This window comes from Desmodus rotundus, chromosome 12 (genome assembly GCF_022682495.2).
Source record: "Desmodus rotundus isolate HL8 chromosome 12, HLdesRot8A.1, whole genome shotgun sequence".
In the NCBI taxonomy this organism is placed as follows: domain Eukaryota; kingdom Metazoa; phylum Chordata; class Mammalia; order Chiroptera; family Phyllostomidae; genus Desmodus; species Desmodus rotundus.
In genome coordinates, this window is record NC_071398.1 from 101,171,895 (window position 1) to 101,300,978 (window position 129,084).

The following is a 129,084-nucleotide window of genomic DNA, read 5'->3' on the forward strand; positions in this document are numbered from 1 at the left end:
CGGGGAGGGGGGGCTCCAGGGGGCGCCAGGCCAGTGAGGGGCACCAACATCATCCCGCACTGCTCTCAAGCCAGTTCCTGCCACTCACAGAGCAGACTCACCCTGAAGCCCTTGAGAGCGGATGTCTTCAAGGGGCCCTGGGGTGCGCTGGGCGCCATGCAGGCGGGTGACTTTGGACAAGGTGCTGGAACTCCCTCAGCCTCGGTCGGCCTCGTCTAGAAAATGGGGACGGGGCTCTGAGTGCAAAGGGCTGTCAGTGGGAACGTGGGCCCGACCAGCACAGGCGAGCCCCGGGAAAGGCCGTCCTCCTGGTCCCTCTGCTTCTGGGCTCGAAGTCCCCACGCCACGTGACTATTCCGTGTTAAGTGACGTTGCACTCAGCCCTGGAGGAGGTCTGGGCCGCGCACGCTCCCTGGAATTCTCTGGCTGCTGCGCCGGGAGAGCACCGGCCCCCAAGTCGAAAACACAAGCCTCCAGGTTCTGCCTTTGGTCCGTTGTAAGGTGACGTGCTTGGTCCTCCTCCCAGCCTCAGTTTACCCACCTACGAATGGCACTGACATAGCTGCCCCACGGGAACGGTCTAAGGAGACCCTGCACGTGTCTCTCTGGACGCAGGAAGACTATTTCTGATCAATGGGTAGAGTGGGAGTCACCCTCCCACGCACAGGTTACCGAGGAAAGCAAATGGGACGGTATGCACACCGGTCAGCACTGGGATACGGAGGAGCATTAGAGATACAGCGATGACACACCGACTCACAGCAAAGCCCCACACGGTGCAGGTCGGATATTAAGAACTGGGACTTGGAGCGGATGGAGATGCGGTGGCCGGAGGGGCAGGTGCCAGGCAGAGACGTGTGGCCTCCGTACACGAGGCTGCAGGTCAGTGCCCGCTTCTGCCAGCTGCGCGGTGAGGTGCCCTGCGTGGGGGTCAGAGCCACGAAGGCTCAGGCTGGATGGAGAGGAGGGCGCGCGGCCCACCAGCCATTTCCCACTCTGCAGACGGCCTCCCTGCCTCCTTCCCTGCTCGACCCTCCGGTGCAGGGACCGGGGAAGGGGCGGGCGGCATGTGGGCTACAGGAGACCAAGAAGGGCACGGCCCGGCCTGGTCCACGCTGTTCAGCACACATGTGCGTGCACACAAGCACGAAATTGCCCAAACGAAATGACAGGCTCGGAGTCCCACTCAAAGTGCATCATCACCAAGCTCCTGTGACGTGCCAGGCAGGGTGCTGGGGGCTTAAGAGTGACACATGAAGGTGACATGGTCCCCCCCTTGAGGAGCTCAGAGACTCATGGGAGGGACCCCAGGAGGCGGCTGCTCCCTGCATCATGCGGCAGGTGCCCTGGTGGAACAGGGCACAGAACGTTCTGGGAGCGGACGGGCGGGGCGGCTGAGCTGGGGCCTGGGGGATGAAGGAACGGCCTGGCCATGGCGGGGGAAGAGGGAGAGGGGACGGGACAGGTGGACGACCATCGGGAGAACTGGGTGAGGTCCCAGGGTGCCTATTTGAAGTAGACTGAGGCGTCACTGTCCCGTGTACAATGTTTCCTGTGTCTTCTTCAATAAATGCCTCTCTTCTTCATGGCACAGGGCTGGACGCCCTCTGGACAGACCTCGTGGACAGCGGGCACCCCTCAGCCATGAAAAGGGACGAAACACTGCCGCCTGTGACGGCGTGGGGGGCTCGGGAGCACCGTGCTCGGTGGGATACACCAGACGGGAAGGACGGAAACCGAATGACCACACTCACACGCGGGACATAGAACTGAGAGCAGCACACTGTCCAGCTCACGGACCCCAACGTGGTCCCTCAGGGAACGCCGCCAAGCACACGGCCAGAGGAGCCTCGCGGTCTCGGGGGCGGGGGAGGGGGCTCGCAGCAGACCCATGCCGCGTTACCGCCTCGTCCCTGAGCTTAGTATCAACCAACAGCACCCAATAAATTCAACCCAGAGAGTCACGGGGCCAGAGGACGCCTGGGCCACCTGCTCCCTCCCTGTCCCCAGGGTCTCACCTGCACACTTCCAAGCGCTGCCCCTGAAACAGCCTGTCAGGGGTGGGGAGAGGGACACCTCCCCATGGCTGGTCCCAGGCCTGAGGCCGGCGGTCTCTCCTGGCTGTCCCCTCGTGGGACCCACACTCTCAGCGACAGGTCAAGTTCAGAAAACCAACCACCCGACCCCTGTCAGGAGAAAGACCAGGACAGCAAGACCAGAGAAATCGTTTATTGCGCCGTCTTCTATCCAAGAGCTACTAAAAATATAAATATAGAATCCCTAGAAAACTCTCGGGACAGCTCTGCCCAGACGGGGCAGTGCCTGTCCTTCCACAGCTGACGGTGGCAGGTGTGACCGACCGGCCCTATCCCGCCAGGCAAGGCTGTGCTGTCTGCCCCATCCCCAGGTCTGGGAGCGTGGGGGCGGGGGGAAGAGACAGCGCCCCGACTTCCCCTTGGGGGCACAGGGCCACCGTGGACTCCCAGAGCTGCCGCCCTCAGGGCTGTGGCCACGTGGCCCGCAGGGTGGTCAGACTGGGGGTGGATGTGGGACGTGGACGTGGGACGCAGACGGGGCCTGGGGCAGAGCGGCCCTGAGCCCGGCCCTCAGCAGGGTCACGGGTCCTCGGACTTGGCTGAGAGGGGCTGCAGGGGCCTGGTGGGGAGATGAAGCGGATGAGACTGTGGGTGGACGCCTGACAGGGAGCAGAAACGGGGCCACAGGGGGACAGCAGGACAGGACCCCGGGGGCACAGGAGCAGAACAGTCACGGGTGGGGGGGGACCAGGTGGGGGGTGGGCTACGTCAGCCCCTCACCATGCTCACAGAGGCAGGAGTGGGGGCCCTGTGGTTCCAGGACCAGAAAGGCAGGTGGAGGCCCCCGGGGAGACCCAGGGCCAACACCTGCCGCCAAGCCCAGGCAGGACGCCCCACTGTGACCACGTGCGTCCCCAGCTCTTTGTGCCCCGAGCCACATGTACCTGTGCAGACCTCAGAACTCATTGCCTTGGGCGGTGGGCGGCCCTGGACAGCAGCCCCCGCCCAGTGTCTGGTCTGCCCTGGGCTCTCTGGGGACCAGGCCCCGATGCCACGCTCCTGGGCTCCCCCAAGCCAGATCGGCGTGGGTGCTGCTGCTTCACACGGGGGAGCCAGAGTGGAGCTGGTGGTGTTCCCTGGGGCCCCTCTGGGGGATCCGGTGAGGACCTGGCCAGCACGCTGCCTTGGTGCTCAGGCCTGGTGAGTGCACCCACGGGGATGACAGCGGGCAGAGGTCAGGGCCGGCTCTCTGGGTCTGGGCCCCTCATCAAGCCAACCCCGTCACTCCTGACCCTGCCTGACTCCTGACCAGCGCATCCCTGAGGAGGGCAGGGATGCTGGAGGGTGGAGAGCAGGCCCCTGTGGGACAGACAGGGAGACGCCCACTCCCCGGGCTGGTGCGGGGGAGGCTTAGAGGGAGGAGCCGCGCTCTACTCGAAGGAGAGCAGGTCGGGGTGCGGCCCCTCCGTGTCCAGGCTGTGGGTCTGCGCCCCGGCACGGGGGCTGCTGTCCTGTAGCTCGGCCAGGCCCAGGGGACTCAGGCTGAGTGGGAGGCCGTTGCTCTCGCTGGGGCCCAGGGGCGAGGCCCCCCTGCACTCAGTGGCCTTCAGCTTGGCCTCGTCCTGTCCGTCCTGGTGGATCAGGTCAGGCACCGACAGGGGCACCTCGCCGTTGGGCACGGCTGCTTCCACGGCGGCCTCTGGCTGGGAGGTGTCTGCTGGGACGGGCTGGGCACTGGGAAGGGCGTCCTGGGGCTGCCCCGAGGACAGCTCCGTCCCGCACTCCAGACCACTCAGGACGGGCTGTGCGGAGATCAGCATGTCCTGCGTGGTCTTCAGGGCCCGGGGGGTTCGCTTCCGGGTGATGGGAGGCGGAGGCTCCAGCCGCGGGAACACGTCTGGCCCGGCCGACCTGCGAGGGCGACAGCGACACGTGTGCTTGGCGATGGCGGCCGTCCTGGCTGCAGGGCAGCGTGGGCCTCAGAGGTCCGGGCGCAGTGGCTTTGGCTGTGACGTCCTCGCTGGGGGGTCAGTGCGGGGACGTGGCAGGGGAGGGAGGGGCACTCACCCGTCGTCCTCCCCGTCGGCCACAGCTGCCAGCTCGGCCCCGGCCGTCGGGTTGACCTCCATGGCGCCCGCGCTGCCCAGGCCCCAGGGCTCCCTCCTGCGCAGCAGGTCGTTCACCTTGGCGCCCACGGCTCGGCCCAGGTTCCTGAGGTGCTGGCTGCTGCCCACCCAGAGGCCCGGCCCTCCGGGCTCCACAGACCCCAGGGCCACAGCCGAGGGGGCCGGCGGCCGGGACAAGTGGGGCACAGAGCGGCTGGACTGCAGCTTCGGCGTGAGGGATGCGTTCAGGTTCTCGAACACGCTGTGGTCCACTACGACAGAGACAGAGGCGGCGGGTGAGTGGAGAGCTCTGAGGGCCGCGGTCCGCGTGCCTGCCCCTTCCCGACCCCACGCCCAGCACCTGGACCTGCCCACGGGTTTGCAAATATCCACTCAAAAGAGCCAGCAAGACACCCTGACCCTCCCTGGAGGGGGCATGGGACCGGAAACTCCGGTCTGCCCCGCCCAAGCCAGCCCCCACCCTCCGACCTGCCGCCTCCACTCATACCCGTCCCACCCACCGACCATGGGGGCACCAGCCCCGCAGGGCACAGGAAACACGAGGACAACGCACAGGGACGGGGCGCTTCTGCGCTGCTGCGACCGCGAGCGAGCGGGGGGCCTCGGGGCCGGGACAGCGCAGAGCACGGTGGCCAGTGCGAAGCCCACACTGGGCTCTTCCACACGGAAAAGCCTCGTGTGCACGAAGTCCAGGAAAGTCGGGCAGCAGCTGCGACCCCCGGGGGGGAGCTTGGGACAGGCGCCCGTGAGGCAGGAGTGGGACTAGCACGGGCTCACGGAACCCTCTCGTGCCCCGGGGACCACCTGGGGGGCCGGGCACAGAGCAACGAACCACCCGGCCCTGGCTCACGAGAGCTAACAAGCCTGCCTGGTGGCCCTCTCTGGCCGGAACAGTTTCCTCCAAGGCCTGGTACGGGCCCACTGGGCTACAAACATTTGCAGGGCAGAGGCCCACTCATCTGTCTTCAGCAGCCCACCTGGGCGGGCCTCGCATACAGTAGGTGCTCAGTAAATACCTTGAATTGAATTCTGAACTCATTGTACAGGTGGAGAATTGTGGAGGCCAAGCCCGTGGCTCAGGGTTTGTAATGGGAGCCGCTGGAGCTCCGAGCTCTACGCCAGGCCGGCCACACTCGCCTGGGGCATCCTGGTCCCCACACCCCGGAAGTCCAGCTCAGTCCCCCCGTAGGCAGACCTGCCTGGGGCCCTGGAAGCAGCCTGGGGCCTCTGTACTGACCACTGTCCCTGGGCACTGTCAGTCCGGGCAGGACACAGGCTGCTGCTCTTGCCACACCTCTGCCACGAGCCTGTCCTCACCAGGCCTCCCAAGAGCTCCTGCGGTCAGGGCCCACATTTGCTTTGCTGAACTCGTGGTGAAGCAGCTCTCAGCCCTGCGCTGCCAAGTCCTGGGCCCGGGAGCCCTCTGAGCAGAGAAATCCCTCCTGAGCCTGCGACCTAGGAAGCCACATTCTAAGGAACTTCGGGCGGCAGGAGGAGGCGTGGAGGCCGTCCCCCATAATGGGCCCCACAGTCTTGACCCCTGAAACCGCCCGGGACCCCTGCACAGGGAACACCCCCCTGTGGGACAGGCGGGGACCCAAGGAAGGCGTCCCTGGGATGTGGGCGCGGAACTGGCGGGTGTGGGGTGGAGACCTGCCCCACTGGCAGAGGCTCCCAGCTCTCCCCGAACGGGGCCATCAACTCCCGGCTCTCCTCCAGGCGGGCAGCTTGCGTTCTCTTTTGCGCAAGTTGCCTACACGCCCCCCTTCCTCGTCATTTTTCTGTACTTGTGAAATGTGCACACCAGCCACGAAGCCCTTGGACATGAGGCATGGGGCGGTTTCCCTGCAGCGGGAGGTGTTTGGAGAGGACGGGCCCCCCGCTGCTCCCTGGTGCTCACGGCAAACGCTCAGAGCAGACGCGGTGGTTCCAACAGCGCCTGCCCGAGGGACTTGCCATGTGGGAGCCCCTGTGCTTGGCATGTTAGAAACCGTTTCTGCTGAGCGCGCGTGACCTGAGCACGGGCGCCACGCAGATGCCCGAGCACGCCCAGGCCGGGCCCTCGAGGAACGTAAAAGCAGCGTGTGGCGCTGTCTTCACCGCACTGCGGCCGTGCGGGACACCGCCGTTCTCTGCGGTGACACAGGGAGCCCTCGGGGGGATGCGGCCGCGGGGGGCCTTCATTTTCCGTGGTGCTCACCAGAGGCCTCGGTGGCGGGCACGGGATGAGCTGGGTTTAAAAGAGCTGCGTGCTGGTGTGGACAGTTTAAAGCCGACTGCACCACAGGGTGGCTGTGCAGAGGAGCTGTTTCCAAGCCTCCTCCAATTTACAAAAGCTGCCCCGCCGGCTGCCTGCCTGCCCCCCCGCCCCAGCCACTGGCCCACGGGGGCTTCCAGGGTCAGGCTGAGAGAACCTGCCCTCGTCCCCAACGGGGGCTCCTTCACCCCCACTCCCAGGCAGAAGCGATGGGCCCCGTCCCTGCCGGTGGCGCTCTGTCCCCCTTCCTCAGGTCGATGGGCTTCGGGCTCAGAACAAGGGCGAGAGGGACCCCCCATGCACGAGCCCCCCACGAGAAGGACGGTGTCTTACCTGAGCAACCGAGAAAGGGGCTCGGACAGCAGATGGGAAGCAAACGAGACAGTCAGTTTTTGTGGCGGCTGAGCAGCGTGACAGCCCCCTGCGGCCAGGCCGCCCCGCGAGGACAGGCACCGCGCCATGTGCACAGACCCCAGAAAGCCAGGCCCCGCCAACACCAACCACCGAACAGCGTGTGGCCGCGCCATGGCGACCGCACAGCAGACCACCAGACTCCAGGCAAGGAGGGTGCTGTCTGTGCCGACCGCCCGAAGGAATGTGGTGGGCTGCCAAGGGGCCGCGGGGTTGCCTGGAGCTGCACTGGGGACCACCACTCAGCCGCACCGAGGTGCCTGGCGTCCCTTCCCATCCTGGCCAGGTCCCGGCTCCGCACAAGGCTCCCTGTCCTGCTGGTGTAGGGCCCTGAGCTCAGACACAGGCAGGACAACACTGAGGGCTCACCACGGAGGCTCATGCATCTCACACCCCCCGCGTGGGCATCCACGGCACAAACCTGCCCCGAGAGTGAGGCACCGAGTGCACCCTGTCGTGACGGTCCAGCACGGGGCGTCCCAGCTGACAGTCAGGAGGTGCCGAGACCACGTACCCTCCCCGCCACGTGCTCGCGGGCCAGGCTGTGACAGGACCCGCGTGCGGTAGAGGGCGGCCGGCCGCTCCGGGGTCCAGCCCCTCGGGGAGGCTGCTCGGGACCCGCCCAGCGTCGGGTGAGGTGGTCGTTCGCTGCAGACAGAAGGCACTGACCACTGAAATGGCCTCGGGCCCCTATTCCCAGGAAACACAGTGACGTTTGGGCCTAAAAGAGACCTCCTGCTGGCAATGGGCCGTCAGACAGCTCAGGAAAAATCGGCGCCGCACCCGGACAGCGGGAGGGAGGGAGGGAACGGGCACGAAAATGCAGGGAAACGGGCACGAGAGGCAACACCCGGGCACGGGGCCTACACACGCTGTTTGCAGCCACTTTACGCTTGTGAGTTTTTCTAAGTGTGGAATTACTTCCAAAGAAGGTGTGAAAAGTATAACGTATGCCCCAAACAACAACAACAAAGCCTAACACAAGCGATGAAACCTCGCTGGCCGCGGCGAGGAAGGCGAGCAGACAAGCAGGCGGCTGTGGGGAGGACAGAGGTGCCCAGAGCGAGGTGACAGAGGCCGCGCACCTGTGGTCCCGAGGGTGGGCGGAACCGAGGGGGCCCCCTGTGATGTCACCTGTGCTCAGAATGCCGGTCGTCTGGGCAACCCCGGCGCCTCGCGGAGCAGCGTGTGTCCCCGTGCCCCCAGCAGGGACAGCATGGAGCGCTTCTCGCTGCTCAGCATCTCGGGGCCCCGGGCCTCTTCCTCGGCTCTGACCGCCCTGCCTGGCCTCACGGCCCCGCGTGCCACTAGCCTGCCGGGTGAGCTCCGGGGCCACGCAGACGTGGGTCTGTGAACCTTGATGGCTCTCCCAGACCCCATCTCCCAACCTGCCCACGGACACTCCCCGAAACCCGCGGCCCACTGGGGGACACCGACCATCTGGACACAAGCTAAGAAGGGCCATGCCAGGGGCCAGAGGCCGCTGGCTTCTCATCCGAGTGCCAGTGGCCATCCGGGTGTGATGGCAGGCAGGGTCCCCAAACGCGCGCTGCTGGGGGTGGGAGAGGCTTCAGTCGGGGTAACTGGCTCCCCGTCCTCAAAGGGACCATGTCAGAGCCATCGGGCCCACGGCCAGGCCCTCCGACTTTGGGCTGAAGCGCCGAGGTGGGGCCTGCAGGAGTGAATGGGTGGGGCTGAGGACCCCATACTCGCTCAGCACCCAGAACGTTTTGTCTGCCCCCAGATGTTGCCAAGCCCGCGTCCCCCACGGAGGCGCCCAGCCCAGCGCGGGTCCCGCCGCCACCACACCCAAGCAGCACTCTCCGGCATGGGGTGGTGCTCTCGCCAGGTGAGCCCTCTGGTTGGGGCACGGCCTACTCAGGGGACGATCCCAGGACAGGTGCCCGGTGCTGCCTCCTGCCTGCAGCTTCCTCTCTGGTCCCCCCGCTGCAGAGACCGCAGGCTGTGCCGGCCTCCTGTCCCAACTCCAAGGCTGACAGAGACTGGCTTCCCACCTGGTGGACTGTGGCAGGGACGGCGGGACGGGAACAATGGCCACATCTCCGGTGGCAGAAGGGACCTTAGCTCGCCACACCCCATCTGTGTCTGTCCTCAGAGGGAGTGCGCTGGGGACACCAGGGCCCAATGCTGGGGACTCTCCACCAGGGATCATGCTGCCATTAGTGGCGAGAGGAAGGGTGGCCGCAGGAAGGGGCCCTGCACGCTCCCCACTCTCAGAACAGCCACGGGGCCGGCAGGGGTGACCTGAGGTCCCCGCCCAGCCCAGGCCACCACCTCAGGCCACCCTTTCCTCTGCAGACTGCGTGCTCGGGGAGCCCCCGGACGGGGCGCGGCCCAGACGGAGCTGCACCATCTACCGGCCCTGGTTCTCCCCGTACAGCTACTTCGTGTGCCTGGACAAGGAGAGCCACCTGGAGGCCCAGGGCCTCCCGGAGCTGCCGCGGGAGGAGGGCCGGGGAGATGGCCGCCTCCCCGAGGACGCGGCTGACAGCGCCTGCTCCTCCGCGTCCTCCCCAGACAACACCTGCCTCCGAGAGGCCCCCTCGAGCCCCAGGCCCAGCCTGGACGCCTCGGACCACATCACATCCCAGGACCTCCTGAGGGCCTCCCGGTGGCTGCCGGCCCAGCAGAGCGGCTTCAAGTGTGCGGCCTGCTGCCGCATGTACCCCACCCTGGGCTCCCTCCGCAGCCACGTCAGGGGCGGCTTCAGGGAGGGCTTCAGCTGCCGCGTCTTCTACCGCAAGCTCAAGGCCCTCTGGGCCCGGCCCACTGACAGGCTGTCCTCGTCCTTGGGTGGCTGCCAGGCCCACAAGTAGCCCTTCGGCCAGGCCAGCGGGGACTGGGCCTGTGTGTCTCCAGAGAGAGGCCAATAAACCGGTTACCACAACTCCGTGGAGTCTGAGTGACCCTGCGCCACCTGCTGTCGGTCTGGGTCCCTGTCCCTGCTCCCTCCATGCTGCTCCCTGTTGCCTAGCAACCCCAGGCCCACCTGCAGGCCTGCTTGTCCATTTTCCTTTCCCTCTTTCTCTCCCCGTCGATAGCACCCATGGTTGGGGGGATCCACTAGGAGGGTAGTGAGTTCTCAGCGTGAGGAGCCCCGACTGGCACTGTCAGCTCCAGGGACCCTGTGGAGGGAAGATTCTCAGGCCTGCAGGGCACCCCGTGCTGCTCAAGTGTGAGGCCCGCCACACTCACACCCCCGCCCTCTGGCTGGCCCCTCTGTGACCAGTCCTCGTCTGCCCGTGGGGGTGCTCCCGGAGGGGACCAGGGTGGACGCCTTTCCTGTAGGCACGGGGTTTCCACCAGGACAACAGGACCTCAGGGCTCTCTGAAGGCTCCTGGACGTGCGAGATGAGGGATGGGACGGGGCGGGTGACGTGCCCAATGCGAGAGGCCGCGGGGAGGCCACGGGGCCAGGCCACCCTGCTGCCCTGCACATCCTAGAGCAGCTCTGGAGGAAGCAGAACACACTGGGGTGTCTTCGCACGGCTGTGTGGGGTCACCATTCACAGACGAGCATGCGTCCGGTTACCCTGCGTCCGGTTACCAGGCAGCGTCCCCGCACTGCTTCCGGCCCCTATGTGACGTGTCTACAGGCCTGGGCCCCAGAGTCCCTGGCTGAACCAGCCTTTGCCTTCAAAACAGCTGACCGTCCCGGCCAACCTCTCGCTTTCTCCCACCCGCTGACACGCTCACCTTCGCCTGCACACCCTGCACTCCCCTCCGGCTGCTGAGCCCCGAGGCCCCCACACCAGGCCCTTCCAGCCAGTGGGAGCAGCCCGCCCCAGCTCGGCACAGACTTTTCCAGGCCAGGCCCCCTCAGAGCCTGGGCAGCCTCCCATGGAGACACCACGTCAGGGGCTCCGAGGGTTCTCATCACCTGGCGATCTCAGTGACAGCTCCAAATAGCCATGACATCATGTTTTCCAAGCACTCAAACTGGCTGCCGCCGCCACCCACCCTGCCGCTGCCTGGCGCCTGGAAGGCCGTGCTGACGGCCTCTCACCCTCGTGCAGCGCAGAGTCCCCAGCACCCGCCCCCCCCCCGCCGACATCCCCCTCACCGTGACAACCAGAACCGTCCCCGTGAGGACATGTGCTCCCGGGAGAGCGTCTGTGCCTGGATGAGCACCCGGGGCCACCCCGTGGATGCCCCACCTGCCTTTGAGAGGCACACCGACGCTCCCTCACACCACAGCCTGGAGAGTGCGTCCCAGAGCCAAGACCGCCAGCTCGAGCACCGGGTGACAGCGAGGAGGCCGCTGGCTCAGGCAGTGGGTGACAGCGAGGAGGAGGAGGAAGAGCAGATGGAACAGAAGAAGCAAGAGGAGACGACAGGAAAGCTTTAGAAATGAGGAAGGTTTATTAGCAAAAGCCACAAGTGTCAGCATGGAGAGTAAGTGCACTTTTAGGACAAGCTTTTCCCAGAGAGCGGGTCCCACAGTGGCCACCACTCAGGTGGCAGAGAGCCAGGCCGGCAGGGACGAGGGACTCGGCCCCCGCCCAGGAGCAGCGGAGGGAGCCGGCAGCTTGGGGCTGTGCAGAGGCCCCGCAGGGAGGTGCTGTCCGTCTGTCCGCACTGTGGGCCTGGTGGGCCGGCTCCAGTGTCTGCGTGTTGTCCACACAGGGCAGAGCAGGGGGGTGACGAGCGGGGAGGTGGGGGGCAGGGCTCGGTCAGCAGAGCGAGAAAGTGGGAGGACCTTTGACAAGGCCCCTGGATCTGTCCTGAGTCCCGGGTCCGCCCCAGCATGTGCTGGTTTGGGCCCCGTGGGGTGCAGCTGGGCCTGCCAGGCATCTGGAAGCCCTGGGCACTCGGAGGGCCAGGTGTGGGTGGGTTAAGCCAGGGGCTCAGGGATTAGTGTCCCCAAAGCTGTTACCTCTTCTCCACTGTGTCCTCTGTCCCCTTCACCAGCCTGGGAGGACTGTACCCCCCCATCATCCCACCACGGTACGCTCAACTGGCTGACCTCAGGCGGGGCCTCAGCCCCAGACCTTCCAGTCCCCGAACTCCCAACCCTGGAGGCCTCAGGGGACCCCCTTGAGGAGCTCTGTGTGGGCTCGTCATGTTGGCCAAGCCCAAGGCCTGACAAGGTCCCTCAGCTTCCTGGGCCTCACATTCCAGCTCCTTCTCTACCTTGCGTGCCCACCGCCAACGCGCAATCAGAAGGTAAAACCAGCAGCACCACCCTCTCTGACCAGAGGCACATGAGGAAAAACACGCATCTACCGGTGATCCACACGCCTAGACACCATTCTTTCCTGTCTGCCACTCACAACCGACACACATCCCCCTCCCGCACACACACGCCCATGGCACGCCCACGCATGCCCCACCCCTGACACCGGGCACCACGCGCTGGCACGCAGCCGGGTCCTCTGCTCTCACTCACACTGTCCAGCTACATCAGGCCTGAGGACCTCTGTCCGGGCAAACCCACCTCGCTGATGCCCCCTCGGGTCGCGCCATGCAGAGGAGCTTGTCCTCACGGCCCAGCCGCCCAGGGTGCTGAGTGGCGAGGGCCAGGTGAGAGGACCGCCCACGTGCGCTCCCAGCATGGCCCAGACACGAGTCAGGGATGTGGCTGTGGCCCCCGACCGAGGTGGCAGTGATTTTGAGCCACGGACACAGCAACGTCAGCTACCAGCCCGTGCTGGGGTTTTGCACCAAGAACTGACCCTGCCGCCCAGCAGAGGGGACCTGTCAGGAAGTGGGGCTGGGGCTTGGGGGCTTTCCCAGAGGTCAGGTGTAACCAAAGCCTCCGAGGGGACATCCTGGGGATGGGGGACAGAGAGGACGGGAGGAACAGCCTCCCTCCCCTCCACACAGACCACGCAGCTTGCAGGTAGGCGGGAGCTGGCCAGGACACGAGTCAGAACTAAGTAAGGTGGCAAGTAAAGAGTCTGTCCTCCCATGCAGGCCTGGCCAACGTCACAGGCCCGTCTCCCTGTGAAGCACTCTCATACCGGACACGGGGAACACCACCCAGGTGCAGGCACCTGAGTGCGGACCCGTGGCACACTCCCACAGAAGGACCGCCCTTCCCATTAGGACCCAGAATGTTCAGCCTCCGCACCTCTGCAGGGGCAGGTGGGGCCAGGTTCTGTGAGGCAGCTGGCTGCGTCCGGGTGTCCAGACACAAGGCACCTGAGGAGGTACGTGGTCCCCTTCCCAGCCGAACCATGCAGAAGAGACTGCGGAGAGCTGTCCTTGGGCCCTGTGTCAAAGCCGCGGGCTCTGCAAGGCCCGGCTGCCCCTCCCGAGGTCATGGTGGGAGAGGAAAGCGGGTCCCTCCAGTGTCTTCCACGTCACCCTCAGGAGCAAACCCTCATCCTTCTCTGCAACCGCAAACTCCCAGCAGGGCCACGGCCTGCCGCTCCTGAGCCACCACGCAGCCCCACTCCCACGCCTACACAGCAATCTCGTCATCCAGGGTGTCGCCCAGCTCCTGGTGCCGCCGTACATGCAGCAGGCGCGGCAGCTCCTCCTCGCTCTCGTCCGTGGTGGACTCGTACTCCGAGGCGATGCCCGACTCCCGGAACCGCAGCAGCTCCAGGCCGCCCAGCAGCGGCTGGCCCCGCGCCCCAGCAGGGAAGCGGAAACACTCCAGCTTCACCAAGCAGTCGCGCCTACCTAACGGGCTGCCTGCCGGCGGGGCCAGGTCGGCCAGGCCCCCACCCAGGGGCGGTGAGGGCAGGTCCTCGGGCTTGGGGGTCGTGGGGTCACAAAGCACAGGCAGGGCTCCGGAGCGGAAGGTGATCTCCAGCAGGCTGTCCTGGGATCCCACTGCAGGGACAAGAGAGGCACAGCGGGTCAGCACATGGTCGGACGGGAGGCCATCCTCCACACTGTGCCCTGACCAGCAGAGTGGGCCTCTCGGCTCCTCGGGCTGGTAAGGTGGTCCAGGCCACGCCCCCAACCCTGTGCCCAGAGACCACACTGGCGGGTGCTTGGTGGGCCTACAGGAAAAGGGGAAAGCGCCTTGGAAGGCAGGCCGTGTTCGGGCTGGGGAGGCCGAGCCTCAGCAGGGCCACCGGGGCGTCTGACAGCAACAGTCAAGGCCCGGGCCTGCCTGCAGCCTGTAGGGGCACGAGTGTGAGGGCGGGCGCACGAAGCTGCCTCTGGTTCCTGCTGGAGCACCAGGCAGGCCAGCACTGCGCAAGGCTCCAGGAGACAGGAGGGTTGGATGGCAGGTGCTGGGTGGGCGGGGCCTGGTGGTGGGCGGGGCCTGGTGGTGGGCGGGGCCTGGCTTACTGGCATTCTGCCCCGTCAGCTTCAGCTCCAGCTCCTGCACCTGCCGGACCAGCAGCGACACGTGCTGCAGTGCGTCCTTGTTCTGCAGCAGGAGCTGGTGCACTCGGGCCTGCGCCTCCAGCCGCGCTGCCGCCTCCGCCGCCAGCTGGTCCTTCAGCAAGTGCACCTGCAGGCAGGAGGTGCAGAGAAGAGGGGCCGAGAGGAGAGAAGACGGAGAGCAGGGGGGACAGAGAGAAGACGGATGGTGAGTGTGAACGCAGTCCGGTGGCAGCTGGGACCAGAGGGGACTCCACGCTCAGTCCCAGACAAACCGGCCACCTGGGCTCGTCACGCAGCCAGTACCAGGACCCCACGCGGACCTCTGGCTCCCAGCAGTCACACCCGCCACCCACCCTTCCCCACACCCAGACCACTGAGGGGCGGGGAGCCCTGTTGGCCCTCCTGAGCTGCAAGGTGGCCGTGGCCAGGCCTGCAGTCGCATCTGTGGTGTCAGCCTTGTCCCAGCTGCCCGCCCCTTCCATCTCCACGGCTCCGGGGCCAGGCCTCCTGCCTGCTGGGCTCTTGGTCTGCTCTGGGTGCCTGGGGGTGGGGGTAAGCTGCGGGGGGTGGGGGAAGACCCTGGCCTAGAGAAGCGGGGACACAGCAGTAGCAATGTTCGGACAGGTGGCCCTGTGCCTAGAAGGGCGTTAAGAGGTCTCTGTGGAGCATTCCAGAGGGTCCCTGAAGAAAGGTCCTTAGGAACTTGGTGGCCTGGACAAGGCAGCCTGCGGGAAAGGGGTTTTCCTGGACCAGCACCGTGGCTGGAGAAAGGCCAGAGCCAGGCCCACAGGACAGGCAGGGGCAGGCGGGTAGAGCGGCCAGAAGCGCCGGCTGATTCTCCTGCTCACACGGCAAAGGCCCTGGATTCTGAAGCACAGTCTGTTCCAGAAAGACGCATGTCTCACCAGGAGTGAAAGGCGGCTGCTGCCCCCCCATCCAGGCGAGAGGCCCACCAGCCACGCCAGCGCCTCCACACAGCAGCACTCAGAGTCCCTCTGGACAGGCGGCCGCCTCCCTCCCGCCAGATTTCAGACCTGACCTTGCAGTTGACCTTGCTCCTAAGTGGTGCCACTAAGGAGATTAGTGGCCACTTTCCAGTTGTGGCTCCCACGGGGGTGCCTCTCTGTCCAGGGCGTGGGGGGGAGGCCTAAGGACTCTGAAGCAAACCTGCTGTCCCCACAGCCTCAGCTGCCACGCATGTGAACTGGGGGAGACCCAGATGGGCGAGGAGAGGGACAGACAGCTGGGGGGAGGGTGGCTCTTAAGGCTTTATCTTCCTTAGAAACTGAGGCATGGGGATTTCTCACCTGCAAGCCCCCAAACCTTCTGGATCTGAGGAACAGGGCAGGGCTGTGGGACTGCCCCACAGCTGCCCCAGAAGAAGGACAGGGGGAAGGCGGGTAACATATCGAAATGGGAGATGGCTGGAAGGAATCTGCTGAGCAGACAGAAGTCTCTAGCCTCTTTGTTGGGCAGAAACATGGAACTAAACTTTCAGGGCACACGAACAGATCAGAGTTCCGCACACGGCCACCCACAGCTGTGGGACCCTTGCACCCATGTCGGAGCACCCCAGCACAGGCTCTGGAGAGCCAGCCCGAAGCTGGGCCCTGTGTCTCCCTCCGCACCTTCAGGCAACCCTTCTCCCCAGGGTGCACTTCCTCATCTCCCAGCCCCGAAGCCTGGCCAGCGGCTCAGGGGGGCTGGGACCCCCATCCAGGTAGACAGAGCGGCCAGTACCTGGGCAAGGAGAAAAAGCAACTGCTCCTGCAGGTGAGCGAGTTCCCCTGGCGGACGGCCTGCAGCAGGGGAAGGAGCACCACAGCTCTGCACACGCTGGTGACAGCGTCCCAGGGGCCCCCCCGCCCCGGGGACATGGAAGTCCAGGCTGCCACTGTCTGAGACCATCCAGGATGAGGCTCTGCGCCCGCCTGTCGCACGTGGCTCAGGCCCCAGCCGCTCCGCGGCCCCAGAGAGCAGCTACCTCCCGCCAGGCACACGCGGGGCCCCAGCTCCAGAGTGCGCCCCCACCCGCGCCCCTCCCTGAGGACACATGTCCCCTCGCATGCAGCACACACTCTGGTCAGGACACCAAGCCCTCGTCTCAAACGCATCAGCTTCTCCTTTCCTGGAGCCCCCGGGTCTCCGCTGACAACACTCCGGCACAGACTGCCCAGCTCTGCACTGCTCCCGCACCTGTGGCTCCTGCCCTCAGCCCATCTGGCACCCCGACCCCTGCCCACTCACTCTGGCCTACTTGCCTGGATGCCAGCTCCTCCGTTGGAAGTGGGGGCAGGGCCAGGCTGCCGCCAGGGAGCACAGAGGGGCACATGGGAGTGGCAGTTGGCCCCCAGCCCGGATGCAGGTGGAGGCTGGCGTGTCAGCGTGCATGGGGCGGGGACCAGGCAGGGGCGTGGGGGCAGCCATGGGGACGGGCGCTGACCGTAGGGCCTAGGCCGGGTACAGAGCGCTCTTAGCGCGTTTCTCTCACTGCGGCACAGGGGACCACCCCTTGGTTCAGCGCAAGCGTGGGGCCGTGGGGGAAGCGGTATCTTTACACAGTGATGCTGAGCGGCACTAACACTCTCCTCTCGAGCTCGGCCAGGGACTGGCAGCCGGGAGGCAGGCAGCCGACCCCACCGCAGCCAGTCAGCAGGGCCCAGCCCACGGCCATGCGGACGCCCACGCCCTCGGTCCCAGCCCCGACCACCTTTTGCATCAAAAAGCAGGAGCTGGGGCAGCCAGACGAGCCTCATGCTGGGTGGGGAAGGCGGGCAGTGGGGTGTGGTATCCCCTGCGGACACATGGAGGCTGACCTAAAATGTGTGTGGACAGGTGGACACAGCTTCTGCCCGAGCACCGTTCCAGCCACAGCAGCTGCTCAGAACCAGCTCGGAACCAGTTTAGGGAGGGGGGCTGGGAGAGGCTGAGGTCTGGGATGGAGTCAGGCCGCCTGGGGGAGGCCTAAGGCCGGTGACAAGGTCCGAGCCAGACAGGCCTCGAGGGCAAAGGGGGGTGTGACTAACACAAGGGACCCCTGGAGCGCACGTCTGCAAGAAACTGTCTATCCCTGGTTGAGCGGGAGGTCCCGGCACACCCCCCGCGGCACCAAAACGGTGGGTGCAAAGGAGAGGGAGAGAGAGAGAGGAAGAGAGACACCCTGCTGGGCGGCAACAGGGACCGTCAGAGCGAGGACGAGCTGCCTCGTGCGGACCCCAAGCACGCCAGATTCCACCTGCTTCACGTGTGTGGAAAACACCCAGAGACCGAGCCCACCAGCGGGTGAGGTGGAAATTCCCATTCGGGGACGGGACCCTGACCAGGCCCGGGGGGCCTGCCAGGAGGAAGAAAGGGGTGCAGGGCGACCTGCAGCGGAAGGTGGGTCAGGACCCGACCACCAAGGGGACAGGAAAACCCAGTGACGGGGACAAAGGAGGCCTCTGCTGCCTTCCCTGCAGCAGAGGAAGACCCTGCGACGCCGGAGGGAGACGGCTTAGGGGACGGCAGGGAGGGTGCAGCGTGCACCAGGGAGCTCCTGCTGGCCTCCAGGCCCCATCTGACCCGGACGAAGACTGCAAGTCTGCGCCCTCCCCGAAGCCACCTCAGGACGTGGGGACGGATGCCTGCCTGTGGCCTTTCAATCACATCGCCACCTGACTGTGTCGGCCAGGGCAGCGCCAACTCCCACAAACAGGTTTGAGTCCCTCGGCAGAAGGGACAAGAGGCAGGGGTCTTGGCCACCCTCCTCTGCGAACCAGCGGCACCCCAACCAGCCTCGGGGGGGTCAAACAACCCTGCTGCTCAGGCCTCAGCCAAGCCTTCTCGTTGGGGCTCAGATACTATGGCCGAGCCCCTGGGGCTCGGGTGCCCCCTCCATGGGCTCCCGGGCCAGTGAGCTGTCAAGCCCCACCTGGGACCCCCGCGGCGCTAATGGAGGCATGGGAACCTGTGTGGGCGAGCGGTACGTGGGGGAGGGCTCCGCAAGGGCGTTTGGCGCACATTCACTAAGCTCCTTGAAGGCAGGTCTCACCGTCCCAGCTGCCTGACTGCAAAGCCACCCCCCTGCCCCCCGCCCCTGGCCAGCAGGGAGCCAGGCAGGAGAGGGGGAGAGGCTGCACCTGCCTCCCGGTCAGTGCGAGTCACACCCAGCTGCATCCAGCCAAGCCAGCCAAGCCCCACGCAGGAGTACGCATGGGAACCCTGCGCCCGTCTCCCCTCCCCGTGCCCCAAGCCCCAACAAGCACGGGCGTCAGCGTGCACGGTCCTGGGCTCCGACTTTAAACCTGCCCTGGGCCCGCGCAGGGGGCGCGCCGAGCCCGTGAGCACGGAGCCTGGCGGTGGGGAGGAGGCTGAGCAGGACCTGGGCCACGGCCACTTGTGTCTGCTGCTGCTGGTGCTGCAGGAGCTGCTGCAGGAGCTGCAGCTGGTGATGCGAGGACAGCGGCGTCCGCGTGTCCGGGTCCTGCGCAGAGGACGGGGGCAGCAGCATCCTGGGCGAGGCTGTGGGCACAGGCTCCGGGGGCAGCACCTGGAGGGGCAGAGAAGACCAGCATGACCCACTCTGGCCCGTGGCACCTGTGGGGGACTGAGGGGCCTGCATGGCCTGGGGCTGAGGGCTGGGGCCGCGGGCAGGAGGCTTGCACGCCCTGGCCCCGGGGAGCCGGTTGTGGTGCGAGGCTGCTGCCGCCACTGCCCGCCTGCGCTGACGGCTGAGGTGGGACAGGGGAGGTCGGGGCCTGAACAGCGCCCGCCATCCACAGAAAGCGCCTCAGTCCCTCCTCTCCGCCCCTCCTGGAGGGCAGGGACCACCCCCCAAAATGCTGCCTGACATGGGCTGCGGGGGGCCCTGTTCCTGACTTCTGCTGCTGGTGCTCCAGACACGAAAGAGCAAGGCCCCGCGTGATGCTGGCGGGGGACAAAGGGCAAAGACGGCCAGCCCTCCAGAGGAGATGGGATCTGCCGCTGAGCTAAGCTGCCCGTGACACACCGGAGGGCTGGGGCCTGGGGCTGGGGGGGCGCTGTCATGAGTCGCCTCCAGGCCGTTTGCTTCGTCCTCATCTCATTTCCAGTCTAAGGTCAGGGGCCCTGGGGCCTCACCACCTGCGTAAGCCCGGATGCCTGACGGGGCCTCATGGCACCCAGTGTCCGGCGCTGCCCTCCCTACCGTAGAGTCTGTGTGGGAGCCGCCGTCCTTCCCCACAGCATCCAAGTCGGTCACCCCGCGGCTGAAGTCCAGGCCGTCAGCCCCGGGCAGAGGCACCTCCACAGCGTCGATGTCCGTCTCCTCCGCGGTGGCGGCGGTGGCCCTCTCGGCTCCCGGGAGCTGGCGGCCTGCAGGGCCAGCAGAGAAGACGGGTAGTTGACAGGTCCCAAGATCCACGTCCTTCCTGACACGTCCGTCAGTGTCACCGGGTCACACCGAGGAATGCCACCAGCTTCCTAACATCCTCACTGTGTCTCCAGCAAGTCCCCTGACTTCCCAACCTGGGGACACGGAGCCTGTTTCTGAAGTCCAGGAGCCAGACTGTGTTCCCTGGAGTGTGGGCGGGAGGTGTGCATTGACGGGGTGTGGGGGCCCTGGGGAGGGTGACAGTCATCTCAGCCTCCCCCCAGCTCAGGAGTGGAGTTGGCCCGGGGCTCTGGGGTCTCCCCAGCCTCGCCTAGAGGCTGGGCAGGGGCTGCGTGACTGCAGAAGTGGACGAGGACATGGGAGGCCCTGCCCCAAAGGCACGGGGAGCCAGGCGGTGTCGCCCGGGTTCACGCCTTCGCCCACTCGGCACTAAGTAAGCAGCCTGGCGGGGACAGAGCTCTGGGGCCCAAGAGGAGAAAGCAGAGTCGGCGCCCCCGCCTCCACCCCCCTGACGGAGGGGGGACACGCACCAGTGACGGCGAGAAGCCGAGGTGCCCAGCTGGGCAGGAGGCGCAGAGGACCCCTGTGAGAGCCCTGGAGGGCCACCCAGCAAGGCCGGGGCAGCACCTCGGAGGACTGAAAGCAGGGGACACCAGAAGATGTCCTCTTTCAATGTCACCAATGAGAGGGGACCAGCTCAGCCCACAGGGCTTGGAACGGCCCCTGGGGCCTCAGGACGGCAACAGAGCTGCTTAAGGAGCGCTGACCGGGCCCAGGCGCTGGCGTGAGGGCTCACACGTGGGAACTCCTTCATCCTCCCGTGCCACCTAAGAGGCAAGCGCGACTATGCCCCCGCCTGACAGACTGGGGGCCAGAGGCACACAGGTGCCGAGACTTGAACCAGAGCACTGCCTGCCCCATCCCCCCCCGGGGGGGACCCGTCACCCACTCGTCTGCACTCTCTAGACTGATCGAGCTGATCGCTCATCTACCTGCATCCCCCACCCAACTCTGAAAGCGAGTCCTCGCCAGCGGGGGCCTGTCTTGTTCACAGTGTCCCCTGACTCAAGCCTGGCTCACCGGGGGGACTGGAAGGGCATCTGTCCAATGCAGGAAGGCACTGGAGTAAGGAGAAACCAAGGATCAGGCAGTGCTGGCCTGGTAATATGGGGCACAGGTGTGGGAGTGAAGACACAGGTGTGGGGGAGGCACAGGTGTGGGAGGGGTGACAGGTGTGTGTGGGAGGCACAGGTGTGGGGGAGGCACAGGTGTGTGGGGGAGGCACAGGTGTGGGAGGGGAGACACAGGTGTGGGGGGCACAGGTGACAGGAGACCAGTGATGTGCTTCCTCTTCAGAGTGAGCAGGGCCCCAGGTCCCCCGGATGTAACTGTAAGTACCCCTGTCTCGATGACGAGAGTTAATTTTCAGCAGCTGCATTCTCGCCCGTGGTGGGCCGGCTCCTGCCTCCCAGGGAACGGGCCTCTCCCAGGAAACCCTCTCGGGAGTCAAGGAAACACAGAGGGCAAAGCGGCCCCCCTGGGCTGAGCCCTGGGATGGCCAGGGCAGCTGCTGCCAGGACAGACAAAAGGCCATCGCCCCCCCCCCCCCCCGCCGGGGTGGGGGCGGGGGAAGAATGGGGAGGAGGGGTGGCCCAGGGTCAGAGGACGACATCCCGAGAGCACAGCCGAAACCCCAGGGGACGGCAGACAGACGCCAGGGACAGCAGAGCCTCGCTCTCTCCAGCTCCTGGATGGAACCTGCCTCTGCACACGCGGGGCCGGCCCCACGGGAAAATGAAGCCCACTCACGGAGTGCGAGTCTCATAACAGGAGACAAACCTGCCAAGAGCAGATCAACCCTGGAGCTTCAGGGGCCAAGGTCGGAGGGAACCCCGGCGGGGCCCACAGACACGTCACTGTGGAGAAAGCACTTGTGGGGAGGGCACCCCGCCTGACTGGCCGTGTTCCCAGCACTGGTGGCCGTGGCCCTGCCCTGCCATCAGAGAGCACCTGGCCGACCACTTGGCATGCACCTGTCACAGAGCCACGGGCCTTCCCCGCCTGCAGAGGCAGGTCCTGTCCTGCACACTCAGGACAGGACAGCCTGCCGACAGGTTTTCAGACGAGAGCGACGTGGAAATCAGCAGACCCCGAGGAACTACCCCCTATGACGTGGGTGGGCCTGGCCCAATCGGGCGAAGGCCCTTGCAGACCAAAGACAGACCTCCCTGGAAGAGGAGGGAATTCTGACAGCAGGCGACCTGTGCACTTGCCTGCAGCCCCACCCGAACCTCCAGCCTGCACTCTCCACTCCTCCGCGGCCAGCAGCACCTGCTCCTCACCACGCGTGCGTGTTGCCCTGGCCCCACAGCCACACCCACATCCCCGTGAGGACGGTAGGGCGCCGGCACGGCAGGGTGGGGGGCACAGCCAACACTGGCTGAACCGCAGCCTGGTGCCCTGGAAGAGCCACATCCAGCACCCGCTCGGGGCCTGAAGGGTTTTCCTAACACGGACCCCGCTGCTTCCACTGACAAGCACCTTCTCCCCAGCCTTGTGGGAGGGGGACGCTGCCGATGCCACGCAGCAGAGGTCCCACGTGTGACCTGAGAGACTGTCACCAAAAAGGTGTAACTTCTAATTGCTTCAGTAGCTTCTTGGGCTCTCCAGATAAAAAAAATCGAAGACATTAGCGCTATGCCCACACCGAGGGTGTGCAGAACCACTGGAATCAGAAACGGGAAGGGCTGCCCTGTGGGTGACCGCAAACTTAGGCCACCTGTTTTACGAAGAGGCTTTCGGGCTGAGCTTTCCTGGGGGGCAGACAGGCAGCAGCAACTGTGCCTGCAGACAGCGCCCGACTGCGCGCTCACACCGGCAACCGTCTGCCGCCAGCAAGCATGGAGTCCGGAGAGAAACAGGCGGAGCAGACGTTTCTAAGGGACCCGAACCCCCGAGGGTGTGGGGGAGCGACCCCGCAGTGGCGGCCGCCTACCTGTGTCCCCCGAGCCGCGGCTGCCCCTCTCACTGTGCCCGTCCTCCTGGCCGTCCGCACTCTGCTGCGTGTGCTGCAGGCTCAGCTTGTGGCACACCTCGAAGGCCTGGCCCACCGTCCGCACGATGCGCATCGCCTGGCTCTGGAGGAGAGGGGACGTGGGTGAGGGGCGTGGGGACCTCGGCGAGGACAGGGGGCAGGAGCCGGGAGCAGCCCCGGGGGAGACGGGGCACCTGCAGTGCCTGACGTGCCCACACTCACAAAGAGCGTGGAGACACTGTCCCTTCCCGGCACACTCCAGACGCCCTCACCTCTGCTCTGAAAGAGTCGGGCGCTGGGAGGGACAGAGCAAAGGCCCAATTTCCACTTGGCCCAACCCCTCCCCCAGCGCAGCAGAGGGGTCGGCCCACAGGACAGGGAAGCCTCTGTGGGCCGCCACCCACCACGAGCTCAGTGGGGTCACCACATCAGGGGCTACTCAGCCAGCCTCCCCTTTCTGCAGGGCATGGCGGGTGCCCTAGAGCCCCGCTCACCAGGGGCTGCAGTGACGGGGCTGAGACCACATGGTCTTAACAGCAGAGGTCACTGGAACCTGGAGCCCAGGGCAAGCCTTCACCCGGGGCCTCCACACTACTGCCCTTCGGCTTTGTTTGCTGTTTAACCTCGTCCCCGGGCAGCCCTGGAACAGAGCCCGACCCCTGCGCCCTGCATTCTGATGCTCCGAGAGAAGGGGAGAGAAGGGGAGGGGAGAGTAGAGGAGGGGAGGGGAGGGGAGGGGAGGGGAGGGGAGGCCAGGGTGCAGAGGACCTGCAGACCTGCGCAGGCCCAGAGGAGGTGCCACGCACAGGTGCTGGGCTTGGTCTCCACAGGGGATCCCGGGCCGTCACTGGATGGTCGGTTTGCTCCCACTCTCTCTCAGAGTTTAAGGTGAGCTTCCGCTGGGACCTGGGGCCCCTCCTCACTGACATCCCATCACCCCGGCTGGTCTGACCACAGGGCAGCCCGGACCCAACAGGCAGAGAGAGGATCTCATGGAAGCTGGCATCCTCTCACCAAGAGAGGGTGACCACCACGCCCACAAGGTGTCCAGTGCTGTGACGAGCCATCAGGCCCTACAGGGGTGACTGTGCCGACCTCTACTCAGGCGTCCCCAGGGCCACCACGCCCCAGCGCTCCAGGCCCGTGGGCCCCGCGTAGCAGTGACGCCGCGGCCCACCCCTTGCTGCTGTGACCCAACGGTTCCCGTGCCATTTCCCAAGTGGACGCCTCTCTGCATCTCCTCTTCATTCCAGCAGGGCACCCGTGGGAACCTGAAGGCCCCCTTGGCTGACCGCCCTCCACGCGCCCACCCTCCCAGTGCAGTCAGTCGTTCGGAAGGGTCCAAAGTCGCTGCCGTCGGCCACTGCACGGTCTCGGGTCCTCCCAGGGAGGACACGCGGCGGCCCCCTCTGTCCCTGTGCCGCGGACACCCCCGTGACTGGCTTTCAGGATGACACCGGTGTTGACAGGCCCTCGGTCAGGCGTGTCTGCATCCAGGGGACGGATGTGGTGGAGACGGTTTCTGAACTTCTCCGGAAGGAAGCACCGGGTTCAGTGAGGGGCGGCAGCAGGCGGGGAGCGGCGTTCCAGGACGGCCGTCTCAGGCCTCCCCAGCTGGCGGCGGATGGACAGCGGATGCGCTGGGGACAGGCGCTGAGCAGCATGGACTCCAGCCCCATCTGGCCACCTCCATCGGGGACGAGCATGTGAGCCCGGCCACCGGGTCGTCAGGAAGTGGGCTGGGCCCCCGCATCCTCTCCTCGCTCTCCAGGTTCCCCTGGGACACCTCAGTGCGCTCACTGGGACAAGCAGCTGCCACTCGCCCCTCTGAGATGGCCCGGCCCTACTGTCCCTACTGTCCCCTGCATGCAGGACACGTCTGTGACACCTGTGGGAAAGCGGGGCAGTGATGTCCATGGCCTGTCCTCTGTCCCCAGAGGGACAAACACGAGGCTAACGATAGGGAGCCCCGCACAGCGCAGGGCGCATGGGGAGCGCCCCCCAAAAACGCTTACTTCTGAGTACAGAACTCACGCACCAAAAGACAACGAAGAGGCAACATAAACAGTTACGAGATGGTGGGGGTCACTTTATCAATGACAGGAACAGGTGTGAAGGGCCTGCCCCTCACATGAGAACTCCCAGCGAAGCAGGAGGGGGCCCCTGGTCTGGTGGCCGTGGGTCTCAGCTCCTGACGGTGTCCACTCTGAGGAAGCTGGTGGGCAAGCCCTGGGTCTGCACATTTGGGGTGAAATGTCTCACCTCCCTGAACCCATCACTCCCCTTCAGGCAGGGCTCCCTCATTCCCAGGAAGACGGCACAGTGGGGTGTTTTCGGAAGAGCCCTTCTCACTGGAGACGCAGTCAGCTCCCCTGCCAGGCACTTCACCAACAGCTACATCCACCGAAAACCACGGCAGGGTCAGCGGGCTGGGCGGCTCGAGTCTCAAAGACGGCTCTGTGAGCGCAGAAGCCCGGCATCCTTCGCCAGTGAAAAGTCTGCTTTTAGGGGTTCTACACACGAACCTCCTTGCGGGGGGCGATTAGTTGAGGGTGGCGGCAGGGGCTGTCCCTCCTGCCTGAGTGCCATCTGCCACGCTGGCCCTGCCGGCTCTGCCTGCCCCCTGGAGGGCAGGGACCCTCCCTGTGCTGGGCCTTGACAGAGAGAGCGCTGAGCCCTTCTGTGGGTCCCCTGGGTTGCCCCAATGCAGCTGCAGGTGTCTCAGAACCACGAACAGGCCTCAGGAGCACAAAGGGGAGCCACGCAGGTGTACGGCAGCAGGTGCAGTGCGGAGCGGGAGAGCGGGTGGTGTGGAGGCTGCTGCCTCCAGCTCCAGCACCTGGCCATTCCCTGGAACTCACCAGGTGTTTCGTGGAAGTGGCACCTCAGCACAAGCCCAGGGTGGTTCTGCACAAGCCCTTGAAGGCGCTTGGCCTCATGGGTTGAGTCTTCGCTTGGAGACCCCAAAACACCCGTGGGCTCCCTGTGGCCGGGGTCGGGCCGGCTGCAGTTGCCGGGAAGCTTTCAGAGCCGGGAGGACACGCCGACCTGGGGCAGATCCCAGCTGCATGCAGAGATGCCGGAACACAGGGGAATGCTGGTGACAGGCGTCTCCGTGGAAACAGAAGGGTGTGCCACTCCCTCAGGATGCACAGACGTGTTCCTTCAAATTGCCCACCCACGCACAGCGACAGAGCTGCCAGGCCGCCGCTCAGCCCGGCACAGGGGTCGGGACTCAGCAGCCACTCTTCTCCCTGGGCTGCACCTGACGGGCCTCCTCGGCCAGCACTGCTCCCAGAGGGAGGGGCGTCACTCAGAGCAGCATGCGGGGGCAGGGGACTCCCGCCCTTCCTGGACTCAGAAAAGCTATAATCCATCACAATGTAGTTTCTGTTCTCATCCTAAGTGGCCGTGTTGCCGGCTGGCCCTGCAAGCTGGGGGAATCGGAGTTCTGTGTGTATGCAGATCACTGTTAGTCCCATTGCGCAGCTGACTTAGCGAGTGCCCCGCCCTGGGCTCCAGAGCTTGAACACATGACGAGGGGAGCCAGCAGGGAGATCGGGGAGGAGGTGTGGACGCTGGACACGCAGGTGCCCATGCAGATGGAGACGATGGGGAGGAGAGAGGGGACAGAGTGGGGCACGCGCCCCACAAGCAGCTCTGGACTCGATGGGGTTCACTCCCAGCTCGGTCCCAGCCCGGGGTCTGCAAACACGCAGCCGCCCAGGGCCGGGGGCCGGTGCCACAGCAGGCCCCTGTGTCCACAGTGGGTGGCGAAGGGACAGAGAACCCGGAGCCAGAGGTCAGAACGAGCTGACGCTGGGAGGCCCGGGAAAAGTGACACGACAAGATGGAGAGCGCCGTGCGGGAGCGGCCTCTGGGGACCGCCACGCCACACACGCGCCTCAGCCCACGCCCCGAGTCCGCCACGCAGCCCCTCTCCGGGTCACCGTGCTGCGCGGCTCAGCCCTGGTCGGCCCCTCCAGAGCACTGGCCCAACGGCAATCTGTCCGCTTGTCCGTACGTGCTGAGCACGAAGTACCAAGGAAGCCAAAGGGACGCAGGGCGATGGCCCAGGACGTGGACCGTCCCCGTGCCCCACCCGCAGATCGTGCCTGTCACCAGGAAGACGGGTCGCGGGGGGCACGCTGGGGCCATCAGAGGAAAAGGACAGGGGACCCGTGACTGCCCCTCACCTTCTTCTTGGACTTGAACACGTTGCACCGGAAGACATTGCTGGCCCCGTCGCGGGCGATGTAGCTGAAGATCTTCAAGTCCTGCGAGTCGTGGGAGACGTAGAAGATTCTGCGGGAAAAGCGACAGAAACACCCGCTGAGAGCGGCCATGGGTGCCAGCGTCCCTGTGGAGAGCCAGCCCTGCGTCAGGGGCCCGAGGACAGAGCTCGCTGACCCAGCTCCCGGAGGCAGCGGCTCGCCTGAGGGCCAGAGGCCGGGCCCTGACACCGACCCGGCTGGGGGGGGGCGGGGGCACAGGGGCCTCGCGCCATGACCGGGCTGCCGCTCCGTCCTGCTGACTCGGTACTGGGGGAAAATGCCCCCGTCAGGGCACGGAGCCCCGGACACGGGACGGGGTCCTTGCCGCCGGCTCTCGGTTCTCTCCCACGCTGGGCCGGGCCCGGCACGCTCCCCCCCCCAGGACCTTGAGTCCCTTTCACAAGGCGACAGCTTCTCCAGGAGCTGCGGTCTCTGGTGACAACCACTCCGGTCACAGGCTGCGGGGCTCCAGGCCTGGCCCGTCCTTCCTAACACCCCCCCCAACCGGCGCCACCCAACTCCCCAGATTTGTCAAGCCCTCAGCTAAGTCGCCACCTGGAGTGTTTCCCCGGCTCTGGGGCCACAGAGACCCTGAGCCACCAGCTTCCAGCAGAGAAATGATCCCTGAGGCCCCACAAGGAGGAAGGGCCCACGAATGTCTCAGTCCCTGCTGCAACACCCGGCTGTGAACCCCCGGTAGGAAGCAAGCCGCCGACTGAGCTTCAGATCCGGTGCGAGCCGGACGAGCACGAGTCTACCGAGAGCCTGGTCGGGCGCCTGCCGGCCTGTCACAGCGGCTGACCTGCTTTAACATCCCAGCTGCAACACATTCCTCCCTCCGTCCCACTACAGCCTCTGTGCCACCTGTGACCCGAGCACAAGCCACCCCACAGGGCCGTCCAGGGGCCGGTGCCCTGAGAGGGTGACTCCCTCTGCCCAGCACCGGACAGGCAAGCAGACACAGGCCACGTCCCTCCCAACCAAGCCACTCACACGCAGCGAGGGCTTAACATCTCTCCCACGTGGCAATTTCCCCACCTAATTGTCCCCACTGGGCCCGCAGATCCGAGGGCCTGTCCTCTGCATCTGAGACCTGGATCCCATGGTGGCCGTGTTCGTGTCCCCAGAGCCAGCATGCCCTCCCCAGGGCGAGCAGCTCAGGCTTCCTGAAGATGAAGCCCCCCTCCCCCTCAGCACGGTTAGCGCTCCCGCTTCCGAGGCAGCGAATGCCCGTCTCCAGGTGGAGGAGGGTCGGGCACAGGTGGGTCCAGTGCAGCCTGGTGGTCACCAAGGGCTCACAGCCCCTCACCCACGCCCCAACCCCGAGGGCCCGTGACCTTGTGTGGCGGCTGAGCCCGCAGGGGCGCCTGGCTCTCCCAACACAGCGGAACAAGGTCACAGGACTTCTCACTTCCCACAGCCCCCACCGCCACGCTGCCATCTTCCTGTTAGAGCTCCCACCCTGACGTTCTGAAGCGAACGTCTCGTGTGACCTTCCCCAGCTACCCCCCCATCCGGGTCGCACTCAGAGCTCAGCCCACATTCCTTCCTCCACCCGTTCACTTCTAGGTAGAAGCCTGCAGAATAAAGGCATCGCCTCCCGGGAGGTTTGCCAAGATCCAGGAAATCAATTCAATGTACCAGAAATGTGCTGAGCACCGCTGTGTCCGAGTCCGTCCGTGGTCAAGGGGACAGAGGGGAACGCGCCAGCTCCTGCTCAAAGACGGGGCCCACACGCAGGTGACAGACCACCAGGACACGCAGAAGTCAGATCCCGCGGGGCATGGGGACGCCTCAGGGGAGGGGCCTGGTGGACATGGGCAGAGAGAAACCTGGCAAGGTGACGGAGAAGGTGACGGCAGACACACTGAGCCCAACACACCTGACACGACTTGGGGCCCCAGGGGGCTGGGAGGCTCCCACCGTGCACGTCCTCTCCCTTCTGCGGCCCGCAGCCTGCCTGCCCGGGATGCTGACGTAAAGCCCACCAGCCACGCAGATGTTATGTTATTAAGAGAATCACATTGGGTTGTTCCCATCCTGCAGGAGGACAGCCAGCGGCAAATGTCCTGGCCTGAGAGGCAAAACACTCCGACGGCTGAAGGAGCCTGCCGGCACCGGGCTCCTGCCTCGGACCCGAGCCTCTGCAGGGCCCATGGACTGGCCGGGGGGAGAAGGCAGTCCCCCCACACTCTCAAAGGCAGGGGGCAGGCCTGCCTGGTGTCCCTCCGTGTCTCTCTCTCTCTCTCTCTCTCTCTCTCCTCCACTGTACGTCCTCAGGCACAACAGTATCCAATTCCAGGTCCTAAAAAGGCCTAAAATCACACACGTTGTAACAGCCTCCTCTCTTCCCACCAGCAGGGCCTTCCCTGTCCCTTTGTAAGGGCATTGACGCCTCCTTTTGGAACACACTGCTGCTGGGCCCACCGCTGACTTCCAAGTCACCGCACGGCTTTTCTCTGACCGACTAGCAACAGTCCACGTCAGGAGCCATGCCCACGAAGGTCGCGTTTTTGCGTACAAGGTGCCACTGTGCAAAAGCAAAACGAAAGCCAGCCAAGGAACCCTTTCTTCCACAAAAGGGCCGAGGCCGGGCTTGTCCACGCACAGCCTGCCGGCCCAGCTAGGGCGCAATCTGCTCTCAAAGCCTCCCTCATGCCTGCGTGTCACCGGGCCACCAACGCAAGTTTGCAAACGCTAATCGGAAGCATTCGCCCGTCCACCGGCGCACACGTGTTAAATGCAGACACGGGCTGGGAGCCAGGAACACGGAGGAGTCGGTCCCCTTCTTCCCCCAAAGAGCCTCCCAGCTGGTGACAAAAGGGACAGCAGCGTGGTGACAATTTCAGCGACACTGGCCAGTACCAGGGTCAGAGGACAAGTTCATGGGCAGACCGCCGCCCTGTGTGGGGGCCGGGTCAGGACGCGGTCTCCCTACAGCACCCTGAGCCCCAAGACCACGACTTGCTCACCACGGAAGCCACGGGACGGCACGTATCTCACATCTGTAAGTTCGCTGCACGAACAGAAATCCCAGTCCATGGGCATCTCCTCTTGGACCAGAGGCTGGGCCACCACACAGCCAGCGCCTCACTCGAGCTCCAGCCCTAACCCACTTTGTCACCTGGGGCACGTAATTCGAGGGGAGATGTAAATCTAGGTCCCGAAAATCCTGCAGGAAAAGCCGAGGTCCAGTCTCCCAGGGAAGGAAACAGGATGGGTGGGGTGGAGCAAGGTGGGGTGCAACTTGGTCAGCAACACCCCAGGGTAGATGAGTGGGAGTCCTGCCTGGGTCCCAGGAGGACCCGGCGCTCCGGGGACTTCGCTCCTGGGCCCTGCTTTGCGGGGGCCGGGGGCGGGGAGCACTTGGGCAGCGGGATCGCTCGGTCTCTCTGTGGAAGCAGTTTCTGGGGGGTCTGCACATGCCCTGCTTTCCCAACGACCCCAAACCCTCCCGTGCTGAGCCTCTGAAGGGCAGGGTGGTGGGACGGACGCCCACCGCGGGGCAGTGTGAGCGCGGGCGATGGGCACCCATCTGCTCGTCCGATCAACACCGTGCGACTGCGGCACCCCGGTCAGGACAGAGGAACACAAAATGGGAAGGTCTCAAGTCACAACCCAGAGATTGGGGCAAAACCAAGCATGAACCCCCTTGGTCCCTCAGTGCCATGGAGCACGGGGCGACGGTTCCTCCTGCCATCAAAGACAAGGCCGGTGTGCTGCGTGTGCCGATGGCTGCCAGACACGACGTCTGGGAGGGACGCGCACAGGAAGTGCCTTCAGACTCACGGGCCGCCCCGCCCCCACGGGCCGGCTCTCACCTGTAGATGGGGTCCTGCATCACCAGCATCTTGCTCTCATCCCACGTCCACTCCTTCTTCTGCAACAAGAGAGACTGTAAATGAGTGAGTTAGGCTTGTCCTCAGCTGCGGGGGCAGGGCACACACTGAGCTGCGGACCCCAGGAAACACGGCCTGACCACGCCCCCGCCCCGCCTCCTGCCAGTGGTGGTTGCAAAGGACATGTGCAAACACCAAGTGCGGGTCTCCTTGCCCCCGCCTGCACTTGAGGAGAGGGTCTCTGGGGCACAGAGGCCAACTGGGTCGGAATGTCACAGAGGAGCAGGAGGAGGGAGCGCTGTCCAGTGGCAGGAGACACAGGCGCCGCTGCCCCCCCTCGAAGGTGGGGTCAGCGGCAGGCACTGCCTGTGGAGCGGCTTCTCTCTGAAGCCCTGAAGAGATCAGCACAGGCCCAGCAATGTGGCGGGAGGAGAGCGGGACGGCCTGGCTCAGCCGCGCTCCACCCTGGCCAGCTGGCCTGTGGTCCTGCCTGAGCACAACCCCGCTCTTTTGCAGGACCAGCGTGAGAAAGGCCGTCTCCTGGGATGGCCGAGAGGTTTACGAGGGTGCAGGGCGTCAGGCAGGGCCTGAGGGCCCCATGTCCTGTGGGCTGTGACTCTCGGAGGTCACCACTCAGGGTGCAGTGATTCTCAGCAGCTCGCTCCCTCTGCTCCACCTCCCCAGACAGAGAAACGGAGGGAGGACCAGTCCTGCCCCCGACACTCACAGCTGTGGCCACCGTCCGAGAGGGGCTGTGATGGCCACGAGCACAGCCGGTTCTGCTGCAAGGGCCCACGGCCAACAGCCAGCCACCCGTCCTGCCCAGTGGGGATCTGTCCGGGACAACGAAGCCCTTCCGGAATGTCTTCTGTGGGGACCCACAGGGTCACGGGTCTGTGAGAGAGACCACGTGCAGCAGGCCCGCTAGGGCCTCTGCAGAAAAGTCCCCGGGACGAGCTCAGGGCCGGCCTTCCTCACTCAGACCCCACTCCGCCGCGAACGCCGTGACCCCAGGCTTCTATGGCACACCGCCACCTGAAGAGGCTGGCAGCGGGACGGTGCTCGGGCCACAGCTGAAGAGAACGTGGGACCGAGGGACATCAAAGTACAAGCCCAGCATCCCCACAGCTGCGTTCGCACCACAACCCTGAGCCTCCCAGGTGTCTGGGGCCCCCGTCGGTGGGCAGTGTCATTGTTGTTACATAGTAGTTACTATTGTGTCGCTGTTGTTACATTGTTGTTACTGTATCGTTATTACAGCTACAACTGCATAGTCGTTACTGTTACGTGGGTATTGTTATTACACAGTTGTTATTATTATATAGTTGTTACTGTACTGTTATTACATGATCATTATCACTTCAGGGTTATTATCATTACATAGTTATCACTGTAGAGTTGAAGCTCAGGGAGGCAGTCGCCACCAGGGACCACATGGCCAGGAAGGGCAGAGCCAGGACTAGAACCTGGGTCTTCACTCAGCCCAGGGACCTCCCCACACGTCCGGCTGGCTGGGCAGAGATCAGTCTGCAGTTCAAGGGTGGAGGCACCAATCAGTGGACAGTGTCAGGCAGGGAGGAGCCTCAGGTCGCACTCGCCTGGGACCCAGGGCTGCGTGTCACCGAGGACCAGCACAGCCATTTCTGCACCTACAGCTGCCTGGCCAGGGGGCTAGCTCCTGACCTGGCCTGGACAGCCACCGCCGAGACCTGCCGAGGGTCCCTTTCATTGGTGACAAGGGAGCGTGTCCCCTCTCCATCCCACAGACACACAGAGGGGCGGTGTCAGCACTCCCACACCCCCGAGGGCTGTCCCGTGGCAGCAAGAGGCACAAAGGCTGGTGGCTGTCAATGAGCTCCCGTCTGTCAGAGGCAGTGTCCCCCAAACACTGTGATTCCAGGTGCGGCCCAGCGCTCAGTGGGCCCTGGAGCAAACGCCAGGCGGGGGCGAAGGGACAGGCCCAAGGCATCTCGGCAGGCCTGTCCGATCCCTGCTCCAGCCAGCGGCAGCCTGCGCCCCTCTCCGCTCCCCGCCGGGTCCTGGTGCAGAGCTGCTCACCTTTTTCTTCTTCTTCAGGATCACTTTCACCCCGTCCACCGAGACCATGATGCTCACTTTCTTCTTCTTGATGTTCTTGGCTTTGAACTCGTACTGTGGGAGGGAAGGGACCGAGAAGCACAGTCAGAGCAGAGCGCCGGCCGGCCTGCTGCTCCCAACTGGGACGACGGGGTCCTGCGGACTAGGGGCACCGGGGCGAGTGGGCGGGCGGCAGCTCGGGCACCCTGGGTGGGAACAGCGACTCTGCACGGCCATCGGTCTCACCGCTCAGCCCTCGGCAGGACCACAGAAAGGACCTGGTGTCCCTAACGACAACGTGAAAGCAGAGCCTACCGGGAAAACCTCGTCAGGAGTCCAGAACCGTCCCTGGGCCGTGACGCTTGCTGCTGTGGTTTTAGAGACTCAGCGCAGCGCTCCCCACGCCGTCGCCCCTTCCCCGCTGAACCGGGGGGTCCTCGGCTGCTCCCTCGTCTCCTCCCACACCCTTCTCCTCCCACCCCAGCAGCGGAGTGGATCAGCACACGGGGCTGAAACCTCTGCCAACACGGTGCCACCCTTCCAGCCCCAGGCTCAGCAAGCAGATGCCCGCAAACCAGGCCCTGACCCGGCTCGTGGTTCCAGAAGAATCTCTCAGCCCCCTGCCAGCGCCGCTAAAACCGGTTTCCCTGGCCTGAGTCTTCGCCACCTCGGCCTGCCTGTAACACCTCATCTTACAGACCCAAAGCACCACTGAACTTCCCTCCAGAACAGGAAACAGCTCTGACGGGAGCCCCGTGGACGCACCCCTGGGGCTCACGTGGGGTCTGTGTGACCGAAGGGACAGAGACAGCACAGGCGTCCTCGTTGCTGCAGCAGGGGGCGCTCTGCACGCTTCCAGGTGCCTGGCCAGAGAGGCCCAGCCCGCTGCCAGGGCCCCAGGGCCCCGGGGCCGACACTCTGACCTGCCCCTCCCGCCTGAGGCCGGGTGACCCGACCATCTCCCAGCGAAGGGCAGGAGCTCTGCCGAGACCCACTGAGGTGAGAGGAAGCCAGTATCTGAACCGTGCCCTTCACCGGGAAGCCGTGCCCCTGTGCTCGTGGCGTGAGGGGGACAGAAAGCAGCGGGGGAACGGGGGGACAGGAGTGACCAGAACAGCAGAGATGGGGTTCACGGGACCAGCCCCCCTTCGCCCAGGCTCGCGGCTCTGAGGGCAGGCTTGCTCGGGAGGAAGCATCTGTGTTCCGCGGGAGAGGAGCCAGCTGCCTGGGCTGCGCCTGGGCTGGAGGACAGACAGGACGCTGGCGCCACCGTCTGCGGCTCAGGCCAGCCCCCCACAAAGCCCGCGCAGCTCCGGAGTCTGTGCCAACGGGTCTGGCTCGGCTCCGGTGTGGCCGGACCGACCTGGTAGGCTTGCTTTGCTAGCCAGAGCCCTGGCGACACGGACAGACGACGCCCTGCAGGACCCACCTTCTGGGAACAAAACAAGCCAAGTCCTGGAACACTGACCACTGACCAGAAAGACCAAGGTCAAGTTCTGGTCCACAAGCAGAGGCCCAGGCCTGCACTGGACGCAGTGTGCTATGCCGGCCGCGAGGCCCTGCAGGGAGTGGGCTCCAGACCCAGCAGGAGCCAGGAGCACACACTCAGCGAGCAACACAGGGACAGCACCTCCCGACACCCCAGCACTGGGGACGCCTCCCATCCTGGTGTCTCGTCCCAGGCAGGGCGCGTCCGGGAGGGGAGCAGCTCATCGGTCTTAGCCGAGCGTGGTCTGCGAGGCGCTGAGGCCACAGCACAGAGCACAGGGACCAGTGCTAGCATCTGAAGGTCACGGGCAAGGGCTGGGCCCCGCTCACTCACACCCGCACGTGCCCACTCTCTCTCAGCCACGCACGCTCACGCTCACTGCACAGGCTGCCCCACAGCAGCGTCCCCATCCCCGAGGGAGCCTGGGTCATGATGTGGCCCCTTGTCCCCAAGTGGGGGTTTGTAGAGCTGAGGGAGGGGCTCTCGCTCAGCTGTGCTCACGGCCACCCCAGACAAGCCTGCGGCTCTGCTGCCCAGGACGCTCACGAGACGTTTCCACAGGAAGGCAGGTGGTGCCGTGACAGTCGACCTCACCTGCCCGCAGCCATGGCTGCCCGGCGGGAGCACCTCGGCCGGGCGCCCTGCCACACAGGGCTCGTGGGACACTCTTCTGCCCCTCCCACCGGCAAGTTTAGTGACTCGGGCAGCAACAAGACACAAAATCTGGGCCCCCCACGTGAACCCCACGTTCCCGGGGGCACTGCCCTCCACCACCCAAAGGCGGAGGCAGCCCGCAGCCGCGGGGGGACAGACGGACGGATGGGCGGTGTGGTGCGTGCACTCCACAGTGGGTGTCGCTCCGCCAGAAGCAGACGGGTGTTCTGACAGTGGCCACAACGTGGCCGCAGCTCGAGCACGCCATGCTCAGCGATGACAGGAGCTCACCACGAGAGGACAAATGCTCTGATTCCGCTGACGCAAGGCAGGTCAGTGGGAGCAGTGAAGTTCAAAGGCAGAGCGGGGGCTGCTCTGCTTATCGTCCAGCATCGTGCTGCCTCCCGGGCCCAGAATCCCGGCTCCCTGAAACAAAGGCATTGAGCACGTGTGTGGTGCGGCCTGTGGGCACCTGTCTGGCCGCAGGGGAAGAGGAGGAGCAGCTCATTGGAAATTTAACGTCACGGGGCCAGGGCCACCCTCGGCCTGCCACCTCCTCAGGTTCCTTCTCACACGAACATCATCCTCATTTCCTCTGTGGCTTCCTTGAGCTCCACACCCAGGGAAGGGCCCCGAACGCAGAGGGTCAGAGAGATCCAGAAGGGGCCCTCGCACACAAGGAGGGCACCTTGACGTCTGGTGTTGTCTGGAGCATTGAGAAGCGGGAGACAGAGTTGTCCCAGGGGAGGAGGCACTTCAGAGTCACATTAGCCAGGCCCTCGGGGGCCCACCATGGCAGCCTCAAGGGTAGAAGAGGGGCCTGCATGGTGGCCGCTCCCACGGAGACAGGACCGGCGGGAGCACAGCTGCTGTGTCCCCTGCCCAGAGAATGGTGTCCAGCCACCAGGATGACATGAAAACAGCCCAGAGAGCTCCCCGCCCCTCTGCTACCAAGGCCACCTTGAGCTCAAGGCCACCCACTGCCAGAAGGAAGGGCCTTCCCCCAACCCTGACCATGTGGCACCGTGACCTTGGACTTGCAGCCCCCCATGGTGCAGACCGAGTGTCTGCCGTTCACCGCCCGGCCTGTGGCAGCCCAGACAGACTGGGACCGTGCTCACGAGAGCCTTACTTCCGCCCACGCCCCTCAACTCGTGGGTCCAAATCAACGTTAGTCCACGAAGCGTCCGCCTTGCGAACACGCCACCTGCAACACGTCGTCACTGCCGGACCCTGGAGGAAACCCGCCTTGAAGGCGTGTTTTAGAGGCCACAGGCCAACTGTGTCACTAGGGTCCCGTTCCTGTGTGAGCACAGCCGTGGTTTTTGCTGGGAGAGCCACAAGGCGGCTCACCGAGACAGGCGGCCCTTGGCCTCGGTTCTCAGCGACTTTCAGCCGTTAAAAGAATTCAAACACTCTACGTCCTGACGGGAGGCAAAAGACCGAGAGGTAAGACCTGAGAGAGGAGAACCAAAACCTAGAGTGGGTGGCCGGCAAACTCAGGGTGCAGCCTTCCCAGACACCTCCCCCCCCCCGCCCCGCGTCAGCTGACCGCACCGGGTGGCGGTGGTGGGCAAGTCGGGCGGGCTGCAGGCTCACACCGCACCCACGTGTGCACGCGGCACTGTGGCCACACTCGGCGTCTCTATCACGCGTTGCTGCCTAATCGGACCCTGGCTCCAACCCACTGGTCCCGACCTGCGTGTCTTGGCACTGACACCGAGAGTGTGAAGAGCAGGCCCGTGAACCTGGGCCCAGCGTGCACACTAGCCAACGCTGTGGCGGGCGTCACGTCAGGGCTCCCGCGGGTGCCCTTCTGACAGAGCGGGCCTGGAGATCGGTGTCCACCCTCGTTCCTCCGTGGATGGGGGACGTGGCTTCACAGGGCTCCCACCCTGCGGACCGGAAAACCCGGGCTCTCGAGTCGAAGCCGCGCGAGGCAGGGCTTACGTCACGATCACACACTCGCTCCGCACACACCAGCGGCCCCGAACCACGGCACAAACCCACCTGCTTCCCTCTCAGGCACACGCAGCAGCAGCTCCAGGTGCTGATGGCAGCCTTAACCTGGGCTCCGTCACGGCCAGAAAACCCGGCAGCTCCATGGGCACCGAGCCCATTCCTACCCACGAGCTCCCTCCCTCCAGGGAGAAACCATCACCGACTTCCAAAGGGGGAAGCCACAGGGGTGGCTGCAGGGGACCGGACGCGGACAGCGCGAGGGGACAGGCCGTGTGACGGGGCCTCGGCTCCTCGCAGACGGGCAAGTGCAAGCAGGCGGGCACCGATGCGACCCAGGCACACGAGGGTGGCACTTCGTCCCGAAAGGCACCCCGCTGCCCCTTGTGCCCGGTCTGACCTAGGAAAATGAACCAGCTCCCCTTCAATAACACCTGCTTCCCTACTGGACGTACAGCCGGGAATGGTTTAGTGCTTTTTAAAACACTTAACACTCTTCAAAGGCGCCCGGCTCCATCTGTTTATATACTGTGAACTTAACCTAGTGCAAGTCAATTTGAATGACTTTTTGGCAGTTCAACTAAGAAAAAAGTGCTCTCACACGCAGTCGAATCGCACACGAGGACGTGAGGGCCGAGCCACAGCCGTGTGCACGCTGAGTGATGCGGCCGCACTTACGAAAATGGGCGCAAAGAAGCTGGCAAAGCCCAACGATTACCTAAGAGTTGAACTAAATATTTGCAAAAGCGTTCACGGAAATGCGAATTCACAGACAAGGGGCCTGGCCACCCGCAGCCGCCTCTGTTCATACGGACTGACAGACCGCCTTGGTCCAGTCGGGAGGCCCCTGTGCTTGCCGAGGGACCGCAGCCTTGCAGGTGTGTGCAGTCCATCAGCCGATGTACAGCCCCGGAAAATCTCGGGAACGCCTTTCTGGATGTGGGAGAGTCTTTTCAAAGACTGAACACGTCATCCGACTCGGTCCCCCAAACAGAACCCAGCTCAGGAAAGACAAGTGCCCCCGGGTCCTTGGGGCCTCGGGCTCCTGTCCCAACGGTGAGGCCTCAGGGCCCACAGCCTGTGTCTTCCCGCCCCCGAGCCACAGCCAGGAGGTAAATCACAAAGCTCAAAGGCTGTGGGAAGGGTCCCGTGGAACCCACCCAATGTCATCCCCACACCCGCCACCCGTGTCACACCCCCACAGCTGCTACACACACCGAACCTCAGCACATGGCCACGAGGAGCCCTACTGACCCCAGCAGCAGACCTGTTTGTGGGCACCCCCCACAACTCCCACGCAGGGAGCAGCATAAAGAAACACAGATGGAGAAAGAGCGCCAACACCGATCAGAATGCCACCCAGGCCCGAGGCAGGTCAGACAGGTGCTAGGGCCAGGGGCTGCGCACCGCAGACCGCGGGCCTGGCCTGAGACACACTCCTGGAGCCGAGGGTTGAGCCATGGGTGGGAGACACATGGACACCCGGTGTCCACCTGGACATGAGGCGAGGTGGGCAAGCTGCCTGGATGGGAGCGGAGGGCCCGTGGGAAGGTCACAGCCCAAGGCCTCCCAGCCCCTGAGGCTGTGCTGAAATCAATTCCCCGTCATCAGCACCCACGTCCCACCAGGCCCTGTGGGAGGGACCGGCGAGGGCGTCACTGTGACCGCAGAGCATGCGGAAAGCATCTGCTGTGGCCCCTACTCCCAGGCCGCAGACCGGCGGGAAGGGCTGGGCCGGTGTGTGACAGCTCTGGCTCGGCGTCATAAGCACTGCGTGGTTAAGGGGCTGTAGAACGAGGGGTTTGCCCGGGAGACCAGGAAGGGGGCCCGGAGGGCTGGGGGCCAGGCAGCCCGAGAGGCAGGGGCGTGGGGGGCACAGCGGCCTCCAGAGCCCTGTCTGTGGAGCTCAGGGACGCAGCCAGCCGCACTGCGCCTGCAGGAAGTGAGCGCGGGAGAGGTCAGAAACAAGGGCGGAACACGGCCAGCTTTGGAACAAGCAAAACAAGGCAATAAATCTGGTAGGGAACAGAGAGCCGACCTCTGCGACACTTCGATAAAGAAGGCACACCCACGGCCAGCAGAGAGAGTGTGGAGAGAGGAGTGCCACATGAGGTCCTCACCCGTGGCTCGCAGCCACAACAGCCACGGCCGTGAGGGGGGTGAGCTCACGCCGGGTCCCACACCCGCAGTGGGTGGCTCCTCCCCCATCAGCTGTCACACCTGTGCCAGACGGGAACCTGGGCACCTGACTCTGACAGGGAAAATCACACACAGAAGCCCAGGGCCCCCACTGTCTCCCCGCATCTCTACTGCCCGGCTCTGGGCAACCCCACCCCCCAGTCACCTTTCTAAACTCTCCTCCGACCAGAGGCTCTGCGGCTCCTGCGTGGACTCGAGGCCTGAATGTGGGCCTGTGCGATGAGCTGAGACTTCAATACTGTGGGTGCCCCTGCCCCCCAGCAGGGCCTTCACCCCCAACACCCACGACTCCCAACCACTCTCTGGGAGCGACCTCACGCAGGAGCAGTCTCACCTGCAGGTGCTGTGGAGCGCACAGGGCGCTGGCCGACGGAGGGCCCGGGATGCCAGAGCGGCACCTCCCACGGCGGGGCAGTACCAGCAGCCACACCTGGCCCTCGGTGGCAGGTGAGAGAGACAGCAAGGGCCCCCCAGGCTCAGCCCAGTGCACGAGGGACCCGCAGGCTGCAGGGAAACAGCTCCTGCATCACCAGCTGCTCTGCTCTTCGGAGACGAGACACACTGTCACCCCACACGGAAGCCGCACGTGTGAGCATGGGGGCGTGTGTCGAAGAGGATGGGGGAGCAAGGAGCCGAGGGGCAAACGTAGCAGAGCAGGTCTGGGAAGGCGGGGCTTTGCACGCCGGGGTCAGGGAGGGGTCGGTCATTCTGCCCCACGTCAGCGTGTTGTCCGGCCAACGGCCCTGGGCCCCCGGCCCCGAGACTCTGGTGCAGGTGACAAAGACCTTACAGGGGGAGGAAGCAGCCCCTCAGGAGACTGAGTCCAGTCCACAGCCGCCGAGCGTCCCCCTGTCCGTCGGAGGAGACAGGACAGTTGCCGGATGCTGAGCCACCCCCATGCCGGTTCTCTCCGTGCTTGCCCACCTCGGTCCCCCTCGCCTGCCCGGCGCTCCTGCGGGAGGGGTGGGGGCCTGGTCTGTGTCCCCGTTTCTGCGAGACACTCAGGCCCTCCTCCGTGAGTGACCACATTGTGGCAGAGGCCCTCCTCCCCCAGAGGGTCCACCTGACCTCGCCCGCCACCCACGGCCACGGACTCCCGCCCTGACAGCAGTGCACACAGCAGTGAAAGGTCACGAAGAAGAGGTCAGGGGCAGAGGCGGGGACAGCTCAGAGCAGTGAGCTAAAAGCTTCACCAGCTAAGGGCCAACACCCCGCGTCCCTGCTGGGCCACCGGCCCAGGTCCGGCAGAGCCGGCGAACGGCTGAGGGACGGGAGAAGCACTGGGGCCTCAGCTGGACCGGGCCGGCGGGCACAGGCGGGCACAGAGAGCACGCCGACCAGCTTTCAGGGAAAGAGCCACTGTGGCCAGTCTCCCAGAAAGGACGGCGGTGACCGATCTGTAATGCAAACGGAGCCCCTCCAAATGCTCCTCAGGGTCACCGTGAGCCCTTCCTAGTACTTTGGGCCAGCTGCTAGCTCACCCTCAGGCCTGTCAGCCTGCCCGGGGCTCCGCCCACTCCCTAAAGGGCCTTCACAGGAAGAGCATTTTTGCAGCACCGCTCACAGCGTGGGACCACCGAGAACAGACCACAGAGGGCTGCCCCGCAGAGGAAGCAGGACCGGAGGAAAGAATGGGGCTTGAGAAAGGCCTGGATCCGAAGCCCGGATAGGGGTCTCCCGGCTGTGTGAGCCCAGGGGCGGAGTTCACATGGGCCTCGGCTTCCCCACTGCAGGTGGTGGGCAGCAGTCCCCCCCCCAGCACCACCCACTGCGTGGGCAGCACAGCCTGTGGCCCGTGACCTGCGCTGCTCCACGAAGGAAGAAGCCATCCGTCCCCCTCTCCCAGGACCCTCAGGGCCCCAGCCTCTCCCAACCTGCGGCCCCTGCAGGACACAGTCACAGCCTGCCTGGTGTCCTGCCTGCTGATGACCAAAGTGCTTGCCCCTTCCTGGCCCCTCTGGACGCAGTCTCAGCTCTGCTCCCTGCCCCTCTGCGCTCCCTCCCCTAGAGCTGATTCAGGACCCTCCACCTCGGTGGAGCTGGACAGCCGTCAGCTCTAGCCTTCCTCTGGGAACCCCACTGACCGGTGAGCCGTGCGCTCCCCTCCAGGGCCCCCACGGACGGCCCTGAGCCAGGAGCCAGCAGGCTGGCCCGCGCCCCGGGAAGCAGCTCAGGAGTCTGAATGAAACGTCTGCTCCATCAGCTGGAAACACCGGTTTGCTTCCCTGGGACAAGAACTGACACGTGTGAGGTCAGCACAGGGCGTGCGGGGGCGGGAAGGGCTGTGCGCCCCTTCTCTCCAGGGCAGCTCGGGTCATTCCCAACCAGAGCACCCTCCTAACCCACTCCTGGTCCCCAGAAACCCCAGCCCCAGGAGGCCCCGACTTCAGAAAACTGGGAGCAAGGACGCAGATATCTCATCAGAAGCTCCTGCGAGACAGTGCGAGAGGGGAGTAGTAACGGGCCGAGCTCCGGAATGTGGAGGCGGCGTCTGTGTGAACCGGGAAGCGCTGCAGACGTGCCAGGGGCTGAGTCCTCTCCGCGGAGCGTCCAGGGGGCGCAGAGAGGGCGGGGGCTGGCGCAGGCCTCCCGTGGCGCCCTGCAACAGGGCTCGCTGCAGGCACGGCAGCAATCAGCTCGTCCAAGCGCTGCGCTCCCACCCACCCTGGGGCACCAGGGAGCCGCTGGGCATGTGGAAAATCGAGAGGCCCCCGGCTGAAGCTGCTGGGTTATCTGTTACTGGACCTGGCACAGCGCGTGGCTGCAGGCTGGGCCGAGAGAACCACCCGGCGCCCCCACCCCCACGCTGGGCAGGAGCCAACTCTCTGCCCGAAGCTCCTGGCAGCGGGAGCCAAAGGGAACGGCGGAGCTTATGCCCGGAGAGCCCACACCCCACGCTGGTGCATTCCGGGGACAAAGCCCTCCAGCTGCAGGAGCTGGTCCGGAGATGGAGGGCCTTTATGCAGGTCTCCAGGGAGACGACGCAGACGCTGTTACCAGAGGAACCGTTGCCACCGTCCATTGTCCATCACCCCTGATGAAAGGCCAAGGGGTGCGGGGGTGGGGAGCACGGGGGGCGGAGGAGAAAACTGGGAGAACTGGAGTTAAGACGGGAGAATGCACTGAGGTTTGTCCCCTAAAGTCTAGTGTGGGGGGTGTGCCGAGACCTCCGCCCCCACAGCGTGCGGACGGGGGCATGAGGACGGGGCGGGGGGGGGGGGGGGGCGGGCTGCTGCTTGTGTCAGCGAGTGGGGGCGAGTCCAGCAGCACCCGGAATGGCTGGCCCGTCTGCCGGGCCCCAGGCTCTGCAGAGGACCACGGGGGCCCGCGGGTCTCAGCATGGTCCCGGCCACCTCGCAGTGGCAGGGTCCAAGGAAACTGGTACACGCGGTCCGTCCCTCCCTCCTCCCTGCTGAAGACCCCTCCTCAGGTAGGAGGGGCGGACAAAGCCCCTCTGCTGTCTGCTCCCGCCTCTGGGGCCTACTGTCAACAGTGCCTGCTCCTAACCCAGTGGGAGCCACACACGGGGTAGCAGGCAGGTCCCGAAAGTGACCAGCACAGACGCGCACCCAGGTCACGGCAGTCCCAGTGACCTCGGTCATTCCGTGGGGACGACGGCCTCAGTCCATGTCATGGGCGTAAGCCTTACGAGGGGTTCTAGCCCCGTGTCCAGCAGTGCGGCGCTGGCTACCTAAGACGCCACGCCCACATCAGCAAAGGCTGTGGCCCCGATGCCTCTGGGCCGACAGCACGAGTACTTCCGTCACCAGCCCTCCGCAGGGAACCAGCGGGTACAGAGCCAGTCGCTGTGATGTGGACACTACGGCTGACAAGATGGACCACGTCCCACGGCCGCCTGGCTGCCCCCACCCGGGAGGTTCAGTGGGAGCGAGACGGGGACGTCCCAGGTTGGGGGACGTGGGCCCTGGTCAGGGGGTGCCGGGCAGGTGCGTCCTCAGACCTGGGCGTCCATTTAGGGCGGGAAGTGGGAGTCGGAAAGGATCCAGAGTCTGGAAATGCAAGCGAGAACAGCACCAAGGCTCTGCCATCGAGACAGGTCCCTGAGGGACAGCGGCGAGGGGGCTGAAGCCTGTGGTCCCGGCAGGCGTGACTCACATTTGCTGTGGCCGCCAGCACACTTCCCACAAACCGACCTCCGGAGCCTCAGGAGTCCCCGACCCCCCCACGGCAGACATCACTTCTCAGCATCGGTGTCTCTCCGGAGAGGCGGAGATGGCCCTGCTCACTCTCCCAGATCCCCCTCAACACGCCCCCACCGGCACTGGCGGGGCGCTGCACGGCTGTGGACCTGCCACAGAGCCGCCCAGGCTCGGCTTCTCATAGTCAGGAAGACCGAGGCCCAGGGGCCCAGGAAATGACTTGTCCGGGTCAAGAGCCAGGTGGGAGGGATCCGGGCCAGAAGCCATTTCTCTTGACCCTCTTGACCTCTGACATGCAGGCTCCTTAACCCTACGCATGCTACCTTCGTCTCCTGGACAACCACTGCCCCGACCGCAAGATGGCACCTTTTCCTGGTCACTGTGGGCTCCCGTGGGGTAACACCCAGGGCCGAGCCCAGACACCCAGGAAGGCTGTGAAGCATGCCCTGACCAGCTCACGCCTCGCTTTTCGTGAAGACCTGGCCCGTGTGCACCGCCAGCAGCACCGGTGACCACCTCCGGCAAGCCCCTCGCCACCCGCTCCACCCCCGTGCGCTTGCATGTCAGGACCTCGAGGTCCTGACAGACGGGCCTGGACCGTGTCCCACTTCCTGTGTGGGTCCCGATGCCCCTCACCTATCAGGAGCTCAGAAAGGCTGTAAGGTAAAGGTGAATTCTGGAGCAGGCCTCGGCCTGCCCACGCCCCCGAGAAACCTCGGCTATCTCCGGGGCAGGAGTGGGCAGCCCAGTTGCCCTCGAAGCAACCTCTGCTCTCACGTCCACTGCTGACCCTTGGGAAGAATTCCAGCCACAGGAGCAAGAGGCTGTCACCCCGACGAAAGGTCCTAGTGACCAAGGACATCTTTACCCCCAAATGTGTTAACGTTGGTGCAAACAAAACGCTTCCACGAAGCTTGTGGTTGGGGCGAGGCTGAGAGAATCCAGCATCACTATCGTCAAGCAGGAGCCCACCTGGGACTCAGAGAAAAGGGCCACCGCCCACCGCCACGTTCCTCCCTGGACACAGACACACTCGGAAAGCAAGTCAGCCACTGGGCCTGAGCAGAGGCTCCGTCTGACCCGTCTGCCTGCCGAGCCTGGGCTGACGGGCTGTGTCCACAGAGCGGTGTCTGAGGAGCAGCCGCTAATGGACGCGGGACTGGCCCCAGGGGGGCGCTGTCACTGATCCGAGCCTATGGGCGAAGATGCTGGAAGTGGAATGGCCGGGTCGCACGGCAGGTGTGTGCTTAGCATCTTAAGCAGCTGGCACACTGCTTTCCGAAGGGGCTGCACCACGGGGCAAAACCACCGGCAGTGGGCGTCCCGGGCCCCGTGTCCTCACCGACCTTGATGCGGCCGGTTGTCTCCGGCTCAGCCTCCTTGTAATTACTCGCTGTGCATTTAATTTGTGTTTTCCTAATGACTAATGATCCTGACCATCTTTTCAAGGGCCTATCTGCCATCTGGGTATCTTCCTTGGTGACATGTCCATTCAAATCTTTGCCCGTTCCTTAAATTGGGTTATTGTCTTGTTATTGAATTTTGAGAGTCTTTTACACATTCTGGGTCCAAGTCCTTCAGACAAGGACACCTACAGCTTTCCCTAAAGAGGCAACACCCCACTGACCTCCCTGACCCTTGCCCTGCCCCACCCTCCCCACTACGGCAGTGTTTCCGCCCAAGCACTTCAATGGAGGAGCAGGTGGCGTGGTCTTCTCTGTCCCCGGCACACTGGCCACAGGTGATCAGGATGCAGGAGGTCTCCGCACATCCCTGAGGGTGGGTGTGCATGGGTGTGCATGCCGGGCTGCGGCCCTACCTCAGCCCACAGCCCACCACAGCCCCGAGCGCTGGCCACCCCACGAGCTGCTCCCCCAGCTCCTTTCCCCTCACCGGGAAGGACTCGCATCCACTGGAGTTTCCCTCTGTGGCGAGCACTCCAGCTTTTCGAGACACGAAGGTGAACTGCCCCGTGGCGGCACTCCCTCCGGCCTGTGTTCCAGCTCACCCGTGCTGAGCACTTTGTAGTGAGCAGGACTTGGCTCTAATCCTCGTCTTCATTCTCGCTCGCCAACCGCCAGGTGCAGGCTGATGTCAGGCAGAGGCACAGGCTGAACCCAAGGTCACATGTGCCCTAACTCTAGATCGGCCAACGACCCCATGCGACCAGCCTCGGGCTGAGGACGGGACCCCGTGCCACACACTCCAGCTCCGTGACAGGAAATGGAGGCGCTGCTCCCAACCAGACCTGTGGGTCCCTGTGGCCTCAGCTTCTGGCCTTGATGGGATGGCAGCAAACAGGCCACGCCCCCTCCAGCTCCCTCATCCGGCACTTCTACCGTTCATGCAGTGACCTGGCCACGTGTGAGTGCGTGTGCACACGGAGACACACTCCTGTCGGCAGTGGGTGAGACAGGCGAGCCCTCCTTGCACACCAGCCCCTGTGCACTGGGAGACAGGGGGCTGGGAGTTAACTGCCCCGATCGGTTAGTAGAGGCCTCACCCACCCCCCAAAAGAGCCGGCGCGCAGGCCTGGCTTTAATTAAGCAGCACAGTGACGGCATCTGCCTGGACACCGGGGCTTTGATCTCCCCACGGGGCATGTTTCTGCACCGCTGAGCGTGAGCCGTGCTTCTGCAACATAAACCAGGGCGCTCCTGTGACTGTGCGGCCCCGATGGAGCTCCGCCGGGGGGGGGGGGGGAGGGTGGACGTGGAGGCACAGGGGTGGGGGGACAGGGCAGCAGAGAGACCCCTGGAAGGTGCGGAGCCCGGAGAGGACGTCAGTGGGGAAGAAACGGGGGGGGGGGGGCGAGGGAGAGGACAGTGGGGTAGGGGTGCAGCAGGGAGACCAGCCAAGGCCGGGGAGCCAGCAGCGGCACCAGGAGGCTCCTCCATGAGGAAGGCTGTGACTCCAGCCCCCACAGGGGCCCTGCTGGTCACTACATAAGCATCAAATCCTGAATCCCAACAGAGAAAACAGGTTCTGTTGTGGGGAGAGGACCAAGACGAAGTTGAAGTGCAGGCTGGCCTGGCCACGCTCTCCACAGGGGGCGCTCCCAGAGCCAGGTCCCCGGAGGCAACGTCGCAGCAGCGGGCAAGTTAAAAAAGTCTTCACATGTTTCACAGGGAAACTGTCCGCTCTCTCCACAGCCTCTCCGCCCACGTGTGACGGCCCCCCGGGGGGACCCTGCAGCCCAGGACCACTCCCCAACGGCGGCCATTGCTAGAATTCTGGTGTATTTCCCGTCTTCATTTTTTAATAAGACTTTTATTATCACAGAGTCAAGAGTCTATTTACACACAGTTCTAAATGCTTAACAGAAGCCTCTTCCCAAAATCCCTGCGACCCTCTTGCATGTCACTTTCACTGCAGGGGACGGCTTCTGTGGTGGTCACGTGACTGTTCTGATCGTGGGCTCAGCTGACGGCCTCTGGGCCCCAAATCCACGCTGCCGTGACCAGCGGTGTGGCCGGGGCTGCACCCCCAGCCACGGCCAGCTCTGTCCACTGAGGTGCCGCAGCAGCGGGCACACCTGATTCCGAAGACTGGGCACAGACTATAAAAACACCTCCATCAGTTCCCACTGATCACACTTCCAGATAACGTTCCGGATACACTGGGCTAAATAAAGGGACGGAGTTACTGTGGCCGGTCCCCTTCACCTTCTCGGTGCAGCTCCGGGGGCCCTGAGAAGTGCACAGGGGGCCTCGCTGCCCCAAATCCCAGGGGCTGTGCTGCTGGCTCCTTGTCTTGCCAGCAGAGGGCGCTGGACAGGCGCTATGGGTAGGTTTCTCTCCCCTGGCCAGGTGCTGCAGGCAGTTCTGGGTTCTGGCTTCTGGGGCTCATGGCCCCCCAGTCTTGCTGGTGCCCCTGGACTTCTCCACCACCCTCTTGGCTCCGGACACACACCTTTGGGGACCCTCTCTCCCCGGAGGCTGCCCCCGTGGTCTGTGAAATTGTTTTCACCCTTGAGGGTTCGTTCCCATTTCTAGCTACTGATCTGTCATCTCAGTCTCCCCTGTTCTCACTACGGGTAGGGGTTCCATCCCCTGGCTGCGCCTACTGCGTGCAGTGAGAAACCAGGGAAACGCGTCACCCAAGGAGTGTCAGGGGTCTCTGGGACACCGCCCTGCACCCCTACCCTGCTGAGGTGCGTCTTCTCTCTTCTGTCATCTGTCCCCTCCCCGAGCACAGATGTCCGAGGTGTGGGCACCACACCTCCCTGAGATCGTCAGCCGGGAGGCGCTGGATGGACCGGAGCTACTGAGAGCCACGCCCTCTGCCTGCTGCACAAATGTGTGCCCAGCTCCTGTTCAATCGAGGTAACGCGCCGGGTGCGGGCGGGCAGGGGTCAGCCACACAGAACAGGTGGGACAGCAGCTCCGGTGCCCAGGGCCTGACAGCCTCGCAGACAAAAACGAAGGATGACGTGAGTCACTGCAACAGAAACATTAAGTTAAAAAATCAACCGGCTGGACCATTTTGGGCGTCATACCTGGCCACAGGGAAGTGTAGTTTTAAAGAACCAAATAAACCTTTCGGTGCCTGTCTCTCCTCATTGCAGGGCCCTGCGCCGCCCCCCTCCCCCTCCCAGGGTCTCGCTGACCCGAGTTCTGCTCTCCGCCAGCCGTGCAAGGTGTGCCTCGTGCACAGGCCGGTCCTGGGCTCAGACCGCCCCTCAGCCTCCTTCCCCAGCCACAGGCCGGCCACGCACGATGGGGCTCCCCTGGGGACAACCCTGAGGACCCTTTCCCTGGGCAGGGTCATGGCCCCAGACTCCAGCCGCACCCCAGTTCCCACCTTTGCAAAAGGATGAGAGGTTTAAGGTATTACCAGCCCCCAGGGGAATGTGAGTTCTAGAATTTCTGACTCTTTGTACAAGATTCCAATTCTCTGCCAAAATTCTCCACCTTATCTCCGTGTTCCTTGAACGGAGGAGTCACCACGGTCTCACGTCCCCTAGTGGTGACACCGCTGTCACTGGGTCTGGCACAGACACCTCGCCACGTGCTGCTGTCTCACAGGGCACCTGAAAAACTGGCATCAGCCTGAGGCTCTGCATGGTGGCACTTCCTCCAGGGGACCGGCCTTTGCTCTGGCGGCAGGTGGGGAGAGAGACGGCACCTGAGCCAGTCAGAAGCTCGGCGTCGGTCTCGAGCACTCTGGGCTCCGCCCGCTTTGCCCGACTCCCAAGACACAGCCTGCAGGTTCCAGGCTGAAAGTGTGGGTGTTTCCCAGGGCCCCCCCCCCCGACCAGTGCCGAACTGTCACCTGCCCCCCGGGTCTGCGTCTGCGGAAGGCTCTGCACACGCCACCCTCTTCCCCTTCACTTACAACCCGCAAACCGCAGGGCGGGGGGTGGGACACCCGAGGTCAGCTCCCGTCTCCACACCTCCCTGCGCTCCAGGCAGGCTCTGTGTAACGTGTACTCACTCATACGACGCGCATACATGTGCTTTTCCAGCCTGCGAGGGGCGGGGGGACCGGCCTGACACAAGGCTCCCTGATGAAGCCAGAGGCAGCCTGCGGAGCCTTTACTGTCTGGGGAGTGGCTGGCAAGCTTCTTCATGCAGACTCCCTGCCCCTGAGGTCCCGCTGCTGCCCCCCACCCCATGTCCCCCGATCTCCGGTCTCGGCAGCTCGCTCTGCCGTCGTCACAGAGTCCACCGAGCAGCGTCGACAGGGTCCTCTCCCACACCGCGACGCTTTTAAAGCGATGACTCTGGTAGAAACAGGTGCATTGAAGAGCGTAGCGAACGGGGAGAAGGGACGAGGAGAACGCAGCAGCCGTGAACGTCAGCAGTGAGAGCTCGACGTTGGCGCTGAGGACAGCCGGTTCCGCTCCCACATGCGTCCGCTAAACCCGCGTTCTGCGATTCCCGTGTCCTGTCCTGTCCTGTCCTGCCCAGGGCACTTTTCTTGTTTAAGCTCACAACCCAAAGGGGCATGAATGGGGCGGCTCTAGGCCGTGCCCCTCCCTGCCCCCCAGACAAGCTGGCCCCTGGGGAGAAGACAGCTACTGGAGGCACAAAGGGTGAAGGGCAGAGCCCAGGCCTGCCACCCGAGGGCCAGCTGAGGGGGAGGATTGACGAGCTGCCCCGGGCCCAGCAGCTCCCCGACGCCAAGTGCAGCTCACGGAAAAGGTGCTGGTCAGGCTGCAGGCGAGAGCAAGCGAGCGAGCAGTGGCCCCAGTGGGGCTCCACAGAGGAGCCTCCCGACTCCCCAGGCCACGTGCCGGGTCCTCGGACACCCTGCCCATTTCCTCACTGCACTCGTCACAACGGGCAAGTCCGTCCACGCTGTTGCCACGGCGTCCGCAATGCAAGTCCCTGAGCACAAGGACTGCGCCTGCGTCCCCCACACAGGGCCCCAGGTCTGGTGCCCCAGCTGGCACCCCAGCTGGCACCCAACCCGCTCTTAACTGAAAGGTGAAGACAAGTGAGGATATTTATCTGCCTGGGGTTACCACAGACCTTGTTTCCAAACAGAACACAGGTGACTAATTTGTGTCAACGTCTCACTTGGTGAAAAAGGGTAACTCGAGCTGGGAGTCTCGGGCCGCTGAGGCGGAGGTGACCACGGGGCAGGGCCTGCCCTCTGGGGCACCACTAGTGCCCTGAGGGTCCCGGCGGCTGGGCCCCCGGAAGTGGATGGATCAGCAGAGGTCAGCAGCCTGACAGCCTGAGCCCAGGTGAGCTGGATTTGGCCAGGGCAAGATTTTAGGAAACGGATGTGGGACAAGCTGACTGTGTGCCAGGCGCCCGCAGGCCCATTGGCCCTCTGTGGACGGGGGCGGGGTGCCGCTGCCCGTCCGGCACACAGAGCGGCCCCAGGGCACCGGCTCACCGCACCTTCCACACCTGCCCTGGCAGGGGCACTGCCTCACTTCCTGGGCTGGGGAAGGACGACAGGGGGGGCCCTGCACCCTGGTGCCCACACCACGGAGGGTGTGGGGGGAGGGGCAGACTACAGGCACTTTTCCCACGACTGGCTGGGGTCTGCATTGTGTCCAGCCAGCAGGAAAGGGGGGCCCACCGGGAACCAATGAGTGGGGAATCAGGGGCGAGACTCCTAACTGCAGCCAAGCGCCCCGGTTGGTTGGAGGGGCCGAGTCCGGGAGCCTGGGGCTGCCGAGGAGCGAGCAGTCCTGGTGGGACCCCAGCTCCAGGTCCCAGGTCTGCTCCTGGGAAGAGAATGGTTTCCGGAGCGAAACTACTTAGAAGCTAATTTCTACTGAGATGCCTCACTGTGGGCGCTCACTTCCTCACTGTGGGAGACCCCGGCCGTCACAGCCTGGCCACGGGAAGGGCGCTAGCAACACCCCTGGTGACAAAGAGGGACAGTTGTCCTCCCGACCTCTCTCTCTCTCTCTCTCTCTCTCTTGTCTTCTGTCCAAGTTCCTCTGGATGATCAGGTTTGGGGGACGGGCCCCTAGCATCTCACTCAGCATGTCCACTACATTCGGTTTATCTTCATTCGGTAACGCAAAACTGTCCCTCTGAAGGGCGTCCCTCCTGGGGCCGCAGTGACCTGCACCCAACGTGACGCGTGTTTTCCTTCCTGACCATTTTCTAGGCTCCAGATTCTGGTTCTAAGACCCGGCGCCTACAAAGCTCAACCACCTTGAAAACCACGTACCGCCCGCAGCCTCCATTGGCGGGTCTCCCCCACGAGTGGAGTCCCTCGGGGGAGAGAAGGCTCGGTGACTGTCAGGAGCACGAAGAGCCTGTCATGTCACCGAGGCCGCAGTGCCTCCCCTCCCCCAGCCAGGCGGTCCCTGTGCCCCGGGGACTGAGACGGGCCTGCCTGCTTCATTTGCTTCCTCTCTCCAGACTCTGAGATCTGGAACCAGAGGCGTGAGGCCTGCGGAATCTGTTAATTATGAGCTAATGACTCTACACGGTCTTGGCACCTGCGAATGGAAAGTGCCAAGGAGCCCAAATTAAGGCCACGATGGACATGAACTTCCCAGAAGTGAGCTGCCGGGCACCCCCAGCAGGGCGCGGGGCGCGGGGAAGTCTGCACGTACGTCACATTGCCGGGCGCAGAACTGGGGGGCGCTGTCTGTCTCGTCACCTCAGGTTTCCTTCAGCTCTGTTCCTGCAAACAGGCCGCTGACCTGCCGGGCTCAGGGCTTCAGTCCTGCCTCGTGCCCCGCCGGCCGAAACAGGGGCTCGGCTGGCACGTGAGGCGTGTTACGTGAACGGCTGTGAGCACAGTTGGGAACGTGCGCAGAAGTCTCCGGACCGCGGGCTAACGGGACCCGGGCCAACCTCAGACCCTCGCCAAAGTGCTCCTGTGTTCAGACGTGGAAACCCAGGCCCCCGGGACCATCCGCAGATGCCAGGTCAGCACACGGCCAGGGGCCTCGGCCCGCCGTCCCCCGACTCCCGCGGCCCGCACCTCCCCGTCACGCTGCAGGGAGGACCTGCCCCGAGCTGCTCTGCAGTCGTCACCGGAGTGTCCCCAATCCCTGTCCTGGCCTTAGCCGGTTGTCTCGGCTTCTCAGGGCAGGGCGTGAAAAAGGAGGGGGTGTGCAAACCGCACCTCTAAGTTGAAAGCATAAAGTTCCATAACTCGATGCTAAGGGGGGTATTTTTTCACTTAACAAGAATAATCCCAGCGTCTCGGATATAATTTCAGCACGATTTTTTAAAGAGTCCACATCCCTTGTACTCAACACCATGAACAAATGTTAAAAGGTCTCACACAGGGCAGGAAGGTGGTGGTACAGCCAGTAGACAGGCTGAAATAGCTCCCCACTGACAAACGGTGACAGGAGAGGGTCACCTGTGGGCCCAGCAGTCACACAGGGCCTTGTCTGCCCCACAGGAACCCAAACACCCACACCAATGTGATGTTTCTTCCCTCATTTTTCCTTCAGCAGTTTCGTGCCTTTGCGAAGCGATGCAGGTGCGCATATCATGACCGGCACAGAACAGGGTCCCCAGAGCAGGGGACCGTGGTGGCGGTGGTGACGCCGATGCCACGGGAGAACAACGAAGCAGCTAAAGGGACCGAAATGCAAGATGCAAGCGTCTCCCTGGGGGGCACGGAAAGGGAGCTCTGGTCCAGGCGGCAGCCAGAGGCGGCCATTCCTGGACCCGCGCTGAGCTTCCCCCCCAGTGGATTCACGAGCACACGTCGCGTCCACCAAGGAGCCTCGGGCCCTAAGGGTCCAGGCCCCCAGCTGGCGACTTCTAGGCCCCTTTCGAGTGCCGGGCACAGCACCACGCTTCAGGCCTCAAAGAGACCCGTTAAGCTGGCTGAGAAGAGAGAAGTGACGTGGCCTCCTCGGGCAAGGTCCCTTCACCGTGATTCACAGGGAAGTGAGCGGGCGGCTTATCAGCTTCCCTGCGACGGGCCTTCCTCAGCACAAAGCTGCCTTTGAGGACTGTGAGTGGCAACGCCTTCTCCGGGGCTCCGGGCCTGGTATTTCCAGGGAGCGCGAGGGGTCAACAGCGAAATACACTGGCACAGCCACATGCCAGGGAAGCTGGCACCGCACCTGCCCGGCCGGGCCCAGCTCCAGGCAGCCCGACCGGAGGCATGAAAGCTTGTAATTCATCCCAAGGAGAATTAAAAACAATCCAATTCGTCAGGTAGGACTGCAGACTGGGCTGCTGAATGCCAGCCAAACCCGCAGCAGGTCAGGACTCGGGAGGGAAGGGGACCGGGCACGTCCCTCTTTCCCCGAAGCACCCAGGTGACCCGGGTGAAGGTGAAGGGTCAGCTTCTTGGATTCGGCCACCCCAGCCATGGCAACCTGTCAGCAGAAACGCCTGCACGGGGCCAGTGGGAGTCTCCGGCCTTAATGCAGACATTCCTCACTGGCGGCTCCCGGGGTAACTGCCCAGGGCTGACGGGCCGGACAAAGGAGCTGATTCTCAGGGAGGCACAGGCTCGGGGACAGAAGCACAGGCTCGGGGACAGGAGCGCAGTCGGTCACCCCAGCCAGTGCTGTGTGGTGCCAAGTATTTTAATGTGTGCGGAAGAAAACAGAAGGGGCCGTGGCCACGGGTTCATGTCCTTTCTCAGGAAGCAGGTAACCGGACTCCCAGCTACACCGAGATTCCTCGAGGCTGGGGAGGGCCAGGCAGCCAGCCCTCCTGACCCTCCGCATGTGCTCTGCCCAGACACATGCCCTGCTCCGCCCACATCATCCAGGACAGTCACAAACGCCACCTGAGCTCAAAGTGGTTGTGGAGCAGACTTCCCGGCGATGGTTTCCAGGCTCACCAGTAACTGGGATTGCCCCACACGGCCGAGTGTGTCGGCACTGTGCACTGGGCTGTGCAGCTCCCGGGCGGGGGGGGGGGGGGGGGGGGTGCTCAGGAGCTAGACATGAACGGACATAGAAAGAAAAGCCAATTCTAAAATTCACTCGGAGCCACAAAGGACCCCAGAGTCACAGCAATCTCGAGAAAGAGGAACAAAGCTGCAGGCACCCCACTTCCCAATTCCAAACCACGTTACAAAGTTACAGTCATTGAAACAGTGTGGCACTGGGGTTCAAAGCAGACACACGTGTGAGAAGAACTGAATCCAGAGCCCGGAAATAACCCCCGGTACGGTCGAGTGACGTGCAACCACCCCGTCAAGCACGCACGGCGAGAAAAGGAAGGCCCAGTCAGTGCAGGAAAGCCGGGCAGCAAACGCAAAAGCGTGACAGCAAGCCCTTGTCTTGCCCCATCCTCGAAACCAACTGAAAGTACGTCAGAGGCTTAAGCATAAGACCTGAAGCCATCCAATTGCTAGAAGAAAACATCGGGGGGGAAATCCTTGACAGCGGCCTCGGTGACGGCATTTTAGATGTGACATTAGAAGCTCAGGCAACGGGAGCAAAAGATAAAGACGTGACAGCACATGGAACTCAGGAGCTTCCACACAGCGAAGGAAATCGTCAGCGAAGTGAAGGGGCAGCCTAAGACCCGGGGAAGATGTTTGCACGCCGTGCGTCCGACGGGGTTGCACAAGGAACCCCTGCCGTTCAGTAACAGAAAAGCCTTTCGCCAGTGAGAACATGGGCACAGAGCCTGAGCAGATGCTTCTCCAAAGAAGACGCACGAATGGCCAACAGACCCACAGGAAGGTGCTCAGCCTCACTGGTCATCAGGGAGCGGGAAACTACACCAAACGAGATACCACCTCGAACCTGTTAGGACGGCTGTTCCCACACAAAAAAGAAGTGAAGTGTGGGCGAGGGCGCGGGCTACGGCAGCCCGTGTACACGGTTGTTGGGAAGGCAAATCGATTCGGCTGTCACGGGAAACGCGGTGAGAGTTCTTCAGAAAATTAGACATAAAACCACCAGTGATCCATTGATGCCTCTTCTGGGCTCATATCCAAAGACAGTGGACCCAGCACCTCAGAGAGACACCTGGCCCGACGCTGCCCGCAGCCTTGCTCACAACCCACAACATGGGGAGACCGCTGAGCGCGTGTGGACGGTGCACACACACCACGCGTGTGCACATGCAATGCACACGGCGCAACACCACTCCGCTTCGCACACGGAGACCCTGCCACTCGCAGCAACCCAGAGGAGCCCGAGGACGCCACGCGAGTGAAGTGAGCCGGACCCGGGAAGCAAGGCCCCGCACGCCCCCGCCTGTGTGTGGGGTCTGGGAAGTCTCACGCAGGGGCGGAGGGCAGAGCGGCTCCCAGGGGCAGGGAGGGAAGGGGATGCAGGTCGCGGCGCGAGGCACGCACAGGTGACTGAGTCCCGAGGGGCCACGTTCGGCGCGGTGGCTGTCGTCAGCGCCGTAGGGAACACGGGGCCTGAGCGCTGAGCTGGTTTCTGGTGCTCGTCACACACACAACAAATGGCGCATCGCGTCCCACGGAGTCCCAGCGTCCAGCACGGTGCGGAACACTGTGTCCTGCGTGTTAGAGGAGGCACCGGGTCTAAAGGACAGGCAGTGGGACCTGCAGGCCTGGGGAGATGCCACACGATGCGGTACCTCCTCCTCTTCCTGTCCCTTCAAATGTGACAGGGGGAAGCAAAGCCAGCGGGCTTCTCCCATCCCAGCCACCCGGAGTTCCGCAGCTGCAGCCACCTGGGGTCGCAAATGGACCCAGCTTCTCCACAGACGGCCGTGCCCAGAAACCCAGACTCTGTCAGCCTCGAGGCACCAGGGAGCACTCAGCTGTCTGTGCCTGGAGAGGGGCTTCGAGGAGGCAACGAGGGCTCGGCAAGGTCACGAGAGCTGGCCCTGCTCTGGCCGGACTGGCGGCCTCACGAGGGGAGAAGCCAGAGCGGGTCCCCGCCTCAGGGGTACCTGGGGGCAGCTCCTGGTGTGGACATGCAGCTGTCAGGCCTGTGACAGATAAACAGGGTGGTCCGAAGGTGCTCCTTGGGCAGAGGAAGGCCACCGTCATCCCACGGTCCAGATACACAGACCTCCAGCTCCCCGAAGGAAGGCATGGGGACTGCCCAGGCAGGGCGCCCGAGTAGGTCACCGTGAACACAAGCACCCAGTGACTGGGTGTGATGGGTGCCCCATGGAGCCCTCGGGGAGAGGAAGCGCTTCCCGGAGACACTGGCCTCGGAGCGCCGGCCCTGTGATAGCCGTGGGCCTGGTGGAAGCAATTTCCAGAGAAAGTGGATTAGTTCTGGTCTCAGTGACAGCCACTGCGTGACAGGGAAGTCAGCAGCATGAGGGGACAGCTGGTGGGGACACAGCTGTCACCGTTGGGATGAGGCCAGGTGTGGGCACAGCCCGGACTCAATGAATGCCAACTAATTAGGAAGTGGCAAGGAAAAGAAAGAGCCACCACTCAACCAGCCAGGCAGTCTGATTCGCCCTGGACCTGCCGCATCTCACTCAGCCCCTCCCACTCGGAAAGCGAGGAACCCAGGGACAGAACGGACGCAGACGAGTGCGCAAGCGAGTCAGTGAGGACACAGCCTGGACAGCTCTGCTCGCCCCTCGTCCTGGCCTGTGTTCCCTGCTGGCCTGTGTTCCCTGTCCCCAGCTTCTGGGCTGGTCCCCCCAGGACACCACATGAGGGGGACCAGCACCGAGCTCTGCAGAGCAGAGGCGGCCAGTGGGTGGACGATGACCTTACGAGGGTCCCTGAGGCCACTGTGCCGGCACCACGTCCAGCAAGAGGCACCAGGTGGCTGTGCACAGAGTGAAGGCTGGCCACCCAGCCACCCCGAGTGAGGAGGTGGCCTGTGCGTAAACCGCCCGAAGGCCCCTTGGTCTGGCACAGCCAGCCTGCAGACTCGGAGAAGTACGTGTCCGGGTTCAAGCCACCCCGTCTGGGTTCTGTCACAAAGAATGAGTCTGCAGCCCCAGCGGACTCGTACGCCCCCGGCTACAGACTGGAGCAGCACCGACGAGTCAACTCTCCTGCAAGTTACGAACCCGAAAAACGCACAACAGTTTCTTCTTCTTTAATGGAAACAGACTCGAAGCCTCGGCCTGGGTCCCCTCTCATCCCGACACTGGGCTCGACACAGCCCATCCCCACCCTCTGGGGCCTCAGTGCCAACCAGCTGCCACCCCGGCCGCTGCCTCCTCCAAGCCACAGGCACCCGCAGCCCCCGGCACTCCAAGACCCAAGCCATCACTTGCTCCCAGAAGTCACAGTTGATTTCACGTGGGCGAATCAGGCAATTAGGCCAGTCTACTGGGACTGTCCTCAGCCCCAGGTGGCCCACAGATCCCTGCGGGGGCAGAAGCCGGGTGGTCGTCCCCTCGGGCGCTCGTCCTGCAGGGCCTGTGCTGGAGCTCTCCCCCCATCAGAGCCCCGACCATACCCTTGGGAACACAAGTCAACCTGGGACAGCGTGACACCGGCAGACAAGGACCACGAGGGCTAGTGTCCCCAGCCCTGCCCCCAGACACACCCCGGGGCCAAGCATCTGGCTTCCTTACGCAGACAAGGGACAGGCTGGCTGGCGCCTGGGGAGAGTGAGCCAGGGAGGGAGGACAGCTCATCCCACGTCCAGGGCCAGCCCCTCACAGCCTCGACAAGCCACGTCCTCTCCCTAAGCCTGTACAGGGCTGGCGGGGACCCTGATCACCACCTTCTAAGTCTGGGTCCCGGGCACGTTCTCCGCAGGCTTCCCGCTGAAAAGCACTTGACTTGGTTCTTAGGGGCTGACTTCGGAGGATACCCCAGGCCCAACCCACTTTGTGCCCTTCAGACTCCAACCTGCAAGCTCCCAAGGAGACCCAGCTGAGGTTGGAGCCCAGCGCCAGGGCACGCAGGCCCCTGGGCCTTGCAGCTCAGCTCCTCACTGGGTGACACGCCTGCCACCACCTGCCCCCCCCCCCACCACGTCTGCGTCCTTCACGGGACAGGAAGAGTCCAATGGAAGTGACGTCATCATGCAATTAAACACCGAGACAAAACCAGCTGGACTTTTCCCCTTTGTTTGCATTTGTATTTACTCAAAACACCACCTTTCGGGTGTGCCTGTGTGTGGTCTTGGCGCTGGCCTGAAAACCTCATGGAACGGAACCGAGTACACGTAAGTTCACTGTTCACCAGACGGCACCCAGGAGCAGTTAATGATTACTGGCAGCCACGGACTCTGCCCCCAGCAGCCTGTGCTCGTGCGCTTGCCGGGAAAGGCACACGCACTGCGTGGCCTTGCTCACCCACAGCGGGACTGCCCGTCTACCCCGCCCCCCAGCTGTGTCCTCTGTAAAACCGACAATTCTTGGCTACAAATGGTTATAGCGGAACACCACGTTGCACCAGAACACCCCGCTACACTGGAACACCCCGTTACACTGGAACACGTCACACCGGAACACCACGTTGCAGCACCTCTGGCCTAGGCTGTCTCGACCACATGGCGACAGGCTGCTCCTCGGCTGCTCCTCGGAGTCCTGCTCCCCTCTACCCACCATCGTCCCCACTCTCCCTGCCGCTTCACTGTAGCCCAGACCCAGCTTCGCATTTCCCACGTCACCCTTCCATTCCCAGACACGCACAATGCACCTACTGTGCGCTGCACACCTGCTGACATCCCCGGCGCATACAGACTTCTCGGCTTGACTCTGCCCTCGCTGAGCTGACCTCACCTAGCAGGCATCAATCACCCACCCAGCGAAGAGTGGACCCGGACCTGGTGCAGGCTACCCCGGGCAAGCGGCCTCCTTGTTCCCGCGGTCACTCCTACTTCCTCTGTCACCAAGTGGGTGGCCTTCCTCCCCACAGGCAGGTGACACATTTCATTTTACCACATTTTCCTTCATCCCGTTAAAGAAGCGTGAGCACTTCCAACAGTGTAAAAACAATCCGGAGGAGGGAAGGCAAGATCCAGCACCCTAGGAAGTCGTGGGATCAGCAGGCTCAGAGCCCCAATACGTCACCACGGCCCATATGCAGGGGTTCTTACAGGGCACCCGGAAGGCCCATTTCCAGAGCAGAACGGCTGGGAAGTGCGAGAGCAGAACTGGGGAGAGAGAGACAGAAGGCCCAAATCCCGACATTGGCCTTGATACCTGTGCCCTGACCCCCACAGACCAACCACCGGCACAGACCGAGTGCCATCCTCACAAACGCTCTCGCCTCCCTCACCCCTTCAGCCCGGCCGCCTGCCTCCCTCAGTTATCCTGACGGCGGCGTGCCTTGTTCAGAACGCCCCTGGCCTATGGCCCCGTGGACAGGCCCAGTGTGCGGCAAACGGCTGCTCCCGAAAAGCTGACCCGTCTAGCTGGGGAGGGGAAACGCCCACACAAGTTCAAACCCAGAACGGGGCCCATGGGACAAACAAACAGGGCCGCAGAGAGGGGCCGACCAGGCCGGGGTGGCTGGGAACGCAGCGTGGCGAGAAGGGACAGAAGGGGTGCCAGACGCAGTACAGTCACAGGAAAGAGGCAGGCGTGACAAAGGAAAGGAGATGGCAGTGACTGGTCCCCAGGGAGCAGGTGAGTGCAGGCAGGTGTCCTGCCGCGTGAGGGAGGGGACAGGCAGTGTAAGCGAGTGTGTGTGGTCTGGGAGCACTCACACACCAAGTCAGTGAGAGGGGTCTGCTCGCTTATCGACCCAGCATACCACACGGGGCCCCGCCTGTGTGCAGGGGTGCACGGCCTCCCAGAGAGGCAGCGGCGTGCCGGCTGCTAAAGGATGCAGTGACCAGCGCCTTGAGCACGGGGCTCTTCTGGGCAGTGGGGACGAGGCTCCAACTTGATGCTGTTTTTCTTTTCTTTTTTTTTTTTTTTGATGCTGTTTTTCTAAAGGTTGGCTTCCAACTACTGAGCACATACTATGTGCTGGGCAAATGCACTGCCCCCACCCGGTCACACCCAGAGAGGAAGCAAAGTGTGCGAAGACCTCAGACCTCCTGCCGGCCAGCCTGTGCTCAGAGGCCCCATCTCTGGCATGTCCCTGACGGGAGCGAGTGCAGGGCAGACAAGCGTCCAGCATCAGCTGGCCGCCCCCACATGCTGCAGACACCACACTTGCTGGAGCAGGCTCACTGTTCCAGCACAGACAAGAAGTCAGACTTCCTCACAGCGTGAACAGCCCCCACCGCCTCCCTTCCTGTCCCTGCAGCCCATCCCCAGGGCTGCCGGCGAGATGCTCTGGGACCTCTGGCCGCACCACAGGGGCAGAGGCGTGCCCACCTCGCCAGCCCACAGCACCCTGCTGCATCACCGTCTGTGAGGTCGCTCAGGATGAAAAGACCACTGTCACCTCCACGAGCGTCCCCCTGGAACTGACCACAAACCCTGAAAGGCCATGAGAACCTCTCCGCAGGCAGACCTTCTACAGGGAAACAGCAGGTGCAGCGCCCTTTGGGAAGAGGCCTCAGAGTGAAAGGAAGGGCACAGCCAGCACCACGGCTCACTTGCATGGAGGCCTGTGCTCGGTCAGAGAGGGGCCCCCAAACCGACGAGGACCCCACGACCTACGAAGATGCACCAACACGCTCTGTCAGGCAGACCAGCTTGCAAGCAGGTTGTGGCCAAGGAAACCCACCCCCCGCCCCATTAAGGGAGTCGAGGGCGCAGTGGCTTCGTTCTCTGGGTGAGGGGAGCACGCAGGGGTTCTCATTTAAAAGCAGACACAGGTGGAAAGGGGGTCGGACGTGGGAGCAGGCAGGGCCCCGGGATGCTGTTCAAGGCTGTGTGTGGGAGCAGCCTGCACGCAGGGCGTGTGCCCAACACGGAAGTGTCAGCGCTGCGTCTGTGGCGGCCCCGGCAGCGGCATCTGGCTGCAGTGGGCTGGCCGCTTCGCCTTGGTCTTCTGGAAGATACCTGCCAATAGCCCGGATGGTGGTCTCTTGATCAGAAAGAATGAAAGAGAAGAAACGTCCACCCAGAAATGGAAAACGGAGCAGCAGAATCTAACGTGATAGGGGGGAGGGGCAGGGGGGGACAGTGAGGAAAGAAGGGCCACAGGCTTTGGGGACGGGAGGAAGAAAGAGCAGAGACCGGCTGGATTTCCAGGAGGTTCTCCTTTCCTGGGCTCCCTCTGAAATCAGGCGATTCCTTGGGGAATTCTCAGGAAAGGGAACAGACAACCCAGCTGAATTCAGATGGAAGCCCAGAGAAGTCAGTCTCCTGGCTGCTATTCAGCAACACAGACCAAGATTTCGTCTGCGGTGAAGAGGAGGAGAAGGAGCCCACACCATCGCCCAGCAGCACGAACTCCTGGACACCCACCCCTACCTCCCCCCACCCACGAACCCAGGCTGCTCTCTCCCCTCAGAAGCCTCAGCAGCCCCCAGGCCCCTCAGCTGGGAGAGCCGCAGTCCTGTCTCCCTTCATCCCACTCCCCTCTGCTTCAGCCTGGGAGGCAGCCCTTGAAGTCTGCCTTCAGATATCTCACAGGACCCCATCTGTCCCGCTGAGTCTGAAACGGGGGTGTGGAGCTGCCTGTTCGTAGGAGACTCCCAGGCACCCGCGTGTCTCCTGAGTGCCTGAGAGGAGGCCCTTCACCGACCGCAAGGAGACCCTCCGGTGCTGGAACTCCCCCCCCCCCCCCCCCCCCCCCGCAGCAGCGCCGACTGCTCTCCAGAGGGGCTGAGGCCCTCCCTGGAACTTCTGGGCTGAGGCCGTGGGCCCCTTGCACAGGGCATGTGCCACTCATTCGCCGGGTCCCAGTGGAGGAGGGTGCAGGGTCTGGGGGCAGCCAGGCGACAGGACAGACACCTCCTCAGGTCCCCTGTGCTGTCTGTGTGCAGGAAGTGGGGACAGGCCTCGCCCTGCAAAAAGGGGCCACGAGCATGTCGGACTTATGCTGCTGACCATGACCTTAAAAATCAAACACACATCACACCCAAAACCACCTGCAGAAAACAGACAGATGGCCAGGCGGCAAAGATCCGACTCTATGTCCACACGTACCCGAATCAGAAGGGGCTGGCCACCCGTGGAAGCCCAGCGGAGCTGAGTGCCCACAGATCCACAGGCTGGCAAGCCTCCCCAAGACACGCTGCCGGAGCCTCCCGGGGGGGCCTCCTTTCTGCAGCCGTCCGCCTCTTGGCCTGGCTCCCAACATAAGCGCTCAGAACTGGCGACCCCCAACAGCCTTTTGCTCAGCGCCCCACCTCAACCCAAGCCTGCACCACCGGTCTTCAGCTCCAAAACCCTTCCTTCCCACCAGCTAATCGCCAAACACAACTGCCCGCCCGCCTTTGAGAACCTCTCCTGCGCCGGTCCAGTTCAGCAGAATCATCTTAGGGGCAACGGCTTCCATGCCAGAGCCTGAGACACCCTAAGTGAGGACCCCCAGAGGTGAGGCCTCGGCCTGGGCCAGCAGTTCCCACAATGATGCTCATCAGGACCGCCTGAAGGGCTCGTCAAACCGGGAACCTGGGCCAGGGGTCATGGGTGGGGCCTGAGAGCGCATCGGCCTCGGGCCACACCTGGAGAAGCACTGGCCTCGGTCACTCAGGTCACCCAGGACACAGGGTTAGGAGACCAAGATGCTCTCACTGACCGAAAATCCCAGCTAACTCCCTTCACTTCCGGGGCACAGTCCTCTCCCAGCTGAGTGGCAGCGAGCCACTGCTACTCAGTGAGCTGATGAGTGCCAGCCACACACCGGAACGCAGATCAGCCCCAGGCCTCTGTCACCACATCCCCCGCGGACAGGGCACCGCCAGGCTTCAGGGGCGGTGAGCCCGTTAGAACTGATAGGCCACTGATCAGAGGGACCAAACATCAGCCACAGATGCAGAGCGCAGGTACAGGGCCGCCTGCATCCAACCCCGTCTGGTCCTGGGCCTCCTGTCGGGGGCGGGGGAGGAAGGGCATCTCCCCGGCAGGCACGCTGGAGGAGAGCAGCAAGAATGTCTGGAATCCCTTATCTTCCCCTGCAGCCCAAACACAGATCCTCCAGCAGGCAGTAAATCACAGAACAGCAAATCCAGGAACCGGGAGTCCTGGGGGGCGTAGGAATGTCCTCCCTGCACCCCCACGTGGGGCCTGGAGAGGACACAGAGACAGGAGCTGGGCGCCCCCCCCCATGCCGGCCTCGGCGCTGGAGTGCGTGGTGCAGAGAGCGCTGTGGAGCAGGCGGACCCCCAGAAAAGGACGCTCAGAGAGGGGCGAAGCAGAGACACTCCCCAGGCAGGAAAGTCGGCGAGGCAGATGAGCCGCAGCAGACCATGGCAGACCAGAGCCCGGGCGCCAGGGGGCTCGGGGTCCTTCCCAGCTGAGTGCCATCCTGTGAACTGTGTCAGTGGTCTGGGCTGGAGGGAAATCAAACCGAGGCGTCTGGGCAGCTGCTTTACGTAATCTGCTTCCCGCAAGCTCAGCTCCCGGGATGGCAGTGGATCGTGGGAGGTAACTCAGATTCCTCTGGAGGGGCCAGTGCGGGGCCCTCTGCACAGACTGCGCTCAGCCCAGCACCCCTCCTCCTCCCCGTCGCCTCACACCTCAGAGGCGTCCAAGGCCTGAGCTTCTCGGCCCAGTGAAAGCGTGCTCTGCCCTGGCTGGCTGGAGCGTCATCCCGTGCACCAAAGGGTTGTGGGTTCGAGTCTTGTACGGGAAGCAACCAATCCATGTTTTTCTCACATTGAAGTTTCTCTCTCCCTTCCTAAAATTGACAAACACACCCTTGCGTGAGGACAAAACAAAAAAGAAGAGGGGACCTGGGGTGGAGAGGATGGCGGAGGAAGAGGAGCTGTTGCTGAGAGACTGGGGAGGAGCTGGCGGCCACCATGGGGAGAGGCACCTTCCACTCCACCTGCACTTGGCCCGAGGGCAGGAGGTGCAGGCAGGGAACTTGAAAGTCAGGTGACTGTGTCAAACCTGCAGGGAGAGGTCAGGCCCCACCCAAGCCCCTTGGGTGCCACTCTCTGGGCCTGGGATGGTGGTGCTGAAAGCCTCCAGGACCAGGGCCTGCCCGCCTCCCCACCTCACGTCAGTCCCGGCCCGAGATCCACGTGGACGTCCCTCCTGCTGCTGGACGGGCCACGCTCACCCCCACCTCGTCCTCGCTGGCCCCCCATGAGCAGAGCTTGGCCGGGCCGGCTCAGTGCCCACACTCAGGCTTGGCGCCGAGGGCACACAGAGGGCGGGCAGCCCCCGAGGGTCTGACAGCAGAGCCCTGAGGGGCCCGTGCTGGGGGGGGGACAGGGAGGGGCGCTCTGCTCCGAGGTCTGAGGGGTGTGCGCCGCCCACACGCGTGGCCCTGCACACGGAGCCTGCCTGGGCCCTGACCCCTCACGGCTGAGTGGTCAGCCGTGCAACTCCATGCCGGGGCGTCTGGGAACAGATGGAGGCAAAAACCGTGCGTCAGCACAGCACGAGCTCTCACAGTACCCCACCTGGCTGCGACCCTCGGCCCCCGCAGGGCAGTGCTGGTTTGAAGGCAGACCCCCCAACGTGATTGTCATCCTGCTGAGTGGGGACCAGAGGCGCAAACCAACCCCGAAACCTCACCAGGTCCGAGGAACAGGTTTCGGGGACAGAGACCTGGGTGGGGCCCGCAGAGGTGAGGTCTGGGGGACCGGCACCAGGCCCTCACCTGGCCGTGGCACCTGCCCCTGCTTGGCAGCTGCATCCACTGCCCCTTCCGAAACCCAGGCAGAGAGGCCGCTTTGTGTTCTGACCTGCCAGTCCCCCATTGGGAGGCTGCCCAGCCCCACCCCGAGCCGGGGGAGACCAGCTGGCCCGAGCTGGCCTGGCCGGGCATGCAGCCTGAACCGCACAGCCGTGAGAGCCCCCTGCTCCACGCGGAGTGGCGGCGGTCCCACCCTCCAGAGAAGGCAGGGTTTAGGGGCCTCAGAGCCCTTCTTCTCTCTGTTACCTTTACCAGCGTGGTGAATGCACAGAGGTCTCTAGAGGGAAGCTTCTAGAAGGGAGGGGCTTGTGGAGGATGCCTGAGGAGACAGGCTTGGCCGCAGAGAGAAGGGGGTGCCTCCAAGGCAGAGGCGGCCTCAGGACATGGGCAGGGCCCGGGGTGCTGGGGGAATTCAGAGTTCAGCCTCCAGGCCACAGGTGAGGGGCCACAGGGTCCCCAGACAACCACCTTTCGGATCTGCCCGCAGAGGCGTGAGCCAGGCAGCAGCGTGGAGGGGGTGGGAGGGGCGCAGAGGGACGGCCTGCGGGCCACTGCCAACTTCTGTGCGTCAGATGACCCGGCCTCCCCAGCTGGGGACGGAGAGGGAGGCGCGTTTGGGGAACATTTAGGCGGCAGTGAGGGTGACTAACGGGAGGGCTGCTGGCAGAGGCGCTGAAGGTGACCCTGAGGTCTCCGGCTCACATTCCTGCATAGGTCAGATGCCTTTCAATGAGATTTCTGAAAAGAAGGAAAACACAGAGGGGAGAGGGTTCCGAGCACAGAGAAGGGGCTGCAGACATGACGGATTCGCCTTTGACACACTGAACTTGAGGTGCCTCTGGGATATCCCAAAGGGGCGTCACCCGGGGTCTAGGAGCCTCAATGTCTACAAGGAAGTTTAGGGAAAGCCAAGAACGGCCCTACTCACCCCCAGGGCTGTCCACTGTCCAGCCGTGGGAGGAGCACACCCACAGGGACGCTGGGCCGGGACGGTGGGGCAGGCCTGTGGGTGGTCTCCCAGGACCTTGGAGCAGGGGTCCGTCTGTTCCGCGGCCCCAGCCCCTCGCTCACCAGGCCCTTCCCCAGGGGGAGAGGGGAAGGGAGGTGGAGCTCCTTGCAAGTCAGGGGTGGGAGCCCAAGGGGCCCCAAGCCACCCTGGGAAGAAGTGGTGCCCCAACGTGGGGGCACCTCACCCACCCAGCGCCCTGACTGCGGCAGAAGGTGGTTGCTTGTGCGTTCTGGGGGTTGCGGGTACGGCAGAAGCTGCTCTGACAAGAAGTGAAGTGCACAGGGGGTGCAGGGGGCTGCAGGCGGAGGCAGGAGGAAGGCTTGACGGGGACAGAGCTTCCGCTCTGCCGGGGGCAGGTCTGCAGAGACCCCCACAGCAACGTGAGCACACTTAACTGCCCGCGCCCTTCGGAGCTGCCAGGCTTCCCATGCGGTGGCTTTTAACCACCAGCAGCCTTGGAAGCACAGTAAAGAAAGCTGAAAGAAAACATTCCCGAGCTTGGTAACATATTTTAGAAGAAAATTTGTATGGGAGAGAGCACCTGAGAACGGGAAAGAGAGGGAAGGGGAGAGTCACCAGCTGAAGGAACCGGGTCTGTTGTTTACCTCGGAGTGGACACCGCGGGGCAGAGCTGGGAAGGAGAGGAGCCCCGTGCTGAGGGCGAGTCTGCCCCTCTCGGGGGTGCTGCCCCCCTGCACCATCCCACACACGGTCCCAGGCAGAGCTGCACACGGGGTCAGGGAGGGGGCGTCCACAGGGCGGGCCGGGCACAGCACCCAGCACCCATGAGAATGCTGTGACCCACGTCCCACCTGCTGAGCCCGGGGACCAGCCACTGCCCTGGCCAGGCGGGGAGGCCTGCATCTCGTGAGTCCAGAAAACACCCAGCGGCCCGAACCCCGCCCTGACCTGCCCAACGCTGGCCTCACCCGGCTGAACATGACGGACAAAGCAGGGGACTGTCCCTGACGGCTGCAGCCCCACCCGGACGTCCCCCCACCCAGGGCACTGGGGGCTGCAGGACACGCACATCCAGAGCTCGAGAGGTGGGTGGTGGCCAGTCCACTCGGTGTGGGTAGCCGACCAAGCAGCTCAGTGGCCAATGAATTTCTCCCTCCAACTCAACGAGCTGCCCATTAAGCCCTGGAAGCAGGTCACAGGGACAGAGCTCCTGGCACACGGCCCCACGGATGACAGGTAATGGGGCAATTAGGGGAGCAGTAGGTTCCCCCAAAAGACAGAGCCCAAACAGGCTGCACCCAGGATGACTCCCGCCACCCCACACCCACTTGCTCCCAAAGTCACCTCGACTCATCCGACCAATCCCAGCCCGCCGTCAGCACACAGAGACCTGAAGTGATCCCTCCCGCTCAGGGCCGGCCCCTGGACAGAGCTCTTCACGACGGTCAGAATGAGGCGCCTTAGTGCTCGCTCTGCCCTGCACCTGAGGCAGGAGGGAGCGTCCAGCACAGGCTCCCGAGGGCCCTCAGTGGCCGCGGGGGCGGGAGGGGGGGTGCACGTGCACTCCCAGAGCCCAAAGCAACTGGTCAAGGGAGTGGATACCACAGAATGGGTATCCTAGCATACCACAGAAATGACTCTATGCTTTTCCTGTTCGGTGCTAATTAGCTGCTCCTGACCAAGCCCTTCCCTAACTCTCTGACTAAGACCCCTCTTGCCACTGCCTCTCACACCCTGTTGGGCCCCACACCTCCGTCTGCTCGCCAGGGTGCCAGGCATCTCAGGGCGAGAAGCAGCAGGCTGGCTGAGAGGAAGGATGGTGCCCCCGCAGCCGCCCCATCCACGTGGACCTTGGCCTTTAACCAAGGCCATGCCCCCAACTGGGAACAGCTTCCCTGCGGTGTTGGGGGGGGGCCCCGGAGGGCCCAGGGCAGCCCCGCCCCCAGCGCTCACCCGGATCCGGCGCATGGCAGCCACGATCTCCACTCTGCTGTTGGGCCGCGGCACGTCCAAGCTCCCGACGTACTGCGGGGAGAAAGAAACGCTCAGTGAGAACAGGGCCAGTGCGCGTCCCCAGCGCGGCGCGAGCCGCAGTGGACGGGCCTTGGGGGGCCGTCCAGTTCATCACCCCATTTTGCAGCAGCCAAACAGGGTGACTCCTTCTAGCTCTATGTATCAAAAGCACACGAAGGGGAAATTTTGAAGCGAGATGTCAAAGTTCTTCCTCTGTCATCGCAGTCTTCCCCAGAGGCGCAGCACCGACCCCAGCAGGCTCCAGAAAGACCCCTGAGCTGGGCTGGCACAGTGGCCTCCCTCCCTGCGACACGGGGCTCCAGGGGCGATCCCGGGAGAGGAGGGAGAAGTCTCCTACGCAAACCTGCTGTGCACAGAGTAAAGCACCCCAAAAACCACATGAAAGGAAAGGGAATTTTTTTCAGTCGAAAGCCAATCACAGGGGGCCCTGGGTGTTTCGGAGAGCTCGCACACTGAGCGAGCTCCCGACTGGGGGAAGGGACGGGCGCTTTGTGTTTTATTAAAACTCCTAACCGGACTGCACAGAGCGACGGGCCGGGTAGTGTTTAGGGTGCGAATGACTCCTCCCTGGACACCACTCGAATCGCCCAGGAATGTGCAGAGCGGAAGAAGAAAGTCCGAGCGGCACAGCCCGGCGTGCGGCTCCGCGTGACAGCGGACAAGACGTACCAGGACACGTAGGGTGTTTGCTCGGTGTGACGAGGCTCACACCGTCACTCTCACGGCTCTGTACCCTGGTTCTTCACTCTAAATACAGCCTGGGCGTCTTTCTTGGCCCAAACCCATCCCAGGCTCGGCCTCTCCTTCTGACACACACATCACATGAAGGAGCCCAGGGGCTACCCCAGAACTCAGCCCCAGGGGAAGCCGGCACCCCGAGCAAAGGCGGCGTCCACGGGGGTAAGAGCGGGAGTCAGGACGGGTCTGTGGCTACGGGAACTGCAGGCTCTTCCTGAGACGTGGGGCAAGGCCGGCCCCCAGCGAGCAAGCAGGCTTTCAGACAGGAGCCCCACCCGCGGGGCTGCCCGGCACTGACCGGCGGCGGTGCCAGTGCACGGACAAGAGCAGGCTGGAGCGGCCGGAGGGAGCAGTGGGCCCACGGGCTCTGGGCCCGAGGACACCCTGCAGGCGGGTCCCGGCCCCTGTGTATAAGAGCACAGCCGGATCAACGGTGGTCGGATCCACTGTGGTCGGTGCTTCGCCCTCCGGGCGCTGCCGTGACCCGCAGGGCCAGGCACCACACGAGGCTGGGTTTCTCGGCCACAACTGCCCGACCTCAAAGGCCCTCTGGCCAGGGGAAGCCCCCACGCTCCCCTCTGACACTCGCCCTGACAGCTGTTGGGGTCCACTTGGCAGTCAGAGCCTCAGGGCCCTGTCCCCTCAGCTCTCAGGGAGTGCCAGGACCTGGTTGCCAAGCAAGTTCACCGTGGCAGGTGGGCCTAGGAGTGTGCGGCCCTGACAGCCAAGGCCTGAGCACACCCGCCTGGACGGCACCCGTCCCACCTGCTCCCTCTGCCCAGCCCACCTCCTCCTCCTCGGGAAGGGTGGTGCCCTGGGCTGGGAATCCCAAAGCATCAGGAAATGTGGGGTGCAGGGCACAGAGGCACAGCTCTGGGCAGGCTTCCTCCTGAGGGAGCAGAATCTGCAGGGGCAGAACACACCAGAGGACACCTGGTGTCGGCCGTCCACCGGGGCGACCTCTCTGCCCTGAGCACCCAGAAAGGGATGGCCACGAGGAAGACGCAACCCGCGGGGCAGTCACCATGTGAGACCCTCTGGTCAGGGTATCTGTGGCTTCACCTTCCAGGTCAGCAGGCGTTAACTGCAAATGAGGTTCACCGAAGGGCCCCGGTATCTAATCCTCCAGGTTTCTGGGCAACCTCAGCCTCTGAGCGAGATAACACCTCGCAGTTTTTTTTCACTTTCTTGCTTCCACCCTGTTTCCTGGAGACTGACTTCGGAAGACACACTCAGCTGTAGTGTCCCCTGATACATAAACCACATCACGAAAGCAGCCTGATGTGACAGCTCGACGGTCACCAGTACCCCCGCCACCCCTCGACCTGTTGGCCTTTCTGCCCTCGCGGTCTTCGGGGAATTCCCTTTATTCACGAGTGTTTCCGGAGACCAGAAAAAGACACATATGAACCAGAAATAGACGCATCAGGTGATTCTGCATCTGACCACGTTGGAGCAACTGTGTCATCAGACTGGGCCCCTTCAAACAGAAAACAGAAGTCTGGACAGGATACAAAATAACTGTGGAGAATGTCAGTACAGAGAGTGAACACCAGTTAACAACGATGTACCCACAGTGGCCCGACTGTAACAAGTGCGCCACGCTGAGTAAGAGGCCGATAACAGGGGAGATCGGGGAGGAGGGTCTACGGGAACTCTGTCCTTGGTACCCAATCTTTCCTTAATCATAAAATTACTCTTAAAAAATGAAGTCCATGAATTAAACTCTAAAGGCACTGGGGAGACCCACACAGGCAGAGACGGGCACTCGGTAAGCGCGGCGCCTGCCCAGCACACGGCCCCGCGGCACAGCCCACAGCCGGCACCGGCTGGAGCACAGGCCAAACGGCTCGCTCAGACACCTGGCGGGGCAGGCACCAGAGACGGGGCAGCCCCCAGAGACGGGGCAGCCCCAGGAACGCCAAAGGGAGGCAGACACCTCACAGGGGGGTGTCCCAGAGGGAGCCCGCGTATCCGACATCCACTCCACCCCACCCAGGTCCTTGGATGCCCCTGAACGGGACCTGTGCACAGCAGACTGCACAGAGCCCAGCAGAAGGGACGGCGGCGCCCCTCCGGAGAGGCGGATTCAGGACTCAGGAGCAGCCAGGTAAACTGTCTGCTGGGTCTAACACCCGCAGTGTTCAGAATAGGACGGCAGACTGTGTCACGGGGCTGGTAGCCCTGGCTGACCCGTGGAGGACAGGCCATGGGAAAGGCCACAGGGCCCTGGGCTGCTGCAGCAAAAGGAGAGGCCCGCAAGTGGACGCAAGGTAAAGGTCCCTGGATCCCGGCCTTTCTGGCTCTCGGCTTCTCTCTGCAAACCGCTCGTCCCAGGGCCACAGCCCACAGCACCCTCCACACGAGGAGCCAGGCCCTGCAGTTCTCCGCAGATGGCGGAGGCGGGGCTGGTCTCCCCAGCTCCTGGTTTCCTTCCCAGACTGCGATCCCACCACCTCTCCCACTCTGGGTCCAAACCGGCCTGGTTTCTACTCCGCCACCCTGCCTGCCTGGTCACTTTCCTTGGTCTCCCGGCCACACTGGGTCGTCTCTCCCAAAACACACACAGTCAGGGAGAAGCCTCACTCCCGCTGTTGCACCTAGAAATCACCAGGGAGGCAGCCCGTCTGAGTCATCCCTTCAGTAGCCATCTGTGCCGACACCTGCTAAAAATCAGGGTCACAGGAGCAGAGACGTCAAAGCCAAAAGGAATGTTAGCAGTCAGGTCCAAGGTTACGTCACAAAAGGGTTCAACGAGAATGTGTGACCAGTGCTGGGGAGGTGGGCACCCAGCCAGTGCTCACAGGGCTCCCATGTTGAGCCACCCAAAGGTGCTCCCGTGTCTCCCTTTCCTCGCCGGCACTCCCATCTGCGCCAGGAGGGCTGCCTCGTCGCACGTGCCCAGCTGCCCCCACAGCACCCTGGGGGCCCCTGGAGGGCTGGGGCCTTGCCCCGAGTCCCGAACCCCCCGCCTCAGAGCAGGGTGGCCAAGGGGCTAATGAACCCACGACCCATGGACACCGCCCGGCTCCAGGCACCACCGCGGCCGCCTGAGCCCTCCCTGCAGAGCGTGCCCCTGGGCCCAGCAGAGGGGGCAGCCCCTCAGCAGGAAGGTGATGTGCCCTGGATGGAAGGTCTCGCATCGTTTAGCATCGAAGGAGGCGGTACTGAGTGCAGCGGCAGCGGGACCCTGATCCCAGGCCTTCAAGTCACACAGGGAAGCCTCCCTGCGCTGTGACCAAGGGTCAGTGGCCACACACAGAGTTCCAGAGCCTGGGCCACGGACTCTTCGGGGCGGGAGCAGGACAGGAGCAGGCAGAGAAGAAGGAGCCTGGGCTCTGGATCTGTCTGCATGGGAACCTGACCTCTGGTTTCTGGTTCTCTAAATGGGGAGAGGACCTGGCTGCAGAGGCCCTGGGTGGCGGGACGACACAGTGTCACTGCTGGCGTGGACCTGTGGCCCCTCTCCACTCCCCAACCAGGTCCGCCCAGTAGCACACTGCACACCGGGCTCGCGCAGCAGAGCTGTGAGTTACGTTCATCCCGTTCCTGGGTTCACTGCGTCCCCTGATGAGACAGCAGTGACTGGTGCCACGGCAGCTGTCACCGCTGTGCCCTGAGCACACAGCACAAGACCTGGCCCATCCAACAAGTGGCTGAACTGGTAGGTCTTCCTGCTGTTCAGCAAGAACCTGTAAGATGCCATCTAGTCGTGGCCCCGCCTCCAGGTGGCCCCAGACTCCTCCGCCCCCACCCAGTGGGCCCCTCCCAGAGCCATCATCACAGACTCCTGCAGAGACTGTGAAGACACGGTCCCCCAGGCGACCCAAGGAAGCGGGAGGCCTGACAACTAAGTCACAGCACCAGCTTCTCTCGCCGAGGTGGAGAGGAGGGGCTGAGAGAGCCCTGGGGACAAGGTCAGTCCATGGGAAGAGCCCACCACGGAGCCAGTGGTGGGGGCAGAGACCAGGGCAGACAGGACTGTGAAGACCGCTTCCTGGGGAGACGAGATGGAACAGACATTACGGGACGGACATTGGCCCTGGAGCTTCCCCCAAGCTCTCCGGCTCCAACAAGGCCGGACACCCGATGTCCAAGGACTGAGGGTTCGGCTCAAGGTCACTCAGGGAGCAGCAGACTTGGGGTGAGACTGTGACCCAGGCAGCTCCAGGCAAACGCTCGGTGGGAGAGTCAGATGAGCAGCCCCTGGACCAGCCCCAGCTCCGCCACAGGGAAGCCGTCCTAGGGACCGAAGCCAGCAGGTCGACCCCCCAGCACGGCCACCACATCTGTGAGCTGGAACCTTGCAGAGTGGCCTGGGGATCCAGTGAGACCCTGCAGGAAAACACACGGCCTCGCAGCTTCTTTACTAGAAAGTCACAGAGCACTTCCTACTCGCCAGGATCCAGGGGGACACAAAGCAGAGAAGACATGCAGGACGACAAGGAATGAGCGGCTCTGCCCCAAGGAGAACCGGGCTTGGAGAGGAACGCAGAGGGGCCCAGACGGGGACGGAGGGGCCCAGGACGGGGACGGAGGGCCTGTGGGCGGCCATCCTGGGGACAGGAAGAGATGCGCTAGGGAACGGAAGTGAGACGGGCCGCACCTGCCTAAAGCCCCGCAGGCCTCCCGTTCTGTTCGGAGCGACGCCAGCATGGGTTCTGCTCGCTCCTCAAAGATGTTTCTGAGCAGAAAGTGGTATTTCCACAAAGATTTCTGCAGAGTGCTGGAAAGGTTCATATCACACCCCCCGGTGCTGAGCAGACAACCCGGCTAGATGCCCCCGTTCCTCCCACCGGAGGGCCTCATCGCCCCTTCCCTGCTTGCCACACACGAAGCCTTCCCAACAGTGCCACGTGTCCCCTGCGGTCCCTCCAGCCCCGAGGTCTCTCACACTCACCCAAGCCTGTGAGTCCCTGACACACCCTGTCTGGTCTTGTCCTCAGTGGCCAGTGCTCAGGGGCACGGAGGACGTGGCCTGCAAGGCCGCATCAGCCCTCTCGTCCCTGGGGTCCCGGCGGCTCCAAGGAGGACAAGCAGGGATGAGCCCAGGGCCACCTGCTAAGGATGTCTTGCGAGGACACTTGTGAGCGGTGTGGTCACTTGGGTGCGCAGAGCAGGGAAGACCCCAAGGAAGCAACTCTCACCATATTTGCGAGGACCAACCAACCCGTTTGTCCGGAGCTGCCCTGGTCTGAGCGCTGTGGCCTCCACATCCCGGGAACCGGGGCTGGGCACGCCCGTCCCTGGCTGGTGGCCCTCGGTGCTGTGTCCCCCCCCCCCGCCCCTCCGCCCCCAGTGGCTTCACCTGGGAGACGGTGAACGTGCCTGGCCTCCGGGGTGCTGCAGGTGCCAGCAGCCCTGCCAGCAGAGCACACCACCTCTCCCGTAGTCACGGGGAAGGCGGCAGAAACAGGGAGGAGAGAAGACCAGCCCCTCGGGGGGCCCAGGCAGGTAGGCTCCAGGGACACCCTCTGACACCACACTCAGCCACCAGCCTGCTCCTCCGTCGTCTGCCCGGGACAGACCGGGAGCCAAACGGACAGAGTACAAGGCTGCTCGGGGCCTAAGACAATGACCGGTGAGCACACACCAGTGTCACATGCATTTCTGTGCAAATGCCAAGAACCGCAGCCACCCCCCATCACTGCAAAGGCTTATCGTCCTGGGCCATTCCGCCCACACTTCCACGCCGGAGGGAAACCACACGCACTCGGCACACGGGCCCCTCCAGGCTCCGCCTGCTCTCCCGCCCGTGCAGAGTGACTGCGAGCCTCGCACCAGGGGCCCACGGGGACGTATTCTGAGAAGGACAGAGCCCGACAGGAGCACAAGGTGGCGCTGCAGTGACAAGGGCAGGAGACCCAAGCAGAGGGCGGAGGGGCCGATACCCCGATGGTGACAGTCACTGCCAAGCAACAAAGCAAAGCTGGGCCTGCCCCCCGGGCACAGACTCGCCATCCCCTTGGGAGACACAGAGCCTTCCCAGAGTCCAGTCTGTGCCAGCTCCGCAGACGGAACAGGTGTCCCCCAGCAAGGTCAGAGCCACAGACTCAGGACACCTGTGCCCACCGCTCCCGCCTCCAGCACTGGAAGTCCTCCAGAGAGCCACAGGAACTCGTCTTCCCGCCTTTCCAAGAGCCTGTCCCTTCCCCTTGCCGCAGGTGAAGGCCACATGTCTCCATGGCACGAAGCGAGCACACTGTCCATCCTTGGGAGCCTGCCGCGGACCTGACCCAGCCAGCATGTCCCCTAGCCGCGGCCGTTACCACGAGGATGTAACAACTAGAACCACACGCCGCCTAGGGGCCAACAGCACACGCCGACAGACTCGTGCTTCAGCCAGTCACGTCCCGCACTCCCCACTTGGGGTGGGGCTCCGTCTGTCCAGGGGCACGGAAGCGCATCCGCACCCTCCTGAGACGGCCTGGCCGGGTGCAGGCTGGAGGAGACGGGGCCTGAGGGTGGGCGGGCAGCGGCTGGGGGCCCGGACCGGCATGGCCTCTGGGCAGCTCCCGTGCCACACGCCCTCTCACGGGAGATGTAAGGATTCTGTACAGCAACCTGTGATCAGGTTAAATAGCAGCTTCCTGGGTGAGGGGCGGGAGGGACGATGGGCCCGAGAGGCAGGAGGGACAGCCCCACAGTCATCAGATGCGGCCCATCAGAGGGGGAGAGGAGTCCAGGATGGGCTTCAGGACCCCTTTCACCTTCCTTTGACCTTAAACTTTCCACCCCTCGCCGCTGAGATGTGTCATCCGTCATACCTGTGCTCGTGGTGACTCACCCGGCAGAGCCGCGTGACTCCGCAGGCTCGCCGCCATGACAGCTGCCACCTGGGCTTTACCCCATTCAACCGAGTTCCTAAGGTGTCCCTTCGAACTATGTTCATTTTCCCTCCCCCGTGGAGTAGGTACAGTTCTGGGAAAACACCTTCTCTTCCTTCCCCCCCTCTGCCCTGCTCCCCGATGTGACGCTCGGAGCAGGGACCAGGCCCGGCCCTACGTTCCGCTTCGCATCGACCAAGCATGTGCGTGGCCCTCGGCAAATGCCACTTGCTTCCGCTGGCCACAAAAATAACAAGGACGATCTGTAAACACCTTGGCTTCCTGTCGCTGAGAGGACTGAACCGCACTGCAATTGAGGAGAAGCCGGAGCACTTGGTGAGCACCCACCTCCGCCGTGCAGGCTGCGAGGGTACGGCGATGAAGACCAGTCGCAACAGGTTTCTCGGGGGGCGTCTTCCATGGCAGCCCAACTAAATGCTAAGGACCACCCGATGCCCCAGCGGGACGCCGGCAGCTACACAAACACCAACTACGTACATACCGCTGTCAGGTTACCAAACAGAGGGATGATTCCGAAATCTAGTTCCTATAAAGCATCACACTTTCAGAACAATAACCCAGGATGGCACAACGGCCCCATTTAGACTTTCAGAGAAACCATAAGTGGCCGCTGGGTTCAGGCCCAGTGGGGCCGACAGGGGCTCCATCAGGAGTACGTGAGACGCATAAAGAGGACCGGCAGAAAGGCCTGCGTTGGCCGGATGGGGACGTGACCAAACGCAGGGACCGGCCTCTGCTGCAGTCGCATCCATGCGCCAAAGCTCAGACTCCGAGAACAGATGGGCGAGCGGACTCACACACGGGCAGTCGGCTGGAGAAGGTCGGAGGTACGTGGCCACCAGAGGACGAACTTGGAGCGGAAGCAATGGACCCTAAAGACTCGGCCGACATGTGACCCCGTGACATCCCCCCCGCTCCTGTCACCAGACCTCGCCGACACTGAAGTTTCAACCGTGCCAAGTCAGAAGAGGCCACCGAGGACGGGCAGGAAAGGCGACGGCTGAGAGAACAGCCAGAGCAAACAGGAAGCCGGGGCGCGGGCAGAAGCGAGCTCTGGGCTCAGAACCACCGGTGTTGGACCCCGGCGTCTGGCTCCGGGCCCGTGGCTGGGGAGCTGGCTGGAGACCAGAAGCCCGGGTCCCAGTCCCCACGCTGTCCTCAGAGTCTCTGCATTGCTCCTGCGTGCTGAGCAGAGGAGAACGAGCTGGAGTCACCATCTCGCACCCCGAGACCCCTCCCGACCGAGGCTTCTCCCCTGTCCCACCGCGCCTGGCGCTCAGGGAGGAGCCTATGCTCCCCTCCACTTCTCTCCACCAAGGCCACGTGTGCTCCCATCTGATCCAGGGGAACAGAAAATGACCCCATTTCGCATCCACCTAGCCTAGTTTCCCACCGGGACCGTCCCTGGCCCCCCTGCCTGGGAGTCACCTGGGACACACCCTCTCTCCAACAAGCTCCACGTGCCCAGGGCGTCTGAGGCACCGCTTTCCGCCGCAGGGAGCTGGGTTTGAGGTGGTGCACCCAGGACCTCTCCCTCCCGGGGCTATACCTTGACCTCCCACAACACCCGCCCCAACCCCAGGATCTGAAGGTCTCGGCCAACCCTGGCATGCACACCCTGGGGTCAGCGTGTCTGGGACACACATGTGCCACTGCACCAGATTCAGTGTCTCCGCAGTCGCCAAGGCCTACCTGGTGCAGCGGCGGTGCCCCGAGCATTCTCACTGGCTGCCTCCTGCGAGTCTGGCAGGGCCCCTGCAGACTGCTCCCTCTGTCACAGGGGAGCTGCCTGGGGACTGGTCCAAAGCCATGGTCGGAGGCCTGGGACCCTGCCGCTCTGCCAGGGACGTTCCGCCTCTCTTTACCTTAATTAGGATCAGAAAAGACGCCAGCAGCTCACAGTGGAGCCCTGGAACGGCCCCTAGAAAGGGCTGCCCTGCTGAGGTCGGGCAGCAGCTAGATCAAACCGAGCGGATGCCCCGGGGAATGTCCCCAAGGGCACAGTGCTCCAGGCCGGCCTGTTGACCAGTACCCAATGTGGTGACAGGACACTGAACAGACAGGGGACCGCACGGTGGGCCACCGAGTGATCACGACCGACAGAAGAAACGAGGTCTGTCGACAGGGAGCTGCGCTCCCTTGATCAGGGGAGGAGACCAGGGGGACAGTGGCACGGGCACGTGTGGCCTGGGCCAATGAGAGCACAGCATTCTGAGCAAGATGTGTTCCGGGGGAAGCTGCACCTGCCTCCACCTGCCCTGCAGCCTTTCCCCCACCTGCCACCCCCGGAACGCAAACGCACTTTTGGAAGAAACCCCACAGCACCCCCAGCGCCCCTCACTAGGGCTCAGTCCGGGTAACACGTAGGGAACCCGCGTGCTCAAAGACCAGCTCAGCCAAGACCTGTCTGAGCCGCAGCTGGAGCGAGCTCAGGGCGTGCGCCGTGCCGGGCCCAGGGAATGTGGGACCCCCGACAGGACCGGAAATGCACCAGGACGGGCCAGGGGTTGGGGGCTGGAGCACACAAAAGGCAGCGTCTCCCACGTCTCCCGCAGGACACCAAGAGGCAACCACCCCGCAGCAGATCCGCGCACATAGGTCCCGGAGCCACAGCTGTGCGGAAGGTGGCGACACAGTGGCCGCACCCAAAGGTGACCATGGCCCAGCTCTGGAGCAGGGGACAGGGCTGTGACCGCAGCCGCACACCTCAGAGGCCGGGCCCACATTCCAGAACCTCCCATGGAGGCCCATCCAATTTCTTGATCCTCCCCCTCCCACCACCTCCCGCCTGGGTGCCGGACGTCCTGTGGGGACCGGGGGCCCAGGGGACGTGCCCGGGCGAAGCGCAGTGCGAGTTCTCACTATTCGAAGCCACGTGCCTCTCGTTAGGACCCCACACGCTGACGGTCTCGGCCGTGAGTCGTTTAATTCTCCTTTTTTAAAATACTCAGCTGAGGACATTTTTTCATTGCTTTCAGAGAGAAGGGGAGAGAGGAAACATCGGTCAGTTGCCTCCCGCGCGCCAGGACTGGGGACCAAACCCCAACCCAGGTATGTGCCCTGGCCAGGGATCGCACTCACAGCCTCTCGGGTACCCGAGGGCGCACCACCCAAGCGAGCCACCTGGCCCGGGCGTGCGGCCCCATCCCTCACAGACGGGCCTCACCCAGAGTAAAACTGGCGGCACTGACCTTCTGAACACCCCTCTTCCCTTCCGGTTCCCACCTGCACCTGGTTCCCACCTGCACCCTAGGCCAGCTCCTCCCAGGCCTCTGCAGGGCCCTCAGCCCAGGTGGGTCGAGCAGGGAGGGCTGCAGAAGGAGGGGCTCGGCCACCAGGGCCCTGACGCACCCAAGTCACCAGGTCAGTTTCAAACGGGATAGATCACAGAGGCGATGCTGTTCTTTCATACGTCGGCCTGGCTGGGACCCAGGCCACCGTCCCTTAGACACAAACCCAGGTGTCGCTGCGACAGCGGATGGACCCTGTAGCCCGGTAGATGGACGGGAATAAAACGTGTCTCAGTGGCTGCGGGCAGGTGCCAGCGTGACGCCCGGGACAGGTGCTCTGCACACCTGCAGACCAGGCAACTCTGCAGAGCCCACTGGACATGCCCACCTGACATGACCCATGGCTACGCCGCAGCCCCCTGCAGCCAGCACTGTCTCGTCCGAGGTCCTACCCCTGACACGGAGCATGGCATCTGGCTCACGGCAGAGCTCTGGACGAGCCCGGGACGGCAATAATGACACTGTGCCCATGAGCCCCGCCCACCTGATGCTCCTCACGGAGCGTCCGCTTGGGGGCACACCCTTTATCAAAACAGCTCCGGGGGCCAGCACACAATACGGTGGGGGGCTCTGGAGTCCCAGGAAACTGCCTCCCACTGGCTGAGGGATGCCACGACCCTTAGTGGCTGGGTGCCATTTCCCTGCCTGCGAGTGGACACAAAAATAACTCTCAAATACAGGCTCTGAAGACCAGACACAGTCATTAAAGTGTCTGAGAAACTGCGAAAGCCCACCAGCCAGGTGGGGAGCGGGCAGCAAGGCACGCAGAAGATGGAGGAACGAGTGTCCCTCCCACCCCCCCCACCACTTCTCCCTCAGGGCAGAACACACCTGCCCGTGGGCGTCCCTCATGCGGCGCTGCCCTCACGGTAGTGAGGGTGCAGGTGGGCGTGGGAGACGCAGAGCGAGGACCCGGCTCCTCCCGACCATTTCTTCTGGGAAGCCTGCACCCTCTTCCACGGAGGTGGGCGCATTGTTCAGCGTTCCATGACTCGCAGAATTTCAGCTTGCTCACCTGTCCACGTGTTGGTCCCGTTTCTCCAGAGACTCGTTCAGTGCGTGTATATGTAGCACAGGTCACCTGCCAGGTGCGGGAGTGCAGGTGTGAGCCACTGCGACCTCGGCCGCAGAAACGAGAGACCACTAGACAGCGCGTCGGTTGAGGCGCATGCGTGTGAGCCTGCTGAACCATCCATCGCAAACCCCTGTCCGGAGCGGCCCAGAGCGCTGGCAGAGACACCCCCTGTCCTTGGGAGTGTCACGGCCACCGGGAGACTGGCCACAGTGAGTCTCCCGGTGGCATGGAAGGCTCCGGGCGCTGCCCCGAGGCTGCCGTCGGGGCTCTCACACTGCGATGAATGCGGCACACGCACCGCCCCATCCGTGCGCCTCTATTTTGAGAAAACCCACCAGCTGAAACACCCACGTCTTAAACAACAGCGTGGACACCCTGCAATTTACTCCACAACAGGCGTCCTCCCAGGACAGCCGTCTGTTCGCTCGGCACTCCACGCGGCAACAACCGTCCTGGTCAGGCGGGCGGCCCCGCCCATCCCGCTCTCCTCGGGGTCAGCAGCAGTGGGAACACGTGGCTGCCAAGTCTCTGAGCCCCTGTCCCTCGTCCGTAAAGCAAGGAGCTGACTTAGAACCTACATCTCAGTGACCCTGACCCTGTCTCCTCTTCCCACGTCTGCCACAGACAAGCTGAACAGCAAATTAAACCTTGTGGACAGCACCCAGCAGAATGTGGTGACAAGACAGCCCCACAGCAAGGCACACGCAATGGGGACAAACCCCAGCAGCCAGCCTGACGCTGGTGTCCCTGTGGAGCGAACTTCAAGGCACAGGCCGACTCTGAAGGACAAGCCAGAGGGCCCACAGCTCCCAGAGCCCACGCTGGGCAGCAGTGAGCGGCAGACAGACCAGGAAAGGGTGGGCCACAGCGTCTGTGGGGCGGACACCGGCCCCATGGGCTCTCGGGCAGAGGAAGCCGCAGGCGGCACCCAGTGCGGCAGGAGAGGAAGAGACAATTCAGGTACGAGGGGAGGGGACAGCCACATTTGTCTCATCTGTGGAGGACGACAGAGAGGATCTGTGAAGTCAGCAATGCTACCGAACTTACCGCCCTTTAAAAGCGCAGGGACGGACGTTCACAAAATTGACAACAGAGAAGTATCAAGGTCAACTCCACCGGCGTTTTCATAAAAGAGAGAACAGAAGCAGAGCAGCACCTCTGGGGACGTGTGACAATGCAGCTCGCCAAAGACACAGACTCAACGACGGACAAACACGCGAGCTTACAAACGAGTCCACAATATTTTAAATTGTGCAAGACATCAAGGGATAAACTAGAAGTAGGAAAGTTCGGAAACAAAGTACCAGAACTCAAGGGAAAGAAAAACCAGAAATAGAAAAACCACCTTAGAAATGGACATTAACCAGCACGAATGCGGGAGAAAATGACCCTGACAAAGACCTCGGACACAGGGAAGGTCCCAAACTGAAAAGCAAACACAGGAGGGGCCCACGGGGACCTGAAGGGGACGCCGCGGAGGGCAGCCAGGAGGCGCTGGCGTCCCACGAAGGGGGTTCTTGGAAAACCAACCGCCCCGCACACGGTCGCACGTGACGACACGCTGTGGCAGACGTCACTGGTGTGGGGATGGACACCGCACGGGTCCTGGCCCACGGCCTTTACCCTTCCAACCCACCTGCCAACGGGGCGCCACCCCCGCCAACCGCCCCCTAGCGTCACCTGTAGGGCTTCGCACCAGAAACCCACAGAAAGGGCTCTGGCCTAGAATCGGGCCTGTGCGTCGGGGCCTCGCACAGACGCCCCAGTTCCGAGCACCTCCACTCTCCCGGCTGCACGCTGCAGCCACCGGGAGCCATGACGGCGAGGGGGCTGGGGCCCTCAGCCCGGCACGTGGGGTTAGCATGCGGGGAGCCGGCATGTGCGTCCTCTAAGTTCTCCGGTGGCCCTCATGTGCGGCTGGGCTGTAGTGGGCGTTAGCAGAAGCCAGGTGTCTGACCCCTGAACACCGGGCAGCGGTCACTCCCGGAAAGGCTGAGGCCCTGGCGGGCCTCTTCCTGCCTGAACGCCTGCAGAAGCTACGGCCGCAGCTCAGCCCTCTTCTCCTTTGCCTGTGAGAGTCTGACCCTGTAGGATTCTGCTGCTTTTCAAAACGCTTCTCTTTTGGCTGCAATAGAGAAAAATGGATGACTAATTCTTAAAATACTGATTCATAGAGCAGCAAAAGGTGTGAATATTGGAGAATGGAGGACAGTGAGGAGTGAATCTGCTCACGCACAGTTCCCCTCCAGCCACGTTCTGGTGCGTGGCTCAGGGAGAAGGAGCTCTAGCCCCAGGCACCAGGGCACGTGCCTGGCTGGGACACCCATGGGCTGGTCCTGGCTGTTTGTCCCCATGCATCTGTCAGCCAGCATGGGCACTAAGTGACTGGGATGTGGCTTCCCTAGGGACCGGGGTGGTCTGCGGGGGATGGGGGAAGAAGAGACAGGGTCAAGGTCACTGAGATGCAGGTTCTAAGTCAGCTCCTCACTTTATGGACAAGGGGCTGGGGCACAGAGACTTGGCAGCCACGTGTTCCTGCCGTAGCTGACCCCGCGGAGGGCGGGATGGGTGGGGTAGCCCACCTGCCCAAGATGGTCCTTTCCACGCTCCAGCCTCTGGGCCCTGGGGCTCCCCGCTGAGCACAGGGCCCACTGACTGTGGGAGGAGAGAGGGGACAGCTGCCTGCCCTCCCCGGTCGTGTAGGCAGGGCACCGACTCCTCACGCACAGGAGGTGAGTCAGCTGCCTCAGTGTGTGTTTCAGACATGTTTCTCATGAAAAACAACTTCAAGCTGCTGCTGGAAAGAGGAAATAGGGACTCACTAAAAGCCATCTCAGTCACGAGCACCTGACACCCACAAGACCCTGCGGAGGGCGGGACTCCACGGGCCCCATCACGGCCACAGAAAGCCCAGACGTGCAGTCGTGCCGTATGGGGCCTGTGCAAAGGCACACAGACAACCCCGCGGCGACAAACCAGACGGAACCCTGCCATCAGGGCAGGGGGACGCACGCAGGCCGAGCTGGGGGGCGGGGCAGAAACGAGTCCTGGACCTGCCAGCCTCAGGAGACAAGCGTGGGGCCAACGGAGACGTCCTGGCTGGCAGTTACAGAGGCAGCTTCGGCCCCGGGCTGGCTCCCCATCGGGACAGGGAAAATGAGACCCACACCAGGATCCGCTCTGCCATCTTGCCAAGGGACTGGCTGGGAGGGCAAAGTCACCAAACTCCACACCGTCTGCACAAAAATCGCTTTGCAAAATACAGTTGACAGGTGGCCCACAGCACGGCTCGACCACAAGTGGGTCGGGGAGGCAAAGCACATGACCGCCCTGGAAAGCCCCGTGCTGGGGACCCCAGCCCCGGGCGGCCCCAGGTGAAAGTGGTGAGGGCCCGGCCGTGTGTGCGCGGCGACAGCAGCGTCGCTGGACGCACCTGGGTGTCAGGCGCTGCGCCACACCCTGGAAACGCAGAGGCGAACCAGACCTGGTGCCCGCGGAAGGCTCTCCCAGGCCAGAGGGCACCAGGAAGGGGAGGGCCTGAAGACACAGGTACCGCAACACGGGCAGGTGAGTGCTACCAGGGCACCCACAGTCGCCCATCCCTGACTTGTCAGCGACTGAGAGTCCCTGCCTGGAGTCTGCACACCAGCAGCCTCCACTGCCAGGCAGAGGTCGGGAGGGAGGGAGGCAGGGGCGTCCTGGCCGCGGCCGGCTGGGAACGCCCACTGCTTTCAGAGCCCCCATGGTGCCCACACAGCCCTTTCTCACCTCACGGAGGGGCCCCTGCAGACACAGCCTTGTCCTCGTCGCTCTGGCTCAACAGGCCTTAAACGGCCACGTTCCAACAGCCTGATCACCTGCATCCTGAACCACACAGCTTCAGGTTCCAGGCCACTCTGAACAGGGACAGCGCCCGGCAGGGTGTTAGGACCCAGTGCAGCTGAGGGCCAGACGCAGAGGGCGGTGACGGTGAGCAGAACTACCTCTGGCCCACCCAGCCCTGCAGACACCTTCGTGTCACCCAGATGTAAGGTGTTAAAGCTTTGCCAAGTGAGTGTGAACAACTCGCTTGGATAGAGGTTCCTGGGAAGCGAGGGCCCCTCCTCCCCAAGCACAGCCTGGCCCCACCCACCCCTTCCTGCCCCGCCCCTCGTCCTGGCTCAGGCTCACACCAGGACCTGGGCACCACTGATACATGTACAAGGTGTGACTCGTGTGCATATACCTGTGCTATGTGCATGTGTACCTGATGCACGACCTGTGTGTGCATTCATGTCACGCAAGTGCATACAAACGTACAGCAAATACATGGCCACGTACACATACATGTACAAGGTGTGACTCGTGCGTATGCACCTGTGCTATGTGCATGTGTATCTGATACATGACTCGTGGGTACACGCATGTCACACAAGCACACACAGATGAACAGTGAATACATGACTACATACACATACACGTACAAGGTGTGACTCATGTGCACACACCTGTGCTGTGTGCATGTGTGCCTGATACATGACTCACATGTACACACATGTCACACGGGTGCACACAGATGTACAGTGAATACATGGCTATGCACACACACGTGTACAAGGCATGGCTCACGTGCATGCGCCCGCTCTATGTGCATGTGTGCCTGATACATTACTCGTGTGTGCGCACACGTCGCGTGAGTGCATACAGATGTACAGCGAATACATGGCTGCGTGCACATGCATGTACAAGGTGTGACTCGTGTGCATGCACCTGTGCTATATGTGTGTGCCTGATACATGACTCACGTGTACATACGTCACACAAGTGCACTCAGATGCACGGCGAATACATGACTACGTACACATACATGTACAAGGTGTGACTTGTGTGTGCGCCTGTGCTATGCATGTGTGCCTGGTACATGACTCACGTGTACACACATGTCACACAAAGTGCACACAAATGTGCAGCGAATACATGACTACGTACACATACGCTGCATGAGCATATTTACATCATTTGCCAGAAACACTGTTTTCTTCCCCGGTGCTTACAAGACGGAGCCCCTCTCTCAAGCCTGGCATGTCAGGCCTCCCGGGGTACATGTCTTCCTGCCTCTCTGTCATGCCTCCGTTAGCCACAGTCTTCTCGCCCCCCACCTTGGCAAGAGTGGCTGCAGCCTACATGGAAAGCCCGCTCTCCCCCTCAGAGCCAGCTCCAGCCTTTCCCTCCCTCCCCCCACAGCCCCCCAGGAGCTGCCACCCCCTGCCCGGCTCCACGCGGGACTGTCCACACTGAGAGGAGCCTGCACCCCTTGGCTACTCCGGAGGGGACACAGGCCCCAGTTGCAGCCCCTCCCCCTCCCCCAAGGGCGGGAGCTTCCTGGGCAGTCTGGCAGGTCACTGCCCACTCCCCAGAGCACTGCGACAGAGACGCAGTTAAACCTTAAGGATCACCCGCCGGTGCCCCTGCAAGTCCCCTGCCAAAGTCGCAGACTAAGCCCCTGACAGCGGCTCCTCCACACACTGGCCTGGGCCTGGGAAGGTCAACAGGTGAGCACCACCCCATCACAGCTGCACCCCACGAGCACGCGTGTGACCAGAATTCAGGGCATAGTTGCACCCCACGAGCACGCGTGTGACGAGAGCTCAGGCAACATCTTGGTGCAAAAACAAAAAAAAAAAAACAACAAGGGCTAGTCCCAGCACTGAAGCCGAGGTCCCAGTCCCCCCCGGGACTGGCCATGGAGTGACCCTGGGGAAGCCACTGAGGCCTCAGCCTCCACCATGGAGCCGCTGGCGGGAAAAGCTGATGGCTCCTAACCACCGCCACTAGGGTCAGACCCCGATCTTCCAGGGCCTCCCCCGAACTGGGTCTGCCTGGCCGCGGGCTCCTCACCGTGCTGCCTGCCCACGTGGTCTTTAATGAAAACCGCGCAGTGCGCACCCGCCACTTCCGCTTCGGGGGAGATGGAGCAGAGGCACGCTCACCGGTTCCCCGGCCACCGCCGCCAGCGCTGCAGCTCTGGGTGCAGAACGCGCGTCAGAAGCCTCCGGAGGATGGAGGGGTGGCAGCCAGCCAGCGGGGACCCCCGCGACGGGACGAGGCCCAAGACGTGGGAACGCCGAACAGGCAGGCGCGTGGGGCCCCCGAGGAGGGCCTGCTGTCTCCAGCCCAAGGCCAGGGAAGGGCGGCCCCCTGGGCAGGACACTGCCAGGCGCCAAGAGCTCTAACTTCAGCCAAACACGGGGAAAGCCCGGGCCCCACCCAGCCCCATCTCCGCGGTGGTCACCGCGTGGGACGCTGCCCTCGCTGGGCTGTGGGGTGGCGCTCTGGCCATGCCTCCCTCCACCCTAGCTGCTGTCTCAAGGTGTCCTCCCCCCCAGGCTGGGGTGTCAGAGGAAGCCCAGTGGAGCTGCACAACTCTGGCTACCAGCCGGCAGGAACGAGGCGGAGCCCCCTGGGCCACCTGAGCAGCGGGAACGAGGCCTGCCTGGCAGTCCCAGAGCACCATCCACCACAGCCAATGACTGCCCTAGACCACCAGCCCCACCCGCACCCCCGGGCCTGGGGCAGGGGCGTGTCCCTGAAAGAGAAGGCTTAATTAAGCTCCATCTCTCCTAATCTCACACTCCTAACGCCCTGGTTGCAGTCACAAAGCCCTCCCCGCACCGGGAACCAGGAACACGTCATCGTGAAGGAGGAACGAGGGCACCAGCACAACGAGGGCAGGGGTGTCGGGAGCACCTGACAAGGACTTCAACGCCCGCTGCCTACAGATGCTTCCACCAGCAGCTGTGAACGGGCAGCCAGCTCCGAGGACTCAGGCAGCACCTGTGGCTCCCAACCTCAGGCGTCAGAGTCGCCCGCCAGAGCAGACGCGGCCGGCCATGCCTCTAGCCCGGGCCTCTGCGGCGCTGCGCCGGTCCAGGTGGTTCTGGTGGACACCGAGCTGGAGGGCAGCTGCTCCTCTCATCCAAGGGATTTGTGGGGCACCCCCTTCTTTGAGGAAGCTGCAAAATGCTCCCCTGGATGAGGGAAAAGATGCATTTAAGTGACCTCGAAGCAAGAAGTGAAGTTTCAATCCGTGGAAAAGCAAGTTTTGACCACACTTGAGACATAAGTGCCGAGGATACAAGGTGTGTGACCCGTTGCCAAGTTGAAGGGCCGAAAACACAGGGGTCTTGGGGACCAGGTTGAAATGCAGCTTCAGGACAAGTCAGTGCGTGGGGCAGAGGTGGGGAGCAAGGAAATCCGTCACCTGCCACTCGGCCCACGGGAGATGTTAACCTTCCGGTCGTCAGAAAAAGAAAATGCCTCCGTGTGAGTGCCTTTCCCATCCACAGAGCGGAAACAGAAGGGGAAGCGGTCATACTCGAAGGAGGCACACAGCCAAGGAGCCGTCCCGCTGTGCAGGGGGCAGGTTTCCGAGCAACAGGCAGTACCTCAGGGCTGCAGGTGTTTAGCATGAGCACGGACTGTCCTGGGGGTTCCTGGGGCTCTGAGCATGGAGCTGGTCCCAGAAGTGGGGTGGGGGATGTGGGAGAGGGCCTGTCGCTGACAGGGAAGATGCTGAGGGAAGAGGACCCCCGACCACTGCCCCACGATGTACGGACTGGAAGACGCAGAGCAGGGGCCCCGCGAGGAAGAGCACCGTGGGGGAGCAGGGCCTCTCGAAGCCTGCCTCCTGCCCAGCTCTGCTCACGGGTGCCCCACTCCCACATCTAGAGTCCAGCAGCGGGACCCCCTTGGAACAGGCCAGTGCCTGGGTCCCTGGCGTAAGTGCAATGGGAGGGGCTGAGCCCCCCACCTTGAATAGACCATTTGCCTGTCTGATCCAGCCTAGGAAGATGGGCCTGTCTCCTCATCTGCAAAATGAGAACAGCGCCCACCTTCCCGGGGCCACTGCCAAGGTTAAATTAGTTAACGCGAGTGACACGCTGAGGACCACAGGGAGCACGTGGTGAGCGCCTGGTAAACACCAGCTCTCGGGGTTTTCGAAGATACTGCCCAGCTGTTACGAACGTCGCGGCCACGCTGCCTGGGTCTGACTGGGGTGCTGTCCAGCACTACCTGTGCGCGGGGAGAGGTTCCCCCACCTTCCTGTGCAGCAGCTCCGCCCGGGAGGCTCGATCTCGGCCACTAAGAGGATTAATCGTGTCATTCAAAGAGCTTGGCATAGTGCCTGGAACATAGTGAGTGCTTTTTAAATGATGGTGCTGATCGTCTTCTCTGACGTGGACAGCACCGGGCAGGCTTGTGGGGAGCCCCCTGGGCCTCGAGGAGCTGATGCCCCAGAGCAGGAGACAGGCAGCACCCGTGCCCGCAAGGGAGAGTGGCGCAGGATGAGGGTGTGGGGTACTTCTGCAGGCGCACAGGCGGCACCCACGCTGACGGAGTTCGGCGCGTTCCGAATGCCTTCTGGGTGGCACGTGCCCCCCCCCCCAGCCACACCACGGTGGGATCCCCAGGTGTCGTCAGCTCTCAAGGTGCCCACTTCACCGGTGCCCCTGACAGCACTGCAGCTCAGGGATCGGGGTGGGGCAGCTCTGCCCGCCGTTCTCCTGGGCAGACCCCAACGGCGAGACCCACGCGTCTCCCTGAAATGCTGCAGAAAACCCACCGCGGCGCACACAGCGGGTGGAGGAGGGGATCCCGGTGTGTTCCAACACCCTGGGCACAGGACTTCCTGGAAGTGCCACTTTAAGTGACATTTAAAGCAGCTTCTGCCGTGCTCGAAAGGAAACACGGTGCTGAATTTAAAACTGAAAAGGGAAATGTGAGCACCGCAAGGTATTCCTCAGTCCCACGGTGCACGATTCCTTATGCTTAAGGAAATGTTTACCCGAGGAACACAGAGGGTGAGGCGAGACGACGTACTGTTCTTCGGGTTCTGCGGTGGGTAAGCCCAACGAGCACTGCGAGGCTGGGCCGAGGCGACAGGGCTGCCCCGGGGCTGGTTGACCCCTTTCTGCCCCCTCCCCAGGAGGCGGGCGGCCATCCCCAGCCCACAGAGTAGGGGCCGTCTGATCCGCAAGTTTAGGGATGAGAGCTGCACTGCAGGGAGATGCTTTAGGCAGGCACGTGAGAGGAAGATGCTACCAGCCTCTGACTTGCAAATGAGCAGAGGATCCCAGTCCCAAGGTCAAAACCGCATCTTCAACCGCAGTGTGTGGGACTCAGGGACGGTGACGACAGCAGCCGGTTCCGTGCCGGGCAGTCCCACAAATAACTCGCTTCCTCCACTCACCAGCCCTCTGAGGCGTGTGACATTCACGTCATCTTTTTACAGATGTCAGTGAGGCTTAAGTGACCCGCACGAGGCCACTCGGCAAACGGGGGACAGAGCAGGGTCTGCAGCCCTGCAGAGCTTAGCTCCTGAATGCGTGCTATGCTGTGCCGCCAACCATGCTCACCCATGAAAACTGTAACGTGGCAGATTAAAAGAAAACAATGAAGCGGAGGGAGGTATCACTTCAATAATGAGACGACAACTAGGTTGAAGATACGTTGTTACCTCTAAATGACACTCATCTACTGAAATTGGCCACGTGTTCCACAATAACGACTCTAACTGCATGTCCGTCACCAGAATTCCATGTATTCAGGAAAAAAATGCTCCTTCAGCGCTGGCTTCACAAGGTGGGAGTGGGTGCCCCATGGGACCCTGCGTGGGGCCCCTGGGAACTAAGAGGTACAGGCCTGAAGCCAGAGCAATGTCAGGCAGGAGACGGGAGCCAGCAGAAGCACCTCCCACCCCTGGGTGACACAGGAAGGCCCAGCAGTCCTTGTTGGGAGCCTCTTGGAAATTATGCACATTCATTCAAAGTGCATTTTCTACACGCAAGTGCAGCACTCAGCCCGGAAGGGGACCCTGGCCGTGACGGTGGGGGTGAAATCAGACTGGCAAGCGGCTCTGACCCACAGCAGGTCGGTCAGTCCTTTTGACACGGGGGAGGGACAGGCGGCATCCAGGTCTCTGATGACATGTGGGCGGGCCTGAGAGACAGGCAGGCGATTGCAGGGGCGCTAGGGACCGATGAGCACTCCTGCTGGACGGAGCACAGGGGCACTGATGGGGGTGTTCAAACCCAGAGAGCCCTGGACGTCACGCTAAGACCTGGGGATCTTCTAGAGGTTCTGAGGAGGAGAATAACGTTACTACGTTTCAGGAAAATCCACGGCGAAGTGCATCAGACGCAGGGGAGGCCTCCGGGGGCTTTACTGAAACGTGTGTGCGGTCGCCCAGCGCTGTGGCTGCCTTTACTGCTTTTGGAGTCCGCACCACCGGCACTTCCTCCCGTGGACACAGAGCCTGTGACTGTGGGCTGTCCGTGGGCCTGACGCGGGTGGGGGTCCTCCGAGGACACTCGGTGTCAGTGCAGGGGAATGCACAGGGAGCTTCTGCAATGTCGCTTGTCCTGTGCACACTCGTGCAGTGGGACTTCCACACCCCCGGTCCGGATCTGACACCCACGTCCCCTGCCCTGGAATCTGAGCAGACCATCGGCCTGATGTGCCCAACAGAATGCAGCAGAAGTGACCCTGTGTCACGCTGGAGGCCAGGCCTCAAGAGCTCTGCCTTCACCACTGCAAACACCGCTTCTTGGGAGCCAGCTGCCCAGTGACGGGGCCACTGGGCCATGAGGACCTGCGAGCTGCCCGAGGAGAGAACCACCACGGGGAGGACCGGCCATGGGATCGGCGCCTCTGCGACCTTCCGGCCCAGCCCTGCCATAGCCCAGTGCAGCCCCACGAGTGACCCGGTCAGCGGCACGCCAGCAACACAGCTGGGCCGAGCCCTGCCCGAGTTCCCGGCCGCGGGTCGGCAGCACGTTAAACAGGGGCCGTGGTAAAGCCCAGGCTGGGAGGTAGTTTGTGCGGCAGCAATAGGTAACTGAACTCAGGCTGGAGGGATCCGGAGAACGAGAGCGAACCCTGGTTCTGTGCTTACCAAGTTATGTGACCTTGTGCCGGTGACCTGCCCTCCCCCGGACCTGAGTCTCCTGCTCGCCCAGTGAGGAGGCTGTGCGAGGGGGCCAAGGGGCTTTCCACTTCTGGTAGCCCGTGCCCCGCGTGCGCTAAGAGCCACTGCCGGGGCAAAGTGCCAGGGTGTGAGGACTGAGCGAGGCCTCGCCGGGGCAGCCCGTGGCTCACAGCGAGGGCCCCCAGAGCATCAGCCACCGTCAGCACACTCTCGCCAGCTCTGAGACTCCGGACAAGTTCGTCACTCTGAGCCCCGTATTTTCACCAAGGAAATAAATGCACATGCCAGGAACACGTTTCCACACAAGGAAACTCCTCTGCATGTGCAGGTCCCGTGCAAGTCAATAACCACCTACAAGTGTAAGGCTCACAACTCAGGAACCCGCGCACCGTCCCACTAGATGTCTCCTCCTCGCCCGGCCAGCAGAGGGTCGGCGGGTGGCGCTGGCCACCAGGGAGGCACACTGAGACAGGGAGAGGGCCACGTGACCCACCACGGCCAGGGAGCGGGGCCTGTGCAGGCCGCTCCCAGTCCAAGGGGGCATCCGGGAACAGCCCAGTGTGAAAAGTTTGGAAAATGTCCTACATCTGAGTGTGAGGGGCCCGTAACCTGAGACAGCCGCACCGGCGAGCCGTGGGTCAGTCGGCTGCCCGGCGCACAGCGTCAGGTGAAGCAGCGTCAGGTGTGGGAGTCTGAGGCCCCAGGCCCAGGTTCCCATGCACGGCTGCGCACTAAAGCGGCCCCAAGCCCCCAAGCATCCCTGGGGATCGGACACGAGGCGGTCCGCTCTAGAGACGCTGTGAGAAGCATGCCAGGTCCTACAGGTGAAAGCGTCTAGGATTCTGCCTGGTAGCTGAACATGGTGTTCTTTTTTTAAGTGCCAGAACCTCTGACACCTAGGTGCCCTTCAACCTGGCCACAACCTCTTGACCTCTGCGGAGCCCTGGAAACGAGACACCACTATCCAGGCACTCCCTCCGCGGGGACTCTGCCAGCCTGCCAGCCCTCGGGAGGAAGGCCCTGGCTGCCCCCCAAGGGCACCTGTCAAGGCAGCAGCAATGCACTTACATTGAACAGCCTGCGTGTGTCCAGAACAAGCAGAGGTGCTGCGCATTTAGCCCCACCCGTGCTGCAACTGTGCGGCTTCACAGGCACGGCCCGGGGAGTGGGGGGGGGCACGGAAACTGGGCGCACACGGGACAGGAGAGCTGCTCCCACCTCTGCAAGGGTCTCAGCTGATGTGGTGTGAATGTGCAAGTGCCCGGCATCAAGCCTTCCGACCCGGGAGGCAGGACCCTGGCCTTGGAGCCCTGTCCCTCCTCCCTGCCTCGCCACACTCAAAGCTTCCTCCCTGTGCTCAGCTCTGCGCTGGGAAACACAGCCCCGACCCTCAGGGGCACCCCCTCCTCTTACGGAGCATCGCTGGGTGGGAGCCCAGGGAAGTTACCATAGGAACCACATCACGCAGCCCCCAGACATCGCTTAGAAAAGAAACCGGGAAAGGGAGGGCAAGGCCCAGCAAGTTGGAGGCAAGCCGCAAGCCCAGTAGTTCCCAAAGTCTGGACCCCATCACCTGCATCAGATCTCATGGAATGCCCCCTAAACACCCACAGTCCTGGGCTCCCCCAAGAGTCATCGAATTAGACCTCGAGGCTGCAAGAAGCAGACTTTTTAATGCCTTCATCTAGTGATTCTTACGCACGCTAGGCTTGGAGACCGAACTGGGACCAACTGCGGAGACTGTGAGAAAGGAATAGAAAGGCTCAAAAACATTTTAAATCTGATCTGTCTCCTCACCCTCATTCTTGCAAAACAGAGCCCTAGTGAACCCAACCAGACAGACGCCAAGTTCCCAGTTTAGGTACATCCAAGAAAATTAAGTCGTGACGGTGGTGGAAACACATAATTTAAAATAAAAAAACACACACACACAAAAAATCCCTGCTCACCAAAGCAACAGGCCTGGACAAAAATTAACCCAAACATCCCTTCCTAAACCGACCAGATCTATTCTGAGAGAAGCAAGATAAGATGTTGGCAGCAGCCCCACTCCAGTCCCGCCATACCCAGTGATTCAGCTCTGTATTCCACCCCGGGGTTTGATGTCCGGGGGCAGGGGCATCCCTGCTCTAGCCAAGACAGTGGGGGGAAAGTTACTCAGGGGCAAAAAAAGAGGCAAGATTCCCAACTCACACATCTCCGAGAGAAGGAAACAAATAGTGTGACCAATGGCCCTGGGCCCGAGTCCACGCTCGCAAGAGGCTTCACGCCTGCCACAAAGTGGGCACGTGATGGCCCATCCCTGCCAACACCTGCACCTACACAGCCCTGCAGGGGAAGCAGGGAGTGCCGAGCAAAACTACCTCCCCACGGAAAATGCCACCTTTCCACAGGTGATGGGCACTCTTCCCCGGTGATGGGCAGCGGGAACCCCAGCTGCGATTTTAGAAACCAGAGCTCCTAGCTCTAAGAAGCACAGCGTGGAGGGGAGGGGTGGGGGAGGGGGGGAGCTTATTCACACCTGAGGGTCCAGAACAGAAGCCACCACCCACCCCTCCCCAAGGAGGCCCAGGCTCAGGCTCCAGGCTGGGAATCTGGTCACCCCCCTAAATTCTGCACCTGCAGCTGGCTCCCTGCAAGCTGGTGAAACTTAACGTGCCACAGAACCAGCAGAAGGGTTGGTTCTCAGCCCGCCCCCTTCCATGACTGGCACTTGCAAAGGAGTCTTGGCAACCCCGGCATTTGGGAAGGATTGACCTGGGGCCTGGCTCCCTGGAGTCTCAAACACACCCTGTATTAGTTTCCTCAACCCGGAAGCAGGTATTCCCCATTTGAAAGGCGTTCTCGAAAGCGCCTCTCCCTTGGGATCCCGGCAGGTAAATAACACCAGAGCTTCCCTAAACTGGTTCTAAGGGACCAGGTGTCCAGGCTGTGCTCACTGCCCACCCCACCCCCCCAGGCTGTTGGGACTGATCTCCCCAGGACAGGGGTCTGGAAATACGGCCATCAGTTTTGGGCCAGTGAGGAGCAGGGTCTGCAGATGGGAAGGGGGAGCAGGGGGGTCTGCAGGTGGGAGGGAGGGGGGAGGCCCAGGGTCTGCAAGTGGGAGGGGGCGAAGGGGGCTCTGTGGGTGGGAGAGGAGAAGAGGGGTTTCTGCAGGTGGGAAGGGGAGGAGGACGGGGGTCTGCAGGTGGGAAGGGGAGAGGACGGGGTTATGCAGGTGGGAGGGGGCGGAGGGGGTCTGCAGGTGGGGGTAGCAATACCGCTGCAACTTTGCCAGCACACCCCAATTCAGGGCAGGAGCCGCGGACTCCACACCGACAGGGGCCCCCCTCTAGCGGAAAGGCCCCTCGTCCGCCCGCTCCCTCCCCCCTCGGTCCGGGCTGGACCCCTCCGCCCGCCCGCCGCACTCGCCGCCCGCGGCGGGCGCCCTCACCTTGGCCTCGAAGCAGATGCCGTGCTGGAAGGCGTCCTCGTTGTGCAGGGGGATCCGCAGGTCGTGCCCGTCGTCCACAAGGTTGTACTTGGTCTTGCTGGGCATGGCGAGCGCGGGCGGCGGGAAGGGGCGGCGGGACCCGGGACGGAGGGAGGGCGCCGGGCGCGCGGAGGGCGCGGGAGCCGGCGCGGCGCCGAGGCGGGCGGTGCTGCGGCGCGCAGTTCCCGTCGCGAGGAGGCCGAGCGGGAGCAGGGCAGGCAGCCCGAGACCGGGAAAAAAAAGCGGCGGCGGCGGCGGTGGCCGAAAGCGCCTGTCACGGAGACGCCGGCTCAGCGCAGGGCGGCTCCTCCTCCGGCCGCGGAGGCCCCGCCCACCGCCACCGCCCCGCCCGCCGCCGCCGAGGCCCCGCCCCGCAGTGGGGGCCGAGCAGGTGCGAGTCCCCGAGCGCCCCTCCGCGGCCGGGCCCGGGCTCCTCTCTGCCCGGCGCCTGGGCCGCAGGAACCCAGGCCGGGTCCGGCTTTTGTTTCACTGTCGGGTTCCGGGCGGGCGGGGCTGCTAATAGCTGCGGCGGCGGCGCCTGGGGTTTTTGTTTTTGTTTTTGTAGCGGGGCAGGGGCGGTGCTTATTGTTTTGTTTCCATGTTTTACCGGGAAGGCCCCAGCCTAGTGGCCCCAAGTTACCCACATCATGCTTCCGAGCGGCTCCTTTCCCCGCAGAACCGAGACGGGCCCAAACCCGGCCTCTGGCGCGTGCTTTGTCCCCCTGAGCAGGGCTGTCTGGCTTGTGTCCTGGGGGTGGGTCGTGAAAATGGGGCACGAAGACCGGGAGAAGCCACAGCCGTGTTCGCGCCTTCTTCCTGAAACGCCATCTGTAACTGGGTACAGATGAAAAACGCCCGTTTCTGGGGGTGGATCCCTCTGTCTGTCTTGGGGAAAGCTGGAGCTCAGTTTGCCTGTTGTTGAGAGGCCTGTGCATGCCTCTCCTTTAAATCCGAGTTTTTCCCCATGCCAACTGTGCAAACGAAGGGGCCAGAGGCGTTAGCGACCCAGCACTCAGCCAGCATCTGTCAAACCCCGTGGGCAGGGGCCAGAGCAGCTGTCATTGACAGGCTTATTACCCCAAAATCACCAAAAATCAAACCAACCAGAGCAAAGCCAGCCCAGCCTGAGGTCACCGAGACCTAATGGCCAGCTCTTCTTGGGAAGTCACCACTTGAACCACGGGCACAGTCACCGGCGACAGCCTGCACACCAGAAACCCTCAGTTGCTTGTTGAATAGACGAGGCTGGGAAACATCCCAGGGAAAGCGCCTGCAAAGGGCACATCTTCCCACACCATTTGCAACATAAATTTATATAAAATACACTATTTCCATCATTACATTTCTCATCTTGTCCTTTCCGTATGTTGCCAACTCCCTGCCTGCTGGAATCACTGGTCCAGGTGTAGCGTTGGCTTCGGCATCTCCTTGAGTAAAAGCAAGCTGAGGGCTGGGGCAGGTTAACCATGTACATTACATTGGACAGACTTTATTCTATTCCTCAGTATTAGTAAGAGCCAAAAATAATCCGCACTGAGGAAACACGCCTCTAACCTTTTTATAAATACAGGACGTGAGTCTAATCAGGCTCATTTGACTCTTTGAATGTCACCCCAGCGTTAACATGCATCGCAAGGTGCTCTCCAAAACCCGGCACAGGAACATCGTCCAGGCAAGACCACAACTAACTGCTTCCTTTACATCTCACCCCTCCCCCAGTCTAAAAAGCCCGCTGCCTCCTAACGGCCTTCATTCCCTGGACTGGATGACCACAGCTTCAGATCTAAAGCTGTGACCCATGTTTGCCGACGAGACACAAAGGCTGAGCCCCCAAAGTATTTCAGGGTCTAGTATTCAGAGACTATAGCAGAGTAGACATCCAATAATTAGTTATGGAATCAAATGATAATTAGACCTAATAGTCGCTGTGCTTTCTCTATGTGACATGTGTCATCTCCATTAATGGTCACAGCAGCCCTAAGGTTAGCCCCATTTTGGAAGAAACTGAGGCACAGAGGCATCACCTGACTGGCCCAAGGTCACAGGCTTAGGAAGGGGAAGGAGCCGAAACTGGACTCCAGTTCTGTCCAGAGGCGTTCCCGCCGGGGCGGGGGAAGGCGCAAAAGGCTCTTGCTGCAGGCGAGACACACACGTGTTATGTAGGTGTGTGCTGCTGCTGAGCTGTGTTCATCCCACTTGCCAAGACAGAATGTTCCAGAAGGAGAGGCCTGCTCTCCGCTTTGGCCTCCACCGGCTCCAGTGTCAACTGCCGAGGCACAGAACGACCTTCTGCCGGGAACAATGGGCGTCCAAAGTCATTTCCTTTTTCAGCAGTGACTTCAATCTTGTTTTTACACCTTTGAATGTGGTTGGCAATTGACTTTCACCCACAGCGTTTTCAGATACACACAGAAACGAATCGAGTGCTATTTCTTACAGTGAATGACAAGCATATGTATCACTTTCCAGAGCCTTCTGTATTTTAACCTTGCATAAGACAATTTTAATCTGAAGTACATGTGATTAAAATATAAACTGCCAAAGCATACAATATTTTCTGTTAGATTTTATTAAAACTTTGCTTCAAAATAAATTCAAAACAAATCCTAAATCACAGACTTTACAAGCGGAAGTTACACAGTGACCCTCTAACCCGGCTCTTTCATCATAAAGACCAAAAAAAAAGCCTCAGAGAGATTAAGTCATTTTCCTGGCCGTCACTATAGGCTCGAGCTCCGAGCTCAGAAACTCTCCATCACACAATGATGAGTTATAAATTACTTGACAGCAAATTTATTTTTAGCCCTTGTTTCAGGCGGAGAAAATGAATTCATTTTTGACCGTAAAATGCCTGCTTTGCCAGCTGCGCATGGCCTGTGGGTGTCTCGCATGGCCACATGAGGTGGGTGCACAGATGAGGACCCCGAGGCTGCGTAGATCTCGGAGCGACAAGTCTGAGGACCTCAACAGAGAATTGGCAACAAAGAACAAAGTGTGGCCCTCGCTGGTGTGGCTCAGTGGATTGAGCACTAGTCTGCGAATCAAAAAGTCGCTGGTTCAATTCCCAGTAAGAGCACATGCCTGGGTTGTGGCCCAGGTTCCCAGTAGGGGGCACGTGAGAGGCAACCACACACTGATGTTTCTCTCCCTCTTTCTCTCCTTCCCCTCCCCTCTCTCTAAAAATAAATAAGCAAAATCTTTTTTTAAAAAAATGAATGAAGAGTGTGTCCACTTGCTGGATCCCCTCAGACACCCACACAGAACTCACAAAATGTTTGGGTAAATAGTAACTTCAAATTGTAACAACCCACAATGACTTCCTCCTGTCAGATAACACTAGCTCCAAAGAGTTCAAGTTTTTGTTCCACGACATCATTTTTACCTGATGGTCTCTGCCTGGGTCACAGAGAGCAAGAGCCATGTGCCCAACTTAAAGGTGGCAGTCCAGATGCTATGTGATTTCTGTGCAGAGATAGGTAGGAAGACAGACAGACAGACAGATGATAGACAGACAGGTGGATGGACGGTTGGAGGTGGTGGGAGGGGAGAGAGTCCTCTCTCACTGATGGTCTCTAATCAGAGTCCGGTCAGTCCTGGTCTTTCATTCTATAAGCAGTAATCTGGGATGTTCTCCCCATAAAAATTGCCCTAAAAGGTTCTGATGCTGACTTACATGTTTTTCCCCTTAATTGAAACTGACTCCCCCCACGTCCACCCCCACACCATGTATCACAGGCCGCGGCTGTTTCCGGGGGGTCTGCAGGCTGCCCCCCACATTCCCTCCTGGGACACCCAGGGTCCAGAATACGATGCAGGGAGAGGAGAGGGGTCTGGGGGTGCCGAGCCGCTCTCGGGTGGCTTCTCCTGACCCTCCCTCCCGAGCGGAGGGACCTCCTTGCTTTTCCAGGGCAAGTTCACAGCTGTGTTTCTTGGCCTTGTTTCGTATTTCAGGTGAGAAATACTTACTGACTCGACGGCTTTTGCTTCGAAACCTTTTGGTCACAGGCAATAAAACCAGTGTTAACAAGGGTGGGCGCTCTCACAGCCTCCCAGGGGTCCCCGGGGACGTCAGAGGCACGCACCCTGCACAAGACCGACACCTGGCCGTGTGCAAGGTGATGTGGCTCGACCGTGAGAACCAGAGGCACCACCTCCGAGTGGCACGGGAGGCAGGGAAGGAGGGAAGCCACCAGGACTGGTCTGGTCCAGCCTGAGCCTTCCCGGGGTGAGAGGGCAGCCCTGAGTGGGGACACGTGTCCCCATGATTAAGCCGCTGTGGAGGAACTCTGGGCCTGGAGCGGACGGTCGGATCTTCCGCAGAAGAAGAGCGTGCAGTCCCCCCGCCGGCCACGTGGCTCCCACCCCACAAACGCCCAGGGAGGGAAACGGGTGCAGCGTCAGCAACGCCTCCCACTGGTTTCGTGGGTCCAGAGCACCCCCAAGGCGCCCCCTTCACCGGCTTCCACACTCTGCTCCCCCCAGCGCGGCAGCTCAAGGACCAGTTACACTGTGTCGGGTCTGGTTTGTCGGCTGGTTTCAGCACCCCCAACGGCGAAGCAGCTTTGTGGAGAATTTGCTTCGGCTGCTCTGCTCAGGATGGGTCTTAGGACCCTCCCTTTACCCCTCCAAACTTAGATCTCTAAATCTCTAAGTCTGGGGCTATTTCCATTTCTTATCTATTTAAAACCCAAAGGAAGAGCCCAGCTGTTCAAGTGAGAGCCTGTTGGCTTGGCTAAGCCCACCCCGTCGCAGCGATGGGTCTCGTCGCTCTTTATAAACCCACGTCTCCAGGCACAAGTGTTGCAGGAAGACTATGGGAATGCTTGGGGATGCAACGTAAGTTTGTGGGTTTGGTTTTCAGGGGTTTTTTTAAAGATTTTATTTATTTATTTTTAGAGAGAGGGGAAAGGAGGGAGGAAGAGAGGGAGAGGAACATCAATGTGTGGTTGCCTCTCACACGCCCCCTACTGGGGGACCTGGCTTGGAACCCAGGCCTGTGCCCGGACCGGGAATCAAACCCTCAGCCCTTTGGTTCAAAGGCCGGCACTCAATCCACTGAGCCACACCAGCCAGGGCTATAAATTCATGTTTTATTTTCAGATCTCTCTTTGGACATGTAAAGCTTTTAAGAAGATTTGTAGCTGCTTAAAAAGTAGAGCTTTCTTCAGGCGCCCCACTGGTGTGCTTTAAAAAAACAAGGAAGAAAGAAAGAAAAATACAGCTGTGTGCTTGCGCAGGTATATGGGACGGCGCTTGCTCGCCCAGGCTGCGTCGGCTGCATGGGGCCTCCTGTGTCTGGGGAGCCGACTTCTGATTGGCATACTGGGTTCTCCTCGGGGCCATAATGTTGTCCTCTGAACCACACACGGGGAGTGGCACCAGCGTGTTCTAAGAACGACAAGCATTTCAGGAGAACGAGGAAATCGTGTGGCCTTTTCCAGACCCAGTCTTAGCAGGTTTCCGTCATTAGCAGCGGCGTCCATGCCTTACAAGGTCTCGCAATCTCGGTAGTAAATCCCTCGGCATCTCCAGCGGGTCCCCTTCCCACGCTGCTCGGAGCGTTTTCCCGAGAGCGTGCCCAGGACCTTGGAACTGGCCGCCCGTCTGAGCAGCTGTGGGGCCGCTCCCAGCCAGAGGTAGCCTCTGTCACCTGAGCTCCACTCAGGCAGGCCCACTGTACCCACAGCCACGTTCAGTTCAGAGCAAATGTTTCTCAAGTCCATTCCTTTCTGTAAAAGCAGCCCAGCCTCAGAGCTAGGACAGAGAGTGTGGGTGGGGTGGGATTCTTAACGCGAATCTGTCCTCCATTCTGAGTGCTGGCACATCACTGATGTGCTCCCGGTCTCGTCACGGGCCTCCTGGCGGCCTGCCCGTCTGTGAGATGGTGGCATCGCTCCCTGTCACTGATGCCTGAGCACCCAGCCATGGTCCAAGGAAAGTCCTCGCCAAGCTGGTGGTGGCAGGAGCTTCCTAGGGAGTCGGGTGGGAGGCTCCTGTGGATACGGGGCTTGCCGATGAGAACAAGGATGAGCCTGTGCGGAAAAGCCTCCTTCCAAACAGTTGTTCACCTGTGTTTGCAGGAGCCAAAAGGTGAAAACATCTCGCATATCTGTCGACAGGTGGTGCGCAAACAGAACGGTCCCTCCACGCTGTGCAATATTAGTCAGCCTCAAGAAATGAAACTGGGGCACAGGCTGCAGCGTGGAGGACGCCGGGCTGAGTCAGGAAAGGACAGATGCTGTGTGACACAGACCCTCCTGGGCAGGGCTGTTGGTGACATTGTGGCTCGAGCCCCCATTTCGGACACAGCTGGGCAGCGGAGAAAGGGGGTCTGTCCCTCTGGAGCCTGTTCCAGCATTGGCAGGGACCTGTGAGATCCCCATTTCCCCCCCTTGCCATTCGAGCTCTGATGTCACCCCGGCCCCCAGCCCTGCCAGACTTGCTCCTCCTGGTCCTGCTGAGCTCCATGCCCAGGAGGGGACACCGTCAGAGGCTCCAGGACACAAGACTCTGCTGTTCTATCCTTCCCCGTTTTCCCTGGCGCTTAGAGCGATTCTAAGCACTGAAGGAAGATGCCTTCTGGATCCACTCATTCTGCCCCACCCTTTTCCAGAACAGGGAACTAAAGCCCAGAGAGGCCAAGTGACTTTGAAAGGCTGCACAGCTAGCTGGTGGCCCAGCTGGACTTGAACTCAGGCTTCAGTCCCATCCTGACCCGGCTGCCCTCTTTGCCCACCACGCAGACTTCTGCAGGGATAAGCAGGCGCCCCCCGCACCCCCCACCCCCCCCACCCTCCGCCCTGGCTTCCAGTTCCCCAGCCCTGCCGGCCCAGAATCCCAAGTCCAGCGAGGGCTGCTATAGCCAAGCGGTCTCTGGTGCCCTCTGGTGGCAGAACTGAGAAGGGACAACTGCTCCGCTTACAGGCGGGAACCCCCACAGCCTCTATCCTGCAGAATCCACCCCCCCTTCCTTTAGATGTCGTGACCGTGACCATGACCGTGCTGGCGCACGTGCAAGTTCATCTGAACACAGACTGCCCCGTGCTCCCAAGGGCCCCTCCAGAACCTGAAGTTGAAGCGTGAGCGGAGCAGGGCCAGTGAGGCGACTCCCTGCGGGTGACAGGGACGTGGTTTCCTCCCTCTGGGTCCTGAGTGTCTCAGGGCCACCTTCTCACCGATCACAGGAGAGGACGAGGGTCAAGGCCCCGAGTGGGGGGACCAACCAAGCGTGAGCTGGGGGCGGGGCCCCTGGGGGAGGAGCCGGGAGGCCTGGGAGTCCCCAGAGAGCAATGGCAACCAGGGACACCCACGCTGTGGGCCTCCCTTCCACCCAGAAGCCACAGGACCTGCTGGCGCCGTGTTTGCCGCAGAGCGACATGCAAGTCCCGGGGCCTTTCTCTGCTGATCGCCCACTCAGACAGTGGTGCCGTCACCTGTCCCCATGGTGCGGTTTGGACACTTACCGCATGTGGCTGCGGGTCTGACTCGCGGATTCTCCAGTGCGGCCAGCAGTGGCTGCGCGCCTCCGTGTAACAGCACTGGGGGGGGCGCCGACCATCTCCAAGCCCCCGCAGGCCACGCTGCGCTCCCGGTGCGCAGGTCCGAGCCCTGTGCATCTGCGCAGGGTAGCTGCAGCTCGGACGGCATGGCCACGTTCGGACCCAGGCACTTGGGCGCTGGTTGGGAGTGCCGTTCTCACACAGGGGACCAGCAGGCTGCCCCCCACCCCCCGGCCCCCTTCCATCCTCGCCTCACTCGAAGGAGGTGGTCACGTGAGTCAGCGGTCGGGTAGCTGCTGTGACCACCCGCCCAGAACCTCAGTGACTGACACGAAAAGCTTGTTTCCCACTCACCCGAGGGTGAGTGTGAGCCAGGAGCCAGGCTCCTCCCTCATCCACGCTGCCTCCGGGCACAGAGGGCACACTGTGGCCACATGACTGACCTGTGCCACAGCTGGGGAGGCCCAGGTGCACAGGCGTCCCCGGACAGGTCTGCCCTGCTCACCTCTCACATACTCGATGTCCTCAGTGACGTTGGCCTCCCAGAAACACATGGAATGGTTCCTCCCCGTGGGAGGGACAATAAATCAAGCTTGGGGACCGCAGAATGCAGAATGTTAGGGCTCAGAGGGACACCCTGGAAACGAGTCCAACCGTCTCGGCAAGCAGGCCAAGCTGAGGCCGTGACTTCCCGGGGGCCCCGGGGGGCCCGTGGCCCCCAGGCTCACACTAGCCAGAGGGGCAGCGTCAGGGAGATGCCAGGGCTCCTGGGTGGGACGTCTCACCGCCCTGGCTTCTGCAGGTGGTTGCTCTTCCATAGGCGTGCCCCTTTGCACATCTGGTGTTGGGGAACCTCCTGGAAGGATGGCATGTGGGCGAGGGGCTGACGTGGGGTTTCCAAAGTTAGGTGCTGGAGGGTGGGTGTGAGTAACAGCCGGAGCTCAGAGCTGGCTTGCCCCTTGCAGGCCGCGCCTTTCTGTCCTCGGACCCAATGGTTAACCTTGTGCTTCGGTGTCCCCGACTGCGGCTGCGGGCAGCAACCCCTTCACTGCAGGATGGCAGTGAGCATGACCTGCGATGCTGGCACCTGGCCCTATCAGGTGCTTGGCCGTCCGGAGCTGTGGGGACACCGTTTCCAGTGCACGCCCCCGGGGCGGTGTGGGGCGGTGTGTGACGACGCACAATTCTAGGTCTGAACGAAGCGAGGCTCCAGTGCTGATGGCTGCTGAGCAGCATGCAAGACTCACACCTGTCACTTTCAGGTGACGGCTCTGAGTGGCCTCCTCCCCGTGTGAAGGACGGGAGGGGGGACTAGAGAGGGGCAGGTGGCATCAGTGAGGTGGAGGGAGAGGGGAAGGAGGGAGAGGGGAAGGAGGGAGAGGGTCTCCCTGGGTTCATTGGAACCAGCGTGAACCGGGTGTCTGAAAGGAAGAGGCAGCTGCAGAGGAAGGCCAGAGAAGGTGGGCAGGTGCTGAGGCTCCAGCCGAGCTTCAGCCACTCGAGACGTTTCTCTCCTTGGACGGGAGCTTGGCTCTCAGGTCGCATGGCTGGGTTTCCTCTCATCTGGAGTGAGGGGTGACCTTGGGTTTTCACTCTGACTTGGTGTCAGGCCAGGGGTTGCTCTGGAGTGTGCCATCTGTCCTCCCAGAGAAGCACCCCCCCGACCCCCCACCCCCTCTGCACTCAAGAAGCATCTCCCGGGCCAGACGGGCCCCAGCTGCTCTGCCAGCAAAGACGAGCTGGCAGCCGCCCTCAACCCCAGGCTCCGGGAACCCCTCCGGAGCCGCTCGCACCTTAGAATGTCCCCTTGTTAAAGTTTATCCCCGGAACCAAACAAGCCCCAAAAGGGGAAAGCTTGTCGACCCAAATCTCAGGGAACAGAATAAAAAGCAATGACTTCTTCTTCCTCTCCTCAGATAAGGAAGGTGAGGCACAGAGAGCCCCCACTAAGTTCACGTAGCAAGTCAGACCCAGCAAAGATGACACCCCTGTAACAAAGGGATGCTGTGCAGTCACATACTCACCGTTCAGCAAACACTTGGCAACAGGGCGGGGATTTTTACATAACCCCGATCTCCGCAACAACTGGGCAATATTCGAAAACGAAGGCTGGGCGGGGAAAACCTGCCCAAGGTCCCCCACCGGACGAGTGGCCAAGTTCAGATAAGCGCCCAGGCCTGCGGTTCTGACGCCCCCACAAAGGTCAGGGGAGAATCATCTCTCCTCTTCCCAAGTAAGCTTCACCTCTTTGCCAGGGTCTCCATGCTCCATGCTGGATATGACTGACTTACCCTTTCTGAAGCCTCCTGTGACCTTTGATGCCCGTGACTCTTGGGCTTGGGGTCGAGGTTCAGGCCTGTAAGTGTCAGTAAAGAACACAGCAACAGGGAAGGCACTGTGTGGTCCCAGTGCTAGAATGAAGTGGCCGGCCCGAGGTCAGCAGTGACTACGGCCACACCAGATCCCATAGCCCGTCTGTCGACCCCAAAACCTGGGGTCCCCTGTGACTCCTGGCTGCCTGATAAGCTACAACTGAACGACATTGTCCACTAATGGTGTTTGGCACCAATTCAGTGCCAGCGGGAATCCCCAGAGGAGGAAACTGTACTCAGTGCAAACAGCTCAGCTGTGATGCGGCAAGGCCCCTCCCGGGCCACACAGCTGGGTTCCGCAGTCCACTCTGCTCTGTCTCCCCTGCTCTGGTTCACTGCTCACCCACAGGGAAAGTGCCTCTGGGAGCTCGGGGGAAGCTGGCTTTATAGAGAGAAGCCCCTGCCCCTGGCCCTGATTGGCCCATCCTCATGCAAATGAGGGCTCTAAATCCTCAGTTAGATTGGTCCAAAAGGGACTGTCCTAATTGGTCAGAATGGAGCCACTCAGATTGGTCTGTGAAGATGCTGATGGGGTTAAAGCTGTGCATCTCTGACTCAGTGGGGAAAGTCTCCATCCCATTGGTTGAAACAATTCCAACAGCCCCTTCATAAGGGCTGGTTCAGCAGCAGAACCACAGAGGCCGAGGCTGGCAGGTTGGCCTTTGGCTTTTCCCTGAAGGGCAGCCTGTTGGCAGTGGCTGCCAGACCCTGGTCATTGATTGGAGCCTGGCTAACCCCAAAGAGCCCTTCTTGGATGATAAACATCTCGTCTCAAGGTGCACAAGTGTCGCTGGTCTTGAAATCATGGCCTTTCACCTGGGGGCCTCCGAGTCTTCCTGTAAGGGTTGTTATTACGCTTCTGTCAATGATGATCACTTATTTGCACTGAAGTCTTCTTAGTTTAGATTATCACATGCTTACTCTTCAGCAGAAGAGGCAGGCGTTTAACTTTCTCCAGGCCCAGTATTCACATCTCCCACATCTTCGCAGGGGTCGGCTTTGTCCAGTACTTCCCGGTGACAGGTGTCCCTGAAGGCGCAGCACCCTTCCTGACATTCACAGAGGGTCACAAAAGGGTCTCCAATGGACATGGTAACCGAGTCTCCGTGTTGAGAGGGGATGCCGTCGTGAGGATCACCGAGTGACGGAGCCCCTGAGGCTTGTCACAAACCAGAAGGCAGCGCCAGCTGCTCCCTTTGACCACTGCTGGCTTCCCAGCAGCAGCCCCCCCCCGCCCCCCCCCCCCCCCGCCCCACAGGGCCAGAGACTTACCAGCAAAGCCCTGTCTCCGTGTTTAACATTCATTCACAAGCGCCAGCGGGGAGTTCAACAGCTGCCCTCTGGAGGGAGGGGGGCCAGGACCCGGCGCTGCGCCCAGAGCGTAGCACCGAGGCAGCGCCAAGTTCAAAAGCTTCCAGTCCGCGGGGCGCTGCCCGGGGCAGAGGCCCCTCCCTCCAGGCCAGCACCCTGCGCTCCGCTGGCCTCCGGCCTCTCTCCTCCCCAGCGCGCACAGGGCGCCCACACATCAGAGACCCGGATCAGGGTCATTTCTCTCCCTTCTTCATCTGCGGCCCAAGGCCACCCCGCCCACCCCGCGTCGTGGGCCCTGAGCCCCCGTGGGGCGGGTTTGGGCGCCCTGGACTTCCCGGTCTTCCTCCGCCCCTCTGCTCTGCTTGCTCCCCGCCTTCCCCCCTGCGCTGCCCCCTCCCCCTGCGCGCTGTCACTGGCTGCACCTCCGAGGCCGCACAATAGAGGCTCCGCCCTCGCCCTGCAAGCGCTGGGCTGCCTCTGCGCCCAGCAGTCGGCGCGGTCTGCCTGTGCACCCCAGGCTCCCGGCCCCCGGCCCCGGACGACCCCAGGCTCTCCGCTGCTGGTGGTGCACGCACAGCCCGGACCCCTTCGTCCACCCCCCCCCCACCCCGGGGCCGCCGGGCCATCTCCTGCTTCCCTCTGTCCCGCTCCACCGGCGCGCAGTTCGGGCTGCTCACACCGGAGGGAGATGTCCGGGCAGTCCGGGGCGCGCCCGCCTGCCGCGCTCGGCTGCACCCGGCTGGAGAAGGCACTCTGAGCGCCCCTTTCCGACTCCAGGCGAGGGACCCTCTCGCCTCCGTCGCTCCCGACCCGGACCTTCGACGCTGCCGCCGGCAGCCAAGCCCCTTCTTGCCGCCCCCATGGCCAAGCCTCTGCTGCTGGTTCTGTGCCTGGCTCTGGGTGTGGCTCCAGGCTGCCCGTCCAGCGCGTCCCCCGCGGGAACCAGCGAGCCCCCCGCAGGAACCAGTGAGCCCCCTGTGGGAACCAGCGAACCCCCCGCGGGAACCAGCCAGCCCCCGCTCGCCCAGACCGTGGCTCCCACGGAGGCTGAGACCCTGCAGAATGAAGCGGACAACCAGGAGAACATCTTGTCTCAGGTACATCCCCAGCCACCTGCCTGCGCCCATGACGGTGTCTGCTCCTCACGGATCAGCATAGTTTCATGGGGAAGGGACACAGGTCTCTCCAGGTGATGGAATCAGGAGAAAGAAGGGAAAACCATGGAACCTCTCAGTGCGGGGCTGGGGACAGCAGGGCCACCTCTGGCCTGCGTGGCTGTTTGTCCGACCCGGAATGTGACCGAGATGGATGTTGGGCAGAGTTGGGTGGTGGGACCCAGGGGGGACATGTTTCACGGCAGGAGCGAGACACACGGGAGAAGATGGGGTGACTGTGGGCAGAACGGCCACAGGTGAGGCCCCCCCAATGCAGAGGGAGCTGACTGGGGCGCAGCGTGGAATCGCAGACCACCCAGGGCTGGCACGTCGGGTGGGAGGTGCGGGTGACAAGTGACAGCTGATAGCGACGGGCTTTGTAAAGTGTCCCTTTTCAAAAGACTTGCCTAGTTTTCTGACTCAATCCTCATGCCCCCGTCCCCCAGTCTGCAGCAAAGGACCACGACACTTGGGCCGGTTAGAGCTGAGGGGGGAGCAGAGCCAGGGTCCCAGCAGCTTTCCAGACCCATCCACCGTCAGGGATAGCTCTCCCCGGGCTGTTTATCTCGTGTTCCCCAGAGCCGGCGTGCTGATGCGCGGCGGGTGTCACCGTGACCTAAGCAGGGGGTGGCAGAGAAGGGGCCCCCGGGCGGGCAGCTGTCAGCACCTCTGCCAGCCTGGCACTGGTCTCCTGGGCCGTCCCTTGATGATGAAGCTTGTAGGGGTCCCACACCGCCCTGCCCTCGTGCTCACCCCTACATCGAAGAGCAGGTGCCTCACACTGGGGCTGTGCGGAGCGAGTTTTCCTGAACGCCCGGCCTCTGGAAGGCAGGGCCCCCACGGGGTCTCAGGTCCGCAGGTCCCGGAAGGACCTAGGCAGAGTCTCAGAGGGCCGCAGGCGGTGCACGGGCGGCCCTGCCGGGCCAGTCACCCCGAACCACCCCGCCTTGGTCCGCTGAGCCACTCGGTGTCTGACCACAGCCTTCAAACAGCTATCAGTGCTAGAAGAAACCCAGCCTTTGCAGGAAAAGCGTGGCCAGCCTTGCTCCCCAGCATCCCAGGAACGTTTCCACAGCAACAAGCTCATGACCTGCCAGCCGGGTCATGAGCTGCACGGAAGGGACCGGTCTCCGTGCCTGGAAAGGGAGCCTGGCTTTGGGGGCGCCGGGCCTGCTGGAGGGGAGCAGGAGGAGCCTGTGCCCCTGCGTGTGCCCGCCGGGGAGGCCTGCTGTGGAGGGTCCCGGCCCGGGCAGGCTGGTGGGGCCGGGCTCTGAGGAAATGGTTTGCATCGTGGAAGCGAAAGGGCTGCCAGTTTGCATTCCTCGCTCTGGCCTGGAGTTTGGGTTCAGAAACTGCTCTAGGAGCCAAATAAACCCATAAGCTGAGTAATCCTTGCTGACTTCTCCACCCAGTTCCCTTCCTCCACTGTAACCCATCTTTCGAGGCCCAGATCTAACACCACCTCCTCCAAGAAGCCTTCCTGGGGCCCGGATGGTGCACTGGGCCTGGGCTGAGCTCCCACTGAGCGGAGCACTCAGGGGGGCGTCTCTGCTTTGCTAGGACTGCTCCTTCCCTCCCTCTCGCACTGCAGTCCCTGAGCGCTGGCTCGGCCAGGCCCGGGTCCTCACCTCTGGGCACGCGGCGCTCAGTCAGCGAGGATGGTGAGGGCGACGGGAGGAAGCGGTCTTCAAGTCGGAGTGTCAGCGAGCCCTCTGTCCGTCCACCCGTCCCATCTCCGTTCCTCCATTCAGCCACGCCTGGCTCTGGCTTGGGCGAGGACTGTGGGAAGGACGGAGGGTTTTGATGCAAGGCTGCGGCCCCTGGAAATGTGCGGCTTCCAGGGGGGAGGCAGCCACAGGGGCGACCTCAGGGAGCTGCCACGTCAGCAGGTGGCGTTGCGGTGACTCCTCACGCCGCCATCAGACTGGCCTGAGGCCTCTGGCCACGCGAGCAGAGAGCCCTCTGCGGGGGCCTGTGTGAGCTCCCTGCCATCCTCCCGTCTGTCTGCCCGTCTGTCTAGTTGCTGGGAGACTATGACAAGGTCAAGGCCGTGTCTGAGGGCACCAACTGCCAGTGCAAGTGCGTGGTGAGGCCCATGGGCCAGGACGCCTGCCGGAGGGCGCACACGGGGGACTCCCGACAAGAGGACTTCTACACGGTGGAGACCATCACCTCCGGCCCCGCCTGCAAGTGCGCCTGCATCGCGCCGCCTTCCGCCCTCAACCCCTGCGAGGGGGACTTCAGGCTCCAGAAGCTTCGGGAGGCCGACAGCCGAGACCTGAAGGTGGGACCGGCTGGGGGCGATGCTGTGGGTGAGGGGTGCCCGAGGGGCCCTGGAGTTGAGAGGCCCAGGGGACGCGGGCCTTGGAGTAAGTGGACCTGCTTTACCTTTACCCAGACTGGTCACTTTCAGTCCCCACGAGCAGGGGAGGTGCCGAGAGCCCAGTGTGCTCGCCGACCCTCTGCAGCCTGGGAGGCAGGGCCTGGGGGCAGCTGCCAGGCCCTGCAGCCAAAAGAACTTGGCGTCCTTCCCGGGGACCGCTGCCACGGCGAACGGTCACCAACACGCCCCCTGAAGAGGCAAGGGACACACACCCAGACATCAGTGTGAGCACTGGGTAACACTGGGGACGCCGGGGTCTGGCTGTGACCCTGCGGTACTGGTCCCCTGGGGCAAAGAGGCTCCGGCCTGCCTGGAGCGGCCTGTGGGCCTCCGGGGCCTCAGCTGGTCCCTGCTGTCCCCCTTCCCTGGTAGCGTGGACAGTGGGAGGAGCCGAGTTTGGGAGTCAGACAGACGGGTTCAGAGGGTCACTCTGCCACCACTTGCATCATCTTACTCGATATTTACTTGTCTGGCCTGAATCCCCCCGAAAGGAAAGTAGGAACAATAACACCGTCCTTGTGAGGGTGAGCTCAGAGCCGAGGACGACCATCAGCTTTGTCGCTGGTACCACGCACACGCGTAGCATTTAACGAATGACCGTAGGATGTGCCACTGGGCTGGCGCCTGGCGCTCGCTTGTCACTGGTGGTCATTGGTGCCCCTTTCAGCAGAGTGCTGTTGCCCCGGACAGCGAGGGTCCCGGGATTCGGCCCCAGCCCTCGGAGCTGCGGTTCTGCCCCAAAACTATGTTCTGACCCAAAGGCCTAGGCCCAGGTCTAGGCCAGGATTCTGGGGGCTGCTGGGACAGGCGGGCAGAGCCAGACCCCATCGCAGTGCCTGAGGACCAGGTGCCCTCCGAGACCTTGCCCAGGGCACAGATGCCTCTGTCTGTGGGGAGGAAGGGGACCCCCCCCCCAGTCACAGGCGTGTCGCACACGGGTTCTCCCGCTAATGGCGAGGCTGGGCGCTGGGTGGAGACTCACTAGGAGGAATAAACTTGTCCTCGTGGGGCCCTTCCATCGGCTGACCCAAGACTCCAGCACACGGACACGCCCATGCGTTTGCGTTCGCCCACGTGGCTGCCCAACCAACGCCAGCTTCTGAGGACCACCTCTCAGGTCCCGGCAGGGCCCCCCTGCAGCCCTGCCCTGGGGCTGACGAGCCCCGTCCTTGTCCCGCAGCTGGCCACCATCCTCGACATGCTGGAAGGGGCTTTCTATGGCCTGGACCTCCTGAAGCTGCATTCGGTCACCACCAAGCTGGTGGGGCGAGTGGACAAACTGGAGGAGGTAAGGAGGGCCCTGGGTCTCCCTGACTGAGCTCCTGGCTGAGCTCCAACGTGTATCGAACTTCCATCGTGTTTTTGCGGAAGGCGCAAACCCTGACCAGACGTAGTAAGCCACTCCCATCTTTGGAGAGAAAAAATGTCCATCAAACACGCATCCAAAATTACGCCAAGTTGTTGGTGAAATATCATATAAAGACCTCCCTTTCACACAGAAGAACCACACTGCCGCTGTGGCTGTAGTTAAGGCCGGGCCCCCCCAGTGTGGACCGTGATCACAGAGGCCTGGGGCTTCTCCGGGGCACCCTGGGGCCAAGTCGCCCTGCTTCCCGGGTGTCAGCCTGCATCTGTCCTGCTCTGGATGCCCAACAGCTGTCTGCTTGGGAGCCACTGACTGTGGCAGCTGGCGGCCCCACCCCCATGCTGGCTGCCCATGTCTGTCAGCTGGGGTCAAAGGCACTGGGCCGCGTCCCGGCTACCCTCACAGTCTCAGTACCAGCTGTTTCAGGGGCTGGAGGCAGCTGTCCCTGGCCACCTGGTCACTGTTGTGTCCTGGAGGGCTCAGGCTGAGCTGCAGGGAACTCCAGCCCCCCAACTGGGGCCCAGCGACCCCCACACTTGCTCACGTCATTCCCACAACAAGGAAGCCTGTTCCCGGTGCCCAGCCTGTGCTCTTCAGCCAGGCCCTGAGCACATCCATCCGCCTGCTGTGGGTCAGGCAGCTGCCGGCTGTGGGGCCGCACCCGCTGCGCAGTTGGGGCCCTGCTCCGCCCAGCTGCCGTCTAGCGAGCTCTCCTCCAGGTGTGTGGGTGTCTCTACAGCACACGGCTTGGGTCCCCACCCTCCTCCCTGCCCCTTTCCACCGGCTTCTCTGCAGCCGAGATCCAGGGCCTCTCCCACTCCACCTCACCCCCAGGTGCCAAGCTGCACATGAAGCCCCCGCTGTTGTCGGTCCCAGGCCTGGGGAGGGAGGGGGTAGCATCCTTCCTGCCCTGCCACTCGCCCCTGTGGTGCCCGTGCTGTGGGCGTCTCGCCTGGTGCCCAGGGCAGCTCCTCCCCCCACGCCCACCCCTGCTCCGCTGCACAAACAGGACGTCCGAGAGCTGCCCGAGCTCAGCACCCCGGTCACCTTTCCCAGGTCCAACGCTTTCAGCTTAGTCTCAGCCAGGCACGCACACACCTGTCCAACAGCTGGACAAGGTGCAGACAGTCTGCCCAGGGACAGCTTCCCCCACGTCCTCTGGCCCGGCCCATCCCCCGCCCGCAGGCCCAGTGGCGCTGGCTCCTTCGAGCTGCGCTCTGACTGACCGCTGCCCTGTGCGCGCTGGGCCCCGCGTCCACCCACATCCACTTCCCCCTGCCCGGTGGCTCTGCCCAGTTCTCACACTTCCTCCTCTCCGCTGTCTGTGAGTGTGCGCACCGGCCCTGCCCATCCAGCAGTGCGGCGGCTCCCGGCAGGGCCCCCGTGCCCGGTGCTGCCCCTCCAGCTCATGGCACCTGGCAATGCACGTGCTCCGGCCCCAGGAGAGACCCCCAGGTCTCCTGCTGCCAGCCCGTCTGCTCTCCTCTGCCTTCTGCGCCACTCTGCCCAGGGATCCCCCACGCGGCCCACCGGCCCAGCCGCACACCCCGCACGTGTCAGGGCCACAGCCCCCTGCCAGGGTGGGATCTAGAGCGCCCCATGTGGGGGCGTCCCCTGTGCCCCTGAGAAGCGCCCCCCACGGGCCCTTGGTGTGAGGCCACTGCCCAGGGAGCAGACCAGGATGGCGGCAGCTGGGGGCGGCCGATGGGGTGATGTCACCGCCAGCCGGGCGTTCATTCCGGACGCCGGCCCTGGGCTCTGAGGGCCGGGCTGCCTCCAGCCCCGTGCTGTGCAAACCCAGAGGTGGGCATGTCACTGTCCCGCCGTGGGAACCAAAGACTATAAATCGGTGACGAGGGGCCTCTGGGGGTGTAGCAACGCCAAGGAATCTGAGCTGCTCAGGAATCGGTGGACCTTGTCTGGGCACCAAGGTCACTTATGGCCAAACCCCCGGTCCCCAGCGTGGAGTCCTGGGCCGTGCTGGCAGCGGAGGTGGACACCCCTCAGTCCCCGCCCCCAACACCCGCGTCACTGCCCTGACTCACTCCCAGCACTTGTCACATGCATGGACACCCGGCGTGGTTTACCTCCCGGGTCTTGAGCCCTTGTCCTCATTGAGGGTCGTCGCTAAGCGGGGTCCTCCTGCGTCCCGCCCCTTACCTGAAAGCGTCATCGATGAAGTTACACATCCAACCTGACCCCACGGTGCTTCCGCCGGCGCAGGATGCGTGAGTCACAGAGACCGCGGCCCAGAACCGCAGGGACCCACCGGAACCCTGAACGCGCCCTGCTCCTCTGAACCGCGGGCTCCCCTTCCCGTCCTTCCCAGCAGCAGCCGTGCCCGCCGCTCCCGCATTCGGGCACAGACCCTCCCGTGTGCAGGTCACCTGCCCGAGGGGGCAGCCGGCTCGGAACCCGGTGGGCGGGGCCTGATCCGGGGTGGGCGGGGCCTGCGCTGCTGCCTCCCTGGCCAGCACCCCTGGTGACAGGTGACACCTGCGGTGGCCCTTGCACCGCTCATGCCGCGCCCTCGTGTGAAAACTCACAGCCACTGAGTGCGCCCACCCCCATGAGCTCGTTTGCACCTCGCAGCCCCCACGGGGAGGTGCGCGTGTCCCCACCTCGCCCGGCACAGGTCCAGCAGCGGCGGCGTTGGGGTGGGAACTGGAACGTTCCCTCCTGAGTCCAGGCTCCCAACCACTGCACGTGGCCGCCCACACACCTGCCCGCATGGCCGCTCGCACCCTGGGCCGACTTCTCCGGCTTTGTTGGCTTGGCTGTGCCCCACGCAGCACACGGAGCCCTTCTGCTGCAACGGAGGGTGCAGCCAGTTTCCACAGAATCCTTGGGCTCCTCCCCGCAGCTCTGTCGGGGCCCCGGAGCCGCTGTGTCCAGGTGTCACTGTCACCTGGGCTCGGGGGTTCAGGCTCCTTCATCTGTCCAGGAGACATGGGAGCCAATCCACCCTGTGCTTCACCTGCTTGCTGCCCGCACACCCTCCTGAGCCCCGCGTCTGAGAGCTCAGATGCCCGCAGCAACCTCAGAGCGGGGTCAGAGGGGGACAGTGCGGACCTCAGTGCCGGGAGCGTCGCCGAGCCCAGAGGAGGAAGGGCGTCCTCGATCCGGACCACTGCCCTGCTGCCCAGGCCCTCTGGGGCCTCCCAGATGCCGCCCACAGTGCCTGGGACCTGGGACCCGAGAGCCAGGACCTGGGGCCTGGGTCAGGTCCTCGGCCCAGGGCTGGACACACTCTGGGGTCCCAGTGGCCTCCCGGCTGGTGTCTCAGCCTGTCTGGTGCGTCTCTGAGCCAAAGATGTCAGCCAGCTGCCTCCTGCTTGTCTTCAGGGCACATTAACGAATCGTTTTAAATGTTTTCCCAGGAAGTTTCTAAAAACCTCACCAAGGAAAACGAGCAAATCAAAGAGGATGTGGAAGGAATTCGAGCTGAGATGAGCAAGCGAGGCAAGGAGAACTGCTCCCAAAACGCAGGACACAGCCTCCCAGACGTCCGCTCGGCCCTGCAGAGGGACGCGGCGGCTGCCTACACACACCCCGAGGTACAGCCCCAACCCCGGCGTGAGCCCCCACACGTGCCCCAGCTGTCGGGCTGGATGCCTCTGCAGGCCTAGGCCGGGGGGTGGGGGGTGGGCGCTGCCCCACTTCACTCAACACGGAGGCCCAGGGAGGTTCGGTGAGCCAGGTTGTGGTCGTCCCTGCTCGGTCAGGAAGCAGTGGCGGGGGTCTCAGACCTCTGTCTCTGTCCACTCTGCTGCGCCCCCGGCACGACGTCACCCACGCATGACTGTGATTTGAGTGACACCCAAAGACCCATTTGCTTCAAAGTGCCTCCCTGTTTGCTGCCCGTTGGTTTTGGCTCCAGTGACTAAGTTGTGCCCACATGCAGGTGGTTAAATGTCACCGTTTCGGTGTGAGGTTGTCCCCTAAGTGGATGCCGAAGAACAGGTGTGCATTGGGAGCTAACCCGAGAGAGTGGAGGCGGGGCCTGGGAAGGAGCAGGGATTCCTTCGGTGCAGGTCAGCGTGGGAGGGGTTCCCAGCCCCTAGGGAGCAGCCGGGACGGCCGCCTACTGACTTCCCCAGGGCCACCGTTCGGGGGCAGACGGCAGAGTGTGATGGCAGGTGTGCCATGGAGGGGTCATGTGGGGCCGGGGGCTGCCACCACGAGGGAAGGGCTGGGTGGCTCACACGCTGGGTCAGGCAGGAAGTCAGCCTGGCCTGTGGGCCCGGCCGTCCCGGGAGCTCCTCAAGGGGTGCCGGGAGGGCAGCGCCGCGGTTCTGGGAGTCGGGCACGTGAGCTCCGAGGGCAGGGCGGCAGGCAGATCGGCCCCGAAGAGAGCGGGGACCCTGCCCAGTGTGTGACTCAGGGCAAGGCCGGTTCCAAACCAGAGAATAAGTACAAGGCAGGCCTCGAGCTTGCTGGCTTGGCCTGTGATGACTACTTTGATGCTTTCTGGAAATATCATATTCCGCCAGAAATCACATTCACTCCCATCTCGGGGAGTCCCGGGCGTGCTGGCTCTGTGCTAAGTCTGCTGGGCGGCCCTGGGCAGGGCTGAGCTTGGGAACCTCAGAGCCCAGGCCCTCCAGGCCGGAAGGGAACCGGCCGCACCATCTTGGCCGGGCCAGCAACCTCCGCCCACCGGCTGCCCAGGGTCCCCGGCGGCTGGGCTGAGAATCGCCGTTGCCCCGATGACACATTGTGTGGTGCATTCAGGAACCCGCTCAGATTTCCTGAGGGCAGACAGCAAACCAAATCAAACACAGACTTTTCTCCTAGCTCAGCAAAGCCCTGTCCCCTCAGAGGTCCCCAGCCGTCACCCAGCTGAGGTCAGCGCAGTCTGCCCAAGCCGGGAGGTAGGGACAGAGGCAGGGCCCAGAGGGAGGAGGGGGCCCAAGCTGGACCCGGCCTCTCTCTCTGTCTCAGCCGTCTCTCCAGCGAGCCCGAGCTGCTGGACGAAGTGGAGGTCTGGGCTCAGCTGTTGCGCTCAGGGTTCTTGTGGGTGATGTCATGGTTTCTCAGAGTGGGGGTGACAACGCAGGGGGCCTCTCTCCAAGAAGGTCTCTGCCTGGAGGGCTGGCGATGGCTCTGGGTGTGGGCGGGAGAGGGGACAGCTGGACGCCAGGAGTTGAAGTCAGGCGACCGAGCCTTGGATTCACAGAGGGGGGTCAGAGCTCGGCGGGGCTGCTGCCGCCAGGCACTGGGGAAAGTCCACGCTCCCTGGCCGAGCCTGTCCGAGGTCTTGCTCCATCCCCCTGGCTCCGAGGGGGAGCCGCCGCCCCACCCGCCCCTGAGAGCCCAGCATTAGAGGCAGCCCCTGGGGTTTGCCATGAGGAAATGACAGCCCGCTTCGGCAATGCAGGGGGACGCCCGGGCGGCAATTAGAGGGCCCGCGGCGTCTGAGTCAAGGGCTGGGGCCTTGTTCGCCTCTCAGGCTGCTCTGTCCAGTGGGAACCCAGGGGTCCCCGGGCCCTCCAGGGCCCAGGGGTGTGGACGAGGTCCTGGGGGGCCGTGGGCCCTGTGGCTTCACGCACCCAGGAGCATAGGCCCTGAGGGCAGGCACCCCACAGAGAAGCTGTGTGACCGCAGGTGCCCCTCTCAGCCACTGGACTGGCCATGGCTGGAGGGCCCAAGACGCGGAGCCCTCTGTCCTCCTCTGAAAAACAGGGACAATGGCACCGGCCTGCCCCGGTGCGGGAGGGGCAAACACTGATGGAAAGGGGTGTGTCTGACCTTAATCGGTGCTTGCTAAAGGGGAAGTGTCGGGGGGTAGGAGCGGGGCGGGGCCCGTTGCCGGGGCACAGGTCGTCAGGTCCCTGACTCCAGTACTCACCCACCACTGCACCCAGGAGCCAGGGCCGCCTGTCGGTCACTCCCGTCCCGGGCAGCCCAGTGAGGCCTGGGTACGGCAGGGAGGAGGACCCCATGTTTTGTCCAGGCCCGATTTTAAAGGTCCCCCCAAGGGCCTGATTTGCTCCTTCCTATGCAGGGTGAGGAGCTGGCCATGGGGGTGGGGTGCGTCCCTGCCACCTGACTGTGACCCCCAGGGGCCTGCCCTGCTCCCCAGGGCTCTGGGCATGTGGGGACAGGGTTGTTTCTGAGCGGCTCTGCTCTCCAGGTGGACTTCAGTGCGGTCTGCAGTGACGGGGTCTCAGGGAGCGCCAGCTCCTCCTGGTGGGAGGGGCCTGTCGTGGCTTCCGTGGCTCAGGGCTGGGCTGGGCCACACCCCTGAGGTCCCACACCTCCTGACGGGCCACTGCCCTGGGGAGGCAAGCCCTGGGTGGCCTTGAGGCTGAGCACAGCACCTCCCAGACGCCGCTCAGTCCCTAGTCTGCCTGTAAGCGGGAACGATGAGACCAGCTCCTTCCTGTGGACGCCTCGTTGGGAGCTGCCAGGAGGGTAAATCGGTCACGCGTGTGAAGCAACGGGACCTGCCTGGCTCCGAGATGCGCCCACAGGGCGGGCCCCGGACATGGGCGAGGCCTGGGCTCCGGCACAGCCCCACACCGCCACCTGACCCTCTCGTGTCCCCTCGGAGGAGGCGTTCCTGCAGGAGGCCACCGTGTCCCAGCATGTCAACTCCGTCGAGCTCCCGCGGACGCGGCCACTGGCTCCACCGGAGCTGCACAGGCCACAGCGGCCTCTCCACAGGCAGGTGCACCTGCGGGGCCGGCCGGCCTCCAAGCCCACCATCATCCGGGGCATCACCTACTACAAGGCCAAGGACCCCGAGGACGAGAACGACATCGAGGAGCAGCGTGAGTTGGGGTCTACAGGGCCCCTGGAGGCCATGCCGCCAGGGTGGCCGTCTGTCACCCCACAAATCCCCGCAGTCAGTCCCCCATGTTCTCGCTGGGCCCTGGGCCAGTCACCTGACACCCCTGGGCTGGCAGAATCAGAGGCTGGGAAGGGGCAACTCCCTCAGCTCTCGCCCCGCCCAGGCCCTCCCTCCGCCCTCTGCCTGTTCCCGGCAGAGGCTGGCTGGCCCGAGTCCCTCGTTCCCCGACCTCTGCCCTCCCATCCCAGCAGGGCCCAGCCCCGGCTCCGCTTACCTGGCCGCTGCCCAAATCATTTTGCCCATTTTTAACTGTGCTTGTTGTCTTTTTAATCACTGACTGAGTACCCTCTCAGTCACACAACTGACTTTCTCCCAGGACAGTCCTCCCGGTGGCCCATGTCCCCGGGGTGAAGCCCGTCTGGGCCCTCCTCCCACTTTCCCCGGGGTCCCCTCAGGGCTCTATCCCCAAGTCAGGGCGTCCTTTGGGGGACGGAATTCTCTCACTGCCCCGCCCAAGCTGCCCGCCCTTGGCTGATGGCCGTCCTCTCCCACCCCTCTCCCCCAGAGGACGAGCTCTTCAGCGGGGATGGCGGCGTGGACCTGCTGATTGAGGACCAGCTGCTGAGACATGACCACCTGCTCGCCAGTGTGCCCCGCAGGGCAGCTGCCACCCGGCACAGCGTGGCCATGGCCACTGGCATGGGCACCGAGGCCACAGCCCTGTCCTCCGCACGGCCACATGTCTCCCCATCGGCGCCTGGCGTCCTGGACCCCACTGTCTCTGCTGTGGCTGAGCCGACCTCCACGCCCACGTTGGCCACGCCCATGGCTTCGGATCCCCCGGGGGAGGCGGGCCTTGCACCTTCCACTCAGGCCTCACCCACCACGGTGGCCCACACAGCCACCCAGCCATCTCCGACCCCAGCTGCTCCACCTGTGGCTCCTGGGGATACGTTTCTGGGGACCACACACTTGGCCCTCGTGCCCCCCACCACGGTCAGGACAGATTCGCTGGAGAAGGAGGCCCTCACTGCCGGGCCAGGCACGGCCCTTGCCAGCCCCACCCCGAACCCAGAGGAGGCAGACGACATCCGGAATGTCATAGGTGAGTCCTCGCCACCTAGCCCTGGTCAGCTCAGGTTAACAGCCGGGCCTGGAAACAGGTTGGAGCCAGGTGGTCTGGCTCCTTCCTTGGGAAGGGCCAGCACTTTCGTGACGTCTTTGACAGCGACTGGCTTTGGCACCCGGGGCTGAGGTGTCCAAAGGGCACGACCTTCCCGAAGTGTGTGGGGACCCACAGGGCTCTCTGGGCCGGGCTCGGTGCTGTCGGCACGCGTGGGTCCCAGGTGAAGTGAGCGATGTGCCAAGGGCACTTCCTTGCTGCTGTCTGGTTTCCACCTGGCCCTGCGGGCAAGGCCGACTGGGTGATGGTCCCCCAGTAATGGCGGGTGGGCGGGGGCACAGCCCACAGGGTGGTCTCAGGTCCTGGGCCTGCAGGAGCGAAGCTAGGGGCTGAGGTCCCAGGGGGCCGTGTCTGGGGGTCGAGACGTCGGAGGCAGCCTGAGGGAAGCACGGTAGTGGCAGTTGGGGGGGGTGGGGAGGCTGCCGAGAACAGCGGCAGGAGTGAGGCTGAGACTCGTGGGGGTCGTGCCACTTGGGGCCGAGCCTGCCGGGGTGTGAGTGGCTGGCCAAGGCTTGGAGGGGGCTTTCTGCCATCATCCCAACCTCCCCTCCCCCCTCAGGAAGGTGCAAGGACACCCTGTCCACAATCACGGGGCCCACCACCCAGAACACCTACGGGAGGAACGAAGGGGCCTGGATGAAGGACCCCCTGGCCAGCGACGAGCGGATCTACGTGACCAATTACTACTATGGCAACACTCTGGTGGAGTTCCGGAACCTGGAGAGCTTCAAGCAGGGTGCGCACCAGGGCCCTGTGGGCTCACCCTCCCCTCTGTCCTCTGCCACCGCCCGGCCAGCGCTGGGTGGGGCTGGGGACGAGAAGGATGGCACCCTGACGGGGAGGGACCTTCAGGGAGCAAGCATCTCCACCACACTCCCTGGCGTCCTTCACTCTCAGCTCTGACCTCCTTCCCGCCCCAGGACGAGGGGTGGCCTGGAGCCCGGACCTCCTTTCCTGTGGCTCTGACAGCGGGCCACCTGCTCACGAGGGGTGGCATCTGCGTCCGTCAGACAGCGCCCTGAAGCGAGGGGCTCCGGTTGTTCCTGTGGGCAGATGAGGGAGCTGGGGCCTGCGGGGGTTGAGCGATTTGCTATAAAAAGTAGAAGGTGGGGGCGGGCAGGACACACCTGGGTGCAGACCCCTCCCGCGTCCCACCGCCCTCCGGCCGCCCACCCGGCTGAGCCCGCCCTGTCCTCCGCAGGCCGCTGGAGCAACTCCTACAAGCTGCCCTACAGCTGGGTGGGCACGGGCCACGTGGTGTACGGCGGCGCCTTCTACTACAGCCGGGCCTTCACCCGCAACCTCATCAAGTACGACCTGCGCCGCCGCTTCGTGGCCGCCTGGGCCATGCTGCACGACGTGGCCTACGAGGAGGCTACTCCCTGGAGCTGGCAGGGCCACTCGGACGTGGACTTCGCCGTGGACGAGAACGGCCTGTGGCTCATCTACCCGGCCCTGGACGACGAGGGCTTCGGCCAGGAGGTGATCCTGCTGAGCAAGCTCAACGCAGCCGACCTGAGCACGCGGAAGGAGACCACGTGGCGCACGGGGCTGCGCCGCCACCTGTACGGCAACTGCTTCGTCATCTGCGGGGTGCTCTACGCCGTGGACAGCCACGACCAGCGCAACGCCAACATCTCCTACGCCTTCGACACCCACACCAACACGCAGATCGTGCCGCGGCTGCTGTTCGAGAACGAGTACTCCTACACCACGCAGGTGGACTACAACCCCAAGGACCGGCTGCTCTACGCCTGGGACAACGGCCACCAGGTCACCTACCGCGTCATCTTCGCCTACTGACCGCAGCCTGCGCGGACGTGCTGGGGCCACTGCACCTGGAGTGTGCGCACATGCGTGGTGTGTGTGTGCGCGCGCGCGCGTGGGCATGCATGGGTGTGAGCGTGCGTGTGTGGATGGGTGCTTTTCAAAAAATATATATTATTTTGTGTAATGTAAAGTGACGACTTGGGTCTATTTTTTTATATGGGTTGTAGATCGACCCAAACGTGTGTGTGCTGGTCTCATCCTCCAAGGTTTATATTTTTGTGCAAACGGCTCCTCCTCTGACCAGTGACCACCTGCCTTCCAGCCTCCGCCCGCCCACTCCCAGGTCCCTCCGCGTCCACAACAGGAGTGAAGACGGCGGGAGGAAGCACTAAGGGGAGGGGAAATGTACTGGAGAAGTTCTAAAAACCCAGAAAATGCTTTTTTAATAAAGAGGAATTAAAAATGAGCCCCCCAACACATTTCTGCTTCGTGCTGATGTCTGTCCAGGGCTGGGCCCCTCACTGGGCAGAGATACCCAAGTCAGGGACCCTGCTCCTCCCTCCCTCCCTCTCCTCCTGTGGCCTGGGACACGGGGCTGACGAAATGCAAGGCAGGGTGACATGACCCGGTCCCTGTGCCTCAATTGTCAGTCTGTCCCCACGGCCCCTGGACATTCTCGCCCAGCCAGGCTCTCCACCCCACCCCCAGTCCCAGGGGGCCACAGTCCCCCAGCACACAGGCGGGGCACAGAACTGACTCCTGAGGCCATGGGAAGACAAGTACATTTCGTCACCACTGTCCCCACGGCCCCACCCCCATGCGTCCTGCGGGCCCTCTGCGGCAGAGGGACTTGAGACAGGAAGCGGTTGTCCACAGTTCAGCCTGTACGTGACTCTGTAACAAATCGGATCTCTCTCTTCGTGCCCGCTTGGGAAAGTGGGGATCCACCCATGCCCCCCACCTGTGTGTGTGTCCTGGCCTCTCCCGGTCCTGTTCTCCTCCCAAACTCATCATCCCGCACCCTGGTTCCTGGTTTCTGTCCCTTTTCCTGGCTCAGGCAGAATGTGCAAGAGCCGACGGCCTGGGGCGCTTCAGGAGTGGGCTGCGGGAGGCCGGTCCCTCCGCACCGAGTTTCCCTCGGGAAGGACGCTGCAGCGCAGTACCCCGGAGCTCCCTGCCGTGGAACCTTCCCCAGAGAGCAGTATCAGGCTTCCCTGGGCAGCGACCTGCCCTGCGGTGAAGCGTGGCTGTGCGCGCGAGACAGAGGCTGCTGTGGGGAGGACACGGGAGGCTGGCCGGGCGCCTGGGGCAGGGCCTGGGGGTTGTTTTCCGGGTGACCTCAGCTGAGCTCTGGCTGGCGGGCAGGCCTGGCCAGGGGCACCAGGGGAGTCTGGCTGTGCCTGGGAATTCGAGCGCAGCCAGCAGCCACAGGGCCGGGACGGCGGAAAGCTGGTGAGCTTCCCGGAGGCACAGAGCTCGGGCTCAGAGGCCAGGCTGGGGCTGGAGGGGCGGGAGGCCTGCCCACTGCCCTCAGAAGCCCAGCTCCACCCTCAGGCCTCCCGGAGGAGCCCCATCAATGCCACCAAGGGGCTGCTGTGCGCGTGGGGGCCAGGACAGCAGACCCAGGGCCCATCCACCATCTTCACCCCTGGAGGCTCTCAGAGAGCTGTCGCTCTGCCCCTCTCTGTCCCTCGTCCTGTGTGGCCCAGCTTGGTGGCCCCGGTGCCCCCATGGGCTCTTGGAGTTCAAGTCCCCGTGTCCCCCACAGGCTGGCCGGTCCGACTGAGTGGCTGAGGTGTGTGCCCCAGGGGAGCTCTGCAGGAGGAGCCACGCGAGTCCAAGGAACCACCCAGGTGCTCCAGCCAATCCTAGCAAAGCGGTGCTTTGAGACGCAGAACATCCCCGGGCACCAGGGGCCTGTACGGGGCCTTCCCCAGCCACCACCCGACTGAATTCTCCCTCAAAGCCCTCACCCCAAGGCCACTGCAGGAAGGATTACCCAGCCCACCAGAGTGCCCGTCCCTCCCACCTCCCCTGTGCCTGAGCACCCCGTCCCCCTGGCTGCCCCCAAGTCGCTTCTGCTGCACATTTCCTGCCCAGCCTGGCTGGCCGTGGCTGGAGGACATCAGTGTCCCCATTGGAGCTTGACCAGGGCCGGGCTCAGACAGGCGGACGGATGTGCTGACCTTGGGCTGCCACCAGAGCTCAGACACAGGACTGGTCACACACAGGGCTTGGGACCCTCCCAACACCTGCTAGAACCCGCCAGGCTCCAGCGGCCCCCAGGCACTCCCTGCCTGCGACAGACACCCCTCACTGACACCAGGCCCTGCTCTCGGTCCCCCGCCTCCCCTCGGCCTGTCAGGGGGGCCATGTCCTCCGTGTACACGGCCAGAGTGGACAGGACCGACAGTCCCATCCACAGCTGCTCTGCAGGACGAAGGCCCTGACCCATGACCCTGACTGCATGCTACTTCTCCTCTTCCCTGGAAACTGCAGGCCAGTGGCTGGCAGCTCCCGGCCTATGGACTTGTTCCCGTGCGAGGCCAGGCCAGGCCTGGAGCACGTTCCCACAGGAAACCACGGGCTGGGAACTCGAGGGAGCACTCACGACCGCTGGCCAGGCACGCAGGGGCGGGGCACGGCCGAGCGCCCTGGAACACTGGGCGGCAGCGTCCGAGCGAGCGCCCAGGGCTTCCCGGACTGTGGGCCGCACCTCGTCCTCTCAGGAAAGCAGCTCCAATGGGGAATGCTGATTACAGAATTTGGGGTGGGGGGGCTTCATGCCCAAACTCCCCACATCCTGGGCCATCTCCCAGTGAAGAGGGCCCTGCCAGCCAGGATGAGCAGAGCTTGGGGCCACGGTGTGGCCCTGGGGCAACCCCGGGGCCGCCCTGCAGGCTGCGAGTGCTGAGCACGTGGCACCACACAGCCTGCTGTGCCCCTCATCTGTGAGGCCTGCCTGGGGGGGGGGATGCAGTGCGGGCACTGCCCCGAGGGAAACCCCCCAGGCAGGTCCCAGGATCAGGGCTGGTGCAGGCGGCAGAGGGACAGGAAGGAGGGGTCCTGGTCCTGCTGCTTCTGCTTCGAGGCCACAGCTGCTCCTGCACCCCCCTTCCACCCACCAGGGCCCCCTCCCCCATCTGCACGTCTCTTCCACCTTCAGGGTTTCCCCTCTTTTGCAGGGACAGAAGCCTGGGAGAAAATCCTGGCTGTTCCTGGGCCTGGCCGCCCTTCCCCCTCCCCTTTCCTCCCTCCCCCTCCCCCCTCCCTCTCCTTCCAAGAAAATGCCATCGCACAGAAAGCTCCACTTTCACAGCTCCGGCTGTTTGCGAGCGTTTCCCCGGCTCTGACACGGCACAGGAATGTCTGACTTCACCTCCGCCAGCGCAGCCTCAAGTCGGCCCGCCCCCCCCCGCCCCTCCCCCTGCTCCTGCTCTGGTGACTCAAACACAGCTTTCTTGTCCCCAGAACCCGCTCTGCCCTCACCTCCGGAGACCTGGGACACAGCTGGGTCTTGGGCTCAAAGACAGCTTCTCGGTTCCAACTTTCGTGCCATTGGAATGACCGGGGCAGGGCTGATAGTCCCAAGCGAGGATGGGCCACCCCGGAAAGTGAGCTTGGATTTGGGGGGTAGACAGCAGCATTTTCACAGACCCGCCCCCCAGCTGAGTCCAGTGCGCAGCACCGTCTGGGAGCCACAGACACAGGCCGCAGGGAAGTGGGTTGGAGCCCACGGCCAATCGACCAGTCTTCAGGGCTGCAAATGGGAGGCCAGGGCAGAGGCCTGTCCTCAGCCGGCCAGGAGCCTTCTCTGGGTGTCCTGGCTGAGGTCGCGGGGCTCTCCGGGGTGGCCGCTCCCTCGACGGGCCTAGGAGACCCCTGACGCAGCAGAGGGGGCAGTGCCTGACGGACAGCCATGACCTGCAGGCAGGCTCCCTGCCTCCTTCCTGGACACAGCCCAGCCGTGGGTGCTCATCTCAGACCAGGTGCCCTCCGCGGGGCATGCCCCCACCCCGCACAGCGGGGTTTTCCCAGTGGACCCGTGGGCCTTCAGAGAGGGAGGCACAGGCACTGCTGAGCCCCTTAAGGCCCAGCCCTGGGCGGGCGGTGTGCCCCGGCCTCCTCTCCGACAGGCACCTGTGTGGGTGCTTCAGACACTCGGATCGGGTCCTGCTGCTGGACCAGCCTCAAGCTGACCCGACGGCTCTCCATCAGGCCAGAAAACTGAGTTCTACTGAGTTCTGAGAGCTGTGCACCTGCAGCCCTGCCAGTCCAGGGCCCCCCAGCTGTGTCTGCACATGGCCAGACTGACGTCACAGGAAGCAGCCACGGAGCCCCCTCCAGTCCCCGCCGTCCTGCCTCTGCACTGGGCAGCCTGCCCATGGACGTGCGTGTGGGGACGAGGCCACCACAGGCCACCAGGACAAATGCCTGGAGACAATGTCCATCTGTGTCTTTCCAAATAGTCAACAATCCAACTCGACAAAAAAACACCAATTTAGCCTCAAATGCCCAAAGTCACATTACAAGCACAGTGTCCACTCCCTACTGGGGGCAAATGACCGGATGAGACAGGCCCCTGTCCTGCAGGATAAGACACACAAGCTCCTGCAGACACGAGAGTTAGAACATGGCGGGGGGGAGGGGGCACTACTCTGGGAGCAAAACAAAACCCAGCTGTTCCCTCCTGGGTCCCCACACACCCCGCCCCTCCCTGTACCAGCTGTGAATCTCAGAGTAGGGGGAGGTGAGCCCATGTGCCGTCAGCTAAGGTCCCCGGGAGGGGCCCCTTCGGGCCACTGGAAGCCAGAGGTCGAGGGTTCCCGCCTCCTTCCTGCTCACACTGTGGAAGGTGAGTTCCCAGCCCCCCAGCTAAGCATGGGCAGCAGCAGGTGCTAGACAGTGTGGCCCTCGAGGCTGCCAGGCTGGAGGGCACGTGTCGGCCTGACGTGAACATGTCACAAGCGGAAGAGGGTTCTGGCAGCTCTGGGGATGAGGGGTGAGGCGGTGAGGTTCACCGTATGCACCATGCAACCAGCGACCACGTGCGTGGGCAAGCTCTGTGGCCACAACAGACACTGGCCACGGACCTCCCACCCGGAGCCCAACTGAGAGCAGCAGGGGTCAGAGAGAAGTCACCGCACAGGCTCGGGAACATGCCCTCCCCGGTCGCCGCCTCGGTGCCATGGGAGCACAGGCCCTGGAGGCGGCTTTGGGAAGTCTGAGGAGCTAGGCTGGCAAGTGCTCGGGGCAGGGTCCGCTGTCATCATGGAGTGACCCAGGGGAAGGACACTCAGCCGTGTGGAACATCTCCCCAAATGACGAACGCAACTTGGGAGACTCACAGCAAGTGCCGCTGGTAAATTACCAGGTATGCGCCGAAGGGCCTTCAGCTTGCGGCACCATGGGCTGTGCGACCCCTGTCCCCGTGGTTACCCTCCGAGACCCCCACGTGGGCTTGTGTGGACTGCATCCCACATCCAGTGGGGAGTCCCTCGGGGCAGGGCCGTGGGAGCTGGCAGCCAGGCAGGGGGCTCCAGCTCCCCACTCCCTCCAGTGGCTTCGCTGGTTCTTCGCTCGTGGATCACCTCAGTGCCGAGTCTTCGTGCTGAGCCCCACTCCTGCCTCCACCCCAGCAACAGCGGGCACAAGGCCTGTACGGAAGATCTGGGACAACCAAGGGGACGTGCCCTCCGGCCACAGTGGAGACCCCCCTCCACCGCCTGAGAACCTGCTCTGCAGGACTCGGCACCTGGGGCCCGGCTTCCTAGAGAGGCCTATCACCAGGTCTTCAGAAACACGCCATCTTGCTGCTCAGAGAGGCTGGCATCGCCATCACTTTGTGCTACAAGTGCCCAGAGCTGGGAGGTGGTGGTGCTGCCCCTTGCTGGTCCTGTGACCGACTCTAAGCACCGGCCGAGGCGGCAGTAGCCGTGGTCAGTGGACGTGAAGCCGTGCCTGTGGACCCATGGGCCTCACATTAACTGCTCCTCCGTGGTGCCAGCAGTCACCTGGGAGAGGCCTCAGTCCCCGCAGAAGGAGGAGGTGCGAGACTGGAGGCAGGTTCCCCCAGGCAGGACTGCAGTTCACGTGTCGCGACACCAGGCTGCAGAGGAAAATTCAGTAACTCCGCCTGAAGAGCAACAAACAGCATGTTCCCGTCCCGTTAGCAGTCACTTAACGCAAAGACTCGTTTGAGTCTTTTTTCTTCCTCACAGAGACCAGAGCAAGGCGAGTTTGGGAACTTTATTCACGTTTCAGAGAACCACCACTGCACCGTGAAGATGGCCAAAAGCACGCACTCAGGCGCGTCCCTGATTCGCCCGCACGGGCGGGCGGCGCACCTGCCCTCCCCCTCTACCCACCGCTGGTCGGCGTGGACCCGGCCTCGGAGGGAGGACACCGGCCACACGGCACCTGTCCCGCCGCCCCAGGGTCCACGAGCCCTTTGATGGCCGCCCAGCTGCACGGCCAACAGGATGGTCAGAACACGCCGCTGGCGCCTGCAGCCCCACCCCACCGGCTCCTCTCCAGGTGACCAGCCTAGAAGCCAGGGCTCGATGTCAGTTAAAACGTCCCGTGTGCATTTGCCAAGGTCAGCCCGCTAACCTGTCTGGGATTATCACCCTGGGGGACACAACGCGCCTCCTGGTTTATTCAACTAGTGGCCCCACCTTCGATGCTGGGACAGGCAGCAAGCCAGCAAGGTGCTTGCTGACCTTGGCAAATAACCAAGACTCACTCACTCCTTGGTTCCCACGGAGCACTGTGGCAAGTCTCCCGGTGCGCTGAGTGCCTGATGCCCAGACCGGTAAACCAGTGCTGGGTGTGGGGCCCGCTCCCCAACAGGGGCCCCAGACACACCCACACCAGGACCCAGCGCCCCCCCAACCAAGAACCTTCCTGCTCCTTTTAAATTCTGACACAGTGCCCGACAGGGGACACAGGCGTCAGAAGCAGCGGCCAGAGCCCCTGAGCCTCCAGAGGAACCCTTGCTTCAGGCACAGCCACTACAGACCGAAGGCGGCAGGTCACTCAGACGCCCTTCCTGGGAGGAGGGAACTGCCGTGTCCCACTTGGGTACCGGCAACATCCCGGGGGTGGCCCGGGATTCTGTTTCCTGGAAAATTAGAAACCAACCACAGCCCCTGGGAGGCGTGTGGGGAGGAACTCCCCCATCCTAAAAGTTACTAGACTAGGACTGAAATTTTCTTACATTCTACTTTCTTTCAGGCCCTATTTTTGCTTTTACAGTTATAATCAGTATTCACACTAGCAGCAAAGGTCTTCGATTTCTGTGAATGAAACGACTCCTTTTGGTGAGGCTGAGGGGCCCACAGGTGCCCGTGAGCATCCGTCTGCAGCGGCACGGGTGAGCGGGTGAGGTCACTCCGTGCGAAGCAGCCGGGAGAACGGAAGGCCTCGCTCCAGCTCTCAGTGGTCACTCTCAAGAGGGGCTTGTGAGTGGAGCTGCCTGGAGCGTCACCGTTAGGAAGCCGACACAGTGACGTTTTCCCTGGGATGCTCCCGTCGAGGGTCACAACCTGAGTGTGGGGGGAGAAGGGAAACAGGCCATGGGGCAGAGATGGCTCCGGATGCCAAGGCCGTGACGAGTGGACGGGAAGTTTGATCAGAACTGCGTCCCTTTCAAAGGACAGAGGAGTCGGCTTGAACCCCCAGGTCCTCGTCCGCTTCTGAGTGAGGCGTGCCCAGCACATGACCCATCACTGCCCGCACACACCTCTGCCCGCTTACTGACAGGACGGGCGGAGGAGGGCCCGCTCGGGGCGATCAGAAGGTGCCCTGGGCGCTGACAGACGTGGGGACATTTCACTCACAAGCGCGCACCCGCCCCACAGTCTGGTGGGAATGTGCAGACCACCAGCACCAAGAGGAGCTGTCTCGGGCCTGACCCCCCACCCACCCACTTTGGGAGGCCGCACTCTCCTGCCCAGGCCTGACCCCCTTGACGCTCCCCACTCGGTGTCAGCATACGGCGCCCACCATCCAGCCGAGAGATGTGGGATGGCGCGTCCCCACGTCCCCAGACAGCAGTGTTGGTCAGCCGTCCAGAAACAAGTGGACCTGCCCCTCCCTGAGCTTTTCTCAGCTCCTCAGGAGCCTTCGAACTCCCACTTACAGATTTAGTAAGCTGAGAGCTCTACACACATGCCCACACGTGTCTCCCGAAGGCTGGCCGCAGTCTCCAAAAGGCAAGCTCCTAAAAACTGAGCCAACACACCAGCCTTGTTTACCAGCCAGGCAAAGCGGCGCGTCCCCGAGCCACGTGATGGAAGTCGGGGGGTGACAGGAAGCATGCAGGCGCCAGGTGCTCCGCGCCAGCCACTCGTTCCCGAGACTCTGTCCTGAGGAGAATGTGACCCTTGCCCCAGGGAGAAGGGGGCGCCCCGCCTGTTCTGATGTGGCCACACAGGGACGGACCAGCCCTCTGCCTCCTTCTCCTGATGCCTCTCTAGCCCCCATGTCGTCCCAGCAGGGCAGTACTGTGGCCGGATGAGGTCACGAGTGACACCTTCCTCCGACAAGCAGGTCCATGAGCACAGGACATGCCGGGGACAGATGGACCCCATCAGAGCCATACGGAGGAGGGGACGTCTACGTGGTCCACGCAGGGGAGGAGGGCGCCCAGCGCCACTCACCCGCTGCGCACCCCCACGTGGTCACTGCCCGGCAGCCCTGTCACAGAACCGTGTCTGGCTGACCCACAGCCCTAGGCCTGCAGCAGGGCCCCCGGCCTGAGAGGTCATCACGGCCCCAGCAAGAACAGCCTGTCGGCACATCACCAGGATGCCGGGTCAGACGGGCGCCACGTGGCCCCCGTCCTGTGCTGGAAAGGGGCATGGCTGGGTCACATGCCAGCTTCCTGGGGAGAGAGCAGCAGGGCCACACCCCTCACAGGTTAAACCGAGTCCTCGGAAAGCCGCCCGCTAGCCTGGGCAGGAGCACCCAGACCACAAGGTGCGGAGTCCACCAGCAGAGCCGTGGCTGCTGCGCCGTCTCTCAGGGAGGGCGGTGCGGACAGGAGGGGACAGTGCAACGGAGGGTCTGAGGGAGGAGGTGAGGCAGGAGGCCCAGTCCATGGAGTGAGGGGCCGGGGGCAGGAGGGCAGCAAGGAAGACACCTCAGAGACTGAGGGCAGTGCCCACATACGGCGGAAAGGGAGTGAGGGCAACGTCTCGTCTCTGCTTCTTTTCTTGAACCACAGGGGCTGCCCCTCGCCACCCAGCAGGAGCCCTGCTTGCCTGGCTGCACAGTCAGCCTCTGGGAGTGCGAACACCAGCGTTCTCAGGACACGACGTTCTCGTCTGCTCAGCCTGACGCCCCCACGAGCCCAGGGGCTGAATGTGGGGTCACTGTCTAGCAGAGGGGGTGGCGGGTGGGGACTCTCGACGGGAAGGGAGGGTCTGTGTGTGCGGAGGCCCTGCAGGGCCCGCACAGCGAGCAGAGAAAAGACTCAGCCCAGTGGCTGCTGGTCATCAAAACAAGTGGTAGCTGTGGCTCCGACCGCAGACGGCAATCGGCACTCCCAGCGAACATTCAGTGTCTGGTCACAGGCCCACCACCGGCCTGTCCTGTCCTGCTCATTCTCTCAACCTTGCTACCTGCCAACCCCCAGCGCTCACCCGTGTGCGGGGCAGCCACACTCTCCGAGGCTTCCCCTTCCCTAATG

The 129,084-nt window shown here is 63.2% G+C and overlaps 3 protein-coding genes and 1 long non-coding RNA gene across 8 annotated transcripts; 2 read left to right on the plus strand and 2 right to left on the minus strand.

The window, feature by feature from the left end:
- Positions 1–2,020: 2,020 nt before the first annotated feature.
- On the minus strand, positions 2,021–93,849 carry NOS1AP (nitric oxide synthase 1 adaptor protein). 4 transcript variants are annotated; one of them, XM_053914742.1, is made up of 12 exons: positions 93,518–93,849; positions 67,084–67,155; positions 32,697–32,789; positions 30,621–30,694; positions 26,722–26,830; positions 22,487–22,628; positions 19,306–19,472; positions 18,502–18,669; positions 14,103–14,268; positions 13,482–13,634; positions 4,104–4,413; positions 2,026–3,947 (listed from the first exon to the last, which is right to left on the minus strand). In XM_053914742.1, exons 1-12 carry the CDS (start codon positions 93,620–93,622, stop codon positions 3,467–3,469), a joined length of 2,040 nt encoding a protein of 679 aa, XP_053770717.1. In that variant the 5' UTR covers positions 93,623–93,849; the 3' UTR covers positions 2,026–3,466. The 4 variants fall into 4 exon arrangements, with proteins under 4 accessions (XP_045046084.2, XP_053770717.1, XP_024409753.3 ...); XM_053914743.2 differs by having other exon boundaries at positions 2,027–3,947; positions 30,621–30,679; XM_024553985.4 differs by lacking the exons at positions 67,084–67,155; positions 93,518–93,849 and adding an exon at positions 33,301–33,411.
- On the plus strand, positions 8,047–9,667 carry SPATA46 (spermatogenesis associated 46). Its single transcript, XM_024575135.3, has 3 exons — positions 8,047–8,149; positions 8,575–8,679; positions 9,150–9,667. Exons 1-3 carry the CDS (start codon positions 8,047–8,049, stop codon positions 9,665–9,667), a joined length of 726 nt encoding a protein of 241 aa, XP_024430903.2.
- LOC123479059 (uncharacterized) lies at positions 46,108–57,457 on the minus strand. Its single transcript, XR_006654549.2, has 3 exons — positions 57,345–57,457; positions 48,089–48,273; positions 46,108–47,615 (listed from the first exon to the last, which is right to left on the minus strand). It is a non-coding gene; the product is annotated as an uncharacterized lncRNA (long non-coding RNA).
- Positions 93,850–105,214: 11,365 nt separating the features above from the next.
- OLFML2B (olfactomedin like 2B) lies at positions 105,215–120,104 on the plus strand. Of its 2 annotated transcripts, none has more exons than XM_024552048.3 (8): positions 105,215–105,835; positions 107,913–108,176; positions 109,456–109,563; positions 113,022–113,198; positions 116,198–116,417; positions 117,003–117,542; positions 118,180–118,356; positions 118,822–120,104. In XM_024552048.3, the coding sequence occupies exons 1-8, from the start codon at positions 105,599–105,601 to the stop codon at positions 119,421–119,423; spliced, it is 2,325 nt and encodes a 774-aa protein (XP_024407816.2). In that variant the 5' UTR covers positions 105,215–105,598; the 3' UTR covers positions 119,424–120,104. The 2 variants fall into 2 exon arrangements, with proteins under 2 accessions (XP_024407816.2, XP_045046098.2); XM_045190163.2 differs by having other exon boundaries at positions 116,201–116,417.
- Positions 120,105–129,084: the final 8,980 nt, after the last annotated feature.

Excerpts from the sequence above, each read along its gene's own strand:
- OLFML2B (XM_024552048.3), top strand. The coding sequence starts at position 105,599 with ATGGCCAAGCCTCTGCTGCTGGTTCTGTGCCTGGCTCTGGGTGTGGCT. Across the intron at positions 109,564-113,021 it reads GAGTGGACAAACTGGAGGAG|GAAGTTTCTAAAAACCTCAC; the intron begins GTAAGGAGGGCC and ends ATGTTTTCCCAG. Across the intron at positions 118,357-118,821 it reads CCTGGAGAGCTTCAAGCAGG|GCCGCTGGAGCAACTCCTAC; the intron begins GTGCGCACCAGG and ends TGTCCTCCGCAG.
- SPATA46 (XM_024575135.3), top strand. The coding sequence starts at position 8,047 with ATGGAGCGCTTCTCGCTGCTCAGCATCTCGGGGCCCCGGGCCTCTTCC. Across the intron at positions 8,150-8,574 it reads GCGTGCCACTAGCCTGCCGG|ATGTTGCCAAGCCCGCGTCC; the intron begins GTGAGCTCCGGG and ends GTCTGCCCCCAG. Across the intron at positions 8,680-9,149 it reads TGGGGTGGTGCTCTCGCCAG|ACTGCGTGCTCGGGGAGCCC; the intron begins GTGAGCCCTCTG and ends TTTCCTCTGCAG.
- NOS1AP (XM_053914742.1), bottom strand. The coding sequence starts at position 93,622 with ATGCCCAGCAAGACCAAGTACAACCTTGTGGACGACGGGCACGACCTG. Across the intron at positions 18,670-19,305 it reads GCTCCCACACAGACTCTACG|GTGCTGCCCCCGGAGCCTGT; the intron begins GTAGGGAGGGCA and ends CTGCCCCTCCAG. Across the intron at positions 14,269-18,501 it reads CACAAGTGGCCGTGGCCCAG|GTGCACTTGCTGAAGGACCA; the intron begins GTCCTGCTCAGC and ends TCCTGCCTGCAG.